The sequence below is a fragment of the Melanerpes formicivorus genome, unplaced genomic scaffold (genome assembly GCF_026170545.1).
Source record: "Melanerpes formicivorus ecotype bairdi unplaced genomic scaffold, bMelFor1.0.p_v2 SCAF_37, whole genome shotgun sequence".
Taxonomy (NCBI): Eukaryota; Metazoa; Chordata; class Aves; order Piciformes; family Picidae; genus Melanerpes; species Melanerpes formicivorus.
Window position 1 is genome coordinate 1,873,572 of NW_027142389.1, and position 137,376 is coordinate 2,010,947.

Sequence of the window (137,376 nt, forward strand, 5' to 3'; positions counted from 1 at the left end):
TTTTCCCAACCCTCCCCAGGCCAGAGGGGGAAAACCATCCTGTGCAGCTGTGTCTGGCCAGGGCTCCCACAACAGCAGCAAGGAGCACCCAGTGGAACTCCCCAGTAGCCTCTGTAAACCCCCAACCCACTGAGGGGCTTCCCACTCCTTCCTGCACTCCCTGAGGAGCTGGCAGGAGCCAGGGTAGAAAGTGCTGCCCTCACACCACCAGCCTGCTCCCAGAGAGGCAATGAGCTACTGAGAAACATTTCCTCCACGTGCTTGTGGCTGGGTCTACGTGCTGCTTGGGGCTTCAGGTGTGAAACCCTTGGAGTAAATTGAAGGAGAGGGCCCAGATCCTGGCTCTCCCTGCACACAGCAGCTAACATTTTGCAGGCATGCAGGAGCCAGTGCAGAGCAAAGGCACCCACAGGGAGCCCAGCTCCCTCCTGGCACAGCCTGCTGAGGTGGAGCCCACATGCCCCAGCAAGAGCACGTGTGGCCCCAGCAAGTGGGGAGGCTCTGGCACTCCTGAGGGATCTGCAGACCTATGTGTGTGCCACTGCAAGGCATCAGCACTGCCCATGCCTGGCTGGGCAGCAGCAGACAGTTGCACCTTTGAGACAGCTGCTGAGACACATTGACATTCCAGTCCTGCCTGGAGAGAGGCACAGCGTGAGCACCTCTAGCCAGAGAGACAGTGCCAGCACCCTGCCCTCCTGTGCAGGTGTGAAGGGGAAACCAGAACAGGCTCCTGACACTGAGAGTCTCAGAGAAACCTGCTTGGCCAGGCTCAAGGACCCAGGTGCATGCAGAGAGTGCTGGTTGTTCCCCCAAACTGCACATTCCTCAGCTCAGTATGTGTCTGTGGCTGCTAAAAATGACTCAGAGCAAAGTGAGCCATGTCTAATCTCTCCTGGGACTTTTTTGTGTGTGTATGTGAGAGAGCAAGTGACTCATAGCAGCTTCTCAGGAAAGCAAAGTATCTGAGAAGCAGCAGCCACCCACAGTGCACTCTCCCTTCCTAGCACTCACATGGGCAGAGGGCACCAAGTCAATGGCTGTGCCACATGGCACTGGCACTTTGGCAAAAGACCAGGCATGGCTCCTGTCACCAGCACTTCTGAGCTGGAGCACCTCCTGCTGCTGCCCATATCACACCTGGCCCCTGTCTCCCCTGGGTGGCATGGAAGTGGAGGAGGCTGGGGCAGACCTGTCCTGCAATGCAAAGTCCCTAGGGTGTCTGGGGGGACATGGGCTGTTGCCCCCACCTGTAGAGACAGAGTGACATGAAGGGCAGGAGCTTGAGTTTGCTTCGTTTCCAGAAACTGAGAAAAGAGAAGGAGAGATGGTGGCAGAGAGAGGAACCCTGCTGAGAAACTCTTTGAAAAGGCTGAGCTGTGAATTTCCTCTCTGCAAGCTACAGCGTGCCCCAGTCGGCTGCGGAGAGGGGCTGTCCCTGCTCGGCTGAGTGACACCAACGCGAAGGTCCCAGCCGGAGGAAGGGGAATTCAGACGTTGCCTCTTGCCCTACCAAAAGCAGCAACGTAGTGGCAGCCCGGGCAGAGCACTGCGTGGCCAGGGCCACGAGGCTGGCAGCGGCGGGGCCACACCACACTGAGCCACCAGAGTAGCAGCGTGGGAGCCCCAGGACCCAGCAGCCCTTCAGGTCCCCACGCAGCAGCAGCACTTTTCCTGTCAACAGACTTTGGCATCTGGTGGAGATGTCCAGGTATGGTGCCTCACTGAGCTGCCCAGAAGGGCACCGTGGGTTCATTTACAGGGCACTGGGGGAGGGAGGAGGGGTGTGCAAATGTGTGGGACATGGTTTGCTAGGGCACACGTTTTTGCTGACTGGGTTATTGCCCAGTACTGCTCACCTTGCCCATGCACGGCTGCTGGAAGCTCGTGTTGGGCTGGTGAGCTGTGGCTCAGCTTCGCTCTGCAGCTTGGGAAGTGGTGGTGGTGGTGCTGGGAGGGAGGGGAAGCCTTCAGGGTGGGGAATGGCTTTTTGTGCACATGTCTCCTGAGCTGAACAGAGATGATTTCCAGAAAGGCACATTGTAGAGAGCCCCAGAGGCTGCAGGGTGCTGAGATGCTAGTGCTGGGCTCTGTCACTTTGCCTGCTGGCCCCTGTGCCACCCTCTGTACCAAGCTGGGCTTGATCCCATAGCACAGAAGCAGCCAGCCCAGCAGCACTTCCAGCCTCCTATCAGCCCAGCTCCTTCCCTGCTGCAGGAGAAAGCTGAGTGCATGCCCCAGGACACAGTGCACATGCATTGGGAAAGAATGTGCCATGCTGCAGATGCTCAGTCCAGTGGGTGCCCCTGGGACCACACAGAGGACCTCCCAGCTGGCAGTGGGGAAGAGGTACAAGAGGAACTCTGCATAGACCCAGAGCACAGGGGCAGCCCTTTGCTCGGGTCAGGGAGATAAAACCAGGGACACAAGCTGTACCCTGATGGGAGCCCACCATATACATCCAGAAGATCCCAGTGTCCCATAGCACCAGCGTTCAGATGGGATTTCCAAGCTCAAACACTGCTGTCAGCCACCCACTTGCCTCCAGGCATTTCTCCCCCCGGCAGTTCCCTCCCCAGCTACCACATCCTCATTTCCCAGGGGAAGCTGCTCTGCTCCCTGCCAGCCCTGTCTAGAGCCAAGGTGAAGACCCTGGAGAGAAATGGTGCCCTTGGCTGCTCAGTAGTCAGTGTAGGATCTGTCTGACAGTCTCACTAACAGCTACATCTGATTACTGGGTCACCTAGGGTGGCCACACTGCACCCACGGGAGCTGCCCTCTGATCTGCTGGGGATGGGGTGACCAGGGAGGGCTCTCTGGGAGTGTGGTGAGGGCACTGAGAGGCCCTGATCCCGAGCAATGCCAGGGGGCTTCGGCTGCCCAGGAGAGCAAATGCCAGAGAGTAAATACACCCTTATGGAGTGCAGTCTCCCTCTCTGGGTTATTATGAGAGCAAAAGCCCTTTGGAGCAACACAGGGGCCCAAGGGCTGGACACCGGGCTGGACACCCGGCTGGACACCCAGCTTCTCTCCTCCCGCCTGCCCGTGGCACCCACCCCTCCAGCTCTGCCTTGCCTGGCCGTCAGCACCTCGGACGGTGGAATCTCAGGGCCCGAACTCGCTGTGGGGAGCAGCCACCAGCCGCGCCGGGGTGACCGTGTGGAAGCCATCCCGCCGCGGTCCCCGGGGAAGGGCTGCCCCGCCACTTGGGTCTGAGCGCGCTCCGGCCAGTCCCCTCTAATCAGGGCGGCGCAGGAAACGCGCGCGGCGCTGCTGTGGCTCCCGACACGTCCCCACCGGCCTGTGACGGGGAAGGAGACACCAGGCTGTCTGCTAGCGGGATGTCCCAGCTGCCGCAGACGAGTGATGCTGCTGGTTCCCAGAATCTTGTGTTCCCCGACCCGACCCACGCTGCCTGCGCTCCTGCTCCCACTCATGCACTGGTTTCCGTTAACCCCGCAGGAGGGTCAAGCCTGCTCCTCCTTCACCTACAGTCTCCCCAGGAGGATATTTATTTTTTCCTGTCGTGTCTCAGGTTTTCCACCTTTGTTGTCCACCCCTGCCTAGGCGGTCACCTCCCCAAGTGTGAAGGAGGTGGCTTTTGTTCTGCAGGAGTTCAAGCGAGCAACCACTCAGAGATGGGCAGCAACGTGACCCTGCCCGCCTGGGCTGCCCAGAGGGGCTGAGGAGCAGGGGGAGCCGCATCAGGGCAGAGCTGCCTGTGCTCAACGTAGCTCGGCAGACCCCCGGTGCTGCTTCAAACACGCCTGAGCCCCCGGCCCCTCACACATCTGCCCCGTTCCACGGTGCGACCCAGCACCAGCAGCTCAGGCGCTGAGGTGGTTGGTGCTGAGCGGCGCTGCGAGCTCAGCCTTTCGCCACCGCTCCCGCAGGGTGACAGCTGGCAGCCGCGCCAGAGCCCCCGCGGCAGAGGGAGCAAAGCCGCCTGGGCTCTACGGAGCTTCTATAGGGCAGGCTGGGAGCGCCCCGGTGCCGCGCCCGCACCCTGCACCGGAGCTGCTGCTGCTGGCACGGCCCCGGCACAGCCGCGCACGGCGGCCCCGCGCGGGGCCATTGCGGGAGCGCGGGACACCCCCGTGCGCGCCACAGCCCGCCGGCCGCTCGTGCCCGCGCCCGCGCGCGCCGCCGCCGCCGCGCGCTCCCTCTGCCCGTGACGCGCCGGGGCCGGGGCGCTCCGGTGCATGCGCGGCGTCGTCACGTGCCCGCGGCGTCCCGGGGGTGGCGGCGAGCGGAGCCCAGCGGCACCATGGCGGTGCCGGGCGGAGGTGGGCTGGGCTCGCACGGCGTGGCGGCGGCGGCGGGGTCTCGGGCTCCCCGAGCGTGGCGCCCCCGGCCCAGAGTGGGGGCCGTGCCCCACGCGGCGCCTTCTCCACTGACAGCGCGCGGCGGCCGGTACCGGGCCTGGCGCCGCCTGCGGGCCCGAACCGCCCGGAGAGCGCTCCGAGGCGCAGCTCCTGGAGCACCCCTTCAGCCCGCACCCCTTCCCCAGGGGCATGACCTGCGGGAGGGGGATGAGGGGCCCCGGACATAGCGCCCGAGGGGCCCCGGGGAGGGGTCTGAGGCCCTTGGGGAAGGGCGTGGCGCCTGGGGGTCCCCAAAAGCCCAGGGGAAGTGCCAGGCCCCCTGGGCTGTCTGACTGGGCGGGGGTCCCGCGTCCCCGGGGAGGCGCTGGGCCAGCGGCAGGGGGGCTGTTGGGACGGCGGTGCTGGCCCTGAGCCTCTCCAGCTGCCTGCAGGTGCGAAGGAGGACTCGTTCAACGTGCTGGACCTGGCAGAGTACACCAAGAACCGGCCCTGGTGGCGCAAGATCTTCGCCCCCAGCTCAGGGTCGAGCGCTGAGAAATACAACGTGGCCACGCAGCTGGTGATCGGAGGGGTCACGGGATGGTAAGATGTGCTGGGCTCCCGTTGCTGCCCGTGTGGGCACTAGCCAGGCTGTTGGGAACATGCTGGCAGGTGCAGGGTGGTCATCTGGCAGAGAAGGCTGGTGTCCAGCTCGCTCAGCCCACTGTGCCCTGGCATGCTCTGCTGGACTGTGGGATGTCTTAAAAGCTGTCTCTAACGTGGAGCTAAAGAGCTGAGACGTGTCTGCTAGGGAAGACAATGGCATCAGGCTCTTACTTTTTGATCTGAGATCATTCTCTTTAACTTCTGGCCTAAAGTAATGGCATTGGATTTAGAACAAGCAAATATGAGGCTCTGGAAACAAGGATACATTCTTCCTTGGAGATGGATGTGCTGCAGCATCTGCACAAGAACTTCCTGGGGAGGTGGCTTAGGGCACCTGTGGGCATGGTTGTAGCACTTGCTACAAGCACTTGTGGCTCTGCTTGCAACTTCATTGCCGTAGTAGCACCGCTTGAGCTGAAAACTTAGTGTAAGTACTCTGCTTCTTGCCATGCCTGTCTTCTTCATCAGGCATGAGGGGAACCATTCACAGTTGTCTGACAGCCCTTCATTGTCTGATGAAAATACGAGCTGGCCAGCTCCCTGTTGTGTTTTCACCAAGTGGATGCATTCAGAAATGGGCACAAGCAGGGTGCTGTGTTGGTAAGGAAACCGTAGTCAAAGTCTGGCTGAGCAGTGGCATGGTGCTTACTTGACCTGGTGTGGCTGCAGTGGTGTCTTCCACGTTGAGTTTGGAGACCAGCATAGCTTCAGACCACTGCTGTCTACTAGTTTCAGTGTTTTTCTCTTCTGAGAAATGGGGGGGGGAAAGTAAGCAGCTGTTTGGCCAACAGAGATCTTGCCTTGTGGTTTGCTTCCCATGCTCCACCACTTAAGCAGCAGCAGATGTGCTGCCTAATTTCCCTGCAGGGATGATGCTGCCAAGTTAAAAAAAAGAAGGAAAAGGGGAAAAAAACCCAGCCCAGCTCAAATCACTTGTTGATGTTGGTGAAATCACGTGTTTGTGATTACTCCCCTGGGAGGAGGTTGCTGTTGAAGAGATAAGGATCAGAATCAAAAGTGAAACAGGCTGAAACGTGGCAGTGAGAAGCAGAAAGCTGTGAAGCATCACCTCTGGCTGGACACAAATCCTCTCTCGCTGGTTGCATGGAGGTTTCTCCTGCCGTTTTCGGGCTGTCTCTGAGGCTTGGCTAGCTGCTGCCCCAGGTGGCCTTGCCCGTGGGAAGCATGCTGAGGAGGCTGTGTTTGGTTGCTCCTTCTCCTGACTGGATCCTGGTTGATTTGTAGGTGTACCGGATTCATCTTCCAGAAAGTCGGGAAGCTGGCAGCAACAGCAGTGGGAGGTGGCTTTTTCCTGCTTCAGGTGTGTATGAGCAGTGGTCAGGCTTTCCAGGAGCTACCCTGCTGGGGATGAAGGGCTGTCTGCTGATTGTTACGTGCTGAGACATGTGGGACCAGTTCCCTGCTCTGCCAGGAGCTCTGGGAAGCTCTGGATGTCCAGGGTGTGTGTTCCCTAAGGCACACAGATGCAGCAGCAGAAAAGCAGGCTCAGTGTGTGTAAAATGAAGGATTGCCAAGAGGTCCTGCAGGCTTGGGGTCTGCTGGCAAAGGCCAGGCCAAAGGCCTAGGGGTGCTCTTACTGCAGGGGCACCTGAGTGCAGGAGGCAGCCTTCAGGTGCAGCAAACCATGGTGCTGCTGCAGGAACCTCTGGTCAGAACTGGCTACTGTCTTTAGTCCTGTGCCTGTGGAGATGATGGTGTCCCTGCAGGAGCAGCCCTGGATGTCAAGAGGGATTTGTCTAGATCTGTGATATGCTGTCTGTCAACCTGGCTGCTTGAGGAGTCAGGCCAGCACAGAAGCATCAAGGAAGAGGAGGGAAACAGAGATCTCTTTCTGTCCTCAACCTTCTGAGGACTTCTGAGAACCTCGGCGCTGAGAGGAGCTGCTGGGATGTGGACATTTAGCTCACACATCCTGCAGGAGGCAGAACAGCTCTCAGGCCACGCTCAGCAGTCTTGTTTGTTTGCCTCTCAGGCACTGTCCTGTGTGTGCCTTGTTCTCCACACTCCTCTGGCTCTGCTTGTTCTGCTAAAAGCCAAAAGCTCGCTCTGAGCAGGGAGAGTTTCACTGCTGAATCATCCTGACCAGATAAAATATTTAGAGAGGAGCAGGCTATTAATAGCTGTGTCCACCCACAGCAGCAGCAGAGCTGCAGAGAGTCCCAGCAATATGCGTGGCAGTTGTGAGGGGAAGGCAGTGCCAGCTTTGCATGAGGGAATAGAGGCCAAAAGAGGCTAAGCTGCAACGAGTGCCCTGCTGCCAGGGGATTACTGTGTGAAGCAGATGTTGCAGCAGAGTTAATACAGCTACAGGGGTGGTCCTTTGTCCGGCTTTTATGCCCACTGGAGCAGTGTGTGGGAAGTGGCTGTGGTCAGGAAGGGTGGGTGGGCAAGGCTATCTGTTCAGGCATAGTTGTGCAGGATGTGACTTCAGGAATTTTCTTGCCACCCCTCCAAACTCCAGATTGCAAACCACACAGGGTACATCAAAGTGGACTGGAAGCTCGTGGAGCGGGACGTGAACAAAGCCAAGCAGCAGCTGAAGTTTCACAGCAGCGGCAGCAAAATGTCTCCAGAAGTGAAGAGCAGAGTCGATGAGGTGAGAGAGCTCTGCCAGGGCTGGTGCATGTGCTTAGCTGGAGGCACAGCAGAAAGTGGGGTTGACTCATGTGCTCTTAATGGGTCTCCCATTGTCCAAATGCAAGGAGGAAGTGCTTCTGTGACAGCAGAGCTGAAGAGGTGGCAAAGGCTGTGGATGCTGTCTAGCTAGACTTTAGTAAAGCCTTTGACACAGTTTCCCACAGCCTTCTGCAGAGCCTGGCTGTTCATAGCTTGGACAGCAGTGCTTTCTGCTGGGTGGAAAAACTGGCTGGCTGGGCAGGCCCAAAATGTGGTGGTGAATGGAGTTAAATCTGGTTGGTGGCTGTCCATGCAGCAGGGACATTAGGGAGAAGACGTCAGGTAGGATAATTTCCCAGACCTGAGCAGTGGCCTCTGCAAGCATCACTCACCTTGGAGAACAGCCTGAAGGATGTCTTCATACAGGGACTGGATGAGTGACCTGCTCTTGTTGAACTCTGTTGGCTCTTCTCTCCCCTCTTTAGGTGATCATATTTCTGAAGAAGAACGTTATCCTGACTGGAGGATTTGCTGGAGGATTCATGCTTGGAATGGCATCCTAGAAACTGCACTCAACTGTCATGCCCAGCCTCCCCTGCCCTCCTCCTCCTCTACTGCTGTTCTCTCTCACTTAGAAGTAAAAGGATGTCTCTGACAGGCTCAGTCCCTTCTGCTCACAGGTTCCAGCCCTTTTTTCTTTACAGTGCTGCTTCTGATTTTCAACATTTTCCTCTGTCTGAGCTGGTAGAGTGCTGGGATCCCTCTGGAAGCTTATCACTCCCAGTGTATTGTTGTGATTCTTTTCCCCACCAAGTATGAGGAGTTGCAGCCTCATAGATGTGTGGTGGCAGAGAAATCTCTTGAATGTGTTCTTCCCAGGTGCTCAAGGCTCTTACATGGACATTTGTCTGCCACTCCATGGTGTAGAACAGCTGTCAGCTGCTCACTGCTGTTTAGCTTGCACTTTTTCTACCCCTCTGCTTCCCTCTTCACAGAGATACTATGTGCAATCCAAAATGTGCTTGGCTGTCCTAGGATGGATGCAGAAGTGTCAGGGGACAGTCTGAGTTGTGTCCACAGCAGGTGGATAAAGAGCAAGTTCGTGCTACATGTGGTGCTGGGGGTTCTCCTGCCCTCCCCCTGCCACTGCACTGCACATAGATGGCTGTTTGGCTTCTCCTCTGCTATTATTTATACTCCTTACTGGAACTGCAGCACTGCTGATGGAAACTGAGCACCATGAGTGGCACTTCAGGCCCTTTCATCATGTGTTCTGAAAGTCACCCAAGCTTCCTGCACTGTACAGCACCTTTCTTGCTTGCCAGCTGCCTGCCCAGCTCTTTGAGTGTGCTGAGGTGCTCTTTTGGTGGGCAGCCTTCCAGCATGCTTGGCCTGTTTGTGCCAGGCTAGCTGGCACAAGCTCTGCCACTTCCTATAAACCACCCTGGGCCTCAGACTGGTGTTTCTAGGCCTGCTGTGGCCTTCTCTGGCCAGTTTGGTGTTGGTGATGTTTTAGAGCTGTAGCTGTATGGGACAGGATTGTAATCAGGAAACCTCTCTTTAGGAGGGTGTGTTGTATTGGTCCAGGCTCTGCTGGAGTGGTGCTGGGAGAAGATGTGAAACCTGGAGTGCTGTCCTTTACCCTCCTGCAGGGGATGAGGCAGCCCAGATGCAGGCCTCAGCTGGCTTTGGGCAGTGCAGCTGTGTGCAGAGCAGAACTTTGAACCCACCAGAGCAAATGATGAGCAAACAAATCCCTTGGAGGTGTTGTGCCCTGGCTGTGCTGTGCTGTGCTGGCATTCCAGCTTCCCAGAGCGTGGGCACTTGCATGATGGCCTCCAGCAGGTACATGCAGGAGCTTTACCATCAATGTTCTGTTGTTTTGCTTGGTTGGTTTGGGTTTTTTTAGTGAAAGCTCATCCTTCAGTGGGAAACATGCTAGGGAATGATGGTGCCCAGGGGTGATGGGGATGCAGCAGCTGGCTCAGGGCTGCACCCCATCTCCGGTGCCCTGTAACGCTTGCTCATCTGCTGCTTGGGCTGCACTGCGGAAACTTCCCCCAGGAGCTGCAGGAAGAGCTGGGGCTGGGGCTTAGCACACCAGAGGCTGAGCTGTTACTTTGCTTCAGTTCTGCTGACTGAAGTGTCAGTGTAGCAACACATTGACTTAGCTGAGGTTTTCTCACCTTTAGGGTTTGAACAGAGGCTGCAGGCGATCGTGAGACAGAAGTTGGTCTCTTTGCTCCTGTCCTGCTGCACATGGCCAAGGAGAGCAAAGGAGCAGCTGAGCTCATGGTCCTTTTCATGATGATCTTCCTAAAAGCCACCCAGCACTGCAGGTCTAAAGTAAAGGAGTGTTTGGGAGTGGAGTGACAGACAGTGGTGGTGGGTTTGTTCTTTTTGTGGGCTTTGAACCCTGCAGGGCTGAATGTGCATGACTTGATGCATTTGTGTTGCAGGGTAATCCATGTTCCTGTAGGAAAACAGCATTGCTGCCCCTCTGCCTGGTGTGCTGTGTAACACAACTTCTTCTAGGGTGCACTAATCCCTACAAAGCCTTCTCCAAGGCCAAAGCTCAAGGAGAGTCATTAACAGGCCCTAGGGATGCTTTTCAGGCTCAAATAAATCACTTTTTCTGCTCAGCCCCAGGGAAATGTGTGCTGGATTCTGCTCCACGGGGTCCCAACTTGCTGCTGTGGAGAGAAATGGCCCAGAGAGGGAGCTAAGACACCTCAGTTGCTGCTGGAAAGGGAAACAAATGACAAATTCATGTTGAGTTTGATGGGACTGCAGGCAGGGAAGGGACAAGGATGTCAGGACCTGGCAAATCTTTCTGCTGTGGCAGTGTCAGGCTCATGGCTGGCACCATTTGATGCCATGGGCCCACACTGGAAGCTTTGATGCTGAATCCACCTCTGTGGGGATGCATTTTCATTGTTGCAGGTGCCAAGATGAGATGTTGCCCCCAGCCCTCCCTTCCCCTCCCCTCCCCTGCTCCTTTTGGTCTTGTTTCAACAACTTCTGGCATCTGTTACAGTATGAGAAGGTGTAAAACACACGAGGCTTTTCAGGTGTTTTTATATCTTGTGTGTAAAATGCTTGTTGGAGTGGTATTTTATTAAACAAATTTGCTCTAATAGCTTCTGTGTGAAGTCTGATCTTGGGAACCAGCGTGGGTTTGTGTTTGACTCGTGGGAGCTACCAGCCTGCCCTCTTCTCTGCAGGTAACCACGGGCTACCTTAATGAATCCTTTCTCCCTGATCATCCTGGTGCCAGTCATCCACCTTCCCAATAGGTGGGATGCTTTTAGGGCAGGAGATTCTGCTGCCATCCTGGCTTCAGAGCCTCCCTGCTGACCAAGTTGGCTCCACCCAAGTAGAAACAGGCCTGGAGAGAAGGCTTTCCTCTTTAGTGGATGCAAGAGAAACCTAAATACTACTTTTTTTATCATCCCTTAGAGACTTTCCACTGTTCCTGCTCAGGGCAAAAGGGAAAGATGAGCTGCTTGTCAAACCACTTAAGCTGCTTCATGAGAATATTTTGTCTTAAGAGCTGGGGTTGTTTAGCCTGGAGGAGGCTCAGGGGGAGACCTTATTGCTCTCTACAATTACCTGAAAGGAGGTTGTAGCCAGCTGGGGGTTGGTCTCTTCGCCCAGGCAACCAGCACCAGAACAAGAGGACAGAGTCTCAAGCTGTGCCAGGGGGAAGTTTAGGCTGGAGGTGAGGAGAAAGTTCCTCACAGAAAGAGTTGTTGGCCATTGGAATGTGCTGCCCAGGGAGGTGGTGGAGTCCCCATCCCTGGAGGTGTTCAAAAAAAGATTGGATGTGGCACTTAAAGCCAGGCTTTAGCTGTGAGGTGTTAGGCGATAGGTTGACGATGTCTGAGGTCTTTTCCAAGCTGGCTGATTCTGTGAAGAGGTTTTTGTGGAGAGAAGGGGAAAGCTAGTCCTGAGTTATTCTGGTCCTGGTTATAAAAATCTCAAGCAGCTTCTATTTCAAGCTGGTATCAGATGTGTCTCTGGACTGTGACTAGCAGCCAAGCTGCCTGCCTTGCAGCTATGCTGTGCTCTCAATAAACAACCCAAGCCAGCCTGCAGTTTGTTCCAGTCATTTATTTTTGTATCATGGCATTTCAGAGCAGTGAATACAGAGGCTTTGCTCCTCTAGGTTTTAATATGCTCATCTATTGTACCTAGACTACAGTGGTCTGTATTTCATAAGTGAGTTGTACTTGATCACAGCACAGAAGTCCTTTACGGCTAGATCTAACACCAGAGTTAGGGGCCTCGTGGGGTCAAAGTCCGGTAGGTAGGTGCCTAGGCCCTGGCGTGGACTTGGCACCCACTGAGGTGCCTGGACTCCTGCTACAGGGGACAGAGAGACTTAGGCAGCTCTAAAGGGTGATGCAGGAACCTGTCTACCAAGCTCTTCTTACAGGTCACTGGAAGTTCTGCTGCGAAGGTGAGGTCTTCTGAAAAGCCATCTCTCCCTGGGGTCCAGACACAGATGGGTTGTGAGTGAGTCTGTGTGGAAAGCAAGTGTCTGCAACTGCTTGTTCTGTAAGCAGCACCTAAATCAGCTCTTGGATCTAGCCCAGGGCTTTTTGGCCAGGCCTCTGGGTACCCGTGGGGTCGGACCACGCTGGGTGTGCAACTATATTGCTTAAGAGGTGTTCAATTACAGGTAAATTGATAACTTTTATAATCAACAGTCAAATCTTTCCAATGAATATTGCTTCTTCTTAAAAAAAATAACATGAAATCAGTCCCTACTCCTGCAGCAATCCCTGAAATAATGTTTCTGTCAACATCTTTGTCATGCAAGTAGCAGCGTGTAGGCAATCCCAAGACCAAAAGCCTGCCCAGAGGGAAAGTGAGGCACTTAGGCACAGTGACTGGCAGCCACTCAGGACCTAGGCAAGACCTAGGAACAATCACTAGACCTGATTCCCATGCTTGAGCTTGAACCACTGGACAGGCAGATGTCTGGGCCTACTGCATGGATGGCAGCAGTGTCAAGATGGGCTTTGTTTCATGGGTCATGCTTAAACTCACTCACTCACTCACTCACTCTTCTGAGCTCGTTTCCTGTACCTTTCACTCCAGAAACCAGAGCAACTTGGTTCCAGTTCTCTGCTTTGAGAGCAAGGATGGATTAAGAGTAAGGTAAGCATTCTAAAAACACCAAGTTGACTTTTCACAGACACAGGTGCAGTGCAGAGACAATGCAGATGATGTTTTGGTACAGAAAGCAAAGTCTGTTAAGGGGGGCATCTGTTGGTACGGCGTTACGCTTTTTGGTGCGCCAGATGGTGTGTTCCAGGAGCAATCTGGCTCTGCCGCCAGTCTAGAGAAGGCTTAACAGGACACACACGAGCCGCGCAGGTGAGTCCGTGCTCCGGCACCTGCTGGAGCTGCGCTGTGCTACTGAGGTGGTGCAGGGATTCCTTCTGAAGCCACCTTAGACTTTTCTCTCTCCCTTTCTTCTTTCTCAAACCCTGAACAGCAGATGGATCTGCCCTTGGGGTACCGGGCGCAGCACTTCCGCATCTCCTGAAGCACAGTTGCGCACTTGTACTCCAGGTAGTTGTTCGCTGGAAAACAAGAAGGAGACACTGAGTCTGCAGAGAGGAGCAGCTTTTGTCCCCAGAGGGGGCACAGCTAGCCTAGCCCTTCAGCTGCTGGGCAGCCTGTGTCTCTGAAAAGCAAGAGCTGCTTACAGGTGTTTTCACAGTATCACTGAGGTTGGAAAGGACCTCGAGGATCATCGAGTCCAACCTATCAACACAGACCTCATGACTAGACCATGGCACCAAGTGCCACGTCCAATCCCCTCTTGAATGCCTCCAAGGACGGTGACTCCACCACCTCATCGCTTTCTCTGCTCTACTGAACCCTCTCTTTAGTTCCAGCTATCTAAAGCCATGCAAAGGCATCCTTCCTGTTGTGGATGGGAGCACCCTCAGTCCCTCAGTGTTGTAGCTATCACATCTTACTACACTAAGGATGAGGTTTCCCTTGTTGCTGCTGCCCTTCAATCCTTACTTTCTTTAGCTTGTGTGTTTTCAAGCTGGCTCTTGTCGTCCAGGGTCTTAAGTCCAGCTGCCAATTCACTGTAAGTGTAAAGCTAAGAGCATCCAAAGAGGATCTGATACAAACAGGGACCTGCAGACCCTTCAGCACTCTGGCATCTGTAAAAGGAAGGGGTGAGAAGCACGACTGCCAGCCCCCTACCGGTGGCCCATGGGGGCCAGGCTGCAGCTTTGCAGCGTAACTGAAGCAGGCAGCACTTCGCCAGACACCGGCAGCCGACTCCAGCTGCACAGAGCCACTGACATGACTACTGTCCACACAAAGGTCCCAGTTCTAGCTCAGGAGGTCCCCTAGCCACACAACTGCTACTTGAGCTCCTCCTCTCTTCCTAAGCTTTCCCTTTGGGCGCTGCCAGAGCTGAGACACGGGGCTGAGTGAGCTCCTAGTCTAACCTGGGATGGCCAAGCACAGCTACACCCTGCTCTCTACTTTCTCCAGCTTGCCTTTGTCTCAGGCTCAGAGCTTTCACTGCACCAGCAGGTTCAGGCACCACAGGACACAGCTGGTTTCTCCAGCTTCCTTCCTGCCCTAGTGCCTTGCTGGCTGCCACTGCCAGCTGAGGAGGCAAAGCCCACAGTGCTTTGCAGGGCTGGCCAACAGGCTCTTGGAGAGAAGTCCTGTGGGGACGAGAGCAGACTGAGGCTGTGGCTTGAATTAATAACCACCTGCCTGTCTGCACAGGCTACCTGCTCTGCCTTGGATGGATCCCTACACAGCTGCATTCACCTCCACACCCCCACCCCCCCCCAGGCCCCGCACTGACTCAAAAAGACTGAAAGAAGCAACAGTAACCCAGCGTGAGACAAACAGCCAGTGCTGGAGAGCCCAGAAAGCAGCGCTGAGTGCCTTCCACTTAATGAGCAAGCCAGCTGGCTCTGAGGGCTGGGCTATATATTCCCTCCCTGGGCTGCTGAGTGACCTGTAACACAAGCAGAGAGATCACCCCTGAGAAAAAGGTTATGGTGATGTCACTGATTCATGCAAGCTGGCAACCTAGAAAGCATGGCAGGCCCCTGGACAGGAAAGTGCATCTGTCTGTGCCATAACCTACTGCTGCTGAGCGCTCCAGGGCTCCCCTAACTGCTCCTCTGCCTGAGAGGTTTGTTTCTAAACCCACACCTACACAGAGGCATGCTCTGCTATCTGTTAGGGACTAATTCTTGAAAAGCACAAGGGTTAGTTAGACAAAGGATGGCAAAACACTACAGAGATTCCCAGTGGGCATTCAGTCTCACAGACTTTTTGAAACAAGGACTCACTCCAAGAACAGCCTTTGAAAAGCCAGCAACTCCCAAAGTCCTGCTTCCACCCTCTGCACTGTGCACACTTCTACCACATCTATCTTTACAGGGAAGTATTTGCTGTGCTGTCTTCAGCTGTGCAGCTCAGACAGCTCCAGAGCACTCCAAAATGCCAGCTAGAGACGTGCTGGACAGCAGAATGTGCATGCAGCAGAGTCAAAGAGCTTCCTTGCCAGCACTTAAGCATCCAGACCAAATCTGTGCACAAACCTCTGCAGGTGAAACGCTTGGGACAGCATCCATGGGTATCATCCAAAGGACACAGTCACAGATGGAAACAAAAGAGGGGGAGCAGGAGCTTGTTAAGTGGAGTTACTGTGGGGAAAGCAGCTCTTCATGGGAGAATGCTCCAACCATGAAGAGAGCAGAAGGCATGACCTGGTCAAAGGTTGGGGTAGAGGGAGTTGTTTGAGCTCTCTGTGCTGAACACAGCTTCCAAAGAACAATCCTGGGAGAGACAGACATCTACCAATAACTCACTACTAATTTCCCCTACTTTTCCCCAGATGTTTTCATCACTCCTATGCTCATCCCCAGCCACTGGGGTGGTTGTGTTACCTGCACAGACTGCAATCACTGTTTGCTGCAGCTTGCAAACCATCTTGCCATGTCTCTATCAGGAACCCTTCCTCCCTCCCTGCTGTATTGTAGCTAACCTGCTTATAGTCTGCAAATGAATGAAAGGCAGAAATGAGCTGCTGTGGAACTGGTCTGGCTGCTTTTAGCTGTAGCATCACCAGCCTCCTGCCTTGCTGGGCCTGGGTTAACACCATGATGCTCAAAGCATGCTGGCTAAGGGCTCTACCAGGTGAGTTAGGGAGAACTCTTTCCCATATGGCTGGGCTGCCTTGGCACACACAAAGGTTTTCTCTTATTCACTCCCTAAGGCAAAGCCTTTTCCAGGAAGCAACCAACGTTTTGGGTTTTAAATATTATCCTCTGCAAGTAACAAGCCTGCTCTCCTCAACTCAGGCTCCCCAAACACATAATCACACCATCTCCCTTGCCCCTACAACTATTTAGCTGAGCTGATACAAAACAGCTGACAGAGGTCTCCAGAGGGAAGCCACCTCACACCCTGAGGCCAGATCACATATACCTAATCCACTCCTGACAGACAGCTGTCTGCTCTGCTCTTAAAATACCCCTGGAGCTACAAGCTCTGCTTTTTCATACAACCCACCCACTACCTCCCTACCCTCTCTGTAAGGGAGCTTATTATAATGTCTAGCTCTGCCTGCCTAAAGCTGAGTCTGAAAGACTACACGTGGAAGCTCAGCACCAGCACGGAGGACACATGAAATCAGCACAACACTTCTATTCCAAACACTCTGGTTTGTGCTAATGGTGTCTTGTTAATCAAGCACAAAGGGTTTCTGTCAGACATCATGCCTGCTCTGCAAGCAGGTAATGCTAGCCTGCCTGCCTGCTTTCCTTCCTTCTCAAGGTGAAAAGAGAAAAGGGTTAAGTTAAAAGAGTTCACTTCCACCAAAAAGCAAGACACCAGAAAGACAAAATGACACTTGATACCTTGCAAGCATTTCTGTATTTCACAGGCTTGTTTCTGGCAAGGATCCTTCTGGGGCATGTTCAGAGAACTAAAATGATAGGAAAATGTTAATGTAGGAAGAATGTACCTTTCAGGGGATGGGGTGGGGCAAAAACATTATCTTAAAGTCAAGGCTTTAAAGACCTCCAAATTCCCCACCCCCACCCCCCCCACTGCCATGGGCAGCTCAGAAAACATCTGTTTCTGCTTACAGATGGCTGCCAACATACACAAGAACTCTCTATGCCTGGCTGAAGGGTGATAAAGTGGACAATGAATAAAGGAAGCTTTATGTCACCTGACTTGAAGGCCTTTTGCTTTGGACAAAATGTTTCCCTTTTCACTTGGGTGCAGAAAGATCCCAGCAATAATAATTCACATTAACATGGCTGACTGGCTTTTAACAGTTGTGTGCCTGTAGACCTTGCAGTGAAACATTGATGGCTTCACAGAATAGCAGTAGTTGTGTTAAGAGCCTTCTTCTCTGAGAGCTCTACACAACAAGGATTTGGTGGCAATCACATAACTGCAGCTGGAGGAGGCCTTTCAAAAGCACCTAAACGAAACAACTGAGTTGTGAATGTTCCACAAAGGAGACAGGGAGGGCTTTTTTTCCCCTCCCTCTTTGTTCCAGGAGGAATTCTCTTGGAAATCCCCTCCCTCAAAGAAATCTAGACTGAACAAGCTCCAGCTTGTTCAAACCTCTAGAAAGCAGGATTTCAGACACTCAGTTTGACTTTCTGCCGCCGAGACACCTGTCACTGTGAGAGACCAAAAGGGCAGCGGAAGCTGCTGGTGCTCGTAGTTGCATGGGAAACCTCTGCAGGAAAGCAGCACTGCTGCCCAAAGCAGTAGAATAGAATAGAATAGAATAGAATAGAATAGAATAGAATAGAATAGAATAGAATAGAATAGAATAGAATAGAATAGAATAGAATAGAATAGAATAGAATAGAATAGAATAGAATAGAATAGAATAGAATAGAATCCAGGTTGGAAGAGACCTTCAAGATCATCACGTCCAACCTATCATCCAACACCACCTAATCAACTAACCCATGGCACCAAGCACCCTATCAAGTCTCCTCCTGAACACCTCCAGCGATGGTGACTCCACCACCTCCCCAGGCAGCCCATTCCAATGGGCAATCACTCTCTCTGTGTAAAACTTCCTCCTGACCTCCAGCCTGAACCTCCCCTGGCGCAGCCTGAGACTGTGTCCTCTTGTTCTGGTGCTGGCTGCCTGGGAGAAGAGACCAACCTCTGCCTGTCTACAACCTCCCTTCAGGTAGTTGTAGAGAGCAATAAGGTCACCCAGCAGTGAGACTTCAGCTCACCCTGAGACACAGGTCAGCTCCTGCCCCAGTCCAGAGCTAGGGAGGTGCTGCCTTTCACACTTCTCATCATTCAGCAGCCCACAGCCCTTCTCAGTACAGCCTGGGCACTATTGCTGGCATCCTGGCCAAACTCCACTCGGGGCAATCCCATTCTGCCTACCTAGAACTCCCTCGGATATTTCACTTGGACAGAATACTCCTCTTCACTGCCTGTCCTAAACTCTCGTGTGATGGTGCTGTGTGGTGTTTAACTGCTTCCACCCCGGAGGTGGCTGCATTTCAGTGGAGAGAGAATTGCACAAAACATACAACGACATCTTCCTAGAGCCACTGCTCCTGAAAGACAAAAAGTCAGGTTAGAGCGTGACTGGGAACAAACAGAGCACAGAACAGAGCAGGGGCAGCGTCTGCACATACCAGATTAATCACCAGGCACAAGTTTAAGCAGCAGTTCTTCCACACCACCGAGCTGTAAGCAACAAGGAAAAGTTCAATACGTCTACAGTAACTGCGGCTGAGCTAATGGACTTCAACAATTATAACAGTCCTTTGGCGTCCCTCAGGGATCTCAAATGACTTCACAAATAGGCATGACTATGGCCTGTTGTCGCCACCATCCTTACCATGAGGTGGTGCTCTATCTCCCAAACGCGAGAGTTACTATCCCTGTACTGCTCACCCTGGGACAGCTGCCACATGTGAGGCAGCCGGGATGGGGGGAGCTGGCTGGGTCGCAGCGCCTCACCCAGGGGAACCTGAACTCTTTGGATCCGAGCCCTCAGCATACCTTCCTCCTGGTGGGGGGAAAGCGACAAAAAGAGCAGGCAGTTACTGGCAGTGCAGGAGAGGCACCTGCAAGAGCAAAGCCACGATCACTGGGAAGCCGAAAGGACACTTGCCTCTTCCGCAGCCACAAGCCACGTTTTGCGGTGCTCATCACAGTACACACCCACACGCCGCACCCACAGCCGCACGGGAGGAGTGCCAGCGTGCCCTCCTTCTGCCATCCCCTCAGGCACTTCTGGATGCTCCCCTTAGGTGGATGGCATCAGCCCTCGGGGTACACACACGGCCTCTTTAGCTCGGAGTACATCCACTCCCGGAGGAAGCGCTCAGACCTGAAAGGCACCGCTGGGTGACGTCTGACTTACTGTGGGAGATGCTAAGTGCTGAGAGGTCCCTACAGGCCAGCTTGGGGAGCTAAGGTGGTGCCTAAGTGGCCAGGAGTTTCGTGACACAGGTTGCACGCTTGGACACAGGTGCTGTACGGTGTTTGTAAGGCATTCTCGGGCAAAAGGTGCTATTGGTACGAAGCTAAACCCTGGGACTACTGGCTTTGCTTATTCTACTAACAGTCCTAGTAACAGTCTGTGCAAAACAGGGCAGGGGGGTGTCAAAAAACCAAAAACAAGAGTAAGAAAAAAAAGTGTTTTACAGAGGAGCTCTGTGGCTAGTGATGGTCTAAATCCCAAAAAGCAAAACTTGTGGTGAGAGGTGGAATGAGCTGAACAAGAACGAAGATCAGTCTGGAGACAAAGCATGAAACTCCATCGGCAGGACTCTCCTATCTGGAGCTTGCAGGGCTGTCATTGTGAAGGGTCCTTTGTCTCATCTCTCAAGAGGAGGGCAGCATTGTCCATTCCTGTCCCAGCTTCTGGGGAACAGCTCTTGTGACCTTGCGTGGTTCAGCTTACAGAGAGCCACCGACACCAGCAGGGGCAAAGGAATTGTGGGCATTGAGGTGGTTCTTCCTACTGGGGTTTTTTTTTGTTCAGCAGCAAGTTTATCTGTGTGCCAGTTAGATCAAGCTGGAGTCATTGGCAAATGAAGGCCAGAGGAAATGATTTTTCTCTTTGAACCCTAGAGGAGGTAATCAAAATGGTACAGACAGTCTTCATCCTTTATCTAGGCTTAAAGCAGGACAGGATTAAGCTGCAACACATGTAACATCCTCCTGCCCTGAAGCAGACGCAATATTCCTATCCCAGTGAAACACAGTGGTCTTCTGAAAACTTGGAAAGGTATAAGGCATGTTTCAGACAGGAGCAAGAAAATCTGGGTACAAAATAAAGTAGGGAAGGTCAGGGAGAGAAAGAAAATTGTTATACATCGGGGTACAGATACAACAGGAAACACACTTCCACGCTGTTCCACATCTCACATCAGTGCTTCTCTACCTTTTCTGAATCAAAGGCCCACGGGAGCTGTTTTGGAAACAAAACACCAACCAGCCTGAACAGCACTGTCACAGCGTTTTCATTTCTGACAGAGACAAAAAACCCCAACCTGAGTGGTTTGGATTTATTACTTCTTTGAATCCCATTCTGTTTGTTTCCCTGCTCAGTGTGTGGGAAGGTGTGTGTGCATTACGGCAAGGATTACACTGCTCTGGAGACCGTCCTGGGATGTGGCACAGCCAGTCCAAAGCAATGCCCCAGCAGCTGGATCACTGGCGTTTAGAGGAATGTGACAAGCCTCACGAGGCCTTCAGCAGCAAGATAAGAGGGTTAAAGGGACACTTCTGCAAGTGAATTTCATCCTGCTTTTACCCTAAGTCACTTCACAAGTTTAAGCCCAAGCGCAGAAACCGCTTTGCCAGGCAGTGAAATGCGGCAATCGCCACTGCTCCTCTTCAGTCAGCTGAATGTAATCACCCAGGTTGGAATTTGGCCAGGATGCTCTCCTACTCTGCAGGTCCATCATGACCAAAAGTGCTCAGAAACTTGCTTTTATTCCATTCAAAGCTGAAATGTCTTTAGGCCATCATCCCCAGAACCAGGAGACTCAGGACTGACTTCAGTATTGAAAAAGCTATCGCTCAGTAAGTGAATGCTGCTCCCTACAGTAGGCAAGCTCTCCTGGAAGGTCTCCTACCCAAATACTAACCTGGTCCAGTCTTGCTGAGCATGTATGTTTGTGTGTATTGTGCTTGACCATGGCAGTAATGACAGCTACAGGACTGAAAGGACAAGGTCTCACGCAGAGGACGCTGCGCACAAGGGCCAGCGCTTAGCAGGTTTTCACCCTTTGCCCTAGTAACTTGTTCCAGACTCCTCTAAACTTCATAGCTCTGAAGTTCAATAGCTGCCAAAGTTCAAAGGCCTAGCCTGGCCTCCCTTTTCAGCAGCCTGTAAGGCTGTTAGCAAGGTGCCCCATTAGCACCACCAACAAAATCTTGAGGTCAGGTAAAACCATCAACTGAGTCTGCAGTATGCCAGGGCTGTCTTTAGCACTCAAACATAAGGGAGAAAGAGAAGATCTGAAAAGCCTGTGCACCTGAAACTGTACAGAAGGAAATGAAACTTATACAGTTCCTCCACTCTTTTTTTCTGCAGATTTGATCAGAAAGCAATTAAAAAAGCCTGAAGGAAGACGTGGGTGCAGGGAGAAGTAAACTTACTTCTATTCAAAACGAGTTGTAAACCCTGCTTCTTGTACTGCTTGCCTCCTAACCTGGTCCATAAACCACATCTAGCACAAAGCCAATCAGCAGATTTATCTGCAGGATTGCAGTGTCATCCTTTGACACAGATTTTAATGTTCCCATTAGCATAATTGCAGAAGTTGAGCTGTTTTGAGGTATTGATCTGGAGAGATTTAGAGCTCAGTCCCCGCAGACAGGAACTGTCCATCTCAGGCCTTAGAAGTTTAATGCTGTACTGGGACCTGGGTGGATTTCTGAGCCATACAATACATGAATAAATGTGAGAATGGCCAGAAGGAGGAGTGCACCTTGTGGTAAAGACAATTTATTTGCTTTTCAACTGGGTACATTAAAATATTGTACAAAAACAGTCAAAGAGATTGCTCCTGCTTGGACCATCCCTAGAGCCAGAGCTCTGCAGGCTGAACAAACTCCACCCTCTACTGCCTTCTGTTTTAAAAGGGGACTGGGTCAGACTGTTAGAAGAGTTCACCTGCCTTTCAGGAGCCAAGGGAAAAAAGCAATGCTACAACTCAGTGAATTCAGCACAGGGTTGTGCTAACGCTGCCACACAGCTTCTGGACCAAAGCTGCCAGTTTGGCTTTCTGGTGGAGACTAGGGAGCTGCCTGCACACACCCCCTGTGCACGCAGCCTCCAGGAGCTAAAGGGCACTGAGCTATCCCGAAAAGCCCTGCCTGCATCTTGCAACAAGTCAGGGATCAGATGAGCTGTCTGCTGACGTAAGAGCATGTTGACTCACTCTAAAGCTTCTTCTTGGGGGTTTGTACTCTACTCTGCCTGGAGCACTCGACCCCAGCGAGCACCTCAGTGACTCCACTCTCCACTCTGCCCGACCTACTGAGGGGTAGCAGATGCTCACCGACCAGCCGGGGTTGTCCAGCAGTTTGGGGAGAGCAGGTCTAGCTTTGGTAGGATCTAAAGAAACAGAAAGACAAAAAGCGATGGACAGAGTGTGGGAGGAGCCCCGAAGAGGGAAGGGGAGGACGAGGAAAGGGTGGTGGGAGCCGGGCCTCGTGAAGAGCCGGCGGAGGAGCGGCTGTGGGGGGCAGGGAGAACAGGTTGGGGAGGGGGTGTGGAACCAGTGCGGACGGCGGGCCGGCTGTAGCGGGGAGGAGGCGGGAAGGGCCGGCGAGGCCCGGCCGCCGCGGCGAAAAGAGGGCGCAGCACGTCTCCATAGCAACTACCTCCCACCCGGGACGGGCCTGCGGGGCTCGGCGGCCGGCCCTCGGCGTGAGACGGCACCAGGAGGAGCGGGAGGCGCCCAGCCGGGCCCCTCGGGCCGCCCACCCGCGACCTACCTGCAGCCACGCGCCAGGTGACAGCCAACACCGCGTGCACCGAGCAAAACCTTCCCCCGCCCTCCCCTCTGACCCCGCAGCCTCGCACCCCGGCTGCTCGCAGGCCCCAGCGGCCGGTGCGCAGCGGAGCCGAGCCCCGCCCCGAGCCGGGTCGAGCCGAGCCGCCCCGCCCCGTTCCCCTCCGCCCCGCCGCCTGCCCCGCCCCGCCGCGGGCAGCGGCTGCGGCGCGGAACCCCGGGGCCGCCGTTCGCGTGGGAGACACGGCGCTTCCGCCGCGCCGCACCGCCCGCCTCTCCGGAAGCCAGGCTGCACCTCCGCTGCGCCGATTGGCTGGAGGGACCGGCGAGCCTCGCTGGGATTGGCCCAGCTGCGGAGTGCGGGCGGGGGGGGTGGCGCTGCTGGCAGAAGTGGGGGCAGACGGGCGGGCGGTGACGCGATGGCGGTGCAGGCCGTTCACCTGGAGGCCGACGCGTTCCTGGTGTGTCTCAACCATGCGCTGAGCACCGAGAAGGAGGAGGTCATGGGGCTCTGCATTGGCGAGGTACCGGCGTCTAGCGGGGCTTGTGGTGTGCGGGCTGGTACCTTGCGAGCGGGGCTCGGTCGCCGCGGCGGGGAGCGTTGCACAGGCCTATGCAGCACGGTTCCCCGGCAGCGCTGCGCTGCTGGGCCTCGGGCCTTCCCTCGCCGCTCCTTGCCAGCCTCCACGCGTAATTGCGGCTGCCGTGAAAGTCAAAGCTTAGAGTCAGGAAAACTTCCCATCTGCGCGCCTGGCTGTACTCCGGTGTGTCCCTTTCTCCTTGCTGGAGGTGCGGGAGCCAGCCTTTGCCTCGGGGAGTGGTTATTTCTTTACCAGAGGAGTGATCTCTTTTTCCCTTCTGTGTCGTTAGGTTGACACCAGTCGAATCGTGCACATCCATTCTGTCATCATCCTGCGCCGCTCAGATAAGAGAAAAGACCGCGTGGAAATCTCCCCCGAGCAGCTCTCAGCTGCTTCTACTGAAGCAGAGATATCCTTTAGAAGAGGCAGCAGCAGACTGGGCAGCGAAGTGGTTTCCATCAGACCTCTTTTTATCTGCTTTGCTTTAGGCTTGTACTAGTCAGCTTGAAGTTGCCTGCTGTGTCTCCCCTAGTCTGGAGTGCTTGTGCTGGCAGTTGGTGCTCCCTGGGGCCCTTGCTGGTTCCAGCATCTGCAGAGGAATGGTGTTATAACTGTGGGTTATATTTTCTGTGTATTTGGTGGCAAGCAAAACTAAAAGTGTGTTTTGGGGAGCAGTTCAGGGAGGCTTAGTAGAAGTTGAAAAGGTTGGGAAGTCTCTTTCTGAGTGTGGTGCACTGGAGAGCCTTTTCACTACATAGGTTAAAGGATGCTGGTTTGGACAGCCTGCTGCTATGTCACTTTACTGCCACAGGCAAATTAAATCCAGCCTGCTTCTGCAGCAGTGGCATGCTGCCCGTGCTGCACAAGAAGCTTCTGTCAGCCACGTGTCTTGCCACCCCTCTGAAGGGACCTGGAATTCTGCTGACTGATGAGAAGCTCTTGCTGCTGTTCCTCAAGGGGGAAACTCCTTCCATTTGCTCTCCTGGTGTCAGAAAGCACCTTGACTCACACACAGGTTGGCTGAAATGACGGGACGTCCCATGAGAGTGGTGGGCTGGTATCACTCTCACCCTCACATTACTGTCTGGCCATCCCATGTCGGTAAGAGCACTCTTGGTTTAGGTCCTAAATCAAAGCTCACAGCTGGATAATTACTTTGCTACATTGACTGGCTTTTCACAGCTGCACATCCCAACTAGCACAGTTTGGTTTCTCACATAGAATCGTAGACTGGTTTGGGTTGGAAGGGACTTCCAAAGGTCATCCAGTCCAACCCTCCTGCAGTCAGCAGGGACAACCTCTGCTAGAGCAGGCTGCTCAGAGCCTTGTCCAGCCTAACCTTGAATATCTCCAGGGATGGGGCCTCAACTGCCTCCCTGGGCAACCTATTCCACTGTTCCAGCACCCTGATGGTGCAGAGCTTGTTCCTAACATCCAATCTAAATCTGCTCTTCTCTCATTTCAGACCATTGCTCATTGTCTTATCCCTACAAGCCTTTGTAAACAGTCCCTTTCCAGCCTTCTTGTAGCCCCCCTTCAGGTAGTAGGTGGGCTTCAGGAACTTTTGCCAATACCCTTGTTCCTGTCCTGTGCTCCAGGTGCTCAAACTGCCTGTGACTCTTAGGTCACTGATCTGCTAATGCTGTGCTTCCAGAAAAAAACACAAAACAACAACAATAACAACCAGAAAAGATGTGGGAGTCACAGACCTTCTGTGATGAGTTTTGACATCCATCAGTGTCAATGCAAAACTGGAAATGTTTCTGAAGGCATGTGCATACAGAATAGAATACAGAAGAAACCAGGCTGGAAAAGACCTTTGAGTCATTAAGTCCAACCTACCACCCAACACCATCTGATCAACTAAACCATGGCACCAAGTGCCTCACCTAGGCTCTCTTCAAACAGTTCCAATGATGGTGACTCCACCACCTCCCTGGGCAGCACATTCCAATGGCTAACAACTCTCTCTCTGAAGAACTTTCTCCTCACCTCCAGCCTAAACCTCCCCTGGCACAGCTTGAGACTGTGTCCTCTTGTTCTGGTGCTGGTTGCCTGGGAGAAGAGACCAACCCCTTCCTGGCTACAACCTCCCTTCAGGGAGTTGGAGAGAGCAATGAGGTCTCCTCTGAGCCTTCTCCAGGCTAAGCAACCCCAGCTCCCTTAGCCTCTCCTCGCAGGGCTGCCCTCCAAACCCCTCCCCAGCTTTGTTGCCCTTCTCTGAACAGGTTCCAGCAACTCCAGCAATACCTGTTGGGGATTATGGCTGCTTTTCCACTGTGAGGACTGCAGAGCCCTGGAACAGGCTGCCCAAACTGTTTGTGGAGTATCCATCCCTGGAGGCATTCAAAACCTGCCTGGCTGTGTCCCTGTGTGGCCTGTGCTTGGTGATCCTGCTCTGGCAGGGAGTTTGGACTTGATGCTCTTTGGAGGTCCCTTCCAACCCCCAACATCCTGTGATGCTGTGTGACTTTCTGCACTCCTTCAGGTGAGCACTGTGGCTCTCACTCTCTTGTCTCTTTGCCTCCAGATGTCCGCACACAAGCTATGTACCAGATGATGGACCAAGGCTTTGTAGGGCTCATATTTTCCTGCTTCATTGAGGACAAAAACACAAAGGTAGGCAACTGAAACATGGCACTGAAATGCCAAAATGCTCCTGTGAAATGTCAGCCCCTGTGCCAAGCTGAAATCATTGCATGCAGCCTGCAAGAGGGGCTGAGCTCTTGCTTGGAGCACAGTCAAAGCAGGACTGGAATGGGGGAGTTGTTTGGCCTGTAATGCCAATGACAGAACAATGAGTTATTGATTGCTCTGTGCTGATCCACAGCCTGGCTCTCCAGCCAGCAGAGCTGGGCTGGTACTGGGGTCCTGGGGCTGCATCAGGTGGCCACAGTATGTGTGTGCACTGCAGTGTGCAGCCTGGAGAAGAGAAGGCTTCAGGGAGACCTTTCAGCAGCCTTCCCCAGTACCTGAAGGGGGCCTACAAGCAGGCTGAAGAGGAACTGTGTGCAAAGACCTGCAGTGATAGGACTAAGGGGCAATGGCTTGAAATTAGAGGAGAATAGATTTAGATTGGACCTTAGGAGCAAGTTCTTTACCATGAGGGTGGTGGAACACTGGAGCAGGTTGCCCAGGAAGGTGGTTGAGGCTCCATCCCTGGAAATAGTTTAGGTCAGGCTCTACAAAGCTCTGGTCAAGCTGCTCTAGTGGAGGATGTCCCTGCTGACTGCAGGGGGGTTGGACTGGATGAGCTTGGGAGGTCCCTTCCAACCCAAAGCACTCTATGATTCTATGGATGTGTGAGTTGCCCTTCAGCTCTTGAGCCCAGGGGATGCAGCTACTTGCACCTGTGTGCCTGTAGCATGAGAAGAGCTGTCAGTGCTGTCTCTCCTCTAGGTTTTCCAGGTGTCTGGCTTAAGATTATTTCTTTCATAATGAGTCTGTGAGTATCTGCTGGTAAACAGTTCCAACATAGCCATCAAAGCAGCATCTCTGTACCTTGGTAACCTCTTAGAAGGCTACTCAAAAGCAGATTCTGCTTCCTAAAGGAACATGTGGCTCTAGACTGTTTTGCTCATGGAATCTGACTTCTGCTATCTCTCTTAGACAGGCAGGATTCTCTACACCTGTTTCCAATCCATTCAGGCCCAGAAGAGCTCAGAGTGAGTACAGCAGAATGATGTCCAGCATCAATTTGTGTTTCATCATCTCTGGGTTGTCTTAAATCAAAAAATGATAGTTGAGTGGCTTGTAGACTGGTCAGGAGAAGCAAATATTGTGTAGAGATGCCTGAATGAGGTCTGCTTGCTCTTCCTAATGCAGGCTGCTTGAAGATTAAGACTAATTTAGTCAAGACAATTCAGTAGCTTAAGATTTGGTGTAGGGCACTGCAGTCTGGGTGTGAATTTGTGCTGTAATCTCTTGTGTAAAAGGCCAGCCTTGCTGCTTTCAGCTCTAGGGGTCAAGCACTCAAGCTTGCACAGAGTTCCCCTTACATACTGTCAGTGTTAGCCATCCACTTGCCAGCATTTCATCATTAACATTTAAGACAGGTTTGTGGCTATAAAAGGCTTCCACTTGCATATCAGCTCAGGCTTGTGTTCCCAGAAGTGCATTCTGCAGCAGCTTTGCAAGTCCTCTTTGGTATTTTTACCTCTGCTGCTTTGAAGCTGACTCTCTTTGATACCTTTTTAGATATGAAAGGATTGAGATTCCTATCCATGTTGTCCCCCATGAAACCATTGGGAAAGTATGTCTGGAATCAGCTGTAGAGCTGCCCAAGATCCTTTGTCAAGAAGAGCAAGATGCCTACAGGAGAATTCACAGGTAACAAGAGTGAGGCTGCAGCCCTCTCCCAGCCTGCCTGTGCTAACGTGTTTTACTGCTTTGCTGTGCTTCAAGTACCATAACCTCAGCAAGGGTGTAGAAGATAAGAAGCATTAGCAGCTTGTCTTCCTTTGTGGGAGAACTGATTGAACACCTTCATATGAGGAAGTAAAAGTTCTCTTAGCCCCACACACAAGAGCTAAGTGTAACTTCTGCTGCTGCAGCAAAAAAAAGCTAGTGTGTGTGTGAGCTGATGGGGAGGCTGCCTGGGGGGGTGAGCAGACGGGGAGGCTGCGGTGCTCTGCCTGGGGGGGTGAGCTGACGGGGAGGCTGCAGTGGTCTGCCTGGGGGTGACAGTAATTAGTGTTTAACCCCAGTAAGAGTGCTGAGAAGTCTGAAACCCAAAGTAAATAATCAGCTTTTTAGGGGGGTGGTTGGTTTTCTTTTGTCTCTTCTGGTGCCCAGCACTGATGTCTGTGCTGTCAGCTCTTTGCCCTTGTCAGTGTCCAGGGCTTCAACAAGTGAAGAGGTTTAGATGTCAGTGCAGTGTCAGTGACTGGTACCTAGTTGGTTCTGCAGCCTGGGTTTGCCTGGTCCTCTCCTCTCTTGTCACTGACCTGTGTTCTGTTCATTTTGTTAGCCTCACCCATCTCGACTCTGTAACCAAGATTCACAATGGCTCAGGTAAGGCTTCTCTTTGTTTTGCTAGTGGAGTCTTGAGCAGGGATTGGTTTGGCTCCAGCTTCAGGCAGCAGGAAACCATTTCTCATCAAAGACACTTGTAAAATAACTATAAAAAACACCAGCTTTGGGCTTTTTCTTTGCCATACAGTTGATATCCCATCACACTGTGCAGCCCAGGGAATTCCCTGAGACCACTGTCTTGTTGCATAAAGCTATTACAATAGACTCTGGGCTGGTTGTGTTTTGGGGGGAGGGTTTGCTGTTAGGACAGCAAGGGGATTTTGGATGTGGTGAGTCTTACACCTGTCTGCATCTCCTGGCATGTTAAGTGCATGTGACATCTTTGCTTTTGCCAGTGAGCTATGAAGAATCTTAATCCTGACTCTTGTCCAGGACAAATAACCTCATTGTCCATTTTCACCTGGCAACAAATGAGGCATTCTTTGCTTCTGAAATTAAGAGATGGATTGGCATCAGTGAGGACTGGTGTGCAGATCTCCAGGCTTGGATTGTAGGTCTGTCATCCCTCCCCTGGATGTCTAAAGCTCAGGTTCAAACAGCTTGTTTCCCTGTTGAGCAAGCTACTGCTCCTGCCTTTCCCATGAGCTTTGTCCAGGATGTTGGAGGGTTTTCCTGGCTGTCTCCAATACTCCTGGCCTTGGGGGGGTTTTGTAGCACACTGAGTCTTTCACACATTTGCATGGGCATGACACATTTCTGCTTCTTGCAGTGTTCACAAAGAACCTCTGCAGCCAGATGTCTGCCATCAGTGGGCCGCTGCTTCAGTGGCTGGAGGACAGATTAGAGCAGAACAAACAGCGAGTGCAGGAGCTGCAGCAGGAGAAAGAGCAGCTGCTGGAGGAACTGGCTGCTTTAGAGTGAAGGAGGAAATGCAGACCTTTCAGAAAACAGGCATGGAAAAAACCACAACTCTCCAAGACCTACTCCTGGCTGAAGGGTGGCCCAGCGTTGCCTTACAGTGAAGATATGGCTGTGCCTCTTCTCTTGCCCCATGCAGCACAGAGCACTTCTACAGGATCAGGGCTTCCTCTGCCCCAGCTTGAGGGAAAGCAGTGGTGTCTTTCCAGGTGCTGCATGATGCAGTGCCATTCTAGCTCAGTGATGGGGTTGGGTAGCACACAAAGAGACTTTAGTTGTGGGGGTCACACCTAGGGAACAAGGTGGTTTGCTTCCCCTGTATTTTGACAGAAGTCTTAACTGCTTTCTATGTATTCCAGGAGCCTAGAACAGAAGGGTTAGAGGAAAAAAAGTGTTTCCTTGCAGTCATAGTTGATGCTGCCAGCTTCTGCCTTTTAGTAGATTCAGTTGGCCATGACTTATATCTAGTAATGTTCTGGATTAGTGGTTGTCCACACGGGCAGGTAGGATGTGGTGGGAGGGAAGCCTGGGAGGAGACCTGGCAGAACTTTGGACATAGGATCTGTGTGCAGCATACTTGAAACCAAATAAAGTATTCCAAAGCCAGAGCTGTTTGGAGTAGGAATGAAATGGATGCTACAGATTGCCAGTGGCTGCACTTTTTGGACACAGTCTGTATTCTTTTGTTTCATGGAGCTGTTGCATGCCCAGCACTGAGATTCTCTACAAAAAGGACTTTCTGCTCAGTGGGAGCAGTGTAAAGGTTTAGATGCTGAGAAGTGATAGCTATGCAAGCCTGTCCTTCCTACATGAACTGCATTGCATTGGCTCCAATCTCATTAGATTGAAATGGATCAAAATACTTAGTTCTTAACCTGCTCTTGCTGCTGCATAGCAGGGTATCCACCATCATGTACATACTCAGTTGCATTCTGCTGTGTGAAGGTTGGACTTCATGATCTTTGAGGTCTCTTCCAACCTTAGTGATACTGTGATAAAATCATTGAGGTTGGAAAAGACCTTTTAAGAGTGAGCTCAAATGTTAATCCAGCACTGGCCAAGTCTGTCCCTGGGAACAGAGGGACCAACATCACAGTTCAAACTTCTGTTTTGGTTCTTATCTAAGTCCTGGGACACTCCAGTAAATGAAAATGAGCTGCCTGCATGACTGCAAGGGAGGCTGTGATATTCTGGACAAGTCATTAGTTTGGCTTGCTTTGGGAGAATGAAGATAACCTAGCTGGGGGAGGGATGCACACTCTCCCTCCAGTGAATAGCAAATGCTAATTAGCAACTGTAAATTGATCCTAACTGGGATCTGTGGACTGCCACCCTCTCTAGGGAGGCCAGAGGCCATTCTCACTGTATGGTATAAAACAACACACAGGTTTTGAGCATAACCACCTGCTCTCCACTCCTCAAGCAACAAGTTTTGCCCTTTCAGACTCTTAATATTTGATGTATTCCCATCCCACTGCTGCCAGATGTGGTCTGAGCTCCAGCACAAAGCTGAGATTCAGTGCTCTGGGATGCAGACTGCAAGAAAGGCAGAGGAACAACAGTTAAAGCATGACTGGATGCATGATGTTTGGATTGTAGTGCCAAAACAATGAGTTACTGATTACTCTCTACTGATCCACAGCCTGACTCTTCAGCCAGCTAAGCTGGGCTGGGGTTCTGGGGCCACATCAGGTGGCCACAGTATGTGTGTGCACTGCACTGTGAGAGTTACCCTTCATCAGTTCAGTGCAGGAGGTAAGAGCTTATTGCACATCTGTGCCTCTGGCTTCTTCAGGCTGAGCTGATTGACCAGGGCAATCCCTGGCCTCATGCCTCACAGGGCACCATAACCCCACCCACACCCTGCTCAGTAAATGTTCCCTGGCTGCCAACCTCATCTCTCTCTCTTCAGCAGGGATCAGGCAGATCCTTGTTCTGCAGAGCAGGATGAGCCATAGCTTGACAGAGGGGAAAACAAAGGAGAAGGAGCCACAGCCCTCCAGGAAACCCAGCTGGCAGTAGAGTGTTAGTTGTTTGGGGTTTTTTCACAGTAAGAGAATGGCAACATCCTCCTCTCACAGCTTGGCCAAACAGAAGCTGACAAACTCAGAATCAGAATGGTTTGAGTTGGAAGGGACCTCCAAAGGTCATCTGGTCCAAAAACCCAAGAGGAAGCTCTGATGTATGAAGCACACCAGTGTCATTTACATCCCTCAGGAAGAGGCTTTTTAGCCACAAGCCTTACAGGCAAAGGTTCAGCTGCAAACAGGACAGTGCTGGCCCTCGAGGAGGCACCACAGCCTGGCAGAGCCAACTCAGGCTCTGTAAATGTGAGGCACTGCTTGAAACAAAAGAATAAAGCTGCTTTTGGTCCTGTTGCAGCTTTCCTGGCACCCCAGACCAAAGGGTTAATTAAGTCTCCCATGGCTTGGAGCTTGTGTCAGCACACAGAGTGGGACTGATGTCATCAATGTACTGCAGATGTTCCCCATTTGCTTCCACCTATGCTTTAGCCACCATGAGAGCTAAGAGAACACTTGGAGGATTTTGGAGGCACAGAGGCTAAACTAAGCATGGGAGCCTCATGTTTGCTGGGGATATAAAATGCCTGCCAAGGGAATGTGAGAACCAGGAGCAGCATTCTGCGCCGGCACTTGTCCTGGGGGAGCATACAACTCGACAGCATCGATTTTGTAACTGGCATAGCGGCTAAAGCAAAAGTGGCAGACCCAGATTGGCTGGGGCTGTGAAATGGCTGCCAAGGGAAGGTGAAGACCAGCAACAGCCTTCAGAGGTGCCCCGAATGTGGCGCTGCAGAACCCGAAGTGAACGCGCGGTGGCAGCAGCCGGCTCCAGGCGAAGCGCGGCGACACCGCACACACATTGCGGGGCTCTGCCAGGGGCTCGGCTGCTCCTGAGCATCACCGCTGGTGATCCTCGGGCCTGGGCTGCATCTGCGATCACCGCTCTGCGATCCAGCACACGCAGCAGGCTTCCTGTGCGGGGCTTGGCACTGACAGACCAGACACCGATGCCATTTGCCACCTCCACCCGTCAGCAGACCGGGCACATGGAAAATAGGCACGGCGGTGGGTCCTCAACTACTGACCCTAGAGCCCGGGAGGGTACATCCTCGCTCCGCACCGTAGCTCTGCGCTCCTCGCCGCGCCCGCCCCCGAGCGCGGTGCTGCCCGCGGGACGCTGCCGCTGCGAGGGGCCCCTCGCTCAGGGGGGCGCTGCAGCCCCCGCGCCCCGTGCCGCCACTGCTCCCCGCGGCACACGGCGGGAGGCTCCCGGCCCCCGGCCAGCGGCTCCTGCCGCGCCGGCGCCGTTCCGCACACCAGCAGAGCAGTCTCGGCAGCGTTTCGGTAACCAGGCGCGACCCGAAGTGGGGCTGGGGACAGATCTGGACAAGGGCTGTGTGCAAGGCGGCTTCCCAGGAGTTTTGCATCGCAGTTTCGTTTCTGTTACAGCGCTCAAAGGTAGCAGCAGAACTCAAGTGGCTACGGCGGAACCATGAGCACCACGCTCAGAACTGTCTTGAATGTGCAGAAGACTGGAAGAGTCTAATTAAAGAGACTGTGACCATCCTGGTGAAAATCACAAGCAACTGTAAAGAGCAGCTGGATGAGCAGAGATTAGTGGAGGCAGATTCAAAGCCTGAACAATTCAGAGAGGCAGTAAACAAAATACAGGATGAAAAGAAGTAAAAATCATTTCTTTTATCTTGGAATGGCTGTCATGGTGCAGAAGAGGATTAGGGCAGTTGTTATGCTCTGTGTGTGTTTGAAGACAGTACTCAGAGCTCAGGTTCTGAGTCAGCTCTGTGAGGTCTGGGACAGATATTCTCTGAATCCAGGTGTGCCTGTGGAGTAGGTTATTCCTCAGAAGCACTGTCATTACTATGCAGCAGGTTACCTCCTGTGCTGGCAGTGCTGTCTTTGCTAAAGCTCATTAGAATAGCTATTTCTTTGCCTATATTTATCTCCATAAAGTTTCTATAAAGGTGCTACAGAAGTGTGGCTAATTGCATCCTGCAAAAAACGAGACAGATGGCTGCTCCTCAGCAGCACAAGCAAATAACAGATGTGGAAATACTCTGCAGGGAGAAGGCGTGACATGAATCAAACATTTATTAAAAAGGACTGTACAGACAAATTAAACAGGTAGCACACTTACTCCTACTGAGCACAAGGAGTGAAATACTGCAAACACAGAAGCCAGTGGAAACACCAGATACTGCTAAGACACCCAACAGGAAAACCTACGTTGGAGGAAGCAGCAAGCTGCCAAACAAAGGAGAGCACTTCTGTTCGTTTAAAGTGCTAGTAAAGGCTTCACTTCTCCCAACAGTCTGCTGTTTGGAGCAACACATCAAGGGCTGCTTTGACATTAGATCCCCTTTAACTTGAAGCCACTGCTGAGGTCAGGCAGGCAGCCTCCTGTTTGGAAAGCTAAAGTTGCATTCAGGAAGTGCAAGTATTCAAGTTTGACTTAGGTTTTCCCTGCAGTCAGTGGGGTCCTTGGCACTGCAGTCTGAACAAGTGATCTACCCCAGCTTGTGTATGAAGATTTCTCTGGCAAAGCCTTTAGCTGCAGCCAAGTGCTCACATCCTTTCCGCATGAGCTTAAGGTAGGGAGGCAGGAGGAGAGGCTTGTGGGGTTCTTGGTTGCAGAACAGGACTGCCTGTTGAGGCAAGTGAGGAACCAGCAAGAGACCCTGGAAACCATCTATAACAGGAAAACCCAGTGATTGTGTTGTTGCTTGAATACCCTTTGAAAATGGGACAACAGAACCAGGCTTCAACCTGACCTGTAAGCTTTGACAAGGTCTCTTTGTAACTATTAAAATAATTTAGCCTAAATGACTTTAAGCCAAGTGAAGAAGAATCCTCAAAGAGCCTTAGGGACAAAGGAAGAGGCTACTGTTGCTTGACAGAGCAACAAATGTAGTAGACTTGTGGTACGAAGTGTACTTCAGACAGCTTCCTCCTCTGACTGAAAAGCAAGAAATCAATATTTTATAATTATGCCTCTAGTCTCTTGAGAAAGCAGCCTGGGAGGAAAAAAGAACCTGGGGCTGTCATCAGAAGAGCTTCTCAGTTAAACTTCCTTAATTTGTGAGACAAAAGAAGAATACTGGCTCCCTCTGAAAGATACTGCTTCTCTCCCTCCACCCCCAGGATTCCTTAGTACACAATACAGGTGGTGTGCCCTTGAAAAGGAAGCACAAAGTATCTCAAGATGGGAGGGACCCATAAGGATTATCAAGTTCAACTCCCTGCTCCTTGTAGGACTACCTTAAACTAAACCATATGACTTAAGAGTGTTGTCCAGACACTCCTGGAGCTTCGATAGGCTTGGTGCTGTGATCACTTCTCTGGGGAGCCTGTTGCCATAACCAACCACCCAGAGAAGAACCAGCATCATTCCACTTCCTCATGTCTGGTCCCCTAATGCAGCATCTCATCATGTCTGGTGGCTGGCTACTAGAGAAAGGAGATCAGCAGCTTCCCCCTCCAATGTCACCCTTCAGGAAGTGGTAGATTGTGATGAGGTCTCCCCTCAGCCTTCTCTTCTGCAAGCTGAACAAACCAAGTGACCTCAGCCACTCCTCTTAACTCTTGCCCTCCTCTGGACACAGTCTAATAGTTTGTTGTCCTTACAGAGAATCATATAATTGTTTGGGTTGGAAAGAGCCTCCAAGATCACTGAGTCCAGCCACTGACCTGACATCACCATGGCCATTAAGCCACGTCCTGAAGTGCCACATCTACACGTTTTTGTTAACAGCTCCATGCACAGTGACTCCACCACTTTCCTGGGCAGCCAGTTCCAGGTGTCCAAAATATTGAGGTGGGGCTGCAACAGTGCAGTGCAGAGTGGGGCAATCATCCTCCTCAACCAGCTCCATGCACCCCAGGACACAGCTGGCCCTTTTGGCTGCCAGGGCACACTGCTGACTGGTTGTCAGACTCATTCTCAGCAGCAGCACACACTAGTCATAGGGCAGAACTTCATGAAGGATGTGGAAACAGCCCTGCCAATGCTCATCCATCACTGATACAAACACAGCATGTCATATTTGCATTCTCTTTGTTAAAAAAAACCAAAGCTTGGTAAACACAAGGGCACAAGAAGATAGTTTTAAAAAAGCAGAACTACAAACCTGCCATACTAAGTTAGTAAACAGTGCAGCCCTCAGTTTAGAGCTCTAAAGATCTCCCAAGAAAGAAAAGAGCCTGGCAAAGTAACAGTGAAGTGAGAGCAACTACGACTACCCCTACCTATCGCTCAACTGGTAAGTTTCTCCCATTCTCTCCTGTTCATACACCTTCATGGCAGACCATCTGCCCTCTCTCCATTGCCACTGCTTCTTAGATGAATGTCATCACAGCATGCTGCTCTCTCTGGGGGCATCTGCACGCAGTTCTTTAGCTCGGCGTACATTGCACCGAGCAGGGCACGCAGCACGTGGCCACTCTGACACCCAAAAGGAGGCTCCATTACTTGTGCTGGGAAATGTGTACAGCAATGAGCTAGCACTCTGCTGCCCTTTGGGGCATGGATACCCCCCTTATTGCTATCTCAGTGAGACTGCATGCCAGTAATTCAGCTACCAGAAGCCACCCTGCACAGATTTTCGGGAGCACGCGGTGCACAGGCTGCCTCTGCTCTTTAGCAGGTGTTTGTTTGGCTATGAAATATTGAAATGGGAGAAAACCAACTGAACTTGGCATGAATTACAGGACTGTGTTCAATGAAATACTCCTGTACATTATGGTGGAGTTGGGAAATCAATGGCAATGTATGTGATCTGGCCAGCAAACTTGGGTCACGTGGATTTGTACAGCCCTCAGCACTTGGCAGAGGTCTGACAGAGACTTGGAGCTTCCCTGCTCTTCCCATTTAACAAGGAAAAGTTCTCAATGTAACCACTTCAGCATAATAGTAGAGGAAAACCTGGGCTGAAGGGAAGAGAATGTAAACAGGCAGTCCCTGCCTCCTGAACTCAGTGAAAAGAATACTTAATACTAGAGATCAGTGTAGACAACAAAGGCAGTGACAAAAGTTGGATTAGAAATAAGCTTTAAGCCTTGATTCTGCAGCTGTGCCACTGCCATTGTCCCCACTGGAGGAGCTGGCTGCTACATTAGGTGAAACAAAGGGTACACAGAGTGGTCTGGAGGATCCTTTGGTCAGGGTTCTTTTGGCACACCAAAAGAGCAAGGAAAAAAAACCCCACCTGGGCTGCAATAAAGCTTCCTTGAAAATGACCTATTAAAAGATACAAAAATAGGAAGTTTTGACAATGACACCAAGGCTAGGCAGGGGTGCAATACAAAATCTTTAACTGGCACTGTTGCTGGTGCATGTCACTGAGCTTCCCTGTGCTCCAGCAGAGGATGTGTCTGCCAAGGGAGACTTTTGGCTGTACAAGCCAGGGACAGAAGTCGTGCAGAATGGCTGATGCTGCATAGAGATTGGGATATTTCATGCATGTGTCCTAGAGAGCCACACAGCTGGCCACAGAACCAAGGAGGACCACTGAAACAGTTCATCTGAGCCTTGTAGTTAAGTCAGCCAGTCTCCTGACAGCCGAAAAGAACATCACAGTAAGAAGTTAAAGCATCACAAGTGACATCAGTTCTAGAACTTCACACACAGCCAGCAATGTGATTCCCCCTCCCAACTTTTAAGTCCAGTTTGAGGGAATGGCACAACCAAACTCCAGCACATGATAACTCAGGTACCTGAGTCCTTAACACACTGATTTCCTGTACAACCACTTTCTTTTTTTCAGAATAGAATAGAATAGGACAGAATAGAACAGAATAGAGTAGAGTAGAGTAGAGTAGAATAGACCAGGTTGGAAGAGACCTTCAAGATCATCGTAACATGAACATTTCCTGTATAAAAAAGAGCTCTACTGGACACCCAAACCTATGCAGTCATACTATTTGGAAAACAAATTGTCCTTCAGTGAAACAGTCAGTCTGCTATTTCAGCACTTCAGATAGTCTGCTGTTAACAGCAGCAAGCTGAGTAACCACTTAGCAACATCTGCTTTTGAGGAGAGCATGTAAGGGCGTTTGTGGTGCGCACGCTTGGCCAAGAGGAACAGCCTGGCATTTAGGATGCTTGCATAAGAATTCTACTTTGTTTAGGAGTCCAAAAGGTGGAATGATTGAAATGTTAAAACTGTAGCACCAGTTAAGACTTTCCTAAAACTAAATCCTAAGGGCTGGAAGGAAATTAAGACAGAACAGGAACATTGTGCTTACACCGCATTAAATAGAAAACAACGGGGTCTGCCCTACTTGGAGTCTGCACTTCAGTAAAGTCTGGCCACGTTTGCAGTTCTTCTGGAAGAGTTACTGGAAGAGGTGATGTGTTTGCTTGCCAGTCTTCTGGGGTCTCATTCGTCCTGTTTCCTCTTGGGCTTTTTGGGATTCCGGGAGCGGCTCTTTGCTTTGCAGAGCGGACATATGGGCGCGTTCCGGTGGATTTGTTGGTGGCACGACAAGCAGGCCTGAAAAGTGACATTGCAGCCTCATTACAGACACTGACACGGGGGGTGGGGGTTGAGCATCACATTCAGCATCACATTCCACATACAGTACAGGAAAACAAAAAATTCACTAAGGCTTCCTGCCTTCAAAGTGCTAAGTGTGATAAAACCCAGGTCTCTGGATTTTCACTTGCCTGAGCCAACCGGACAGTGAGAGCATCTCCCTGACCTGCAACTACAGTTCAGCTGACACATGGTTCAGGCATGTATCAATCACTTTAGCATTCAATTCTATGCTGTGTGAAAAAGTTGCACATGTTTTAAAGATGTTTAGGTGGGCAGTAGCTTGCTGAGTTACAGAAGTTACAGTGAAGACCAGCTGTGATGTCACAGAAGTCGAGGCAGGAGTGGGTGAGTATCACAGTATCACAGTATAACTAAGGCTGGAAGAGACCTCGAGGATCATCGAGTCCAACCTATCAACACAGGCCCCATGACTAGATGGATTCCACCTATTTAACACAAGACACAGAACTCTGCCCTTTTTGCTACATACTAAGCCCTTTAACTTCCATTTGGCTGAAGCATATTACTTTCAGAAAGGGTTTCAATGGCCTAACTACCTCCAGATAGTAACTACATCAGTTTGCCTCCTTAGTGACTCTTTGGAATTCAGCTGGAATGAATACCCCTGTGGAATTACTTAGCTCTTTTTACTGGTTGCAGAAGAATAGGATAGGATAGGATAGGATAGGATAGGATAGGATAGGATAGGATAGGATAGGGTAGGATAGGATAGGATAGGGTAGGATAGGGTAGGATAGGGTAGGATAGGGTAGGATAGGATAGGGTAGGATAGGATAGGGTAGGATAGGATAGGGTAGGATAGGGTAGGGTGGAATGGAATGGAATGGAATGGAATGGAATGGAATGGAATGGAATGGAATGGAATGGAATAGAATAGAATAGAATAGAATAGAATAGAATAGAATAGAATAGAATAGAATAGAATAGAATAGAATAGAATAGAATAGAATAGAATAGAATAGAATAGGAATAGAATAGATCAGACCAGGTTGGAAAAGACCTTCAAGATCATCAAGTCCAACCTCTCACCCAACACCATCTTATCAACTAAACCATGGCACCAAGTGCCTCATCCAGTCTCCAGTAAAATTGTCACCCAAGTGCCTGTGGTTAGGTTAAATTAATCCTTATCTGAACCTGGACTTTAAGATCCCAAGAAGTGCAGAGTCCATCACCTTTCCTGGTAGTTGCTCTCCCTCATAAAATATGTGCATTGCTTTTAATATGAATCCCTTTGGGACCAATTCCCAGCTAATAGTTTTCCTTTTGCCCAGCGTGTTCTTTATTCTTACACACCTTTCTCCCTCCTGAAACACAAAAGGAGTGGGAATTGCCTACATCTCTGCTGCTGGAGACTCTTCAGTCATAAAGGAGATGAATAACACAGGGCCTTGTCCTCAACCTCAGCCTACTGGGGTTGCTTTTGACTTGAATCACCGCAGGAAAGTCACCATCAGGACACATCATTTTTCCTTTTCATAAACATTGATCAAGTTTATAAGCATAGAAACATTCCAATGACAGAAGAGGAAAAAAGGAAACCCAGCATGTGCCATCTGCTGACCTTCATTGGAGGTGGCTGTTGCCTGAAAGTCGCTGTCTGCCTGGTATCTTGCTTCCTCGCCACTTGCAGCTGTTGGGCAGCTGCTGCAGCTGCAGCCAGAGACTCTGGGATGGGAGGCTCCTGTGGTTCTGTCTGCCATTCTGCCTTCTGCTTTTCAAAGTAGCTAGACAGAAGGAAAACAAATTAAAAATAAACCCACTTGCTGGAATATTCTATCAGTGTGTAAAGGCTATTTGGTGTTGAAATGGAACTGATCCCATTTCCCTATCACGCAGCTCCACTCCAGCCAAATTGCCAACACTCAGACACCACTTGGAGTGGTTCATAAATAGGACTGGTATTTTTCTCTGCATTTGTGCACCCCAGCCAAATTCCAGATTGGTATCTTCTAAGGTATCTTGATGTACAAGTGGATATACATCTAAGAGGACAGAAATTAGACACTATATATATTTACTTTTCAACAGCTTTAAATGCACCTCTGTCAAACTTAGCTTTGGTGCTTCATTCTGTCTCTGTCAAGCTTAGTTTGTGTATTTTCCTCTGTCAAAATGAGTAACTTCTGTGTGCAATAGATTAGTGCATTCTTTGTACTTTCAAGATGCTTTACATAGAATCATAGAATCAGTCAGGGTTGGGAAGGACCACAAGGATCATCTAATTCCAACTCACCCTGCCATGGGCAGGGACGCCCCACACTAGATCAGGCTGGCCAGAGCCTCATCCAGCCTGGGCTTAAACACCTCCCGGGCTGGGGCCTCAACCACCTCCCTGGACAACCCATTCCAGGGCTTCACCACTCTCACATGGAAAACAGCACTTCTGAAGTGATGTTTAAAACTGCTCTGTTAAACAGAGGACACTTCTTTGGATGGTAGCTAATTCTGTCACCCTCCCCCACCTAGGCTATCCCTAAAATTGATGCTGTAATTTATTATCCACATCTGGAGTAAACTTACTCATTGGCAGCCATGGGTATATGTCTGAATGCCACTGCCATGTGCTTGCAGCAAAAGGTAAAATTCTGACTAGCAGCAGCACACACCAACTGAAGATTATTTGGCTTGTATCCCTTTCTTGTATTTAGCCAGCCCTCTGCTGGCTAAACAAGCAAAGAATCAAAAACATTTTTGAGGGAGCGGGAAGTTGCTAGAAAAAGCAGCATAAACACTTCTATTTTCACAAGAAAGAGAACCAACCACCCTTGAACTTTTGCATGTCCCATGTAGAGCTTTCAGGCTTGGAATACTCTAAAATTAACTTCCAACAGATTCAGACTAAGAGGTACCAAACACACGTGCCTCCACATCCCTCTTTTGATAGCTTCGCCTGTGCCTGCTTACCTCTCAAAAGTCCTTTTCCCACCTACCAGGAAAAGCAAAATGACAAAGAATAGCCAGTGAAACTGAGAGAAGAAGGTATAAAGCCAGATCATGTTTGCTTTGGAGACTTACTCAAGTGACAGTTTCTCTTCCTCCTCACATAGATCTGGCAGCCTCTGCAACCCCAGAGTCATCCGCAGCGCATCTACGTGCTCCTTCAGGGGCTTGTACTCCTCGTGCAGGCGACGAGTAGACTCCAAGAGCTTGTTGAGGTCATTCTCAGACTGTTTGATAGTATTCTCCATCTGAAACAGGATGGGTTAAGCTTTTAAAGCAGGGTTCCTTTCACAGTGCTCTGATTGAGCAAGAGATTGTTTCAGAAAAAAAAGAGATTTTTCACGCTCGGTTTGGGAGAGATTGAAGACAATGCACCAGCAAAAGAAAGAGTTAAAGGCACTGGAAGGATGAAAACTGAGCAAGGAAGAAGCAACTGAAAGTTGACACAGGAGATGCCTTTTTTGTTTAAAAAAGGTGCACTTGACCTATGTAACAGAATCACAGAATGTTAAGGGCTGGAAGAGACCTGGAAAGATCATCAAGTCCAACCCCCCCTGCCAGAGCAACTTCAGAACAACTGAAAAAAACCCAACAGGTTGACAGGTTGCAGATAAATCAGCAAGTTAGGAGCTCTGGGAAGCTCTCAAGGGACATTAAAAAATAAAGTAGACTAAACTGATTTTCTGTGTTTCTAAGATACCTGAACACCAAAGGTTAGAAGTTAGCAAACAAGCTAAGGAAAGGGCCCTGCCTCTCCTTCTGCAGTAAATGGGAAAAGCAGCAGAGAAAAAGACAATCTGACAGGAAGAAGAAGGGAGGATGAAACAGAAGCAGAGGTTATGCAGCTGGGTAGGGGAACAGATATTTCAAGTGATAAATAAATGCAATCTGCACTTCTAGTACATAGTATCTACTTGCTTACAGTGTGGGAGCTTTTTACTCCTGGTACAAAGCACAGTGACCTTAAGAGCTAGAAACCACAGTACAGTCATTCATGTGCCATAGCATGATGTCAAACTTCCAGGTTTCAGAACATATCCCACGTACATTTGGGGGAATTAGCCCCCAAATTTGGGAGATCTCACCATAATTGGCTGATCTTCCTTGTTTGTAAGTTGCTCCTATCTGATTTGTATTAATTCCCTTCAGGCTGATATTTGATGTTTGGTGGTTGCACTCAGCGATGAAGCTCAGCTCTAAGAACTTAACAAACACAAATTTCTTCCCCCAAAACCTCCAGTCAAATGTCCTACCCAGCTGCCAAGGTTTCTCTGCTTCCAGGTGCTAAATGAGAAAAGACTAAGAGGAAGAAGAGTTCTCTTATAGACTGCCAGGGCAAGATTACTGTGGATACTCACAAACCTGTAGCTATGATGGGCTTGGTTATCTATTGTCTTGCTTACTATGCCAGCATTTCAGAATACCCTGCCCAAAACAGACAGGGATAAGGCAATTATCCTGAGATAAACTTGTTTTGCACTCGTTGTAGCATCCTAGGCTGGGGCTGTAAAGCTCAGGCTATTGAACCACTGATAGTTCACTGCTGTGCACAATCCCACAACCTGTGGAATGAATTGTACACAACTGAGGCTGAGGCTGCCTGCTGCTGGACAATGGCCTACCACATTAATGTCAGCATGGATCAGTCGCAGCTCCTCCACGTGGGCCATCTTCTCCTGCAGCAGCAGGTCCATTTCCTGCTTGTATTCTTTCAGGTGCCTCTCCTCAGATTCCAGGGCTTCAAATTCTGCTTTCAGTCTTGCCTTTATTTTTTCCATCTGCAAAGTCTTATTCCTGGATCCCAGTGATAAATTAGAAGTGCAGAAAGACAACAGTAAGTCGCTGCAACGTGGTTTTGCAAGGTGTCACTTTGTATGTGGATAGATGGAAGAAGGTAATAGCAGTAAGAGACAAGGGTGAGACTAAATGTACCTGAGAAAGGATGAGGAATGATGAGAGAAATTAATTCTGATCCCAGCTCTTTTGCTGATGTTTGTAGTGCTGTGAGAATTCTTAGACTGGATTATGAAATTAACAGAGCAATGCTGTGTGTATCAGCACAGTAAAAACTCAAATGGCACCAGCCATCAACATCCCACTTGGAAGTAACTCTGCAGTCTCTTGGTTCTTTGGTGTCTGTCATGTATATGCATGTTTCTGCCCCATTCCTGCGTTCTGCTGTTTTCATTTGTGCCCATCCATAACTCCATAGCAAAAATGTTCTTATCTCTCCCTTCAATTCTAACCATCAGAGAGTGCTGAGATTCAATCATCAGTTTTAAGCTGTTGTGATTCAACACTTGTCCAGGCTGTTGAACAGAACAAAGTGTTCTGTTAATGAAGAGGTCTCAGTTACCTTTCCTGTAGGACATGGTAACCAATATGTCAGCAATGAAATGTTTCTGACAAGAGGCTGCCATGTCACATTTCAGGCATGTAATGCAGAGTTCCAGCACCCTTTGCCTTACTTGTGTGAAACAAGCAAGAATGTAGCTTTCCTTTTCAATCATCTAATGCCCTGTACAAACAGATCCATGCTGGTTTCCACGTGCACTACTGAATAAAACAGTAAACAGCAGCCTAGATTACTGAAACTCAGAGTATTTGCCCCAGTTTCCTCCCTGTTTCCTCTCTTGCATTTATGGTATGTGTTCACCTAACTGAAATAGACCAGTTTCCTCACTCTTATAATCACCAGCTGCCACCACGCTCTGCCAAACTGAGTTGCAGGGAATTGTTTCAGCCCAAATGACCAGCTTTTGTCATTAGGGCAGAACAGTGCACAGAAATTAGAACTCTCCCTGTTAGCATCAGGCAATATCCAGATTGCTTTAAACCAAGAAACCAGGGATTCCTACTCCATGTAGCCGGCTCAGGCTTTCTGCTGGAGATCAACTCCTGAAGCCAACGCTACGGAAAGGCACGTCCCCGAGGTGGGCACACACCGTACCCTGCCTTGCTGGCTGGGAGCCCCCCTCGATGCCTATAGCGAAGGACGCTGCACACAACACCCCGGTGTTCACAAAGCAGGTAGCAGCAGCGAGACAGCTGCTGGAGGGGGACAACAGCAAAGGCCTCGGGCCAGGGTGTCTCCATCCATCATCCCCCTAACACCCTGAACCCCCGGCCTCCACCCCGGTTCAGGGTGGCGGTCAGAGAGAACTAGGAGGGAGGCACGGAAGGAAGGATAGAAGGATGAGAGGGAATGAGGGAAGGAAGAAAGGAGGTAGGGAAGGAAGGAGGGAGGCAGGGAGGGAAGGAATGAGGGAGAGCTCGGCGGGGCCCCTCGGGGGCCAGCGAGCAGGCAGGGCAAAGCCGGCTAAGCGCTGGCTGTTCTCCGCTCGCCACCCGCACAAATGCCACCCCACTCCCCGCAGGCCACAGCTCCAGCGTACAGCCGACCCTGACCCGCCGGCAAACCTGTGCCCCACGCCGGCCTCGGCCCACCCTGCCCACCCGCGCGCTGTTCGGACCCCTATCGGGGGCACGTCGGTGTCATGCTCTGCTTTCCGTACCGTCCCCTTCCTGTCCCAGCCCGTCAAGGCTCCCGCCGGGCACTGAGTGAGGCAAACCCCTCGACTGATGACAACTGAGAGGGCTTTAAAATAGCCACCCGCGGCCCGCCAGCGCTGCCCCGGCTGCGTGGGGCTGCTGCGTCCTGCCCACCCCGCGCTCTCCCTTCTCGTCTTATAGCTCCGGGCTAATGCTCGGGAAATGCGAGACCATTGCCAACGGCGACTCCCAGCAGAGGATGCTCCTTCCCTACCTAGAAAAACGCATTTTCGTCTCTTATCATCAAGCCCAGCGCGGGTTTTCTTTCCCTCCCTAGCACAATAGCTACTTTCAGATGGATGCAACTCCTCCGCTCCCCCGAGGAAAAAGCTGCTTCGTGTAACTGATGCGGCACAAAACATACCTGATCTCCTTGATGCTCTCGAGTTTGCACATAATTTCCTGCTCATCTGCCATGCTTTTCACTCCCGATTTAAATCCCCCGTGCAACGTACAAAATACCAGGGGGAAAAAAAAGGAAAAAACATACAATAGACACAATGTAGTCACCCCCTCCTAGCATACGGTCTCCGAGCCTGTGCGGTAAAGGCTCTGGTGGGAGCTATGGGACTTGGAGTCCTGCTTCCCGACGCTGCTGAGGCAGCCAGGCGGCAGAAAGACTACAGCACCCACAAGGCAGAGCAGAGCGCTCCTGCCATTCTTCCGGCAACTACATTTTAAATCAATTTGTCACACCTCATTATGCCAAAGGTTGTTAGGAGTGCGAGGAGAGCGGAAGGCTCCCTCTTGAGATGCTTTGCATTTTCTAACGTCATGCTCCAAGAGGCTCTTGGAGGAGCTCACGATGTTGACTACAAAACTTTGACACGGGGGTTTGCTGCAGCCATGACGTTTTCTACTGCTCTGAGTGATGTGACTCCCTGGAGTTCAATGATCTGTTTTGTTCTTCAGGGTTTGGTTTTGTTCATTATTATGTTTTAATTTCTGCTACTATCCACAGCATTTGCAAGTAGGAGAAGGCAAAGCAGAATGGCAATAAAAATGTTGGGTTGAGGAAAAGTCACCATTTGTCCTTCTATGGACATTTAAAACAAGAATATCAGAGCACTTCACAGAGGCTAGTGAATAGATTCTAAGTTCTTCCTTGGTCAAGTAATTACTTTTCTCTGGCTTCTGTGAAACACTAAGCACTGTGTTGCAAGTAAGATAACAGTTATATCTCAACACTTTGGAAGGTCTCTCCCAGGATCAGTCCTAAAGGATATGGTGTAAATTTAGGATCCTTCACCTGCATGCCCAAGCATTTACCCTGGAGCTTCCCAGCTCTGATGGCCATGCTGGGCTGAAAGGTCAGCACACTAGAACAAGGTCTGGGCAGTCAGTAGGCAACTCAGATCCTGCAAACATCAATTTCCACAAATACCACAGGAGTACCACAGGTACAGGTAGAGGTAGAATTACCATAGTCTTAGCAACTATAGTGGATACTCACCAGTCAGTAGTGTGAATCTGATGAGAACAGGGCAATGATTCTGGAACTTACTACACAAAATGTTACGTGGAAGGCACTGGAAGCACTTAACCTCTACTCAGCACAGACCACACTTAAGGGTGTCTCCTCTGGGGCTCTGAAAAGGAAGTGAAAAATAGAAATGGACAGAATGCAGAGGAAGACAATGAAAATCCTAAGAGCTGACAGCTGAATGCAAGACAGCGTGGCCATATTTACATGGCATGGCTTGAGTTAGGGCTTATGTTCACAGAAATTAATGCCTTGAGATGAAACTCTCTGGAGGTGCAGTTTGGCCCTTTTTATAGCTTTCCCTGATCAGCGGAAAAGACTGAAATCAGGTCAGCCATAAAAACCCTTCAGCACTCAAGGATGACATCAGAACCAGGGCACTGCAGCTCTCTGCTCATTTTCCCCTGAAAAGAATAGCTTTAGTCATCTTTCAAATGCCTTTAATGCCTAGTGAAGTAAATGGAAATTTGGAATGAAAGCAGACTTCAGTAGCAGACCCCCATTTATTTCAAAAGTTCAGTGTTTAAATAGCACAAATTATTAGTTTTCATTAAGCAGAGATCAGCAGGTTGCTTTATTTCCACCCTTTGGTTTATCTGTGCTCTCTGATATGCTCTTTACTGTTCTCTTGTTCTCTACAGCAGTCTGTTTCCTCTAAGTGCTTTTACTACTGTTCTAGTTCCTTGTGCTGTTTTGGAGCAGGGACCACATTTTTGCACACACTTGCAAAGTAATGTAGATTTGCATCAAGTTATGAGGCCAACATCAATCTTGGTTAACTGAACTCCCATAATCTATGTAAAGTGGCTGTTTCTGAGCTAAAAACTGACTTTGGAAATTCTTCAAGTAACACAGTCCCCAGCATTCTGCGTGGAAGACTTGTGCAGTATAATGGAGTCGAGGTGTCAGGAATCACTCTGATTTTCTACCCATGTTTTGTTTGGTTTGGTTGGTTTTATGGTGGGTTTTTTTTTTGGTTGTTGTTAGTTGTTTTGGGTTTTGTTGTTGTTTTTTTCTTTTGGTTTTGTTTGAGGTTTTGTTTGTTTGGGGTTTTTGTTTTTCCCCCAAGAAAGCTGGAAACTGAAGCTGTGGTCAGGCTAGGATGAGGGTACTGGAGTTGGAAGAAGTATAAAGCCAGAAAACAGGCATCAGAGCCAAGCTGCTGTGACTGAGGTTTGCCCTCAGCCTGAGGCAGGGAAGCTCCTAACAGCTGGAGTCAACAGCCCCAAAATGAGATTTCTACACAGCCACAGTTAGGAGAAAGAGCTGAATGGATTTTTGTACATCCTGCCTTTCACTTACTATCTTAACCCTAATAAAGACAAATCCATCAGTGGCTTTTGAGTAGCCACTGAAGGAGCTGGGTTGATTCAGGATGTGAAGCAAGCCACATTCTCTCAAGGACTAACAGCTTGATTATTGTTTTGCATGCCATTAATAAGCTGGTATTTGCTATCTGAGAAAGTGTTGGGTGTTATTGTTGTGGGGGTTTTAAAGATATTTTGTTTTATGAGAGTAGAAGTGTCTGCTCTGAGGCCATGTGAGTTGCAGGTACTTGGTATCTCTGAGATATCCCTGTCATGGACTTTATCATGTTAGTGCCTACAGTCTTAAGCTATAGAGCAGGATTCCTTCACAGCTAGCACTGCAGAAATCCAAGGACAAAAGCTGGTGGTTCCTGGTCCAAATAATTTACCTAAGTATCAGGCAAGAAAGAAGAGAGAATGAAGAAAAAGAGACCAGACATCATGAGAGTCAGCAGATGAGGCTCATCTAATGCTTCATCAAGTGACAGCAGGGATGAAACATTCCCCCTCAGACAAAAGATTATTAGCATTGAGAATCTGTTTATCACTAATTATACTCAATAGTTAAAAAGGGTTAAAAACTCAGATGGCTTACACAAAGTATCTACTTTTGGTGGTGGATTTATCTGCATTACACAAATGAGTGTTTGCAAATGCAGTCTTGCTGGCACTGCAGATGTATTTCTTGAACAGATAATGAGTAAGCAGCAGTTGTGAATGGGGAACTGGTTTAGCTATTTTCTGCATTATTTAAGGGCTTTTCCCTATGATGTCATGTTCTCCAATTAAAGGAAGAAGATGGAGGAAAATGGTGACAGGCATCAGCAGCATCTTCATCGTCTCATAGCTTTTGTAATGATAACAGGACATACAAACGCTGATCGTGGTCTTATTTGAGTCCATTTCAAGGTCTTGCTGCCTTAAAAATTGAAGAGGGCAGGACTGAGCCCTAAGTGAGCTGCGTGCTCAAAGGGGGCAGGCTTCTCTGGTGCATGACTTTAATAAATGAACTAATTGATTTGAGGGGGTAGGAGACAATCTAGCTAGAGTGGGCCAGTGAATCTTGTTGCTAAGACACTGAGGGAGTGAGAGCAGGCAAGGTGAGGATATGAGAGGAAGAGAAGGAAAGTCTCTTCCAACAAGAGTGATGAGAATCCCAGTCAACATTTGCAATGCTTACCCTGTTTTCATTTCTGATTTTACAGGCTACGCTAAAAAGCCAAAGGGCAGAAAATGAACATGCAGATGTTCAGTTTGCTACTTTACTCTGCTTTGAATGACCAAAAAAAGGAACCCACGAAGCATTATTAACATATTTACAAGCTCTCAGACAGGAAGTGAGCTTACCCATAAGCATCAGCAATTATTTTTATCTCCTTGCTTACATATATATATATAAAAAAAGACAGAAAATACTACATCTGCGTATTTTGAAGTACTTCAAAGTGGCCACAAAGTGTGATACTCATGGTGTACTTGATGGATTTAGGAAGACCTTAAGTAATGCAGTAGAAATTAGGCATGCTTTTAATGTTACAGAGACAATAGCTGTTGAACAATTCCTAACACCTTTCTTCTTTACCTCTGGAAGAGAATCTTCTAGTCCACCTCCTGCATTGCTAAAATTCAATTCACTTATCCACCTGGGCTGTTGTTGTTTTAACAGAGAGAATGGAGGGCCTCTCTTCACAAGGAGGTACCTGGAGAAGACAAGGAGCAATGGGTATACCTCGCATCAGAAGAGCCTTCCTCTCAATATAAGGCGACATTCCTTACAGTGAGAAGAGTCACTCATGTCAACAACCTCCCCAGGCATGTGGTAAGTCTCCACCACTGGATGTTTTTAAGGTGCAATTGGGCAGGGTGCTGGATAATAGCACCTAGGCTCCCTTTCCCAGGAAAGGTTGGACCAGACCATCTTCCAAGATCCCTTTCCAATGTGGGCTACTCTGTGATTCAAATACTTCACCCATTGCTTTTGTGTGGCAAGATTAAGCTGTTAGCTCCGAGTTTCAGCTAACTTTTCCTACAAGAGTAGGCCCCTTCCATCTGAAGACTCCTATTCTTACTATATTATTTTCCTGTACTATTCTAATTTTATTCTAGTCTAGTCTATTCACCCCGTGGACTATTTGCACTTCTTTTCTGTAAGACTGCCCAGTAGTTTAAGTACTTGAGGCTATTCACCTTGGCCCACTACAAAGGCGTGCCCAGATAGATCTGAGCTGGGCCATGTCCTTTACCCCATCTTCCTGTCCCATACCTGCCGGTTCAGAAACACGCAGTACCGTCCCCAGCGCTGCCTGCCATTCGCCTGCCCCACCGCCCCCCGTCCTCCCCAGGTAGGGTTTGGTGTCCACGGGGGGACAAAGCAAAGGGAGACCGCCTGCCTTGTCTCATTGTCGCCTGGCCCCGAGCGCCCGCCGGGCCCGTTCCCGCACCGTCAGACAGACACCGGCCTCGGCCCAGAGGACCCTCGGTCCCCGCTCCGGAAGGGGTCAGCGGCGCCGCGCCCGAGCGCGCTCCCGAAGCCGCGGCCGGCCGCGCACGTGCGCACGCTGGCGCCCTCGGGAACGCGCCCGCTCCGCCCCCCCGCGCCAAGAGGGTGGCGCGCGCCGCCGCGTGCAGGCTGCGCGTGAGCTGCCCTCGGGAGCGCGCGGGGAGCCGCTGGCAGCCGGGGCGCCTGCAGCAGCGGGGGCCGGGCGCGGTTGCTAGGCGACGGCGCCCGGGCGGCGGCGTTGGCCCGGCTAAGGCGCAGGCAGGGATGAGGTGGAGGCAGCGGCCCCCGGGCCCCCGCCGGCGCTGAGCGCCCCCCTTCTCCTCCCGCACCTTCCCCATCCCGTTCCGCCCTGGCTTTGCTCCTCCACCATCCCCCTCTTCTCCTCCTCTCCCCTCGCTCCGGCCTGCCCTTCCCCCTCCATGAGGCGGGAGCGGCTGGAGTGGGGCCCGTGCCGCGGCCGCGCCGAGCCCCGCCGTCCGTCGCTTCTCCGCTGCCAGAGCCCGCAGGGAGCCGCGGGCGGCATCTGCAGCGACTACAGCGGGTGAGGCCCCAGCTGGGGGAAGGGGGGGTGGCGAGGGAGGGCGAGGGGTGGCCCGGGGTGGGGGCGTCAGCGTAGCGCCCTGGGGGAGCCCCCTCCTCCCCGTCTCCCCTCCCCTCCTCTCTGTCAGGCGGCGGCGGGGCCTGCGCGCTGGGAGGGGCCGGTAGGACGCCCCCTGCCGCCCCGCCGGGCGCTCTCCGGGCCTGGCAGCAGCCGAGGCGCGGCCTGCTGCCGCCCCCCGGCCTGCCTCCGCGGTGGGGGGCCGCCGCCTCTCCCGGCACCCCCGGGGTGTCCCCGCCGCCCTGCGCGCACGGGGAGGGGCGGCGGCTCGGTCCGGTGTCTGCTTCCAGCCGGCCTGGCCGCTGTCCTTGGCGTGCCGCGGCCCGCCCCGCATCAGGTGCCGCCTGGGCAGGGGGGCGCGGGGCGTTCTCGGGGACCCGGCGTCGGTGTTCGTGCAGCTGCCGGCAGGAGCCTGCTTCGGGGGCAGGAGGCTCTTGTGGCAGGGCGGTTGAAATGGCCTAGGCAGTTGGGTACGGAGTCGGGAAATTCGCCTGGTTCCACTTGGGAATTGTAAGTGCCAAGGAGGGATTGGGAAGGCTGCTTCAGCACGCTGCTGAAGAAGGTGTGTCGCATCTGAAGATGCGCAGGGTAGCAAGAAACTCGCATGCTTTTGTTAAAAAGCAAGGTGGCGAGGTAAGGACACCACTTTTGTAGTGGGTACCTGATGATCACCGCTAGCATCCTTCCATTTTGCGTTGTAGAGCAGATGCGAATAGGGATCCGGTTGCTCACTGCAGTCTGCATGAGGTTCGAGATACTGATCAGTTCATTCCAAAATGTTGCGTTTCTTAGCTCTCTACTTTTCTAATTGTCATTTAATCCTTTGGAGGTGGTATTTCACAAAACCTGCGTACATCCTCCACAAGTTAGCAAACAGGACCATCGAATCGAAAGCTGTGTTGTATCTTCTTAAGTTGGGAGAAGTGGATCTAAATGTATTTGGTTTATTGAGATACTTGTGATACTTTTAAAAGTCTTTCAGTGGCTGGCATGTGTCTGTCATAAATGGGAAGTGGGAATAGAATAATAAAACACTGGTTATTTTTGAACTTCCATTATACATACCAGTAGTTCTGAGGGCCTGGGAGTGTGCAGAATTCCAGATTATAGGATCTCTTATGCATGGTTTTGTTTATTGGAATGACAGGGGGTACAGGGGGTATCCTTTATTGATGGGATGTGTCTGTTGCTTAGCTGATGTTATAAATGGATTATGGTATGTAGAACGGAAAGGTGCATTTCAGGAGCGTAGCTAATGCCACTTTAAAAAATTATCTCTGCTTCTTGCTGGAGAAATGGGTTAGTGGGAATGTCAAGGTCATCCTCAAATTGAGAACAGCTTAACTTCATTGGAATATGCCTTTTCTTTTTCACTGTCACATATTCGCCGTCCGTGTTTCACTCTCCGTGTATCAGTCCTGTGGCTGTTGACGTTGTCTGGACCTCTGATCCGTTTGTCTTCTGAACTGATCAAATGCTTAGTGAATTTCAACAGAGCAAGCTGCATATCTTCCCAAGTCACTCTCATTTGAATGACCTCTTTAAGATGTATTTTAAACAAAGACAATTCAAACAGTTCAGGTAGAGTGGAAACCAAAGGTGTTAAGAGGGTGAATGGATATGAACGACGCTTTATATGCAGATGAACTAGTAAGAAAGTAAATTCTGTCAGCTGCTTTCAACGAGGTAAGTTCTGGTTTTATGCTCTTTGATCTTTCTGGATGTCTTTTCCAATGCAAATTATTCCATTGTAGACACCTATGGGTTTTGGCTTTCCTAGCCCCTTTGAGTTTGCAGTTGATGTGCCATTTTGTTAAACACTTATGGTCCTACAATAGATTTGTGGATAACAGAAATAACACAAATTACTTCTGTCATTGGCACTCTGTTACTGTTGATATCAAGAGCAGAAGCATGGGAGCTTTTAGGAATTAGGCAGGCAGCAGCTAAGCTCATCTGGAAGTAAGAATACTATGGCCAGCTTTGCAGGTCTAGGCTTTCATATACCATAATATGTGGGTATTGTGTTTGCTGTATCTTAGATTTAGGAAGTATATTTGGAAGTGCGGAGCTAAGCAGTACAGCATCCCCTAAGATGCAGTTTTATTGTTCTGAGGTGAGCAATTTATTCATCAGATTGGCCAGGAGGAGAAAAACTCTTCATTATCTTGCAGTTTTGGTTGAAAGATGTATGGTCTTTCTGTATTTAAAACAAGTAGTTCAGCTAAGTGACTTCGAGTTTGAAAGGTAGCTGTTGTATTTCATCTTCTTACATGAGTTATTTTTGACATTGCTTCCTAGCAAAGCAGGTTGAATCAGGATGTCAAACTAAAACCTAGGCTGTATGTTGTTTGTTGTGGGCCTCTTCTAGAATGGCATTGGGACATCGTGGTGCAGTGTAACTGAAGGCTTTTACAAATCCTAGCACAGGCCAAGGAACTTGTTGGTTTCGTTGTGGGAAAGGAGCTCTTGTATGTCAACTGTCAGTCTGTCTAGACAGTCTCCTCATCAAGATTAATATCCCTTCTGATCATCTGAGTCAACTTCTGTTTCCGTTGCCTGGGGAGGAGTGCTGTACTAGGGACAGAGTATTAACCTGGGGCTAAAGCCACAAGTTTAGACTCCACTTACTTTTGGTAAGGACATCTACAAGAAATTTAACCTGTATGTTCCTTTAAGGAGTGCACAGACACCTCAGCCTAATCACATAAAGCCAACATTAGTTCTGAGAATTTTAAACTAACATCCCCCCCTTTCTTTTAAACCACTAATTTCATATCCTTTGTCAAGTCACTCTCTTTTCTGATTTCTGGGTTGTCCTTATTTGAAAACCAAACAAAAAAAATCACTCCCTAAACCAAAATAACCCTCCACACCAAATAAACCTCCTCTCTCACATACAGATCTTGCTTTAGAAAGGGAGAGGTGAAACTGCTGGAGCACAGGAATTTGCTGTTTTCATCTTGGAAAGCAAAGCAGTAGGCTTTTTCTCTTGTCTTCTTGAAGATGACTTTCCAGCTTCCTCACCTTAGAAATGAGCAATGTTGTCATGATAAGAATAAAAGAATCTTAGGATAAAGGAGTAACTGCTTTGAACTGGACTCCAGGAAGTCATCCAGTCCAACCCCTTGCTCAAAGCAGACCCGTTTAGCAGTGGACTGACTTAGGTTTTGTGAAGGCAAGATAAGAGGTCTGAAAATCTGAAGTCACAAGAGGCCTTGGAGCGCCTCTTGCTGCTTTCCATGAGGGTGCTGTTTAATGCTTACTGAGCAAGGTGCCTCTCTGCTTCTGGCATAATTTTTTTCAGGAGCTTCTAAAGTGGTTGGTTGAGTTTATCAGGAAGCCTGTGTCCTAGCAGCTGGGTGCATCCAGCCTCTTGTGGGATGGCACAGCCTGTGAGCATTCACCCAGGGTATTGAGACCTTTAGAAGCAGAATTATCTGTTGGGTTTTCAGGGTTTTTCAAGAATGGCTTGGAGATTTTTAGTTACAGAAATGTTTGATTTGGGTTTGATTTAGTGTTTTAAATATCCAGTTACAAGATTAGAATTAGTGTAAGGCAAGATGCATCACATCCTTGATGTGTCTTTGACTTAGCTGCAATTACAGTTTGTTATTTCTTTTTCCCTTCCCAGACCATTAATGAGTCATTGAGCTCTACAGAGTAGATAATACCAGTGTGTTGCTTTGGTTTCAGACCTGAATACATGATCTCATTTTGTAAGGAACTGCTAACACTTGGTCTTTTAAGGGATTATGCTCCTGCTCTACCTAATGTCGCTTGGAGTGTAAAGGTTGCTTTGGCAGGGACCAGCAGCCTTTCTGAGTAGCAGCAATACTAACTGTAAGTGCTTATGAATATTAGAAAGGAAAACTAGTGGAAAGAGGTCCTGTGTTATTGTTGGAGCATCTTTTTTTCTGAGTCTGTGTTTACTGTCTACTTTTTCTGTCTTAGGAAGTATGGTTGACTAGCTAATGCAGCAGAAATACTGCATTTCCTTCCCTCCAGAGGTCTAGCCTCTGCTTTACACTTGTCTTGTGCTCAGCACTAGCCCTTCCTTCTATGTCAAGAAATCAGTTAATTCCATGCCTGAGTCTTAAGAAACAGCTCAAATGCCACCTATCTATTTAGAACCCAAACTGTGTCATCCATCCTGCCACTTTGAATTCCTGAGTGTGAACAAATGAATAAAGTCTGAGGTTAGATGCTTAAATTCTACGCTCCCTCTGCATTTCTCTTCAGTTCACACTTGATTTGTAGTTTACTCCTTCATGAGCAATTTCAAGTCCTCTGTGTGACATGCTAGACACAGCTTGCTTTTGTGTATGGTCTAAATACTGGTATCAGTGCTCATGCAAAGCATTTACTGGAATGAATACAAAGCACCTCAGACACTGAGGTACCGGAAGGTGTTGCAGAAGAGCACCAACCGTGTGACTTCAGCTTCTGCAGGATTTGTGAAGGAAGAGCTCTACTTCACTTTTCTAAATTGGTCTGTGAAATGCATCCAGTGATGCAGTGGGAGACTGAGAATTTCTGTGTGTATATAGGGGCATATCTGTCTATCTATGTTTGTGTGTGTGGTGGGTTTTTTTCCCATCCCATCATCTGTGTAGACACAACACATACAGGAACAAAAAGGCAGAGATCAGAAAGGTAAAGCTTAGTGGTATTTCTAAAGCTGTTGCTAGTTCTATGTGGTGTTGTGTATGGATTCCTCAAACTCAGTCCTCTCTGCACAGCTGAACCTCTTCTACCATTACAAGTGTTCCCTCAGAATTTACTAAGAAGAATATCCCCTTCAAGGTTGGGTGGTGATGATGATTACATTCATCTTCACTGGTGAGTCAACGCTGAAAATCATCTCTGCTCTTTGCCTCTGTAACAGAAGTGTGCTACATCACACTCCTTATTGTTCTGCTCCAAAGGTGGATGAGAGACAGATGCAGAAACAGAAGTGGCAATTTTGCTTTGCTTTTAAAATGCTACACCAGAATTGAATTAGAAAGGAGGAAGCTTCTAAATACAAGTTATTACTAACCTTACCAGCAGGCTCTCTACAATTGCAGTTTCACTATTAATTTTGAGGACAAGATGTTCACTACTGCTGTTACTTGCTAGGGCTTTACTTTAAACTTAGTATGTATCAGTGTTTTATCTCAGAGAAGGCAGTATGAGTAGAAAAAGCAAACTGTTTTTCTTGTTGTGGTTCTGAGTTTGGCTTGATGAAAGACTACACAATATTAGGCCTAGGCTTGTATGAATTTAAGGTTCCTCTCTTCATCACAATGACAGTGTTGAAACTTCCCATTAATGTGTTGAGACTGACATTGCAGTGAAGTAAGAAAACCCCATTAAATTGAATTAAAATGCTGTCATTTCTGTGGCTCTAATTAGCAAGGGACTAAGAATCTCTGATTTGCCATTTTAGGGCTTTTGTTAGAAGCTGTTTGACTTAGTGCGTGCTTTGGGGATACTGATTGTGCCTGTCTCTACAGGTATAAATGAGCTGCAGAACTTTGGCTTGGACCCTGTCTTCAAGAACAGGGAAGTAAGTTGCTTGAGTTTATTACATTAAAAATGAACATTTGTTCATTTAAAGTATCTTAAAATAAGAGTATGCCTTTCAAGTTAGGAAGAAGGGATTGGCCATTGGAGTGTGCTGCCCAGGGAGGTGGTGGGGACCCTGTCCCTGGAGGTGTTCGGGAGAGGCTTGGATGTGGCACTTGAAGCCACGGTTTAGTTAGGAGGTCTTGGGTGACAGGTTGGACTTGATGATCTCTGAGGTCTTTTCCAACCTTACTGATTCTATGATTCTAAGAATCCTTACTCCTCAGCAAGCAGAATACTCTAAGCATTGTTAATGCTAGATATTTACATCAAAAGCTAGATCTGTCTACAACTACCTGAAGGGTGGCTGTAGCCAGGAGGGGGTTGGTGTCTTCTCCCAGGCAACCAGCACTAGAACAAGAGGACACAGTCTCAAGCTGCACCAGGGGAAGTTCAGGCTGGAGGTGAGGAGAAAGTTCTTCCCAGAGAGAGTTGTTAGCCATTGGAATGTGCTGCCCAGGGAGGTGGTGGAATCACCACCACTGGAGGTGTTCAAGAGGGGACGGGACGTGGCACTTGGTGCCATGGTTTAGTAGTCATGAAGTGTTGGGTGACAGGTTGGACTTGATGATCTTTGAGGTCTCTTCCAACATTATTGATTCTGTGATACTTTTATCTCAATTAAAGCCTGTTATACTCACCTTCCTTCACTGGGTGACTTGGAACTACTTTGACTTTTTTATTAAAGCTATGTCAGAACACATCTGCCAGTGATTTGATGCTTATATGAGTGCTGTTAAGGACATAAACCTCATAGAACAGCCTCACTGAAACCCTGTAAAATACAGTTTAACAAAGAATAAAAAGGCAGAATTCTTTGTTCCAGGTGCTGCTAGACAAATTCAGAGTGCTTGTTGACATTACTGAGAGGTGCACTCGAAGCTGGGACTACAGATGATGAATATTGCATTTTTGCACAAGCATAGCAGTTTGGAGTCCCTTTAATTCAGAATTTGCCAGCTTAGAAAAGGAAGTTTTTCTACAAAGCTTATTTTATCCTCTGTTCCTACGGTTTTACAACACTTGACACAGCGAAAGAAAAATTAACTAAGCTAAGCTGCCACATTTGTTGTGTGCTGGAAATAACTCACTCTAAGGTTCAAAGAATCAGTTTGTGAATAGAATAGGAATAGAATAGGAATAGAATAGAATAGAATGGAATAGAATAGAATAGGAGTAGCATAGAATAGGAGTAGCATAGAATAGACCAGCTTGGAAGAGACCTTCAAGATCATCAAGTCCAACCTATCATCCAACACCACCTAATCAACTAAACCATGGCACCAAGCACCCCATCCAGTCTCCTCCTGAACACCTCCAATGATGGTGACTCCACCACCTCCCTGGGCAGCACATTCCAATGGGCAATCACTCTCTCTGTGTAGAACTTCTTCCTTAACTTCCAGCCTAAACCTTCCCTGGCACAGCTTGAGACTGTGTCCTCTTGTTCTGGTGTTGGTTGCCTGGGAGAAGAGACCAACCCCCACCTGGCTATGACCTCCCTTCAGGTAGCTGTAGACAGATGTAGCTTTTGATGTTAATATCTGGTATTACCATAGCTTAGAGTATGCTGCTTGCTGAGGAGCAAGAAATCTTAGAATCATAGAATCAGTAAGGTTGGAAAAGACCTCAGAGATCATCAAGTCCAACCTGTCACCCAAGACCTCCTGACTAACTAAACCATGGCTTCAAGTGCCACATCCAAGCCTCTCCCGAACACCTCCAGGGACAGGGACCCCACCACCTCTGCCTGTCTACAACCTCCCTTAAGGTAGTTGTAGAGAGCAATAAGGTCACCCCTGAGTCTCCTCTTCTCCAGGCTAAGCAACCCCAGCTCTCTCAGCCTCTCCTTATAAGGCTTGTGTTCCAAACCCCTCACCAACTTTGTTGCCCTTCTCTGCACACATTCCACCAAGTCAACCTCCGTCTTAAACTGAGGGGCCCAAAACTGGACACAGGACTCGAGGTGTGGCCTCACCAGTGCAGTATACAGGGGGAGAAAGTGTTAGTGAAAATGAAAGTGGTTTAATTCCTGTTGAACCAGCAGGTTTGTATTGTTATGGCATGCATGTGTAAACTGTAATGTATTCCTCTTCTCCCTCTTTAAAGCGATGATACATGTGGAAGCCTTGCGGTTCAAGGTGTATAAACGCGCAGCCAAAACACGACAAATCACCGAGCCTTTGCCTTTGTGTTGAGGACAAAAGATAATTGCACCCTAATGTCATGCAGCACAACTCTTCCCTTTTTCAAACAATTTTTGTAATCTGTTCCAAAATACCCAGATGTTAATTTTAGGATATTTTCTGCTTGCCTTTAGGTGTGAATCTGCCCCAGCAGATGTGTACCACCTAAGTGTATAATTACCCTGGGAAAAAGCTACCGGTTTTTATTTGTGACTCATAGGCTTTGTCAGCTTCAAGTGCTTCTCTCTCTCGGTAGATAAAATAGTTCACTACCTCAGAAAATATTCAAAGCAGCAAGTGGTAATGTGTAGTATCTCCTGTGCTGCTCCTGAAATAAGAAAACAGCAATAAAGCTGTCTTCCGTGCCGTGAAAGCTGCGATGTTCTGCTGTGTCACTCTCTTAATGAGCGCTGTGGAGAGGCGCTTTTCAAGGTAAAGAAAGGGCTAATCCGAACTCCAGAGCCATCAGTGCACCTCGAGCTGTTCTCTCCTTGTGACCCCCGGCGATAACTGCTGCCTAACGGATCGTGGTTTGGCACATTCCTGAAGACTTGTGCGACGCATTTCGGATTGTTTTGTTGCTTTGGGGGTTTGTCGTAATGCCTGTTAATTGGCAATTAGTCATGTGTTGGGGAAGTTTGTCAAGAGCACGGTTATGTACTCTGAGAAGGTGTCTGTAGAGTCACCACTAGTCTGTGCTGCAGCACACCGCAGCGTTGGAGATTCTCTGGTGTGTTTAGGTTGTGTCTCTGAACATGAAATCTTCTTTGGAGACTTCTTTTTGCCACTGCTCATATTGTTTCCATGGTTTTAGACTCTTCATTTACCATGATCAGTATGTGTGTAACCAGGAAGGTGTCAGCTTTTGTGATGGTAAGCTTACACACTCTCTGCACTGTAATCATGAGACATAGGTGTAGTAGGTATATAGTATACTGTCCTACCTGCCCTAATTGTGAAGATGCTGGAAGGAGTTTCATTCATTCATGTGATGTAGAATAAGTATCATAGTAGTATCATAGTATCAGTCAGGGTTGGAAGGGACCACAAGGATCATCTAGTTCCAACCCCCCTGCCATGGGCAGGGACACCCCACACTAGATCAGGCTGGCCACAGCCTCATCCAGCCTGGCCTTAAACACCTCCAGGGACAGTGCCCCAACCACCTCCCTGGACAACCCATTCCAGGGCTTCACCTGGTGAAGAACTTCCTCCTCACATCCAGCCTGAATCTCCCCACCTCCAGCTTCATTCCATTCCCCCTAGTCCTATCACTACCTGAGATCCTGAGCAGTCCCTCCCCAGCCTTCCTGTAGCCCCCTTCAGATACTGGAAGGCCACAATGAGGTCACCTCTTCTCCAGACTGAACAGCCCCAACTCCTTCAGTCTGTCCTCATAGGAGAGGTGCTCCAGCCCTCTGCTCATCCTCGTGGCCCTTCTCTGGACACCTTCCAGCACCTCCATATCCCTCTTGCAATAGGGGCTCCAGAACTGGATGCAGTACTCCAGGTGGGGTCTCACCAGAGCTGAGCAGAGGGGGAGAATCACCTCCCTTGCCCTGCTGGCCACACTTCTCCTGATGCAGCCCAGGATCTGATTGGCTTTCTGGGCTGCAAGTGCACACTGAGAGCTCCTGTTGAGCTTCTTGTCCACCAGCACCCCCAAGTCTCTCTCCTCAGGGCTGCTTTCCAGCCAGTCCCTGCCCAGCCTGGATTTGTGCCTGGGATTGCCTGAACCCAAATGCAGGACCCTGTAACCTGGGATCATGCTGGGTTTGTGCAATTTGTGTTGGAGTCCATGTTGCTACAGTTTGGTTGCTTTTATTGCCTGAGCCAGTTCCATGAAAATCAGTTTGTGTATTTCAGTCAGCTTCTGATGATGTAGAAATGGCCACAGCACTCAAAGACTTGGCTGTTGTTTAGAAGAGCATTCTTCCAGAAAGATGCCTCTTGTTGTAACACCTGTCTTACAGGGAAGAATCCATACGGAGGAGCGTGCTGATGGTAAGTTAGTGAAGAGTAAAGAGGGCTGCTGAGACAATAAAATTGATGCAGAAGCCATGGAGGGAATATTTTCATTTTCTTACAAAGATGCCAGGTGGTTTCTTTATTCTTGTGAAGAGGTTTATTCAACACCTGAAGAAACACATGAGGATAGATTTGCAATGTTTATTCTTCACTGTGCACATGGAACTCCCTTGGGTGTTGCCACTTCATGTGTTGATATTCAGGGTTTAATTTGGGTTTCATAGAGGGTTATTAAAAAATGGAGTCACTTGGAATGGAATGGAATGGAATAGAATAGAATGGGATGGAATGGAATGGAATAGAATAGAATGGGATAGAATGGAATAGACCAGACCAGGTTGGAAGAGACCTTCAAGATCATCGCATCCAACCCATCAACCAGTCCAACCCACCTAAACAAATAAACACTTATTAACTACATGTATCTCAAAACCAGGCAAGGGGAACCAAGCAATCCCCTCTCTCCTTAGAATAAATGCTGTGGAATCATTGTCATATGTGTTTATTATTCAGGTGAGAAAGACATTTCAGAAGGTAATTGGCTTGGGAGTGTTTTGGTTTGTTTTTCTTTTGCATTTTAGTGTCTGCAGTGAGAGAAAACAAAACTGCTTAAAAATGGATGGAAGGAGTTTATCCAATATTGTCCATGTAAAGATTGTTCCTTTTAGTAGATGTGTACATGGAGACCTGATGGGGTGTTTGGCGCCATGGGTTAGTTGTTTAGGTGGGTTGGATTGGTTGATGGGTTGGACGCGATGATCTTCAAGGTCTCTTCCCTCTCTTCTCTCTCTCCTCTCTTCTCTCTCTCCTCTCTTCTCTCTCTCCTCTCTTCTCTCTCTCCTCTCTTCTCTCTCTCCTCTCTTCTCTCTCTCCTCTCTTCTCTCTCTCCTCTCTTCTCTCTCTCCTCTCTTCTCTCTCTCCTCTCTTCTCTCTCTCCTCTCTTCTCTCTCTCCTCTCTTCTCTCTCTCCTCTCTTCTCTCTCTCCTCTCTTCTCTCTCTCCTCTCTTCTCTCTCTCCTCTCTTCTCTCTCTCCTCTCTTCTCTCTCTCCTCTCTTCTCCCTCTCCTCTCTTCTCCCTCTCCTCTCTTCTCCCTCTCCTCTCTTCTCCCTCTCCTCTCTTCTCCCTCTCCTCTCTTCTCCCTCTCCTCTCTTCTCCCTCTCCTCTCTTCTCCCTCTCCTCTCTTCTCCCTCTCCTCTCTTCTCCCTCTCCTCTCTTCTCCCTCTCCTCTCTTCTCCCTCTCCTCTCTTCTCCCTCTCCTCTCTTCTCCCTCTCCTCTCTTCTCCCTCTCCTCTCTTCTCCCTCTCCTCTCTTCTCCCTCTCCTCTCTTCTCCCTCTCCTCTCTTCTCCCTCTCCTCTCTTCTCCCTCTCCTCTCTTCTCCCTCTCCTCTCTTCTCCCTCTCCTCTCTTCTCCCTCTCCTCTCTTCTCCCTCTCCTCTCTTCTCCCTCTCCTCTCTTCTCCCTCTCCTCTCTTCTCCCTCTCCTCTCTTCTCCCTCTCCTCTCTTCTCCCTCTCCTCTCTTCTCCCTCTCCTCTCTTCTCCCTCTCCTCTCTTCTCCCTCTCCTCTCTTCTCCCTCTCCTCTCTTCTCCCTCTCCTCTCTTCTCCCTCTCCTCTCTTCTCCCTCTCCTCTCTTCTCCCTCTCCTCTCTTCTCCCTCTCCTCTCTTCTCCCTCTCCTCTCTTCTCCCTCTCCTCTCTTCTCCCTCTCCTCTCTTCTCCCTCTCCTCTCTTCTCCCTCTCCTCTCTTCTCCCTCTCCTCTCTTCTCCCTCTCCTCTCTTCTCCCTCTCCTCTCTTCTCCCTCTCCTCTCTTCTCCCTCTCCTCTCTTCTCCCTCTCCTCTCTTCTCCCTCTCCTCTCTTCTCCCTCTCCTCTCTTCTCCCTCTCCTCTCTTCTCCCTCTCCTCTCTTCTCCCTCTCCTCTCTTCTCCCTCTCCTCTCTTCTCCCTCTCCTCTCTTCTCCCTCTCCTCTCTTCTCCCTCTCCTCTCTTCTCCCTCTCCTCTCTTCTCCCTCTCCTCTCTTCTCCCTCTCCTCTCTTCTCCCTCTCCTCTCTTCTCCCTCTCCTCTCTTCTCCCTCTCCTCTCTTCTCCCTCTCCTCTCTTCTCCCTCTCCTCTCTTCTCCCTCTCCTCTCTTCTCCCTCTCCTCTCTTCTCCCTCTCCTCTCTTCTCCCTCTCCTCTCTTCTCCCTCTCCTCTCTTCTCCCTCTCCTCTCTTCTCCCTCTCCTCTCTTCTCCCTCTCCTCTCTTCTCCCTCTCCTCTCTTCTCCCTCTCCTCTCTTCTCCCTCTCCTCTCTTCTCCCTCTCCTCTCTTCTCCCTCTCCTCTCTTCTCCCTCTCCTCTCTCTTTTTGAGGGGCATGGCTCAGAGCACATTGAGATGGTGGAAAGATTGTGTGACAGTTGTTCAGTCCAGTCTTCCACTCTTGTTTCCCCCAGTTCTTTTGGTCTTGAACAGAGTGTTTCTTGCATCAGCTCTTTACTATTCATTGTCATTTGAATAGTAATTTCCAAGTGGGTTTTGTAAACAGCACAGGCCTTTATTCCTGAGCAGGCATTTTCCTTCTGATTGAATACCAACAAAATTAAATAGATGTTTTCCAGTTTGGTCCTTTTGGAACAAAATATAGATAAGGTTGCCTCTTTCCTCTGAATCACATTATCAATTCTACTAGTCAGTCGTGACTGTGCTGGAAGAGGTGTTTAGTAAGAAAACTTGGTTGCTTAGCAATGAATGTCGTGAGAATTAAATGTTAAAGCTGCAGTGTGTGTATTTCTGAGTTCTAATATCTTCAAGCCAGAAGCTGGTAACAGCTTTCTATTCTCTCCTGAAGTGTGTGTGTGTTCATAGTCTGTTGTCTTTGGAGGGAATGTAACTCATACCAAGCAAAACATGAACATTTTCAGGGAGGCAGCCTCATTGTTTATGATCTGTGAGCTGAGCTTTTCTATTTTTGTGAAACTTTGGAGGTATACTGACTCATTTCTCCATCTTGCAGCTATCAGCAAAATCAAGTGTTAGTCAAATTATTTAGGTGGTGGTGGGGTTTTTTTTAATGTTGGTTCTGGTTTTGCTTGTAAATGGGGGTTTTAAAATGTAGTCCATTCAGGGGTATGGTAACTCCTTACACATGGTTTGGTAGTCATGAGGTCTTGGGTGACAGGTTGGACTTGATGGTCTTTGAGGTCAACATTTATCATAGAATAAACATAGAATAAACCAACCAGGTTGGAAGAGACCTTCAAGATCATCGTGTCCAACCCATCAATCAATCCAACCCACCTAAACAACTAACCCATGGCACCAAGCACCCCATCAAGTCTCCTCCTGAACACCTCCAGTGATGGTGACTCCACCACCTCCCCAGGCAGCCCATTCCAATGGGCAATCACTCTCTCTGTATAGAACTTCTTCCTAACATTCAGCCTGAACCTCCCTTGGTGCAGCCTGAGACTGTGTCCTCTTGTTCTGGTGCTGGCTGCCTGGGCGAAGAGACCAGCCTCTGCCTGTCTACAACCTCCCTTCAGGGAGTTGTAGAGAGCAATAAGGTCACCCCTGAGTCTCCTCCTCTCCAGGCTAAGCAGCCCCAGCTCCCTCAGTCTCTCCTCATAGGGCTTGTGTTCCAAACCCCTCACCAACTTCGTTGCCCTTCTCTGGACTCATTCCAGCAAGTCAGCCTCCTTCCTAAACTGAGGGTCCCAGAACTGGACACAGGACTCGAAGTCTTTTCCACCCTTATTGATTGTATGATTCTATGATCTGTATGCCTTTAAAAACTGCACAGAATAAGCAGTAAGGAAACAAAAAAAATGGAACACCATCTGCAAGGTTAGTTCTGTAAACTGATGATTAGGTGGTTTGTGTGTGTGTGTATGCATGTAAGGGCAAAGTGAGACTGAAGACAATAGGATGACAGAGAATTCTCCTAGGATCACCTATTGCTTCCCTAAATAGAGCTCAGCTAAGATCCCCATGGCTGAAGGCTGCCTGAAAGCTGTCATTTTATTCTGCCTGAATAAGATACAACTCTTCCCTGGGCCTTTCATGTATTTGAGGTGCTTAACTGGAACTCAGAAGTAAACTGAGACCAAATACAGTTTCAGACATCAAGTGGTACAGAGCACAGACCTCAACCTTCTAACAACAGGGCATCTCAGCCTTTTCAGAGTGGTATTGATTGAGTATAGATCACTGCCGTTGCCAAAGGCAGTAACCCACAGGCTTGTTAGATCGAACCACTGACCGACTGAAGAGAGATTATCTGGTCTGTAGGGATCCTGGGCTTCAGGACAGGATTGCAGATTTATTAAAACAAAACCAACATCACCACCACTTGCAATTTGAGGCTAAGCAGTAGCCAGGTTCTGTAGCTGTACCTTTTCTCACCGTGAGAAGCTGGCTTGCTCAGGCACAGGGATCCGGATCATAGTGAATCGAGGACACAGTCTCAGGCTGCGCCAGGGGAGGTTTAGGTTGGATGCTAGGAAGAAGTTCTATACAGAGAGAGTGATTGCCCATCGGAATGGGCTGCCTGGGGAGGTGGTGGAGTCACCATCACTGGAGGTGTTCAGGAGGAGACTTGGTGGGGTGCTTGGTGCCATGGGTTAGTTGTTTAGGTGGGTTGGATTGGTTGAAGGGCTGGACACGATGACCTTGAAGGTCTCTTCCAACCTGGTTTATTCTATGGTATTCTATGACACTGCTAACTCTGGGGCTGGAGATAGTTCCAACAGTGTACAGAACAGACTCTTTAGGGCTGTGAAGAAATGAGGGAAAGCCCATAGCACTGTTTTTTGCAGCTAAAGGATGATAGTACAAGTCTGATTTCTAATCTAGAGGGTATCAAGAAGGTTGCTGTGTTAAAGTAGTGGTAGCTGCTGCTGTCCTCTCTTGCTCAGTTCTTCATTCTGTTATATTTGCTGACTTAGGAGAAACACAACACTCCTCCTTCCCTAGGTGCCCTCTCTCAATGGTGACTGGGGAAACAACCTTTTGTATTCTTTTTGGTTGTTTGGTTTCTTGCATGCTAGGTCAGGAGCACCAAAGCAATGAGATGAGCCTCACTGTCTGAGAATAACCTCATGCATTTGGGAACAAATCCTGCAATGTCCTGGATCTGTGGATGCAGTGGAACAGTTAAGTTGTACAGATGGAGCAAATAGCTAAGGGTGGAGAGGCTTTGGTGCGAGCTGACTTGTTTTCTAGGAGCTCTGTGTGCAGGGTCACAGAGATGGTCTCTGGAGATTGCCTGCCTCATTTTCTGTCAGCATGGCAGCTGATGCTAAACCAGATTATCTGTTTGACAAAAATTGCCTCTCCAGGAATTTCCTTTGTGTGCTGGGTGTTTAAAGAATGTGGAGGACACACTCCTTACTTGCCCAGAAGTTATGATGCCTACATATTGTGAGGTTTTTGTGGACAACCTGTGATCTGACCAGGCAAAAATGCCTATAGTTGGTACAGAGAGGACCTTTTGACTTCTAGTACTTTCCTCAAAAGATCCCAGAGGGCCATGAAGAGGTTTTTATAAAGCACTGACTTAGTTTTCAAGTAGTTTGAGGGTGATAGAGATTTATTTCTCTCTGAGCAGGTTTTTAGTGCCCATCTCAACTAGTTGAAAGGTAATGGCAATCACTACGTCACAGACCAGATACTTTCCACTGCTATGCAAGAGAGGGATGAGACAGCTAAAATTTCCCTACTTAGTGGCTTTCAGCCAAAGCCTGACATGAATGAAAAAACAAAAAAGGCAAAAAAAAACTCCCAAGATGAGTCATAAAAGTGGGTGTTTCCACAGAGAGAGCTTTCACAACAGATTCACCAATCTATCAGTAGCAACCAAAGAATAGTAAACCACAGCAGAGGGCTGGCAGAGAGCAGTCCTAGAGAGACAGTGCTCCTTCCTAACACGGGCTGTGCCTGAGCTGCTTTCTTCTTTACTGCTACAGAAGTGAGTATGCCAGCAGCAGTGACAGAAATTGTGCTTAGAATTAAATGGCTTTGTTCATATTTAAGCTATTCTTTTAGTTCAGGATGACTTAGAAGGTCTTTTCCAACCTGCTTAATTCTATTCCTTTCCTATCCTCCTGTGCTGTGCTATCCTCCTGTGCTGTGCTATCCTCCTGTGCTGTGCTATCCTCCTGTGCTGTGCTATCCTCCTGTGCTGTGCTATCCTCCTGTCCTCTGCTATCCTCCTGTCCTCTGCTATCCTCCTGTCCTCTGCTATCCTCCTGTCCTCTGCTATCCTCCTGTCCTCTGCTATCCTCCTGTCCTCTGCTATCCTCCTGTCCTCTGCTATCCTCCTGTCCTCTGCTATCCTCCTGTCCTCTGCTATCCTCCTGTCCTCTGCTATCGTCCTGTCCTCTGCTATCGTCCTGTCCTCTGCTATCGTCCTGTCCTCTGCTATCGTCCTGTCCTCTGCTATCGTCCTGTCCTCTGCTATCCTCCTGTCCTCTCCTATCCTCCTGTCCTCTCCTATCCTCCTGTCCTCTCCTATCCTCCTGTCCTCTCCTATCCTCCTGTCCTCTCCTATCCTCCTGTCCTCTCCTATCCTCCTGTCCTCTCCTAGATCTGACTACGACCAAACTGTCTTCCTGTTAAAATGAGATCTTATGTTCAGGGAAGGACAAATGAATTTCATGGTGAATGGCTACATGATGATAAATAACAGAAAATTAGAGATGTAGAACTAGGAAAATGCAAGAAAATGTTGAAGTCAGCTTGTGCACACATAAAATACATTGCTTTTCAGCTGAGAAAAAGGGGAAACAACTAAGAGCAAACCTTGTATGGAGGTAATTTGCAAACCCCAAAAAGCTAAAAAGAATTAAAATATCTCAATTCTATGATTCCTGTCAAAAATAAGTCATAGTATCTGGGTGAGTCCAGTTAATTTAGTTACAGTTAATTTAGTTACAGTTAAAATCAATATTTAGTTAATTTTTTTATAAGACCTCTAAAACTGGCCTTGAGTGGCTTGCTTCTGGAAAATCCTTCTTTTGAAGTCAAATCAACTGAAATCTGAACCTCCTTTCTCTTCATCACACTTTTCAAGGCTGTTTCCAGTCTCAAGAACCTTTGGCTGATCATTCTTAAGAGCTTTCTTTCCACTGGCAGAGGGGGCAGGAATATTTACTAGAGGTGAAAAAGCAGGCATGCTGAGTTTAGCAAAAGCCAAGAACCTTCTTGTGACATTTGGAGGGGGGGAAAAAGAATGGAGATCTTTATACCTGGCCCAACACCATCAGACTGTCCTTTGTCTAGTGCCAAAGCAGTTGGGTTGTACATCTGAAAAACTGAAGTCTTACTGCAGGTTGCTGTTCCTCACTTGCAGTATTTTGTGAGCTGAGGGTGCAGTGTGTGTTGATAACCTGGGGTTTAAAATCTTTGGTCATCTTTTGAAATCCTTTGTTTCAGTTTGGGCAAGGTACAAGGTTATGTATGAGACCTAATGAAAAGCCATTCCATCCTCAAGTGATGAATACAGCTACATTGGCAAGCGCTTGGGTTGCCAATATACTGCTGTAAGTGCTGTGTGAGAGAACATCCCCTCCAATGACAACAGCATGGCAATAACAATGCTATGAAAGCATGAAAGAGGGATACTTTTGGATTGCGTAATATTAAAGAGCAGCAGCTATCTGAGTCTTGCCTAATCTGAGTCTGACCTCAGCCTAACTAATCAACAGCAGAGTTTCTGTTCAAATGCAAGGAAACGGTGATTTTACTCCATATTGCACAAAGGGCTTAGAATATGGTTCTTCTTTCTTAAAACTTGTGTTGCTTGACAAAGCTTGGGCCTTAAGGGTTGCTGGTGGTTTTTTAAGGCACAGTTTAGGAGGGTTTCCTGTCATTGGTTTGATTTCCAAATGGAACCAGGCTTTTGAGCAGCCCTCTCTGCAGTGTGTGTTTGTGTTGGCATGCATGTGCATCCCAGCAAGGGCATGAACAAGTGAGAGAATTGCATCTGACACTCTTTGGAGGCAGCCAGCAGCAGAACAAGAGGACACAGTCTCAACCTGTGCCAGGGGAGGTTTAGGCTGGAGGTGAGGAGAGAGTTATTCCCAGAGAGCGTTGTTGGCCATTGGAATGTGCTGTCCAGGGAGGTGGTGGAGTCACTGTCCCTGGAGGTGTTCAAGAGGGGATTGGACGTGGCACTTGGTGCCATGGTTTAGTAGTCATGAGGTGTTGGGTGACAGGTTGGACTTGATGGCCTTTGAGGTCTCTTCCAACCTTATTGATGCTATGATTCTATGATTTTGGGACTGTTAATGGTTATTGATCAGGCTAGACACCTTTGCTGTATGCTTTTCATGCTTTAGAACTATCAAATTGTTGCAGAAAATCATAGAATCACAGAATGGCTTGGATTGGAAGGGCCCTCCAAGGGTCATCCAGTCCAACCCCCCTGCTGTCAGCAGGGACATCCTCCACTAGGGCAGGTTGCTCAGAGCCTTGTCAAGCCTGACCTTGAAGAGCTTGAGAGGTGGGGCCTCAACTACCTCCCTGGGCAACCTGTTGCAGTGTTCCAGCAAGATCATGGTGCAGATCTTGTTCCTAACATCCAATCTCCTCTCATTTCAAACCATTGCTCCTTGTCCTGTCAGTGCAGACCTTTGCAAACAGTCCCTCTGCAGCCTTCCTGTAGCCCCCTTTAGGTACTGGCAGATCACTATTAGGTCTCCATGGAGCCTTCTGCAGGTTGAACAAGCCCAGCTCCCTCAGTCTGTGCTCCTAGCAGAGGTGTTACAGCCTTCTCATAATTTTTAAGGCCTTTCTCTGGACCAACTGCATCAGGTCCATGTCCTTCCTGCGTTGAGTGCTCCAGAGCTGGATGCAGTCCTGCAGGTGAGGTCTTGCCAGAGCGAGCAGAATCAAGTGGCAGAATCACCTCTCTTGATCTGCTGGCCACACTGTGGCTGCTCATTTCATCAAAACAAATTTTACCTCAGGCTGTGCTTAACTGAAGAACCAGGACTACATCTTAGAATATTTTTTGTAATTCTAAACCTTTTTGCCCCCCTCACTATAGATTTAATAATGGGAGTAATTCCCTCTTAGCCTCTCTAAAGACATCACAAGCTGTTTGAACAGAATGTGAAAGATCTTTATCCCCAAAGGGAGCAAAGCCCACAAATAAATGTTCAATCTAAGGCATTTACCTTAAAATTTGTGAGCACACATATTCTTAAAAGATGTACCTTTAGTAGGCAGGTACTTCCCAGTGTCACTGAACGTGTGGGTTGATGTGCATTGTGTTCCAGCTTCTATCTGCCCTCTCTACCAGTATGTAAAATCACCACAGCCAAGTGAGATCCAGAAGCAGAGATCATAAATTAAGAGTGCAGTCTTGCAGAGTGTTAGTTTTGGCCAATTTAAGGTAATTACTGCGCAAATGTTTCACAGATTAATAATCTTTGTCTCACTTTGGGGCAGTTTCATGGGGCTGTTGGTGTTAGGCCAACAGGAGCCTGTCTTGGAGATCCTTTGACATCTTTAGGGTTTTGATAATCAAATTTTATCACCCTCCTAGACCTGTTGTTCTCTGAAACAGTCCCACAGGGAACAGAAAGCCACCATTTCATGTCAGGAAGTAGTCAAGGAAGAAGGCTTTCTGGGATGAGTGGTCTCTCAGGGGCAATGATTTTCAGTATCTTACTACCTAAAAATGAAAGGGAAGTGAAAACTTGGAGTGAATAAACTCTGACTGATGTGCATGCTGGTGGCTCTTTCATTTTCCTTTTGTGGCTTCTTCTTTGTCATATGTCTGTGCTATTTTTCGGGGGGGGGGGGTGGGGGTGGAAATAGTGCAAGGTGGGGTTTTGATTTTAAAGATACTTTTAGTAAGATTTTGGGGGGTATGTTGCATTGCATTGGATTGGATTGCATTGGATTGGATTGCATTGGATTGGATTGCATTGGATTGGATTGCATTGGATTGGATTGCATTGGATTGCATTGCATTGCATTGGATTGCATTGGATTGGATTGGATTGGATTGAATTGACCAGGTTGGAAAAGACCTTCAAGATCATCAAGTCCAACCTATCACCCAACACCATCTAATCAACTAAACCATGGCACCAAGTGCCTCATCCAGGCTCTTCCTAAACACCTCCAGTGATGGTGACTCCACCACCTCCCTGGGCAGCACATCCCAGTGGCCAATCTCTCTTGCTGGGAAGAATTTCTTCCTAACATGTTGTTTATTTTACATCACTGAACAATATATTCATGGAAGTCAGCATTTCCATTACTGTTCTCTTTATTTCAGTATCAACTTCACTCTGTAGAATAATTTAAAAGAAGAAACATCAAATAAGTGACAGGATGAGCAATGTCAGAGATGGTCTTCTTCTAGCTGCACTAGACACAACTTTCTCCCCCAGACAGATTCCAACACTTATTTTTAGTCCCTAGACTTGGCATTGCTGTCCCTCAAAAGAGTTGCCCTGCTGTACACCGAGGGAGTGTTTCTCCTGTTATTTGTTGTTCTGGTAGACCACAGTCATTAAGGAAGAGCCCCCCTGGTCTCCTGGGGGAGATGGGAATCCTGTGTTGAAAAAGCTTCTGAGCACAAGTGTGTTTGATATTGTCCTCTGCATAAATAATTCATGGACTTGGTAGAGTGCTTACGCTCTTTTGAGGAAATTTGTCTCTTCTTTTAATGATTACTCATAGCCTGAAGGAGTGGAAGAGACGTGAGAGGAGATGAAAAAGGAGCCTGAAAGAGATCTAGGTTTATTATTAGGCACACTAGTGACCAACCCCTCAAAAGCATGAGTTTTATTTCTGATTTGAGTTGGGTATTTTTGGGGGGGTGGTTTTGTAACTCTTCTTTGGATGCATGAGTTGCTTATTAGGAAGGGACAGCTTTGACCAACCTCTGTTCCAGTGCCAAAGTCGTGCCTGTGTTGTATCACAAAAAGGAATCATGGGAAAGAGCTTTTCATGCATCCAGGGCTTGTATCTGCAGCATTTGTCAGAGCACAAAGGCAACTGCTGTGGATGTACATTTCAAAGCAGTGTTGGGAAACTGGTGTCAGTGCTAGGTGCTTCTTGTGTCATTGCTGTTTAAATCCAGGATCATGCTTGTGCCTCTTTGGACCACATTTTTGCTGGCAGAAGTCTCTGCAGTGGGTGTAGCTTTAGCACTGTGCTCTTTCAGAGGTGTAGCACCTTTTCTTCCAGTCTTCTTTTTGTCTGGGAAAGAGGTGACTTTAAGAAAAACAGGACTTCTCAAAAATGAGAAAGGGGATTTGAAATAACTGGATGGCTTCTTCCAGACTCTTACCTCATTTGTTACTCCTTACCCTGGATCCTGCATCCTCAAGTTTCCTGTTCTACAGAGGCAAGTAGGACTTGCAGCTTTCTGAAAGCAGGCCTCTAGCTAATTATTTGGTAATCTGTTTTCTCCAGTTCCCTGCATTTATATTTAGGTTCATTTACCATTTTATCTAAAACATGCATAGCTGTGTCACAGAATGTTAGGGGTTGGAAAGCACCTTGGAAGATATCTAGTCCAGCATCCCTGCCAGAGCAGGACCACCTCGAGTAGGTTACACAGGAACAAGTCCAGGAGGGTTCTGAATGTCTCCAAAGGAGATTCCACAACCTCTCTGGGCAGCCTGTTGCAATGCTCTGTGGAAAAGTTTTTCCTTGTGTTTAAAAATGTATTTCCAAGGGCTCCATGATCACAGGATGTTAGGGGTTGGAAGGGACCTCTGGAAATCGAGTCCAACCCCCCTGCCGCAGCAGAGCCTTAGAATCCAGCACAGGTGGCACAGGAACACATCCAGAGGGCTCATGAAAGTCTCCAGAGAAGGAGTCTCCACAACCTCTCTGGGCAGCCTGTTCCAGTGCTCTGTGACCCTCACAGTGAAGAAGTTCCTCCTCATGTTGAGGTGGAACCTCCTGTGCTGTAGTTTACCTCCATTCCCCCTTGTCCTATCACAGGATGCAATTGAGCAGAGCCTGTCCCCTCCCTCTTGACACCCAGCCCTTGGATATTTATAGACATTTATTAAATCCCCTCTCAGTCTCCTCTTCTCCAGACTAAAAAGCCTCAAGTGTCTCAGCCTCTCCACATAGGGCACATGTTCCAGTGCCTTATTCATCCTTGTAGCCTTCTGTTGGACTCTCTCGATTAGATCCCTGTCCCCTCTTGAACAGGGGAGCCCAAAAGTGCCAGTTTGGGCCTTCACAGGCCACTTGACTCTTCTAGTTTCTCAGACCTATCACTAGAGTTCTTTGAACAATTTTTCTTCTGCTATAAGACAAGAATGTTGAGTGTCTATCCTGACTTGCTGACAAAATGCACTAATATCCATCCTTGACTTAAGAATTTTCAGTGTAGTTAGGTACAGTACACAGAGCACAAGGTGAGTGCAATCAGCACCAGAACAAGAGGACACAGTCTCAAATGGCACCAGGGAAGTTTAGGCTGGAGGTGAGGAGAAAGTTCTTCCCAGAGAGAGTTGTTAGCCATTGGAATGTGCTGCCCAGGGAGGTGGTGGAGTCACCATCCCTGGAGGTGTTCAAGAGGGGATTGGATGTGGCACTTGGTGCCATGGTTTAGTAGTCATGAGGTGTTGGGTGACAGGTTGGACTTGATGATCTTTGAGGCCTTTTCCAACCTTGTTGGTTCTATGATTCTATGCTGGATAGAGCTTTAGTACCTCTTGTGATTGACCTTTCCATGCAGCAGCCAGCAGGCAGTCAGCTTAACTGATCAGTTCTGATAGTAAACCCTGACTGAAAGAGGCCAAAATGGTTTGTGTTCAATTTCAGCAGACCAAAACCTCCCAGAGCCCTTCCTCGTGTGGGCAGGCTGTTCCTGCAGCAGAAGGCTGTAAAGACAGGTTTCTAGTCAAGAGTGCTGGGTCAGCCTTTTCTGGTTTATTATCTGTAAGCATTAGTGAGCTACTTCATTAATTCTGTCTGGAAGTTTATTGTGTGAGAAGTGGAATCTTTATTTTACACACAGAGCAACTAGGGGAGGGGCAGAGAGTTTAATTCCTGATGAGAGAGAGAGACAACATAATTACATGCTTTATTATGATCCTTTTTTTTTTCACCCAGAAATGTGAATGACTGGGGACCTCTGCTGACTTGTAAACAAAATCATTGCAGTTGAATATTTCATAGAATTTCACAGTATCACAGTATAACTAAGGTTGGAAGAGACCTCGAGGATCATCGAGTCCAACCTATCAACACAGGCCCCATGACTAGACCATGGCACCAAGTGCCACATCCAATCCCCTCTTGAACGCCTCCAGGGATGGTGACTCTACCACGTCCCTGGGCAGCACATTCCAATGGCTAACTCTCTCTGTGAAGAACTTTCTTCTCACCTCGAGTCTAAACCTCCCCTGGCACAGCTTGAGACTGTGTCCTCTTGTTCTGGTGCTGGTTGCCTGGGAGAAGAGACCAACCCCTTCCCGACTACAACCTCCCTTCAAGTAGTTGTAGAGGGCAATGAGGTCACCCCTGAGCCTCCTCTTCTCCAGGCTAAACAATCCCAGCTCCCTCAGCCTCTCCTCACAGGGCTGTGCTCAAGGCCTCTCCCCAGCCTTGCTGCCCTTCTCTGGACACCTTCAAGTGTCTCGATGTCCTTCTTAATCCGAGGGGCCCAGAACTGGACACAGGACTCAAGGTGCGGCCTAACCAATGCAGAGTGCAGGGGCACAATGACTTCCCTGCTCCTGCTGACCACACTATTCCTAATGCAGGCCAGGATGCCATTGGCCCTCTTGGCCACCTGGGCACACTGTTGGCTCATATTCAGGTGGCTGTCAATCAGCACACCCAGGTCCCTCTCTGTTTGGGAGCTCTCAGCCACTCCGACCCCAGCCTGTAGCTCTGCATGGGATTGCCGTAGCCAAAGTGCAGCACTCGGCACTTGGACTTGTTGAATGCCATTCAGTTTGTCACAAGCTAATGGTTTGTGTTATTTTTCTGTGGCTTTTTGATTGTTTGTTTGTTTTGTTGGTGTTTTTGTTTTTTAAAGGAACTTCATGTTGGTGTTGTTTATGCCAGAACATAGTAAGCAAGACAATTTAACTCCCACCTCGTGGAAACTTCTGCTTGGCTAACACGATGCAACTGAGTGTGAATTGCAGGTGGCTTTGGAAATGAAAGAGAACTGAGCTCTCTGGCTGGAAGCTGAACGTGATGACGGCCTGGTCTATGGTAGGAAAGCTGAAAATGGAGAAGAGGCGCTCCAGAGAAGACAGAAACGTGGAACAAGATGCTGGGGAATGCAGTGCTGAGTCTGAGGAATGGACGAGCTCAGAAAGTGAACCTGAGCAACCCTACTTCAGAAGCAGCTGTAGCAATACTCAGTGGAGAGAAAAGGAGGTTTCCACTAAACCACATCGGCCACTCTGTCGGTCTCCTTGTTTGGATCGCCCAAGCTTTTCGCAGAGCAGTATCACACAAGACTTGAAGCTAGATGAATGCAAACCAAATTTGGACAAGGAATACCAAGCTAAAATGGATTTTGCTTTAAAGCTTGGGTATGCAGGAGATCAGATCCAGGCTGTACTGAATAAATTGGGAGCAGATGCACTCATCAATGATGTTCTGGCAGAGCTTGTGAGACTTGGCAACAAAAGCGAATCGGAGGGACAAAGCAGTGCCAGCAGTACCACTAGCACTCTGGTGCCAAGAGGCCCTTGCCCAAAGGAAATAGCAAGCCCTGAACTGTCACTTGAAGATGAAGTTGTGGATAACAGTGATAACTTGAGGCCAATTGTCATTGATGGAAGCAACGTGGCTATGAGGTAGGTCTCCCTGTCACACCAGTTGAAAAGAATAAATCACTAAAATACATAGGAGAAAACCCAGGCTTGGTGGCAAAGTCATTTTGAGTCATGTAGTATATCTACACTGATAATGCACCTTTTTTATGGACTCTTTAGCCCAGGCTTTAATTATGCTGTTAATCCTTCAGATCTAATCTGTATTCCACTTTCCCTCTGCCCCTTTTCCTACCTGTGTAGTCTATTGTGTTCTCTGTCTACCTGCTTGTTTATTATTCAGGCCTTCCTGAACTGTTTCCTGAGAGGGTTTAAAACCTGACTCTTTAGTGAATCAAGATAGGGTCACTTGTTAACACTAATTAAGATTCTTAGTAAAGATTCTCCTTAGTTTCTATCAAACCTTTGAAGAATTAGTATTTTTCTTGCAGGACCATCTTAAGCTACTGTAAAAATGATTCCCTTTTACCTTGGTGCTGTTTTAGACCCCTGTGTGCTTCACAGAACGCAAGTTTTGATGGGAGCAGGGCTTAAACCATTCTGAGAGAATTACTCTTTCCTTTAAAAAGCCCTCATAAAGAATGCAGAATATTTAGGATTAGAGAAATGGTGGTGGTGGGTTTTTTTCCCCAGTCAGGATGTTTAAAAGCACCTATCAGCCATTCCAGCCAGCATCACTCATTCTTTTTTGTGTTACTGATCACTTTTATAGTACTACTTAAAGCAAGATCCCTAGGTGATCCTGCTTTTGGCAGGGGAGTTGGACTCAGTGAGCTCTGGAGGTCCCTTCCAACCTCTCTAACATTCTGTGACTCTCTAAGCTCAGTTTATTGGGGAAAGTGATAGTGTTTTTTTTCATTAGCTGATCTAATAAAATGAAGAAGTGGGGAAAAATTCACATTTATTTGCTTTCACCATTTCTAGAGCTGCTGTAATCTTGTGGCTGAATAGGGCTGGACCACTCTTCCAATTTCATAAGCTGGTCTAATTAAAAGAATCAAAAGGGTATACTCAGAAATACCTTTCTTCATACTGGGCCTTGTGTAGAAACTCACTGAGGTACTTGTGCTTTCAGTCTGATTTCAAGATGAGGTATGAGATGCTATGATAGGCTGGTGTTTTACTTTTAGGTAGAGAAGATTAGTAATTTATTTCATAACTTCACAGTCCTGGAGTTTAGCTTAGTCATAGGTACTACAAATGAAGACTACTGTTACTAAATAAGTCATGGAAGGTCATTCAGCACAATCCTCACCTTCAGAGAGGGGACAGAAGGCAGCACTAGCAGAGTAAAAATCTAACCCCCCTCAAAACCACCACCACCACCACAATAACAGAAAACTAAAGCCAAATATAACTTCTGTCCTTGCTGTTTCTAAACCTTTTTGCATGTTCTTCAGCCATGGGAACAAAGAAGGCTTCTCCTGTCGGGGAATTCAGCTAGCTGTCGACTGGTTCCTGGAAAAAGGACACAAAGATATCACTGTGTTTGTGCCTGCGTGGAGAAAAGAGCAGTCTCGACCTGATGCACCAATTACAGGTAAGAGAAAGAAGAGAAAGAAAATCTTTGACCTTTTGGTTTTAAAAAGTATTCCATTGCTACACAACCGTGTTGTCTCAAGAGTGTGGCCAGCAGGTCAAGAGAGGTGACTCTTCCACTTGATTCTGCTCTTCTGAGACCCCCCACTTCTAAGAGTGTGTCCAGTTCTGGTGTCCCCATCATAAGAAGGACACCGAGCTCTTGGAGTGAGTCCAGGAGGGGGCCACAAAGATGATTCAAGGGATGGAGCACCTCTGCTATGAGGTTAGACTGAGGGAGCTTGGGGCTGTTTAGCCTAGAGAAGAGGAGACTCCAGGGGGACCTTAGAGCTGCCTTCCAATACCTGAAGGGATCCTACAGGAAGGTTGGAGAGGGACTTTTCGTAAGGGTGTCAAGCAATAGGACAAGAGGAAATGGTTTGAAGCTGAGGGAGAGTAGGTTTAGATTGGACCTTGAGAAGAAGTTCTTCAGTATGAGGGTGGTGAGACTCTGCAACAGGCTGCCCAGGGAGGTTTTGAATGCCTCCTCCCTGGGGGTATCACACAGTATCACAGTATCACAGTATCACCCAGGTTGGAAAGGACCTCGAGGATCATCGAGTCCAACCTGACACCGCAGACCCCATGACTAGACCATGGCACCAAGTGCCACGTCCAATCTCCCCTTGAACGCCTCCAGGGTCGATGACTCAACCACCTCCCTGGGTAACCCATTCCAATGCCGAATGACTCGCTCGGTGAAGAACTTCCTCCTCACCTCGAGTCTGAACCTCCCCTGGCGCAGCTTGAGACTGTGTCCCCTTGTTCTGGTGCTGGTTGCCTGGGAGAAGAGGCCAACTCCCTCCTGGCTACAACCACCCTTCAGGTAGTTGTAGAGGGCAATAAGGTCACCCCTGAGCCTCCTCTTCTCCAGGCTAAACAATCCCAGCTCCCTCAGCCTCTCCTCATAGGGCTTGTGTTCAAGGCCTCTCACCAGCCTTGTTGCCCTTCTCTGGACACGCTCAAGTGTCTCAATGTCCTTCTTAAACTGAGGAGCCCAGAACTGGACACAGTACTCAAGGTGTGGCCTAACTAGAGCAGAGTACAGGGGCACTATGACCTCCCTGCTCCTGCTGGCCACACTATTCCTAATGCAGGCCAGAATGCTATTGGCCCTCCTGGCCACCTGAGCACACTGCTGGCTCATATTCAGGTGGCTGTCGATCAGCACACCCAGGTCCCTCTCTGTCTGGGAGCTCTCCAGCCACTCCGACCCCAGCCTATAGCTCTGCATGGGATTGCCATAGCCAAAGTGCAGCACTCGGCACTTGGACTTGTTGAAAGCCATCCCATTGGACTCTGCCCATCTTTCCAGTCGGTCGAGGTCCCTCTGCAGAGCCTTTCTACCCTCTAATTGACTAACATCTCCCCCTAACTTTGTGTCATCTGCAAACTTGCTGATGACTGACTCTACCCCTTCATCCAGATCATCAACGAATATGTTGAAGAGGACAGGGCCCAGCACTGATCCCTGGGGGACACCACTGGTGACTGGCCTCCAGCTGGATGCGGCACCGTTCACGACCACTCTCTGGGCCCGGCCCTCCAGCCAGTTCCTAACCCAGCACAGAGTGTAGTGGTCCAATCCACAGGCTGACAGCTTAGTCAGCAGTTTGCTGTGGGGGACGGTGTCAAAGGCCTTGCTGAAGTCTAGGTAGACCACATCCACAGGCCTCCCCACATCCACCAGGCGGGTCACCTGATCATAGAAAGAGATCAGGTTGGAGAGGCAGGATCTGCCCTTCCTGAATCCATGTTGGCTGGACCTGAGCCCTTGGCCATCCTTCAGGTGCGCAGTTATTGCTGCCAGGATAATCTGCTCCATCACTTTCCCTGGCACTGAGGTCAGGCTGACTGGCCTGTAGTTTCCAGGTTCCTCCATCCGACCCTTCTTGTGGATGGGGACCACGTTGGCCAGTTTCCAGTCATCTGGGACCTCACCAGTGAGCCAGGACTGGAGGAAAATGATGGAGAGTGGCCTAGCTAGCACATCCGCCAGCTCTCTCAGCACCCTAGGATGGATCCCATCTGGTCCCATGGACTTGTGGATATCCAAGTGGCTCAGCAGGTCCCGAACTAACTCCTCATGGATTTCCAGGGTATTACTCTGCTCCCCGACCCCAACGCCCAGCTCCGGAGACCACTCGTCCTGAACTCCTGCCTTGCTGTTAAACATTGAGGTAAAGAAGGTGTTCAGGACCTCAGCTTTATCCTCATCCTCAGTAACTGTGTTCCCCTCCAGGTCCACTAGGGAGTTCAGGTTCTTCCTGCCCTTCTTCTTATTGTTAATATATTTATAAAAATGCTTTTTATTATCTTTGACTGAGGTGGCCAGCTTCAGTTCCAGCTGGGCCTTAGCCTCCCTAATTTTATTCCTACATAATCTAACAGCTTCCTTGAACATACCTCGAGAAGCCTTCCCCTCCTTCCAAAGGTGATACAGCCTCCTCTTCCCCCTTAAATCCTCCAGGAGCTGCTTGCTCATCCAGGCTGGTCGCCTTCCCCGCCGGCTTGCCTTCCGGCACATGGGAACCGCCAATTCCTGTGCCTTCAAGAGCTCCTGTTTGAAGTAGGTCCAACCCTCCTGAACCCCTTGGTTCATGAGGGCTGGTACCCAGGGGACTTTGCAGACAAGTTTTTTAAATAGGCTGAAGTTCGCCCTTCGGAAGTCCAAGGTGGAGGTTCTGTTGGTGCTCCTCCCAATCTCCCTGCATATTGAAAACTTCACTATCTCGTGGTCACTGCACCCTAGGCAGCCTCCCACGATCACATCTCCCACCAGCCCTTCCCTATTGCAGAACAGCAGGTCAAGCAGAGCCTGTCCCCTGGTAGGCTCGCTTAACAGCTGTGTCAGGAAGCAGTCCTCCATTCGCTCCAGGAATCTTCTGGACTGCCTCCTCCCTGCTGAATTAAGTTCCCAGCAGATATCTGGGAGGTTGAAGTCACCAACAAGGACAAGATCAGATGATCTTGAGACAGCCTCCAGTTGCTTGTAGAACAACTCATCAGCCGCCTCATCCTGGTTGGGTGGTCTGTAACAGATTCCAATCAGGATGTCAGACTTGTTAGGTTGTCCTCTGATTTTGACCCACAGGCTCTCAACTACCTCATCTTCCACCACAAGTTGTGTGGCAGAGATTGACTCTCTAATATACAGAGCCAACTCTCTAATATACAGAGCCACTCTCTAATATACAGGCCAGGTTGGATGAGGCCTTTGAGCAGCCAAATCTAGTGGAGAGGTGTCCTTGCCAGTGGCAGGGAGGTTGGAGTAGATGACCTCTATGATTCCTTCCCACCTAAGCCATTTTGTGATTCTGATGGGTGCTACAGACTGGGCTGTGGGTGTTATGTCCATTTGGAAACACAGCAGTTTCAGTGGTGAGGAAACCTGCATTCAGGTGTCTGCACCTGGAAACAGTGCTGGGGTTTTGTGACTCAGCTGGATCATTTCAATCCTTTGGAGAAGCAGCAGGCATATTTTCCTGTTAGCAAACGTTGTTAAGCATACAGGAACTGACTGATGGTTGCAGGGCAAGTATAAAGCAAGGGATATCAGGCCAGGGACTCATTTAGTAGGCTCACCATGAACACAGAAGGGGCAATATGTGTTTTGACCCATAGTACTTGCATTTTACTCCAGGCTAACAAGAAGGCTATTGTAATACAGTAACAACAAAGTTCTTGGTGTGTTCAGGAAGACTGAGCAAAGGCAAATGGCTGCTTGTAAAGGAATAGAGTGGTCATGACCAGGCTGGACGAGGCTCTGGCCAGCCTGATCTAGTGTGGGGTGTCCCTGCCCATGGCCGGGGGGTTGGAACTAGATGATCCTTGTGGTCCCTTCCAACCCTGACTGATACTATGATACTATGAAGCTGAAATACTGAACCAGCACTTTGAAATAAAATGCCAGCCTGCACCTAGGTATTTCTCAGAGCTAATGGGAGCTGTACAGGAATGTAATTACAAACACGCTGTCAGAAAAGCCAGCGAGACGCTCCACGTTTCAGAGGCCACGCCTCCTCTTTTACAGCTGCTGAGGTGAGGAGGAAGTTCTTCACCGAGCGAGTCATTCGGCATTGGAATGGGTTGCCCAGGGAGGTGGTTGAGTCATCGACCCTGGAGGCGTTCAAGGGGAGATTGGACGTGGCACTTGGTGCCATGGTCTAGTCATGGGGTCTGTGGTGTCAGGTTGGACTCGATGATCCTCGAGGTCCTTTCCAACCTGGGTGATACTGTGATACTGTGATACTGTGAAAAGCTGCTCAACTCAACTTCTTTTGCAGACCAAGAAATCCTACGGAAATTGGAGAAAGAAAAGATTCTTGTGTTCACCCCATCTCGAAGGGTTCAGGGAAGGAGAGTGGTTTGCTACGACGACCGATTCATAGTGAAACTGGCGTTCGACTCAGACGGCATCATCGTGTCCAACGACAACTACCGGGACCTGCAGAATGAGAAACCCGAGTGGAAGAAGTTCATCGAGGAGAGGCTGCTGATGTATTCTTTTGTGAATGACAAGTATGGGCTTGTTTGTTTCTTTTGGTTCAGAAGCCAAAGGAATTTGCTAATTCAGAGTCCTCGGTGAAAACTGAAGGTCCCTCTCCATTCCTTTCTCCTTAGATTTATGCCTCCTGATGACCCTTTAGGACGCCATGGTCCCAGCCTTGAGAATTTCTTAAGGAAAAGGCCAGTTATTCCTGAACATAAGAAACAACCGTGTCCTTATGGTAAGTGCCCAAGTCAGGAGGATTTGTTATTCAGTGGCAGATGAAAGGAGCAATTAACTGATGACTTGTCATTAGCAGGGGGGGAAACAAGAAAGAAGTAATTTTTCATGTAGTGATAGGACAAGGGGCAGTGGTTTGAAATTAGAGAAGAGTAGGTTTAGATTGGATGTTAGGAACAAGTTCTGCACCATGAGGGTAGTGGAACACTGCAACAGGTTGTCCAGGGGGGTAGTTGAGGCCCCATCCTTGGATATATTCAAGGTCAGGCTGGACAAGGCTCTGAATAGAATAGAATAGAATGGAATGGAATAGAATGGAATTAGGATAGGATGGAATGGAATGGAATAGAATTAACCAGGTTGGAAAAGACCTTTGAGATCAACCAGTCCAACCTATCATCCAACACTATTTAATCAGCTAAACCATGGCACCAACCTGCTCTAGTGGAGGATGTCCCTGCTGTCTGCAGGGGGGTTGGACTAGATGAGCTTTGGAGGTCCCTTCCAACCCAAACCATTTTAAGATTCATGTTGCCATCCAAGCATTATAAATATCCATTTTCTTAGCCTTCATACACATGTTAATAACTGCTGTGTAGCAGAAAATGCAGGATTACCAGGTGTGCCTTGTGGGCAACACAGCTTTTCCCTGTTTTCTTCTGCTTTGGGAAGGGGACTCATAACTACACCAGCCATGTTAGAGCTGTTTGGTTTTATATAGCATTGTGTATCTTGTCAGCACTGAAGTCATGAGCCAGTAGGAAGAAAACTGATGTATCTAGCTCTTGATGCACTGATATCCATGGATACAGGTAGCAGAGTCTGTGACTGCCTGTATATACGATAGATATATTTAGATGTATAGAATAGATAAAGATAGATAGAAATACTTTGAGAAGCGGTGAGAAATACAAAGGAAAAAGCTAGCAGCTGGTGTGTTTGATGAGTTTTTTTTTGGCTTGTTTAACCTTAAAACCACTTTTCTTCCAGGTAAAAAGTGCACCTATGGGCACAAATGTAAATATTACCACCCCGAACGGGCAAACCAGCCTCAAAGGTCAGTAGCGGATGAGCTTCGAATAAGTGCCAAATTATCTGCTGTGAAAACTATGAGTGAGGGAGCCTTGGCCAAATGTGGCACAGGGCCATCCAGCTCCAAAGGAGAAATCAGTTCTGAAGTGAAACGCATTGCCCCAAAACGCCAGTCAGATCCAAGCATTAGATCAGTAGCTGTGGAGCCTGAGGAAAAGTTGTCAGTAGCCCGGAAGTCCGAGGCCAGCTCTGTCCCGTCGCTGGTTTCTGCACTAAGTGTACCAACGCTCCCTCCACCAAAAAGCCATGCAGCTGGTGCATTAAATACGCGTTCTGCAAGCAGCCCGGTGCCAGGTTCCTCACAGTTCATGCATCAGAAATCCTCACTGGAACATATGTCCAGTGTGCAATATCCTCCTATACTAGTCACCAATAGCCATGGCACCTCAGTTAGCTATACTGACCAGTATCCCAAATACGAGTCCTTGGGGGACCATGGCTATTACTCCTTACTCAGTGATTTCTCCAACTTGAGCATAAGTAGTATCCGTAACACAGATTATTACGGGGCTGATATGGACCAGGGGATGTATTCTAGAAACTCAAGCCCCTGTCCTGACAGTTGCTTAAGCCATACGAGTAATGATTCTTATTCCTCTTACAATGACTTGTATCTGGGTGTAGCAGATGCCAGTCCAGAAGACAATGTGAAGATCCACAGACTGCCATCGCAAAATCGTCTTCAGCCTTTTTCCCATGGTTACCATGAAGCCTTAAATAGAGTTCAGAGTTACGGAACTGAAGAGCCTAAGCAATCCCTTCGCAAACAGTCAGTGTCCCACTTAGGGCTACACGCCCAGCATCCAGTTGTTGGAGCACGGTCCAGTTGTCCAGGAGAATACCCTGTGCCTCAAAACGTTCACCCATCAACTGCCCAGCCAAGCCGTGCCTTGGTCATGACGAGGATGGACAGCATCTCTGACTCACGGCTTTACGAGAGCAACCCCACGAGGCAGAGGAGACCACCTCTCTGTCGAGAGCAGCATGCTAGTTGGGACCCATTGCCATGTGCATCAGACTCCTACACTTACCACTCGTACCCATTGAGCAACAACCTCATGCAGCCGTGCTACGAGCCTGTCATGGTGAGAAGCATGCCTGAGAAGATGGAGCAGCTCTGGAGGAATCCCTGGATTGGGATATGCGGTGAGCCGCGGGAACCTCACGTCATCCCAGAACACCAGTATCAAACGTACAAGAACCTCTGCAATATTTTCCCTCCAAGCATTGTCCTTTCTGTGATGGAAAAGAATCCCCACATGACAGATGCACAACAGCTGGCAGCTATGATTGTTGCCAAATTGAGAACAGGGCGTTAAAGCATTGCAGCCTCCTCTGGGCTAAAGAGGCAGCGACGGCGTGTAGGGCAACTCAAATGAAGGAGGACGGGGGCCAATCCCGTGTAAATATTTTCTACCACCTATCAAATCCTGTACACAGTAGCAATCATATCTATGCTGAGGCACTATCTTAAGAGGTGATTGTATTGTAAATTTCCAGATTTTCAACCTAGGGATTTTTAATAGTATTTTATAGGAAATGCATACCTTGCTGCATGGATAGCTCATTAAGAACTACGACGTCACATTCGGTGTTACTGAACAACTGTTAAGCAATTAGGTTGCATGTCTTCGTGTACACTTTTCAATTTGCTTACAAATACCTATTTGGCCTTTAAGGGATATGCTCTATACACACCCAGATGACTTGTAGGGCTTCAGCTTTGTCTTTCGACACTGCCTACCGGCGTTGCGAGATAGGGAGGAAAAAGTCAACTTGACAAAAATTCAAGTGCTCAAATTTGTCAAAGGGGGGAAAAAAAAACCAACACCACCACCACCCCCCAAAAAAAGATCCCCCAAACTCCTGATTTCAGCTTTCAAGTGTCACTATTGTTGCTGGTACTTGAATTTCAAATCTATTCCCCAGGAGGTTGAGTATCTATTGCCCAATACCTTGGCTCGGTCCAACAGAAGCCAAATACTTGATTAAATTGGGACCAAAACCTTGAGGAGTGTTGAAGGCGTGAGCGCCATTCAGTAAACTCAAAGAAGTTCAACTGTAGCTTCTCTCTTCAGAGCTGCCTCTCAGCTGTGCAGTGAGCCAGGTGTCTGGACAGGCTGAAAGGAAATTGGCAGTTTTATGTAAATGGGATTCCTCAACCCTGGATTTCAACGTGGAAGTTGATCAGCAGCTACAGCCCTTCCGCCGGGGGGCAAGGCTGATGCCCGAGCCGGCCCAGCCTTCCTGACGGCTGTAGAAAGCTCCACTTGAGAAGGGGCTGCTTCTTGGAAGAGAGTTGCTACAGTTGGGGGTTGTGGCAAAGCTGGCCTGTTTTTTTCTGCTCTTCAGATCCACGCAGAGGTGTGCATTTGCCTCACGAAGGCTTCTAGAGTTCCCCTTTCAAGAGGTGAGCTCCTTTTGTGTGGCATCGTTTGCGCAAACTGGTACCTTGCTCAGGGTGGGAACCTTTGTAGCTAAATGTCTCCAACAGAGGCGTTTCTTGGTTTTTTTAAGCTGCACTGACTGGACGCCCTTTTTTGACTCCATTGTATATTTCAGCATTTCCAACCACCACTAACTCGACAGGGCTCGAGCTAGGACTTGTTGACTTCTACTGTAGTTTTTTTCATGAAAGTTGAGAAGGCCTGGTTTCTGGCCTTTTGTTTCTTCATGAGAAGGTGTGACACTGCCTAAATGTTTCTTACTGTGAAACACACGGAACGTGAGGCTGCAGTCAGGGTTGTTTCTGGTGTTTTGATAACGGCTTGCATGCTGCTTTCTAGTTCTCTTTGTCTGTCCGAGGAACAGAGCTTACATCATTTCCTCCACTTGTGTTGCTGTGACGGTTGGGTTGACTCCAAATATCTCGTGGGCTCTTTTATCATGTGGCAAAAGAGGTTCCTGGCATATTGGGGAAAAAAAAAAGAAGAAAAGGGGGGAGGGAAAAATAAAAGAACCACCACCAAAGCACAATTGGGGAGAGATTTGATGCCTGTATCGTTCCACACAGGATCACTGCTCTTGTGGTGGTGCAGGGGGCATCCGTAATGACCATTAGCTGACACCACGTGGCATTATGTATTCAAAATGAGCTAACTTACCGAGGTGATTCTCTTTCTACATGTGAAAAAGGATGAGTTGGTTATCATCCCTGTTAACTAGGGGTGGGGAGGGTGGGGAGGGATTAACAGTCAGCCATTTATACTAAGCTGGGGAAACCCAACTCAATTCTTGCCCGGTTTTCAAAAGCCTTTCTCACCGACCAGCGTTTTTCCTATCTTTTGAGTTGCAATCAATCCTTCTCTTCTCTTGCATGGTATAAGCAGCTGAGAGCAATGCCTCAAATAACCAGAAATGACCTTTTGTTTGTTGATACAAATTGTATCTCTTTTTTCTTGATTGTATAAAAAAACTGTGTATAAAAGAAAACTACTACTACTAATCTCTAGATTAACTTCAGTATTAACATGGTTGTTGTTTTTTCTTTTCACCACAACATTTGTGACACCATGTGTCACAGGGAAGTAGTAGCCCATGAGTAATTATGGATCTGTTTTTGGTTTTTGTTTTTGGTTGTTTTGGTCTTTTGCTTTCAGATGGGCACTTGTAGTTTATAAGACAAACAAGGACAACTTTCCAGAACAGGTTTATTAACGTGCACAGGTGCTGCGTGTACACCTCAAGCATTACTACATGGTTAGCCTTAGTCTTATTTATTAAAGCAGACACATTCTTGCACTAGACTTTTGTGTGAAAGATGTTTGCTGTTGACTCATCTGCATGTGTTGAACAGTGTAACAAAATAGGATTGCTTAGAGGCCCTGCTTCGTTCTCAGCGGATTACTTTATCGATTATTTAGGTACTGAATGAAGTTTGTTGTGCACTCAACGTTTTCCATCCTGCATGGAATTAAATATTTGTATGTAGAAAAAAAAACCAAACATGTTTGTTCCCTTTTTCTCCAGTTCTAGAGAGAAGCTGGCTGTAAGGAGGGTTAGTAAGGCGTTTCTTGATGTTGTCTGAGGTGGAAAACTGAGCAGACATTTCTGGGTGGTTTGTGGAGATAACTCATTTCTGTAGGCTTTGTCTAGTCGTTTTCTTTTGCTGTCTGAACTGATAGAGTGATTCCTCTTTAAGCAATGAGAATGCTCTGCCAATACAAACCCAGCATCCTGGTTCCCTAAGGCACTTTGGAGGCAAACTGTCTTCTTCTTAGACCCTCTCAGCATCCCGTCGTGTGCGGAGTTACAGCCTGGGCAGAGTAGCCTCGCGGAAATGATTTGCCAGTTCTGTGCTTGCTTAGCTCTCCTGAGAGGTAACCCTGCTTCTGTGTGTGATGTAGTCTTTCCTGATCAGCTCCTTTCAGTGATTAACTCAGTCACCCACATCTGTTTTTCAGGTATGTTTACAAGCCAGTTCCAAACACTGACACATTCAATTCACCTTCAGCTCATAAGCTTAGATTTCTTCTGACATGGAAGAGTTGCTTTTACTACCACCTGCTCACAACTGTCTATAGTGTAAATAGAAGACTTTGTATAAATGCTCTTTTTGAGAGCATGGTATTTAAATGTTTTTAAAACTGTAAGAGAACAGTTCTAGAAACTCTATTTTAATAAAAATCCATGAATTCAACAATTCTAGATGAGGGAAAGAGGGAAAAAAAAATGAAAGAGTGGGAAGGTGAAATCCTGGCCTACTGCACCCTGCAGGAGCTTAAGCAGTAGACTTGAATGCTTTACTGGAGCCAGAGTGTTCTCTGAGAGCCGTGCTTCACTGAGCTTTCATCCTTTAGCTATGATTTGTCACTTTACAGTGTAGAACCTTCCCTTCATGACTCAAATGCTTTCTGGGCTGTCAGTTTTAAGTTATTTAAACTGTTTAGGGTTGTTTTGTTTTCCTTTCTTTGGGGTAAGAATGGGAGAGTCAGTAATATATTGAACTGTACATAGCGCCGACTTCACTCCTGTCGAGTCCTCTCGTTGTATTGAGCTGCAGTAGTTGGCTTTATTCATTTGTAGAATGAAACATTTTAACTGTTTAATGGTTGTAAAATTTTATAAATCTCTTTGGGTTTTTTTGGTTGACCCAAATATAATGTAAGTCTTAATGACAAAACCGAGTGCAAATGGGTGTGACACCAGTCCGTGGTATTGGTGAAGCTCTGTGGTAGTCAAGCGTGCGCTGCTCTAGCTGCTGCTGCATGTGACTCATTCACTAGCCCGAGTCTGTCCTGCCTCTGTGGAAATGCTTGGACTCTACACTTCGAAACAGAAGGTGTGGGTAAGGGTTGCTTAGAACAAGCAGAAGGCTCCACATTAAACAAAGGAAAAACAACCACCCCAAGTCACCTGTCTAGGCGAGCTGCCCCTGACACGCTTCTAAGGCCTGCGGGCCTCGCATTGTACATGACGGTGTCAGAGCACGCAGAGAAGCTGGCCAAAGAGTTCGGTGGTGACACACGCCACAAACAGGAGCCTTTCAAGGGACATGTTTTGACTCTAGTGTTTTTAAGGCTCCATGCTAAAGAGAAGGAACTGTTGAGTTCTGTGAGACTTTGCTCCACGGAGTGAGATTTTACTTGAGCTTGGCTTGCCAAAAGTTTACCTGAAGCATTTAGTGCTAGAGGACACCTCACAGTCAGATCATTTCGATCTGGCCCTTATTTCTGTGGTGAGCTTTAATAACCCTCTTGGCTTGTCTGTGTGACAGAGCCCTGCTTACTTCTTGCAATATTTCAGCTGGAAAAGAACAAGTGCACCCTGACAGTACTCTCATGCCAGTGTTTGGTTAGCCTCTGACCAGCCATCACACAGCATCTCTGCTTTTGGTCTGCGGTATTTAAAGTGTAAATGGAGAGAAGAATTTAAAAGAAATCCAGGCTCTTGCCTGTTTCCCCCCCCCCCCTCTGCTCTGTGTTAAAGGTTTGCACAATTATTTAATAAGATGAAACATGTTATACTTTATATATATATATATATATTAAAAAGAAGTTGCTTATTTAATAAAACTGAGAGCCATTGGAGTGTTTTGTTTCCAGCTTTTTATTTGGTAACTTGTCTGTAGGCAAGAGCTCCATAAAAGCTGCTTTGTCCCAGGTCTCTGCTGTGGTCTGTCCAAATCATTACTTGATAACTTGGGGCTGATTTCCTGAAGCCCCTCAGGTTCTGAAATCATGCATGATGCTCAGTCTGGGCTTAAAGCTGGGAAGGAACAGGGAAGAGGTTTGACTTTCCTTTAAAAAGGGGAGGGGAGAGTACTAGTGAGGTCCTCTGCACTGCACACATTTTCTTTTGCTACTCCAACCCTTCATCGTTTGCCCCCTGCGGTGGGGAAGGGGATAGGATGCCTGTCATTGCCTTTGCTTTAACTTGTTGGGGGGAGGAGGAGGAGTAAAGCTAAGGAAAGGAAAGTGGAATACAAAGAGCATCTCTGTTGGGATCTGCCTGAATGTCTCACCGTTAAGCACCACCTGGCCAGGAACCAGGTGAGTCAGAAGACTGCACCAAACCAATCCAATACCTGTATGACAGAGTTGCTTTTCCCTGATTCCAGGTCCTTGTGTTTAGTTTACATCTCAAGCACTCCCCAGAGCAACTACACATCAACTTCCACAGGATGCTCGGCTCTCACTGCAACCCAAAACTGCAACTTCTGTGTAAAGCTAAGTCCCTCCTAAGAGTGGCTGCCTTTGGGAATGAGAAAACAGAGTAGGAACTTCTTCCTGGCTCTTTAAGTCTTCATCCTAGCAAGGTTCCACTTCTCTTCCCAATTACTTAACAGAGAAAAGAAAAAAGCAGGAAAAGCCAAAAGGGGCAACAGGCCACAACAGCAGCGGGCCCAGGCCTTAACTTACTCAGCACTTCCTTTGCATCATTTACTCCTTACAGTCCCTGCTTCTGTCTCCAGTCCTTCCCAAAGCTTCCCGTTGACATTTTTTTCAGACAGTAAAAATTCTCTATGGAGAGATTAACTCACAGTGAGGGAGTCATGCCCAAGGCAAAGTTACAATCGAGTCATTTAGGAACACATCAGTGCTGCTTTTCTGTCCCCACGCACAACAATGCCAAGTCCTCAGCACGTTGAGAACCAATTTGACCAAGAAAACTTCTTCCAGCACGACCCTTTCCTTTTTGAACCGTTTGCTGTGTTTGCACTGCCAGACCTCAGCAGTACCAAATGCAGTAAGTGGGGGCTTGCTTTTGAAGTCATCCAGCATTAGCTGTGCATTATTTATTGTGGATTACTCACACCAACGCTGTCGGTCCCCAGGGACTTGGCAAAGCAGCTACAACATTGTTCCTCCTCTGAATTAATCATAGAATGGTTTGGCTTGGAAGGGCCCTCCAAAGGTCATCCAGTCCAACCCCCCTGCAGGCAGCAGGGACATCCTCCACTAGAGCAGGCTGTTCAGAGCCGCCTTCTGCCTAACCTTGAATAGTTCCAGGGATGAGGCCTCAACTACCTTCCTGGGCAACCTGTTCCAGTGTTCCACCCCTCTCATGGTGCAGAACTTGTTCCTAACATCCAATCTCATCTCATTTCAAACCATTGCCTTTCGTGCTATCACTGCAGGCCTTTGCAAACAATCCCTCTGCAGCCTTCTTCTAGCCCCCTTCAGGTACTGGCAGGCTGCTATTAGGTCTGGCTGGAGCCTTCTTTTCTCTGGGCTGAACACCCCCAGCTCCCTCAGCCTGTCCTAGTACCAGAGGTGTTCCAGCCCCCTGATCATTTTTGTGGCCCTTCTCTGGACCTGCTCCATCAGGTCCATGTCCTTCCTGTGTTGAGGGCTCCAGGGCTGGGTGCAGTACTGCAGGTGAGGTCTGACCAGAGTGAAGTGGCAGAATCACTTTGTCAGCCTGCTGGCCAGGCTCCTTTTGATGCAGCCTAGGCTGCCATTGGCTGCTTGTGCTGTAAGTGCACAGTTGGCTCATTTCCAGCTTCTCATCCACCAGCACCCTGAGTCCTTTTCTGCAGGACTGCTCTCACTCTCATCACCCCCAGGCTGGATTGATATCCAGGACTGCCCTGGCCTAGATTGGGAAAAATGAGGCAAACTCACACAGCACAATATTAATGGCACAGAAAGAGGAAGGGCTCAGCAGCCTGGCTAACCAGGAGCAGAGGGGCCAGAGGGCACTTTCCAGAATAGTTGAGTGAAAGAGGAAAACCAAGGTCCAGACAGAAGGTTTGCCTTCAGTGAGGTCTATTTATTAGCCAGGGGAAAAACTAAGGAACACCACGGGATTCCATAGCGCTCCATGTTTGGCCAACATCAGCTGGAGCTAAAAGTTGGTGGGAGCAGTTAAACAGGAGAGTGGTCACTATACCTGGACCTTCAAACACACCACCTTTATAAAATACCTATTTTACATGGGTTAAAAAGAAAATCTCCATGAAAAATGAGTAAATCTTCATAGAAAAAGAATTATCTTGGAGTGGCTGCTTCCCCATCGCCTCTGCTTCCAGACCTCTTGTCCTGGGCAGTGCTGAAAGCCAACAGGGCACTCTGCTGCCTCAGAAGAGCTGAAGGCCAGATTTTATTTTATGGAAGTCATTCTGGGTCCACAACAATCCTCCTGCCACGGGAACACTCAGTTCTGCAGAGCTGGGAGAGAGAGAGAAACAAAGCACATAAGCCTGAGCTGCTTCAGCTCACAAGCACCGAGGGAACTCCGGGAGCGCTTCTAAAGCCCAATGAGTTTTGTTTCCAAATCAAAACGTCACTTCTCATTTTCAGCTGCTGCAAAGCCCTTTGCCAAGGAGCCCCAGAAAGCAGTGCACTGACAGGGGCTTTAAAAGGAAGCTGCTTGGTGACACCCACAGCAGGCTGAGCAGTGTCTGGTTTCAGAAGGTGGCTCGCTGAGCCAGGCGTAAAAACCCTTCCCAGGGCAAAAGCTGCCTGGTTAGGGCAGCAGATCCCAGGGAGCCACTGACATGACTTGCTGACACAGCAGAGGAGGACAGGCAGGTTTGATTGTGTGTTTGCAGCCAGAAGGCACTGCCAAACACAAAGAGCAGCTGGAGAACATACAGAACCCTTCCTCTCCCCAGAGTCTCGCTCTGTGAGGAATGTAAGTGGTGCAGGCCAGGCAAGGGTTCCTCAGCTTCATTTGTGTTACTAGAGTGATGAAGGTGGAAGCTCAATTCTGTCAGTAAAACCAACCTTTGCAAGACCCACCTCAAACATGGTATCTGACACTGAGGAGAGAGAAAGGGACAACCACAGAGTGGTTTGGGTTGGAAGAGATCTCCAAAGCTCATCCAGTCCAACCCCCCTGCAGTCAGCAGGGACATCCTCCACTGCAGTCAGCAGGTTGCTCAGAGCCTTGTCCAGCCTAACCTTGAATAGCTCCAGGGCTGGGGCCTCAACTACCTCCCTGGGCAACCTGTTGCAGTGTACCAGCACCCTCATGGTGCAGAGCTGGTTCCTAACATCCAATCTAAATCTCCCCTCATTTCAAACCCTTGCCCCTCCTCCTATCACTGCAGGCCTCTGGAAACAGTCCCTCTGCAGCCTTCTTGCAGCCCCCTTTAGGTGCTGGAAGGTTGCTCACGGTGTCTTATGAATGTTTTTCACCTTCCATGTCCCTTAAGCCCAAGCATATGCTCATGCACTCCCAGCCACAACCCAGCTTCCTCCAGGACAAAAGCACAACCCCTGCCTCCTCACTCTCTAAACCCTTCAGCACACCTTAAGCACTCCTCTCACCTACCTGCTTATGCATCTCCTCCTCAGGACAACAGACCCCAGTCACCCATGGCCACCAAATGATCACTCCCATTTTTGAACTGTCACTGTGATCCCTACAGCAACTGCAAGTCAGCAACAGCACCCTCAGAGAACTCTGCAAATGGTCCCAAGTGTCCAAATTTGCCCCTTGCTGTCAGGTAAAACTGACACTGGCAGCAAACAAAAAGCTCAGGTCCTTATCACAACCCCCAGAACCTCTGCCTGAGGCTGGCAGCAGCTAGTCAGAGCTTCAGTGGTTGCCACAGCAATGCCGAACACTGACATGACACATGGACCACAAAACTCACCAAAGAACACAACCTTTTAGGGCCAGGGAGGAAGGAACTGCAGGATTCTTCCAAGGCATCACAGGAACTTATGTCTCATGTCAAACCAAACCTCTGACGAGAGAAAACAATTCCTGCAAACAAGGCTGAGGTGTTTGGAAAGCTTTACTTCAAGCTATACACCCAGAGCTCAGTGCCTCTGCCAGATGTTCAGTGCTGGAGTAATTGGTTACATAGCAGAGGCTGCTGCTCAGGGCTCCTCAGAGACAGATCCCTTCTCCTCTAAGGTCAAAACACCTCTCAGACCCTCCCTGTTCAGAGGAAACACTGCCAGAGGCCTTGCAAACAAAGCCAGCACAGAATCATCACAGCTCTCACCCCCCTGTAACAACCCACAGCTCTTCCCCAGGCTGTTGGAAGCTGTCCTGAACTCAGCCTGCTGGTGGGGGAGTTTTTCCTCCCCTGCTCCTCATCATTCATGACTTCACAGACCTGCTGTCATTCCCAGGCCAGGGGCTCAGGGGACAGACAGTGACATCATTCCTTGCCTTTACTGGATGAAGGTTGCCAAGAGCAAGCTCATCACAGCCCCTCTTCAGGAGGGATGAAGCTAGAGCATGGCCAAGCAAAATCATGCTCCTGGATCCCTTGGGATTGAAGGCGGAAAGCTCCTTTTCCACAGCCAGTGCTACCTGGTCCTCCAGACACTTGCCTGCCACCAGGGCTTTTTCCCCAACAAGACAGCTGCAAAGACAGCTAACTATGTGAGAGTGGAGGACAGCCTCAGAACTCACTGGGGCTGGGTGGATCCAGCTCTTGTGGCACTATTTTGCTTCTCTTCCACCCTGCTTGCTGTGGCAAGAGCATGCCTGTCTGTGGGGCAAACCTGCTGGAATCAAATGCATTCATGGCATCCATTCATTAGGTGTCCTCAGCTAAATGTCCTTTCCTTGGTTTGAACCAAACAGTTGTGGATGCTGCTGGAAGCCACAAGGCAAAGAGTCTTGGGCAGTTGGGTATCAGAAAGTATCTATGCTAAGAAACAAGCAAAACCTGTCCCAGCCCTGGAATGTGTGCAGATAACCAAGTTGAGCTGCAGACACACAGGCTGGGCTGGGGTGGCCACTTCACCTGCTCATCCCAACCCACTCTGCAAGAGAAAGTCATCTCCACTTCACCCTCAGGCTGCCTCCACATTCCCCTGGTATCTTCCTGGATTCCTGTCACTTCCTAATAAATCCAGGAACCTCTCTCTCCCCTCAGGAAGGGGAAAAGCCTTTTCCAAAGGCAAAAAAAATCCCAAGCTTAGCACTAATTGCTGCCAGAAGAGAGAAGAGAAAGCTCCAGGGAGACCTAACAGCAGCCTTCCAGTACCTGCAGCAAATTCTGATGGAAGCAGGTTTCCAGACAACTTCCCACTTCCTAGGAGCAACTAATTAACAACCTCCATGGCCAGGCCACCTTGCTGAAATGAGTTCACCTTCAAAAAGGCATCATGCAGCACTCTTTGCAGAAGAGTGTTGTGGAGGCAGCATGAGAAGTGGAGAGAGAGCAGAAACGGAGTATGACCTTTGCTGTTTTCAGTTTCCAGGATGCTACTTTCCCAGCACACTTCTGCTCTGCTTGGCTTAGCTGCTAGCACCTTCCTCCCCAGCAGTGGCTGAACTCAGGGCTAACCCAGGTGATGGTTTATGCACCTGCTGTGTGAATGGGTCTGGTTTTCTCTGCAGTAAGAGCTCAAGAAGTGGAAGTGATTCTGTGCTACACAGAACCCCGTGCAGGTCTGCAATGCAGCAGTTAGTGGGGACTCATTTTGCTTCTGTAACATCATCATGTGGCACTGCACTGCAGCAGGAACCAGCTCTGAGGTGACTGCCTCAGGAATTCAGCCACATCCTGCATGTCCTTTCCCCTCTTATCTCCATGGCATAGGATAAGAACAGAGTATTGTAGGTAAAAAGTGAGCAATAGCCCCAACCTCACCTGCAGGATGCTTACCACAGAATGGGTTGGGTTGGAAGGGACCTCCAAAGGTCATCTGCTTCAAGCCCCTTGCACTCAGCAGGGACATTCTCCACTAGAGCAGCTTGCTCAGAGCCTTGTCCAGCCTGACCTTGGGTATCTCCAGGGATGAGGCCTCAACTACATCCCTGGACAACCTGTTGCTGTGTTCCAGCACTCTCATGGTGCAGAACTTGTTCCTAACATCCAATCTCAATCTCCTCTCATTTCAAACCACTGCCCCTTGTCCTATCACTTTGCAAACAGTCCCTCTGCAGCCTTCCTGTAGCCCCCTTCAGGTACTGGCAGGCTGCTATTAGGTCTCCTTGGAGCCTTCTCTTCTGCAGGCTGAACAACCCCAGCTCCCTCAGCCTGTCCTTGTAGCAGAAGTGGTTACTGGTGACTCAGGCTTTCCCTCTCTCTAAAGCAAGGCTCCTAAAGCAGCTTGTGCTGCTTTCACTGAGGGCTAATTCCATAGCAACATCACAAAACCCCCAAAAGCTGGGGAAAACCAGGTCCCTCCAGCTGTCCACTTGTGGAGATCAGGAGGTTTTGGCACATGTGAGCAAGAGTTCCTAATGCAACTGAGCTTTGCCTCTGCCAGGAACAGAGGAGCTGTGTGCCTTGGCAGACATTTCTGCTCTGGTTGCTGGCAGCTTGCTCTCCAAGTCAAGGTAGGAGCCACAGTCAAGTGTGCAGGCAAGAGCTGTGGCACAGAGCAGGCTGCTTCTTGCCTCTGCTAAGGATCTTCAGCAACACTTCCCACTGCATTGACACAAGTATGGTAGAGAGCAATGACTGGAAATTTGTGTAGCTCAGCTGAGCCTGGAGACCAAGAACCTCCTGGAAATCTTCATCTGCCTCACAGAGTTCCTTCTACCCTACAGAAACAGGTTTGCTCTTCTGAGGACAAACAGGTGGACCTCCAACTACCTGAAAGGAGGCTGTAGTGAGGCTGGTGTTGGCCTCTTCTCCCAAGAAACTAGGGCTAGGAAATGGGTTTAAGTTGTGCCAGGGGAGGTTTAGGTTAGACATGGGGAAAAATTTCTTTGCTGAGGGAGTGGGGAGGTGCTGGAACAGGCTGGCCAGGAAGATGGTGGAGTCAGCATGCCTGGAGGTGTTCAAGAAGCCTGTGGATGTGGTGCTTCAGGACGTGGTTTTGTGGCCAATGGTTGGACTCAATGAGCTTAGAGGTCTTTTCCATCCTTACTGATTCTATCACCTAGCACTGCCCCATAGCCATGGCTCTTCTGTGTGACTTGCTGCTTCTTTCCATACATCCAGAAGCAGGGCTCACCTATGCTAATTGGTTGCCAGCAACAGAATCACAAAGAACTCCTGGAGAGCAAAACCTAGGGAACATTCCCCAGAGGAACTTGAGCTGAGATCAAAGGTCTGAGCTGCCTGTCTCCAGCTATGCTCCAAAGCAGGTGCAAAAGCCAGCAGAAGAGAAGCACAGAGGAACTGTGTTCCCAGCTACCCTCCCCCCTGCCAGCAGCTTGTGAATCAGACACTTGCTGAGGCAAAGGTCAGCCCTGTGGTTAGATGCTCTTGTTGATGTGGGGGGGTTGGTTTTGTGCTTGGAGTTTCTTCTGAAGATCCTTTCAGTACCTGTCTCTGCCAGAACCTCCCAGCAGCTCCACAGCCAGTCAGGATTCCAGCTGCCATGCTGGTGGCACTGTGATGCTTCACCCCTGAAGCATGCTCAAGCAACCAGGGTTTGGGAAACCAGAAAGCTTGCCCATTTTGGACACTGAATGGACTTGCAGGGATCCTAAGGGGTTTTACCTCCCCAAAACTTACCTAATACCCTTATGTGCCCTCAAGCCCTGTGAGGAGAGGCTGAGGGAGCTGGGGTTGCTTAGGCTTCAGGCTCAAGTGTCTGTCCATTCCAGTTCTCCTGGTCACACCTACACTCTGGAGGCTTCCTTGGATTAAAATGCACACAAAGCCATCTCCCACTGTGTATGTGATGGAAAAGTGATCTGACAGTTCATAGCATAGCTCCTTTGACTTCAAAGTGTGAAATAATGACCCTGTGCAAACAGGCTCACCCCTTCCTTCAGTGGCATGGGAGCTTCATTTAGTGGCAAAGGGGATCTAACTACAGCTTCACACAGTACTGCCATCAGTTCCATGGCAACCTGTGCAGATCTGAGGTCAGGTCTGCAGCTTAAATTACCAGCTGCAGCTCTGAACAGGTCCCTCAGCCACACTAACATGCTGTGGCTGAGGATCAGAGCCCCAGCTGGCAGCAGCTGAGTCCTCACATCTGCTGAGCCTGTGCCAATAACTTCCCAGCTGCTAACAGCAGAATCTCAGGATCCTTGCAGTGGTTTCTTCTAGAAAGAACAGGAGGAGGGAAGATGGTAAGATGATAAAGTGGCTTCCCCAAAGGATGCCATGGAAATCCAGTTTTGATGGCAAATGACACCACTGCATTTAACTTCCAGACCCTGCAAGAGACCCAAGGAGTACAAAGCTGAAGTACATTCCCAGAAGGGAATGAGAACAGCAGCAGTTCCAAACAGCAGCTCTCAGACTTGATGACAGGAAAAGATGAAGGAGACAAATGCAGAGGTAGGTGTGGAGTCTGCTCTGTCAGCTTTGAAGGATGACTGACTGCTAGAGCTTTGTGAAGTAGCTTCCTGTGACCCTGGTGAATTGTCTCAGCAATACAGGTAGCAACACTGCTGCCTGACTGCAGCCATCAGGAACACAAGCACAGCCAGACCAAGGCAGCACAAGCAAGCAGGAGGAGTTTCTTGTTCTGGTAGGGGAAGGTGAGAAGAGTTTGTCTGATGCTGGGTTAACCAGAGGGCACAGACCTTACTGGGGAAGGTTACTGCTGTCCCTGTTTCAAGCATGCAGTAAAGAGACAAATCTGCATCCCCTGGTGTGAAACTCTCAGCATATTCACCAGCCCAGTTATGTGCAGCCAATTCCTTCCTCAGGTGTGGCACAAGTCATCTGCAACCAACCACTTCCTGAGGCTGCTTTCTCTCCTCCTCTTCAGAGGCTTTCCCACCAATGCACTTCAGTGTGATTCAGCAAAGCACAGTGTTTTACAGTGACTCCTCCTTGCCATACAAGATGAGCTAGTCTAGGAAAACTGATGCTGGGGGAGGCTGAAGGACTTCCAAGGCTCCTAGTACTGAGTGCTTTCATTGCAAGGCCACAGCTCTTCCTATTCAAGCTATTCATCCCAGTGTCTCACCAGGCAAATTCTGCACCAGCTCTCAGTAGTTTGTTTTGTAACTCCTGCACTGCCAGACTACCAATGCTGAGGGATCAGCAGACTGTGTCTTACTGCCAGCATCAGACAACACTGAGAGCTGTCAGCAGCCTGGGGAGCAAAGTGTTACACCAGCACTGCAAAGGTCTGGGGCTGCGGAGGGGTCTGGAGCACAGCCCTGTGAGGAGAGGCTGAGGGAGCTGGGGTTGCTTAGCCTGGAGAAGAGGAGGCTCAGGAGAGGCCTTATTACTCTCTACAACTACCTGAAGGAAGGTTGTAGCCAGGAGGGGGTTGGTCTCTTCTCCCAGGCAACCAGCACCAGAACAAGAGGACACAGTCTCAAGCTGTGCCAGGGGAGGTTTAAGCTGGAGGTGAGGAGAAAGTTCTTCACAGAGAGAGTTGTTAGCTGTTGGAATGTGCTGCCCAGGGAGGTGGTGGAGTCACCATCCCTGCAGGTGTTCAAGAGGGGATTGGAGGTGCCATGGTTTAGCAGTCATGAGGTGTTGGGTGACAGGTTGGACGTGATGACCCTTGAGGTCTTTTCCAACCTGATTGATTCTGTGATTCAGTCAAACAGACACAAAAGGAAATCTAACCCTTAATTCTTCCCAGCATGCAGTACAAGGCACATGGCTCAGTGGCAAGATCCTGCCCATGCCATTACTCACTTTGCATTGGGAGTCTTCCACTCATCTCTCACTGGCTGGTCAAGCAAGGACATGATGGAGTAATTGTCCAGCAGGAGGCCGTCGGGGTCATCCGTCTGACCCGGGAGCTTCCCAAGGGGAAAGTCTTTCCATCGTACATCCTCTGGGAAAGAGCAGCACATGGACAACAAGTCAGAGAGCCCCAGAGAGACTTTCAAAACCCAAGATCCCCCCCTCAAGCCCACAAACACCATCTCATGCAACTCAGCCAGTCAGCAAAAATGACCAGTCTCAGGCAGCCAGCCCAACTCAGCCTGAAGCCCAGCTCCAACTCAGTCCTGTTCCCAGCTTTACTCTCTCTTCCCAAAGAAGTCACCGAGGTATGAGAGACAACAGGGAGACCCCTGAAGTCAGGTAGCACCCTGTAACTGACACAGTGCAGCTCTTCAAAACCTCTGTGAGACAATCCATGGCCAGCAGATTGAGAGAGGTGATTCTGCCACTTTGCTCTGCTCTGGTGAGACCTCACCTGCAGCACTGTGTCCAGCTCTGCAGCCCTCAGCACAGGAAGGACATGGACCTGAGGGAGCAGGCCCAGAGGAGGGACACAAAAACGAGCAGGGAGCTGGAACACCTCTGCTGCGAGGACAGGCTGAGGGAGCTGGGGGTGTTCAGCCTGGAGAAGGCTCCAGGCAGACCTAACAGCAGCCTACCAGTACCTGAAGGGGGCTACAAGGAGGCAGCAGAGGGACTGTTTGCAAAGGCCTGCAGGGACAGGACAAGGAGCAATGGTTTGAAAAGAGAGAAGATTGGAAGTTAGGCACAAGTTCTGCACCATGAGGGTGGTGGAACACTGGAACAGGTTGTCCAGGGAGGTAGTTGAGGCCCTGGAGCTATTCAAGGTCAGGCTCTGAGCAACCTGCTCCAGTGGAGGATGTCCCTGCTGAGTGCAGGGGGATTGGACTGGATGAGCTTTGCAGGTCCCTTCTAATCCAACTCCATGATTTTAAGCAGTTTGGGAAAGCCTGACCTATAAATAACTAACTGAATGAAGCAGTAACAAATGCTCCTGGAAAAAGTACTCCCAAGGTTTGAAGGGTTTAAGAGAGATGACTCCTGGACTTAAACAGAAGACTGGAACCCCCAGTCTTCAGTGATTTGGCATTTAGATGATCCTGAAGCACACTTTCATTCCAGCCAGGGCTAGGGGGTTGATCTGCCTCTGCATTTCAATCAACACTTGCCAGTGACAGAGACTAAGTCTTACAAAGGCATTTTGTACCTGCACTGATCTGCCAGGGAGACCCCTGCAGCGCTGCTCTTTTCTCAGCAATGGCCACCATGTTGCCAGAATGGGCAAGTCCTTCCAAAGGATTTGCTTCAGTCACCATCTCTTCCTCCTTTTCCTCCACCTCTTCTACGCCGTCATCTCTCTCCAGCACATCTTCTTGTTGCTCTACAGTCTGCCCCTGAGTTTTAACCTGATTGTCCTGCCTGGCCCTCCACTGCAAGTTCTCTATAGTGTAAATTGGCTGTTCACTGCCATCTGAAGAGGTGCCTGGGCTGGACACAGGGCCAACTCCTTCTGTGTAAACCGAAGTGAGGTAGAGGAGTTTCTTCTGTGAAGAACGTGACAGGGGAGGTGTCGTGGTGGTGAGGATCCTAGGGAGGGAAAGGGCAATGCAGAAGTCTTAAAAGCAAACAACACTCCAGGTGAAGCTCTAAGCCATCTGAGCAGCCTTTTGTGCTTCCTGAGGCCAGCTTGCCCACGTATCTCCTGGTTACTCCCTGATGGGTGGAAGTTGGAACACTCCCTCTCCCTGATTAGAATTAAGGATGTGGGAGACTCTCAGTGAATTCCTGACTCGCTGCTGGCATGTGGAAAACTTATCACCTCTTTAAGCAGTCACATCTCTGCTATCAGGTCACTTCTGAGCAGGCTGCAGCTTGAGACTGTGTCCTCTTGTTCTGGTGCTGGTTGCCTGGGAGAAGAGACCAACCCCCACCTGGCTACAACCTCCCTTCAGGTAGTTGCAGACAGCAATGAGGTCTCCCCTGAGCCTCCTCTTCTCCAGGTTAAGCAACCCCAGCTCCCTCAGCCTCTCCTCACAGGGTTTGTGCTCCAGGCCCCTCACCAGTTTTGTTGACTTTCTCTGGACATGTTCCAGTGCCTCAACATCTTTCCTAAACTGAGGGTCCCAGAACTGGACACAGGACTCAAGGTGTGGTCTGACCAGTGCTGAGTACAGGCCACACCTTGAGTGTATCTCCCCAGACAATCTGCACTTTCATTCTGAAGGTGCAATCATTTTGAATTCTCCTCCTTCTTCCTTGTGGAAGCCACAAGCAGGTGAGCAGCAACAAGCAAAGCTTTCTGTGCACCTGCCACCATCTCTACTAGGTGCAAAGGAAGGGAAAGCAACACTGCTGAGCCAGCAGTGTGCCCAGGTGGCCAAGAGGGCCAATGGCATCCTGGCCTGCATTAGGAATAGTGTGGCCAGCAGGAGCAAGGAGGTCATTCTGCCCTGGACTCAGCACTGGTTAGGCCACACCTTGAGTCCTGTGTCCAGTTCTGGGGCCCTCAGTTTAGGAAAGATGTTGAGTTGCTGGAAGGTGTCCAGAGAAGGGCAGCAAAGCTGGGGAGGGGTCTGGAGCACAGCCCTGTGAGGAGAGGCTGAGGGAGCTGGGGTTGCTTAGCCTGGAGAAGAGGAGGCTCAGGGGAGACCTTCTTGCTCTCTACAACTACCTGAAGGGAGATCATAGCCAGGTAGGGGTTGGTCTCTTCTCCCAGGCACCCACCAACAGAACAAGAGGACACAGTCTCAAGCTGTGCCAGGGGAGGTTTAGGCTGGATGTTAGGAAGAAGTTCTTCATAGAAAGAGAGATTGGCCATTGGGATGTGCTGCCCAGGGAGGTGGTGGAGTCACCATCACTGGAGGTGTTTAGGAAGAGACTGGCTGGGGTGCTTGGTGCCATGGTTTAGTTGATCAGATGGTGTTGGGTGATAGGTTGGACTCGATGATCTCAAAGGTCTTTTCCAACCAATTCAATTCAATTCAATTCAATGCAATTCAATGCAATGCAATTCAATTCATCACAAGGGAACTGGCCAAAGCTGCTACAAGACCACTGTTTGCTGCCCCTCACCTAGGTCACACAATGACACTTACATCTGCAGAAGGTGTGGAGTTGCCCAGCAGGGAGCTTCCAAGCAGTTCTCAGTCAGTCTGAGCCACTGCAGAGGAACTCTGTGGAGAAACAGCTCCTTCCCCGTCAGCTGCTTGTTGCATTGTTGTTTCTTCTTCCCTTCAATGAACATCACAAAACAGTCAAACACCCCCAAAAAATCATCAAACTGTGCCCTTCATCACTTTGCATTTTCACTGGGACACTCATCCCAAAAAAGCTGGCAATCCAACCCCAGCACAGGACCAGCTCTACTGACCAAATACATCAAGGCTGTCCCAGGGGACTTGCCAATGCACTGACAGACAGCTTAACTCCACAAGGTGTGACCACAGGGAGGGGCAGACATCCTCAGGATGCTTCTGTGCACACCACTCCAGACAAGAAAGCCACAGGATGTGTCTGCACAGCATTGTCTCAGATAATTGGAGGCTTGATGGGGTGCTTGGTGCCATGGGTTAGTTGTTTAGGTGGGTTGGATTGGTTGATGGGTTGGACACGATGATCTTGAAGGTCTCTTCCAACCTGGTCTGGTCTGGTCTATTCTATTCTCCTCTCCTCTCCTCCTCCATTCTCCTCTCCTCCTCCATTCTCCTCTCCTCCTCCATTCTCCTCTCCTCTCCTCCTCCATTCTCCTCTCCTCTCCTCCTCCATTCTCCTCTCCTCTCCTCCCCCATTCTCCTCTCCTCTCCTCCTCCATTCTCCTCTCCTCTCCTCCTCCATTCTCCTCTCCTCTCGTTCTCCTCTCCTCCTCCATTCTCCTCTCCTCTCCTCCTCCATTCTCCTCTCCTCCTCCATTCTCCTCTTCTCTGTTCTCCTCTCCTCCTCCATTCTCCTCTCCTCTGTTCTCCTCTCCTCTCCTCTATTCTATTCTATTCTATTCTTAAATGCAGTACTCTGCTCCTGGGACTGGAGATCATTCTGGAGAGCTCATTCATGAGGAGACTTCACATCTGGCAGCGACTGCCATCAGGGATGACTGAAAGCATCAACCATCAACCCGTGGCTGCCACAGATACTGGCAAAATCTTAGTGCAGACTGACCCAGACTGGGAGAGAACAGAAGAGGAGGCAAAATTAACCAGCTGGAAGCCTCCTCAGGGATATGCTCTACTGCAGTGAAACAGCCTTGTTAACAGAATTCCTGTGACAGGCTTTGAATAATTAAAGCTCTTCTGTGCACCTCTCTCTGGAGGGGAAAGATCCAGCCTGTCAATTTAAGCAGTTCCAAGGAGTCAGCAACAGAAATAAAAGAGGTACTTATTACTCTTGTGCAAGTTTGGAAGGCCCAAAAAATCCTGTGCTAAAGGCAAGACTTCAGTGAGGAAGGACCTGGGCACAAGGAGCTCATCACAGGTTGCATGGAACATCTTTAACTGTTACCTGCTGTTATTTCCTACAGGCACTAGTTATCTGGAAAGAACAGCTCTTTAAGGGCCTGATCCTTCAGGGGGTTTCCTGTCTTAAGTAGGCTACAGCAAAGCTGCCAAAACCTCTCCCAGTTTTCTGCTAAGAAATGCCTGACACAGCCAGCAGGCTGGGAAGTGGGAGAAATGCAACAGTAAAGGCTTCACATTCACATGGCCAAACATTCCACATTCACACCTCTGCTGTGAGGACAGGCTGAAGGAGCTGGGCTTGATCAGCCTGGGGAGAGAAGACTCCAGGGAGACCCAATAGCAGCCTGCCAGTACCTGAAAGGACTACAAGCAGGCTGCAGAGGGACTGTTTGCAAAGGCCTGCAGTGAGAGGACAAGGAGCAATGGCTTGAAATGAGAGAAGATTGGAAGTTAGGCACAAGTTCTGCACCATGAGGGTGGTGGAACACTGGAACAGGTTGTCCAGGGAGGTAGTTGAGGCCCTGGAGCTATTCAAGGTCAGGCTCTGAGCAACCTGCTCCAGTGGAGGACGCCCCTGCTGACTGCAGGGGGTTGGACTGGATGACCTCAGGAGGTCCCTTCCAACCCAAACCATTCTAGGATTCTACAACTGTTAATAATGAGGTGATTTGTACTTCCCATCTAAAGGTCACACCGCTCTCCCAGCTTCCCCAGCAGCACAGAAGACAACACTTTCACAGAGAGAGGCTCCAGACACCCTCACCAGCATTTGCTTTGGCAGCGGCAGCCAGCATCTCAGCAATCCAGTCGATCAAGAACTGCGGGCGGAGCTTGGAGAAGTCAGAACATTCCTTCAGCTCCAGGAACATCCTCTCCAGCAGGATCTGGGTAAAGCCCCGGGAAAGGAGGCCTGAGAGCAAAGGCTGCCAGAAGTAGTAGAAAGCCTCAGGAATTCTGAAGTGCCACATGTCTTTATTTGCTGCAAGGAGAAGGGAGAAAGAGAAGCTGAACGTCACTGCTCTGCGGTGTTTGGTGAAGTAGAGAGCTGTTGGCCTTTGGAATGTGCTGCCCAGGGAGGTGGTGGAGTCACCATCCCTGGAGGTGTTCAGAATGGGACTGGATGTGGCACTTGGTGCCATGGTTCAGTAGGCATGAGGTGTTAGGTGACAGGTTGGACTTGATGGTCTTTGAGGTCCCTTCCAACATTATTGATTCTGTGAGAAGTGTGACACTTGCTACAGATTAAAGGATTTCAGCTTGGATTTTAGTGATAGGCCAAGGGGCAATGGCTTGAGATGAGGTAAGAGGAGATTTACAGTATCACAGTATAACTAAGGTTGGAAGAGACCTCAAAGATCATCGAGTCCAACCTGTCACCACAGACCTCATGACTAGACCATGGCACCAAGTGCCACGTCCAATCCCCTCTTGAACACTTCCAGGGACGGTGACTCCAACACCTCCCTGGGCAGCACATTCCAATGACTAATGACTCTCTCAGTGAAGAACTTTCTCCTCACCTCCAGCCTAAACTTCCCCTGGCACAGCTTGAGACTGTGTCCCTTTATTCTGAATTAGATTGGATATTAGGAACAAGCTCTGCACCATGAGGGTGGTGGAACACTACAACAGGTTGCCCAGGGAGATAGTTGAGGCCTCATCCCTGGAGATACCCAAGGTTAGGCTGGACAAGGCTCTGAGCAACCTGCTCTAGTGGAGGATGTCCCTGCTGAGTGCAGAGGGGTTGGACTGGATAACCTTTGGAGGTCCCTTCCAGCCCAAACCATTCTGTGATTTTATTCTGAGCTCACTGGCTTTAGGGTGTTTTCTGGGATCCTCCCTGAGCCTATGCTAGGGAAGTAAAACAAGCAGCCAACTGATAATTAACACTCAATGAAAGCACAAACTACAATGCCTGACCTAATCATGCAGTAAACCACAGGAAAAATCTACTGGGGTTGCTAATCTCTTTCCAGTTTCATCTCATTTAGAATAGAGTATTCTGCTTGCTGAGGAGCAAGGAATCTTAGAATCATAGAATCAGGAAGGTTGGAAAAGACCTCAGAGATCATCAAGTCCAACCTGTGATGAAAAGCTGCTCTGTCTAGAAACACACTGCAAGAGAAGAAACACTGAGCAGAGCAACACAGAACCAAAAAGCTCCTAAGTTTTTACTGCTCTGATACAATCACAGACATCTAAGGCTCTTTCCTGGAAAGTCCTCTGGTTGGTGTTTCCAAGCAGTGCCAGGGAAGCAGCCAAATCAGGGATTTTCTTTGTCTCTAGAGGCCTCTTGCAGATAATCCATGCAACTCCACACACACAGTTAGCAGCATGGAACTAAGATGCAGCTGGTGAACAAAAACCCCCAAGCATTTAGATTTGCTTCTAACCTTCAGTGTAGAAAAGGAACTGGTGGGAGTTCATTAAATCAATTAACTGCTGCAGGTAAGGGCAGGAGATGGAAGCTTTGAAGGACATTTTGGGCAGGCAGCATTCGGTGCTGGAGAGTTCTCATGGCAAGAGATGCATGCATAAAGCCATTGCTAAGCATGGCCATAAAGAGGCCTGCAAAACAGGGCAAGCAGTGTTTAAGACCTTAGATCTATCAAAAGTGTGCAGAGAATGACAGATTTCAATGTAATGAGAGGATAAAACCCCAAACCAACAGACTTGGCCACAACACTTAGCTATGCACTTTTCACTCCAGTGCTGCCCAGAACACTAACCTTCATGCTTGATGTTTAGCATCTCCAGACACTCCATCTTGGGGATGAGAAAGCCATCATAGAGAAGAACCTCAGCCACTGCCTCCCTAGAGCAACCAGAGAGTTTGATTAATGCCACCTCCCCCTCCAAGCACCAAAACACTGCTTGCACCAGTGCTGAAACAGGTTTGAGAGCCATAGGGCTGGAATGCTAAGGAGGTGATGCAGCTTGGTGCAAGACACTTAAGTCCTGTGCCAGATTTGGGCTGGACATATCCCACTAGACTTGAAGGGAACGTGCAGCTGTGCCAAGGGGGACAGAATGAGAACCTGGGAGGAAATATTGCAACTTGAGGAGGCAAATAGCTTAGTATTTCAAAAGCACAGAGCAGGTTGCCCAGGGAGGATGCCCCCTCCATGGAGGTGCTCAAGGCCAGGCTGGATGAGGCCTTGAGCAACCTGGGCTGGTGGAAGGTGATCCAGCAGCCCATGGCAGGGGGGGTTGGAACTAGATGATCTTGGTGATCAAACCCAAACCATTCCATGAATCTATGAATATCACTTAGCAAAACATAAGGACAGAAGCCTACACACTGCAGTAGCACTGAAGCATCTCAACTGCTCATCCCCAATAACAGCTTTTCAGCAGGAAAGATGCTCAGAAAGGCACTTTTGGACTAACAGAAGGTGTTTAACGGAACACAACAACTGTGCAGATTCCTCCCAAGCTAGAGGTGGTGCTGGGGGTGGAATGGTTACTTTACAAGTCTTCTCTACACCTGCCACACCAGAGTTTCCTGTTGGAAACAGCAATGCAAAAAAAGGCTGCCACATTCTGGTGACAGCACCCTACAGCACTGCACTGAGGCAGCTTCCAGCCACACTTGAACTCAAACTCCTTGAACTGTTTCAGAGGTGCCAGGCTGATTGCAGGAAAGCAAACTCCTGGTTGCTTGCCCAGTAACCAGTAACTCCTGGTTACTTGCCCACAACAAAGCAGGCCTGCAGAGGCTCCCCCCAGTATGCTGCTCTCAGTATTTGCTTAGGGGCATCCTTTAGAACCATGAGGAAAAACACCCAGAAAGCACAGAAGAGGCCAAGTATTGCCCTGCAGTTTAGAGGCATTCCAAAGGTTACTGTGAAATCAGTCCCCACAAAATTGTTGGGAGGGCTTCTGAAAACACCAAAGATGCTGACATGCCTTGGGGCCAGCACAGCTCAGTCAGGAACAACACCCTGGAGGTTGTAGACACAGGAAACATTATCCAATGTGGATGAACAACTTGGCCCTCAGAGATGCTCAGGATATCAACCACCTGCTTGCTCTATTTAATCAGCAAAAAGGCAGTGCAGCAGGTCTACAGGCCCAGCTCTGCACTGTACCTCTCACCCCAGTTCTTTATCAGAGCTGTACCTGTTCTCTTGCATCAGGTCTTTGATCTGAGCCAGAATCCAGTCTACTTCTGAAGAGGAATCAGACCACGCTTCTCGAGACTTGGGAAGAGCCTGAGCAGCCTGCATAGCCTGAGGGAAGGAGAGCTCCAAACATTAACAGCAAACATGCTCCAGTGGTGAAGAGAAAGGCACTGCTACAAACAGCTGGAAATGCCACAGGCACTTCATCAATGGCACTTCAAAAAAGCTCACAGAAGTTGCCCTTCCTGGGGGGATGTTAAGAATTAATCTAAGTCACGCCACACGTGGAAAAGGCCTGGAGGAAAAAGGCAGCAGCACCGAGGTGTCAGAGTCCTCCTCCTGGTTCTAAACCTTCCCCTCCCTGGCTTCAGCACAAACCAGGACAGACTCATTCTGAATTATTAACTCCACAGGAGGGGTGGGGATGTGGTTGCCTCCTCAGGGTAAGGTTTTGCCTCCTCAGGATAAGGTTTTGCCAGCCACGTAGGTCAAAATGTCAAATCAACACAGCCCTCCAGGCAGCTGAAAGCATCTGATGAGTAGGAGCACTACACAAAACAGGCCAGCAGGTTGTACCAAGAATGGAAGAGAGGCTTTTGGAGGTTAGCACTCCTCCAAAGCTAGTGGTTTTTTTGGTTTGATATACACCTTACCTGAGTCTGTCCAGCAAAGCAAGGCACACCTTCTGTTATGCCCAGAACCTTCCCAAGTGGCAAGAAAGGGAGAACAAAAGGGGATCCCTGTACTCAGCACTGGTTAGGCTACACCTTGAGTACTGTGTCCAGTTCTGGGCCCCTCAGTTTAAGAAGGACACTGAGACACTTGAGTGTATCCTGAGTAGGGCAGTGAGGCTGGGGAGAGACCTCAAGCACAGCCCTGTGAGGAGAGGCTGAGGGAGCTGGGGTTGTTTAGCCTGGAGGCTCAGGGGAGACCTTCTTGCTCTCTACAACTCCCTGAAGGGAGGCTGTAGCCAGGTGGGGGTTGGTCTCTTCTCCCAGGCAACCAGCACCAGAACAAGAGGACACAGTCTCAAGCTGTGCCAGGGGAGGTTTAAGCTGGAGGTGAGGAGAAAGTTCTTCACAGAGAGAGTTGTTAGCCATTGCAATGTGCTGCCCAGGGAGGTGGTGGAGTCACCATCCCTGGAGGTGGTCAAGAGGGGACTGTATGTGACACTTGGTGCCATGGTTTAGTAGCCATGAGGTGTTGGGTGACAGGTTGGACTTGATGATCCTTGAGGTCTTTTCCAACCTTATTGACTCTCTGATTCCTGCAGTTGTATGAAATAAATTCCTGGCAACTTAGTCCCACTGGCACTCAGGCATCTGGCCAAAAGCACCAGTCCTTCAGATGGGGCAAGGATGGCAAGACTTCAGGCCCCAAGCAGGAAAGGAGGAGAATCCAAAGGGGCAGGATCAGACTGTGCTTACCCGAAACTGCTCATTCTTGTAGGATATCAGCACATCTCTGACTTTCTCTAGGAATAAACAGAAATAAATCATTTCATCAGGGAATGTATCAACTGTAGAAGGGGAATTTAGGAGATTTTTAATCTGGACAAGCTGCTTACTTCTGCTGAAGGTAGACTCAAGGAAGCTTCTCAAACAAAGTGATACATTCTGTGGTTCTGTGAATCCACCGTGGCCCAAAGACCAACCCCAAAACCTATGCTGAAGGATTGTCAGGGCTAGAAGATGACACTTTCCAACAGCTTTCTCTAGCTTGGGACACATCTAATCATAGAATTGTCAGGGTTGGAAGGAACTTCAAGTATCACACAGTTCCAACCCCCCTGCCATGGGCAGGGACACCTCACACTACAGCAGGTTGCTCACAGCCACATCCAGCCTGGCTGCAAACACCTCCAGGCAGGAGGCTTCCACCACCTCCCTGGGCAACCTGTGCCAGGCTCTCACCACCTTCATGGGGAATCCAATCTGAATCTACCCATTTCTATTTTTTTTCCATCCCCCCCCAGTCCTATCCCTCCCTGACACCCTCAAAAGTCCCTCCCCAGCTTTCCTGTAGGCCCCTTCAGATACTGGAAGGCCACTGTTAGGTCTCCTTGTATCTGCCATTGTTGTAGGGACGCTTACCATGGAACTCCTTGTGTTTCTCACAGTCCTCATGCTGTGGGTTTGGCATCTCCCATGCATCACTGTCCAACTCTGCATTTGCTTCCATCCCTTGCTGCTCCTCTTCATCCTCATCCTCACTTTCTTCACAGAAGTTATTCCCCAGCTGACGGCTCCAATACGTCTTGCGTAGCCAGTCCAGCACAACATCACAACCTACGGCAGAGCACAAAACATTCTCTTCTCAGAGAGCTTTCCTTTGGTCTTCAGAATGAAATCAAATAGGGGGCACACTGCTGTCTTGCACTGTGACAAGACATGCTGTTGAACCTCCAGACCCCATTCAACTCCATTAATGAGAATGGGAACAAGTGTTTAAGAAACACAACCAAAGAAACCCCATCCACAACTCCGTACGTCAGGCCTCACTCACTGGCTTTTTGGCAGCAACAGAGAAAGATTGGACATCTCTGCAGCACTACAGCTTGCTCAAGTTAGAATAGAATAGAATAGAATAGAATTAACCAGGTTGGAAAAGACCTTTGAGATCATCAAGTCCAACCTATCACCCAACACCATCTAATCAACTAAACCATGGCACCAAGTGCCTCATCCAGGCTCTTCCTAAGCACCTCCAGTGATGGTGACTCCACCACCTCCCTGGGCAGCACATTCCAATGGTCAATCTCTCTTTCTGGGAAGAACTTCTTCCTAACATCCAGCCTAAACCTCCCCTGGCACAGCTTGAGACTGTGTCCTCTTGTTCTGGTGCTGGTTGCCTGGGAGAAGAGACCAACCCCCACCTGGCTACAACCTCCCTTCAGGTAGTTGCAGACAGCAAGAAGGTCTCCTCTGAGCCTCCTCTTCTCCAGGCTATGCAACCCCAGCTCCCTCAGCCTCTCCTCACAGGGCTGTGCTCCAAACCCCTCCCCAGCTTTGTTGCCCTTCTCTGGACACCTTCCAGCACCTCAACATCTTTCCTGAACCGAGGGGCCCAGAACTGGACACAGGACTCAAGGTGTGGCCTAACCAGTGCTGAGCACAGGGGCAGAATGACCTCCCTGCTCCTGCTGGCCACACTGCTCCTGATCCAGGCCAGGATGCCATTGGCCTTCTTGGCTACCTGGGCACACTGCTGGCTCATGTTCAGCTGCTCTCAACCAGCACCCCCAGTTCCCTTTCTGCCTGGCCAGTCTCCAGCCACTCTGACCCTAGTTTAAGCAGAAACTAAGTGTCAGCAGTGTTCTGATGAGAAAAATCAGCCAGCTCTCTAGTCTCAGCATGGTCAACACAGTATCTGTAACAACTGCACTGCTTTTTCTTTTTTCTACAGAGACTACACCAACCATCCATGAGCTCACTGTTGCACTGCTGTTTCACTACCTACTTCAACTTCAGGAGCCTGCTGAAGGTTATTTAACTGGCTCCTCAGTGCTTAGTCTGGAATTCCTTCAAACACCATGAGCTGGTCATTCACTCAGCCTTGCAGTACCTGTCTGCATTTCTCTCTACATGAGGTTTCTCAGACTCTGAGGTTTCTCTAAACCAGGAAAAGCATTACCTCCTTCCCTGACATGCACTCCCTGTGCTGTAAAGCAGCAGGAGGGACAAACTACACTTCCCTGTATTTTTTCAGGGGAAAGAGAAAGCTCCTGAACGCCTGCCCTGTGATGCACCAAGCCTGGAACCACTGCACACAGTTCAGCTACCTCCAGTGGGCATCAGCCAAGCTTCCTGGTGTCTCACACCACAATTCTCCTTGCCAGGACTAGTCCACTTGCCCACCCTGCAGTGCCCCAAAACAGAGAGTGGTTCCCCTCAGGGCCTGTGGCACGAGCACAGCCACCCCAAACGCCCGCTGGCAGCACTCACCCTTACGGCACAGGGCCAGCGGCGGCAGCTTCCCGTGGGTCAGCTCGTGACGGAGATCCACCACCCAGATGGGGATGTCCACCTGGAAGAACAGCCACAGCCATTACCCCACAGCTCCCATCACACCACAACTGTCTGCAGCCCCACAAGGCTGCAGAGAGCCTCTACCCGGGCAGGAATAGCCTGCTCCAGCTCACTCCTGCACTGCACTCCCCCTGCTTCCCACTTCCACTCCGCTCACCCAGAGCTGTTGACAGACAATGCAGACGCTCTCTGGATGCACAGAAGGTATCAGCTAAGTCTAAGGGAACATTTACCTCTTTGGCTAACTGTCGCAGAGGAATGCTGACCATTTTCTGCTTCCTTTCTGTGATCAAGTTGACAAACCTGCATGCAGATTACAGGAAGGATAAACACCCATCAGGAGCTGAAGAGAAACTTGGCAGCTCTGAGACAACCCCCCCCCAAGTGTGCTCCCAGAGATGCCAAGTGGAATCGAGACAGCCCAACGCTGCTGCCCACCAACATCTTTCTCTCTCAGCACACAGACCCTCAGAGCCCTACCTTACAAGAGCCAGCCCATAAGAGAGGATGAGCTCATGAGACTTCAGTTTGCCAGAGGAATCTAGGACCTTGCAACGAATCAGTTCAGTGGTGCAATCCACTGCCAGAGGCATTTTGGGACCATACCTGCAGAGGAAGGAAAAACAGGTGATCAGTCTCACAGGAACCCACTCCCCATGAAAAAAAAAACAACCAACCAACCAAAGCTGCTTTTTGTGCTCTGTGGTACCATACAGCCTGAGAAACCATGCAAAAAGAGAGCAGTAAAGGCTCTATCAAGAAGGCTTTCATTTGGGACAGAATGATTACATGGCTACTCCTAATCATATGTTAAATGGGTACTTACTGATGTGCAAAGGACATGTGGAATATAGAGAATAGGAATAGAATAGAATAGAATAGAATAGAATAGAATAGAATAGAATAGAATAGAATAGAATAGAATAGGAATAGAATAGAATAGGAATAGAGCAGGTTGGAAGAGACCTTTGAGATCATCGTGTCCAACCTATCATCCAAAAGCCTTATAAGACGCCATGGCCTTGTGTATGGATACAGCAGGGGCAACACAAACAGGAAAAGGTAGTCTGGGGACCCTGGGTATGCTCACGGCAGCGCTCCGCCTTGAGAAAGCAGCCTGGGGAGCTGGGAGCACGCACGGCTTCTGCCTGCCCTGGTGCCAGCCTGTTTCGGGCATACTCTGCAGACCCGAAGCCCGCTGCAGAAAGGGACCCTGCAAGAGGCAGCTGCTCGCCCGGCAGCACCGGCGATCGGCACACACGCAACGCCGGCCGCGGAGCCGCAGCGGGGAGCTGCGTTACCAGGTCCCGGGCGCCCTGCAGGCCCAAGGCAGCGAACAGCCGGAGCGGAGTGAACAGAGACGGCAGCCTGGACGGCCAGAGAGGAGTCGCTGCCCGCGGCGTGCGGCACGTACCGGCTCTTCCAGGCCGAGACGCGGTCCAGCGCTTCCTGCTGCAGGCGGCTGTCCCCGCAGTACAGCCCCACCATCACCTGGTCCCACTCTGCCCTGCCCCGCCACGCCACCACAGTCCGCAGCGGCCTGGGCCGCTTGCGGGCCGGGGACGACCCCCGCCGCCCGCGGCGCAAGGCCGGCCCGGTGCGCCCGGCCGTGCCGCGCCCCGCCGCGCTGCCCCTCGCCATACCGCCGCCGTCCGCCATGCCGCGACACCCCCCCCCCGCGTCTTCCGCTGCCCGCCCCGGGGCGGAGCGTCAAGCGGCCGCTTCCGGGGCGTGCTGCGGGGCGGCTGCGGGGGTGCTGGGCGCTTCTTGGGGGGTTTGGGGCTCGCCCGAGGGGTCCCCAGTGTTCGGGGGCTTCCTGCAATGGATGGAGGCCGAGGGGCGCCCGGGCTGTGCTGAGCCCGGTGCAGGACGTGCCCCGCTTCGTGCAGTCGCGGGGAGCCGCGGGACGGGGAGATGCGCCTGGGGTCGGGCGTGCGGGGTGAGGATGGGTGGCCAGGGGACTTCAGGACGTGGTGTTGGACTTGTCGGGATGTGGAGCACAGTTCCGCGGCAGGAGGCGGAGGCCATTGCGTAAGGGAGGGCATGGGGCTGTACCTCCGTGGTCGTGGTGAGGTCGACGCCGTGGAGAAGATGGGGCTGCCGCGGTCTCCCCTGTGCTAACACACATGGATGGGCTCAGCATCCCTGACCTGCCAGGCTTGGCTGTATGTATCCGCGCCTGCAGAAGACTTACCTGCTCTACCTTCCAGATGCAGCATTTTACAGAGTTTTGCAATGGGCTGAGTCAATAAAGGATCCAGGCTGTAAAGCACCTTGGTTTTCTCTTTTCACTGCCGGTGTAATCCCAGGAATACATTTGTGTTAGAGGTCAGAGGGGCTGTAGAACTGAAATGTGGGATGAGGAGAGAGCACTGGAGGTGGAAGTCCATAGGAGGTGGCAGTCTATAGAAGCAGCTTACACTGATTGTGCTAGCAGGAAAGCTAAGCCTGTTGTTTCTGCTGCCATCTCCAGCACCTAAAGGGTAGCTTGGTCTTTCCTCAAGGATTTAGGATACATTAAAGTGTTTGTTTATTTGGGTTTTTTGTTTGTTTGTTTGTGGGTTTGGTTTTGGTTTCGTTCTGTTTGGAGTTTTGTTGGTTTTATTTTGGTTGGGGTTTTTGTTTTGTTTTGTTCACTATTCCAATGTGAGGTTTCACTCACAAAACTTAATCATCCTCACTGGCTTTTTTTGTGTGAATGTTCTGTGAAGAAATGCTTGACACTGGAAAGCTAAAGCTCCTCTTGTGTGCTAGCACAAACACAGTTAACAAAGCCCACCTTCATTTAGACTTGCACAAGTGTGCCTGAATGCACCGTGGAGACCATGTGCATCTGCAAAGGAGTGAGCAGGAAAAACTTCTGAAACGTCTATCTTGTACAAAACACCTCACAAGATTGCAGAAGAGAAATGCTGAACGAGTTCTGTTAAAGCACCACCCTTGCAAAATGCCCCTGGGTTCATTCCGGCTCCAATCCCCTCCCACTGCCTCCCCCACGAAGCCCATCTTGTTCTTTAGTGTTTTTATTAACTCTAGGCCACATTGAAACGAGTTTCCTTACTCAAAAGCAGTGCAGGGAACAGATCTGACGTTGGTTGCCAAACTCCTGCGGTGCCTCATGCAGGGAAAGTGAATTCTCAGAAGATACAAGGCAGGGAGAAAACTTGGAAGAGGGCCCTGTTCTCTGGAAATGGAGCTGCACTTTTCATCTGCTTAAAAAATGTTCTGAAAGGACAAGCTGTTTACTGCAATCAAAGGGCCTCATTCAGAGCACAGGAACACCATGTGTCATTTTGCTTGCCAGAGTATTTCTGGGTTCCAGAAACCAGCTGCAGTGCAAAGGTTGTAAAAGCCAGATAGTGCAGTGCTGTGGGACAGATAGGATCCATCAAACTTGAGCAGATCACCTGCTCCCAGAACCTCAGAAATGAAATTGGAAGGAGTGTTGTTCATTCTTTTCTCTGTGGAGAGAGAGATGCAAAGAGTTTGGTGTCTGTTACAGAGATGGAAGGGAGCAAGGACTGAACGAGCACAGATTTCACAAGCTTCATGTGCTTTCAGGAGAGTCACATTTGTGCTGTGGCTCCGCTCGTGATGTCTGTCTGTTGCACAGTACAGCACTGGAAGGCAATGGGTAAAGAATATCCCACACAAGACTGGTAGCAATTTGCCATTCTAGTTCCTGCAGCCTTGTTGTAGTGTTGGCTGAGAAAAGAGGCCAGGGGTGTCTGTGGTGTCCCTGTAGCACGTGGGGAATTTGAATGGTTATTAGGGTGAGTGAGGTTACTGGCACCTGCAGGTGAAGTGCCAATGAGGAGCAAAGAACCACACCACTCTCTAGGTAAAAGGCCTACATGTAGAATAGAAAAAAGGGAAGGGAAGGGGAAGGGGAAGGGGAAGGGGAAGGGGAAGGGGAAGGGGAAGGGGAAGGGGAAGGGGAAGGGGAAGGGGAAGGGGAAGGGGAAGGGGAAGGAGAAGGGGAAGGGGAAGAGAATTAACCAGGTTGGAAAAGACCAACCAGATTGTTGAGTCCAACCTATCACCCAACACCATCTAATCAACTAAACCATGGCACCAAGCACCCCATCCAGTCTCTTCCTAAACACCTCCAGTGATGGTGACTGTCTTTTAAAAGAAAAGAGATCTCAGTGTGCCAGGGTAGGGTAGATAGTGGGTTAAAATGTGGAATCCAGCAGGTGAAGTGTCATAATGCTTCCTCTAAAGAGACATGAACCTGCTTTTCATTTATATAACTGAAAAGGAAGCCCCTTAGAGCCTTCCTGAACAGTCTTTTCCTTGCTGGGAAGAAGGAAACTTCTTTCCCTACTTCCTTTGCAGAGAGTTTGAAGTAAGCAGAGGATATACCTAGAAACAGCCTTGGAATGCCATCTGAAAGGAAAGTGCACATGCAGCATGCATTTCTTGGCTGGGATTCATAGCTTATGTGCCAGCTTTCTTCCTGGAGTGATCAATGGCAAAGCATGCATTTAAAATCAGGGGGGGCAAAAGATTAGGAGATGAAGAAAAAGTCCTTTAAACCAAAAAGAAAAGAGACATTGTGACAAGAAGATGGGCTGTCAGGCGGTTTGTTTGCTCACTCCTGTTGCTTTCTCAGTTGTTTTTTAGCTCTAACTTGAATAAGGCACAGCCAAGAAAGAACAATAGCCTGCCTGCCTTCTTTTTTATGGTGGCTTGATAGTTTAATCTGTAGTGGGTCCTAAGACATTTGAGCTCCACATACTTCCCAAACACCATGGCCCTCTGAGATTGTTGGTAGAGCAGTGGGTGGCCTGGCACTTGCTGCTTTCTTGTTTGAATGTTGTTCCCTGAAGTGGGGAGAGCGGCTGCTGATAGGGCAGAGAGCAAGGGAGAGGGGCCTCTGCATCTTCCCAGTGCTATTGGCTGGTTTTGTTTTCTGGCATCTATGAGACTTGAGCCTTGGAGAGCAGCCATCCAACATCCTGTTTTCACTGAATTTGTCTCTGCTCTTCCCAGTCTCTTCTCCTTCCTTCTGCTTGCAGAGTCGCTGCAATAGCACCAAGGTAAGAATATGATACGGCACTTCTTGGCTCATTTCTCACGTGGGGATTGTTATGCTTGAGCGAGTGCTATCTGGCATTCTAAGCAGATAAAGGCAAGCTCAGCTAGGATCTCAAAAAACCACTGTACTCTGGAGAGAGCTAGGTATCACAGGCCAATAATGCAACTCCAGATTTGCTGAGTGCTGAGTTAATCTCACCTGCCTAGAATCACCCTGCGTGGATTCCTGTGCAGCAAGCACGAAGCAATGCCTGCACACTTTTAGTCCTTAGGCTCAACCCTGTTCTGGTTGAAGTGTGTGGAAGTTTAAGGGTGAGGCTGCATCAAGACTCACATGTGTTGGGCTTGGCAAGGACAGCAGATGTCATTCTCTTGTGGCGGTGAGTGTGACCAAGACGCAGCTTCCAGCTCTTTCTGATGGAGTTCTTTACCGCAGGCTGTCTCCCCTGGTGCAGGGCTTGTTACACTGCTGGTCCTGGGTGGAAAGGTTTGCTGCTGAAGCGACCTGTGGCTCTCATGCTCAGCACTTTTTGCAAAACAGGGGGGAAGGAGACCTGCAATTTCTGTGTGCATGGTCCCAGCACATTGAGCAGCCATCTCTGGGTAAGAAAGTCCAAGCAGGAAAGATAGACAGGTTTGTTCTGCTACGAGAGAAGGGCCAGTCCTAGAAATGCAGGGCAGAATGAGGATCTGAGCAACCTGATGTAGTTAGGGATGGCCCTGCTTGCTGGATGGATGGTTGGGCTGGATGACCTTTAAGGGTCCCTTCCAACTCAGTGTGTTCTATGTTTCTGTAAGAGAAAGTTGGATGGAAACTTGTAGGAATGAGGAGGGGACATGGAAAGATGCAGACCAGAACCAGTCAGAGGTGGATACCTATGGGTGAAAAAGAACCCTGTTTACTTTCTCAAGAACACCCTGTCCCTATCTCCTGCTCCTGAGGATACAGAGATCCTTGGTGTCCTCCATTCTTAGAATAATGTTCATAGAGCAGGACTCGAGTTGCTCCCACATGTGTTGGATTGTGAAGAGCAAAACAGAGAAGGTATTAGAGAAAATAAGTAACTGGACATGCTTTCCAGTGCAAGAGGCCTTGGCAGCAGGTTCTGGTGCTCTTCTGAGATGTCAGCCAGCCCTGAGGGAGGAGGCATTGTGTTCTGCATTTCTGTCTAGTCCAGCAATCCTGCATATAGATTCCAGGTAAGGAGCAGCTTCCTGCTGAGGGAAAGGTTATCTGGCTCAGAAGGACTCTGTGCAGGGAAAACTCAAGGGGAAAAAGCATAACTCAGACAACCTAAATATTCCCACCAGGCAGCAAGGTCTTGTGAAACTTGTTATGCCAGGCTCAACACAGGAGATGATGTTTAAAGACTTGTTTGGAGAATAAATTCTTGATGACTGTTTTCCCTTTTTGACACATGGAGGTCTCTGCAACAAACTACTTGTGGAGAAAGAAATTGCAGGTAGAGATGAAAGAACTAGGTGAGGGGAGTGATAGTGGAAGGAATGTTTTGAGAGTGGGAACTTTACCTGAACTGTGTTTGTTGCAATGATTGTCTAGGGTGTGTGAACAACTATGGTGAAACAGGTTCTCAACTGTGTGCTCTGTCCCCAGGGGGAGAAGCTGAGAGGGGGAGCAAAGCAAACCAGATGTCTGTTATTTTGTTTGATGCAATGGTTTGAAATTAGAGAAGAGGAGATTTAGATTGGATGTTAGGAACGAGTTCTGCACCATGAAGGGGATGGAACACTGCAACAGGTTGCCCAGGAAGGTGGTGGGGGCCCCATCCTTAGAGACATTCCAAAGTCAGGCTTGATGGCACTCTGAGCAACCTGATCTGGCTAAAGATGTCCCTGCTTGCTGCAGGGGTGTTGGACAAGATGACATTTAAAGGTCCCTTCCAACCCAATGCTTTCTATCATTTTATGATCTCCTGAAAAGTGCTCAGACAACATGGCCACGGAGCAGAGTCCAGAAACAGCCACTGAACATGATGGGGAATGGCAAAAGTGCTTTCCTTCCTACAGGAGATGCAAGGCTCAGGTACAAAAAGTGCTCTAAAAACGCTGGAAGGAGGTACCCTGAGACCCTGTCTGCTCCAAAACTTGCTTTACTTTTTAAGGTCTGTGTTCTTCTCTCTTTGTCTGAGGATAAACAAGAGCCTATGAGGACTTGCACTTCCCTCCTCCCTCACAGATGGAATGCTCCAAGGAAAAAATCATCCTGAATATTGGGGGAGTCAGATATGAGACCTACAGCAGCACCCTCCAGACCTTCCCAGGGACCAAGCTGTGCAGCCTAACAGATCCCCGTGCCCCAAGCATCTACGACTATGACCCCACCACCAGAGAGTTCTTTTTTGATAGGAGTGCTGAGATCTTCAGCTGTGTGTTGAACTATTATAGGACCAAACATTTCCACTGCCCCATTGACACCTGCAGAGCAGTCCTGGAAGAAGAGCTGGCTTTCTGGGAAATAGGAGAGGCACAGCTAGCACCCTGCTGCTGGCTGAGGCTGAATAACAAAGTGGTGCAGACAGAGGAGCTTAACATCTGGGATGAAAATGAACAGAATGATGACCAGTGCCTCATAGTCCAGGCAGAAAGAAGGGATTCCAGCTGGCGAACCAGGTGGCAGCCAAAGATTTGGTCTATGTTTGAGAAGCCCTTTTCCTCACTCAGTGCTAAGGTAATCCTGTATGGGGAGATGGACACAGCCTGTGTCCTTTGGGATTACTGGAATGGGTCCATGAGAAGTGATTATGGGGTCATAGCTTTGATAAGTACGCTCTGAGTCCTGGGTTAAAAGCTGAAAGACAATTCTCTCTTCTCATTAGCAAACACTTCCTTCTGCTCTCCTTTTCCTACCCCACTTCTCTGTACAAAATGCACACCCCAGGCCTCTTTAAAATGTCAGGCATGTAGAGCAACAAAACTCAGAGGCTGCAGAAGAGGTTTCCTGTGCTGCTGCTACTTCTAGAGCAAACACTAAGTGCTGAAGATGCCCTCAGTGTGGGATGGTTGCATTATTCTAGCTATGGGACATTTCCCCTTCCTCACAACCTCCCATGCAGGAGTGCAGGTGATGCTTTTTTCCCCCTTCCATTCTGATTCTCTCTATTATTTTTCAAATGCACTCCAAGTGAGCAAACTGATGGTTAGTCTGGGAGTGTACTGTGCCTGTGAAGGAGATCTTGGGGTTGTGGAGGGGCATTGAGGTTGTGTGGTATGTGTTGGTGGTCAAACTAATCACATATGTGCCCTTTCCTCCCTCTGCAGTGTTTGGCTTTTGTTTCTCTGCTGTTCATCGTTGGAATTGTCATCATATTCTGTGAGGAGACCAAGGCACAATTTGAGTTCTTCACTGCTAACTTCACCTCTGTTGGCTCTTCTGGGGTTTCCCACAATGACCACGAACCCTATTACCACCAGGCTGCCTACTTGCTTCATCTGGAGCTTGTCTGTGTCCTCTGGTTCACCTTTGAGTTCTCTGTGCGATTTTGCTGTTGCCCAGACAAGAAGTCATTCTTCCAAAATCCCCTGAATGTGGTTGACTTCCTCTCCCTCTTCCCAGTTTACATTGAACTCTTTGTGGCTGGGCAGATTCAGAGAACGCCAAGCCTGGGGCTTTGGCTGGGCTTTGTTCGCATTATCTATCTCCTCAAACTCCTGAAGGTGTCCAAGCTGATAGAAACCCCACTGATCCTCAAGGTCCTGTGCTACACCCTCAAGTCTATCCTCAGAGAGATTTGCATCCTGCTGATGATTTTGGCCTTTGAAACGCTCTTCTTTGGCTCTCTCTTTTTCTATGGGGAGTTGCTGGGCAGCCACCCCTCCTACACAGGGGAGCTGCACCTGACTGACATTCTTGTTTGCTTCTGGTGGGCTCTGATCACACTCACCACAGTGGGCTATGGAGATATTATCCCTCTCACCACGTTTGGCCAAGTGACAGCAGCCTTAGCTGCAATATTTGGCCTGTTAACTGTCATCATCCCAATACCCATTTTCCTGGTGAAGTTTAAAGGCTATTATGACATTGCTGTCTTCAAACAGAAGCTGGAAAGAAACAAGAAACGTTAGCACTGCAGAACCTCTGCTTCCCTTTGCCTTCAGCAATAAACCTTCAGCCTGGTTTATTCCCCTTGATGGGAAGGGAGTGCAAATAGTTCTCACTGCAGTTTGCTTGCTGCCTTAGCACATTTCAAACCACTGGTGGGGTGAGGCCTCAGGCAGTGCTTGATACACAGCTGATCAGACCTGTTGGAATCCACAAGTCTTTCCCACATTGTACTTCATCCCGTGCTCTTTTTACATGCCACACTTCTCTCCCTCATCCAGCTGTTCAGAGACATGCTGTGGTGCTGCATTTCAACCTCAATGGGCAGCTCATAGTCCAGCTCCATGACCAGGGGCCACAGCATATTCCCTCAGCTGGCATGCGACCCATGATGCCAGCTCTGCCCTCCTCTGCCCGACAGCCCACAGCCTCATTTTGCATGCTGGGAAAGAAGATTTGTGCACCTTCCTGCTCTGACAGCCAGGAGGGAGTGTGGCTGTGGGGTTTTGTTTAACGTTGCTCTGTTTCCTCATTTGGCATCAACAAGCCCACACTCACAGCCAGATGTAAAGGTGGCAGCAGGCTCACCTGACTGACTGTGCTCCTGAGAGCCAGCTCTGCCTCGTGGGCTCCCAGGAACTGCTGCAGCTTTTGGGTACCAGCAAGGGAGTCATCCAGCAGCAAATCCTTTTTGGCCCTGCAACCTTTCACAGGATCACAGGATGTTAGGGGTTGGAAGGGATCTCCAAAGATCCTAGAGTCCAACCCCCCTGCCAGAGCAGGACCACAGAATCCAGCACAGGAACACATCCAGATGGGTCTTGAAAGTCTCCAGAGAAGGAGACTCCACAACCCCTCTGGGGACCCTGTTCCAGGGCTCTGTGACCCTCACAGTGAAGAAGTTCCTCCTCATGTTGAGGTGGAACCTTCTGTGCTGGAGTTTATATTCTTTGAGCCCAGTATGATCAGAGTTTCTCTGGATGCTTCCAGCGGATCAGCACATTTCAGCAGTAAAAAAACAATCATTGTGCTCTAGCCAAACTATCTATATGATATTTTGTTGCTGCTCAAAAAAGGAAGAACATGATCTATACTACTCTACACTACTCAGTACCATTTTAACGTCCTCTAGGCATAAACTAGGAATATTTCTCTTTTAACTGGCTAGTCTGAAGTGTTGCCTACATTTAATCTTGACATAACAAACACTGTTGAGGTACAGAATGGTGTGCCAGGGTTGTTTTGTTTAGTAAGTAGGAATTCCTGCAGACAATAACACTTGTGTGTTTAAGTTTCATGAAGGCTGTGTTTTAATTGCCACTTTGAGTAAGTCCTTCTGTCGCTGTGACTTCTCTGTTCAGGATAAGATCTTAAGGATGCTTTGTCTTCTTCTGAAACACCAGGTAATTTCCCTGTATTCCAGTGCAATTACAGTTAATTAGGTTTTGTCTGAAGGGAAAGAAAGAGCACTGAAGACATCTCAAGCACAAAGCACATGAGGAGCTGGAGAGACCCTGGCAGTAGAAGGAAGGTTTAGGGTGCTCTCCACCCACCTATGCTGTATGTAGAGATGGGGGAGACAGCAGGGTGAAGCCATGCATGCTGGTGCACAGGAATTGTTCTTCATTAGATCAAAGTGGTTCTGGGCTTTCTGTGGATAAAAATAACCTTCCTGCAAATTCATATTAATTACAACAAGCTCCTGGTCTGAGCTAGACCAGAAGTAATTCTCTTCAGTGATTTGACTTCTCAGCTCAGTCTCTCCGCAGTGACAGCACTTTCTGAACTTCAGAGCATGTTTTCACACAGTGTCTGCTTCTAGCAGTGATAATGTGGATGATTAGAGACACTGTCAAGGGCTGGGGTGCAGAAAGGCTCTTGCTTACTCTTGCTTCTGTGCAGACCAAGGTCACCGCTAAACCTTGTCCCCCAAGTTGGGGTGCAGTCAGCAAAAGGTGGTACCTGTGAGGAGAAGCAGACAGGACAGGTGACACTAAACTGACCAACAACAGACTCCATCCCAGGGACATCATATTCAGTGTAAAGCTGAGGGATCATGAGGGTCAAGCCTCTTCCTCAGTGGCCAGTGTCCAAGAAGGATTTTGTTCTGCCTTTGATTCTGATCTATGTGTTTGTGAATCCAGCTCCTGAATCTGGTTCTTGTTTGTCACTGAGCCCAGTCTGGGACTTCCCCAGTGCCTGCCCACAGCATCAGTGGTGACTGTGATCAATTGCCATCAGGGTGTCAGAACTGTGACTGGTTTGTATCCATTTTATTGCTATTATTTTCATTAAAGCTGTTTTAGTTTTCTTTTCCAACCCATTGGCCTCTCTCCCTTATTCCTTTTCTTTCCCCTCTTAGGAACAGAGAGGGGTTTACAGAGTGTCTGTCACTTGTCTAGTGGCCAGCCCAGCTCTAACACCTGCTTGGTGCTGGTGGCAGGGATAATTGGTTAGATTAGTAGTTGTTGTTCAGTTAGAGAGCAACATATGGAAAAGAGTCATCTATGAAGTGTTGCTAAGCTTTAGCTGGATTTCAATGCCTGGCTCTTGATCTTTGTAATGTAGATGTAGACTCCTGGGGAAAGAGTCTCATTTTCTGAGAGACAAAGTGCCAAAGACAGGAACACATTATCTTGGCTACAAACCCACTCCTTCGCTGCTGACTCTTCTGCCCCCTTCCACCACCAGCTCAGGTGACAGGCTGAGCAGTGCAGGTGCTCCTGGCACAGAGTGGCCCCAGCTTCCTCTCATGATGGCAGCCCCCTGGCACCTCACCACCCACCCCCAGTGTGTGTGTGTCAGTGAGTGTGTGCAGCTCATACTCAGAGCATGCCATGCCATGGCCATGATCTGACTCACCTGGACAGAGACAGGAAGATCTCATGCTCCCAGATGAAGGCTCGCATGAGGTTGAAACAATCCCTAATGCACAAGCTCACCTGCCACACACTCAGTGCAGCAAGCCTGGCCTTTGGTGATGAGTCCCAGAGGTAGAAACCACGGAGGAGATGCTTTCCAGCACAGGCTGTTCATGTTGCCTGGCTGTTGTGCCCTCCCTTTTCTCCCAGCTGGGCCATGGACACATGAACCCTGCTGAGGGCATGGCAGGCTTGTCCTGAAAAAAAAAAAGGGAGAGGATAAAGGCTTTGACAGCAGAATGTAGAAGAGCCTGTAGCAGATTTCAGTTTTGAGGAGGCTGGGGAGTCACAACAGAGAACAAGAGAAACTGGGGGCACTTTACAGCAGTGCCTGCTCCCACCCAAACCTTCAGCTTCCCCTTCCAGAGCACTGGACATTGTGACTCTTTGCTCCAGTATTAACTACCCAAATGGGATTCAGGCAAAAGCCTTCCAAGCAAGTCAGAGTGGACTTTGTGAGGTTTCCCATCCCAGGCAGGGTCTCAGCAGCCAGTAATGTGCTCTTATTTTGAATCAGAATAAAAAGCCCAACCGTGGATATCTCTTAAGAATCAGATCGTCAGGATGCAGTGGGGGACAGCAGCTCCTGAAGGGGCAAGGAACCAGGCACAAAACCACAACTGCCTGAGCAGGGTCCTTGATTAGCTACACAGTACCAAGTGGGGTGAGATAAGCAGGGCAGAATCATGGAATCATAATCTCAAGTCGGAAGAGACCCATAAGGGTCACTGTGTCCAACTCCCTGCTTCTTGCAGAGCTGTCTAAATCCCATGGCACTGAGCACTCTGCCTTCTTCCATGAAAATAGCAGACAAAAGCAAAACAGCTTAGGCTTTCCCAGCAGCAAATTCCCTTCTGCATGCTGATCCGTGCTGCTAGCTTGTGCTGACCTCCGAATCAACGTGAAACAGACACAGCTTCCCTCCTTTCATGTTCCCAGTGCTCCCCAGTGTGGAAGGATGAGGAGTTGCTCGTCACTAGGAAACACCAACACAGCTTCACACAGCGCCAGTGATGTGGAAGTTGGGCCTGTTCTTGGCAACACAGCTTTGCCAAAGCAAACAAAAGTCCCTCCTCATCTCAAAACCATGCTTCTTTCTCTTCTGTGGAGCCTCTTAGCTGCAGAAGTCCCGGGCAAGAGGAGCACCATGAGGAGCTGTGCTTTACCAAGTGATGAAAGAAAAGCACTGCTGCCTGCTGGTGCTATCCTCTGGAAGAGCCTGTTGTGGGACAGTTCTCTGATGACTCCAGAGCAGCCCAATAAAGGCAGTTATTGAGGCTTAGCCACACCTATGACCTGCTCCTTTCCTCTTTCACTTAAAGTGTTTAAGACAAATTGTCTTATGATGGGTTAAAGACAAAGCTGTTTCTGATGCCCTCCATGATAAATAAGTTCATAGTCATGAGGTCTCTGCTAGACCCCCACGCCCTTTGGCACTCCTGTGTGAGCTTGGTTTCCAAGCTACCTTTCTAAAGAACAGAGTAAGCGTGCCTTTGGCTGGTCCCTATCCCAGCCAAGGACTTTTGGATTAGCATTGTGCACTCAGTAGGAGCAGTAGAGAGAGGAAGAAATAAACCTTCTGTAGCAAGACAAAATGGGCCATCCTGGTTATCAGTTTTCTTGTCTGAGCATGCTGAAGTTATTGTACCCAACCTGCCCAAAGCTGAGTTGAAGAACCCCTTGCAAGAAATCTCATGGTCAAGTCATAGAATCAATAAGGTTGGAAGAGACCTCAAAGATCATCAAGTCCAACCTGTCACCCAACACCTCATGGCTACTAAACCATGGCACCAAGTGCCACATCCAGTCCCCTCTTGAACACCTCCAGGGATGGTGACTCCACCACCTCCCTGGGCAGCACATTCCAATGGCTAACAACTCTCTCAGTGAAGAACTTTCTCCTTACCTTGAGCCTAAACTTCCCCTTTTGCAGTTTGAGACTGTGTCCTCTTGTTCTGTGTTTCATTATGGATAGGGCCAGACCCCATCCACTGCTCCTCTCATCCCACACAAAGGCTGTTGCAGAGACAGATGTTGTCTGCAGAAGGGCTAGGATGTCAGACTTGCTGTGCCCACGAATGGGTGAGAAGTGGCACTGATGCAGCTCAGGACACTCTCAGAGAAACAAGTCATGTTCCCAGCTACCCTGAATGCTGCCAACATCATGACTGGTGAGAACTTCTTGTGCAAGTGAAGGCAGCAGCTTTCCTGGGCCCTCAGGCTATGGAAAATTCAGGGTCTGGTGAAGCACACTCCCACAGTCCTTGAGCTTGTGCATACAGGGCGTCTGTATGGCCTGGCTGTGGGCAGAGTGACTCAGCAGCACAGGGAAACTCAGCTGCCGAGGGTGAAGTCACAGCCTGGTGAAGCCCCAGGCTCTGACTCACAGAGAGCAAATGAATTTGACATATCTGGTAAGTGAAAGAATGTTCCCAAATCTGGATGTTTCTCAAGATTCGAGAACAAGCACCCTCAGGAGTGCTCTAAGGCCACTGTGCTATTGAACTTTTGCTGACTGGAGGGCAAGTAGTGCCCCTTCCAGATATTGCTGTGTTTCTGTGCAACTGGAGCACTGCTCCCCTGGACATGGAATCAATGTTGTTGTACTCCTCTGAGAAGGTTTTTATTCAGACCCCACCACGCTGGCAAAGAAGCGATGGCAAATCCTTGGTGCCTGAATGATCACTGAATCATAGAATCATGGAATCAACCAGGTTGGAAAAGACCTCAGAGATCATCAAGCCCAACCTATTACCTAATACCTAACACCTCCTGACAACTAAACCATGGCTTCAAGTGCCACATCTAAACCTTTTTTGAACACCTCCAGGGATGGTGACTCCACCACCTCCCTGGGCAGCACATTCCAATGGCTAACAACTCTCTCTGGGAAGAACTTTCTCCTCACCTTGAGCCTGAATTTCCCCTGGTGCAGCCTGAGATGTTCTGCCACTTCTTGCCTGGGAGAAGATGATGGGAATGTGTGCATGTGTTTGTGGAGGCCTGTCCACTTGCTGTGGCTGATCAGCTTGTGCAGGTGATGCTACCATTGTGCAGGTGATGATATTACCACCTGTGGAACAAAAATTCTTTCAGCCTAAGGGTTGAGTCTGAAGGAAATAGCTGCTTGCAGTAAGGCTAAATCATTCCTGCTTAATGCTCTCAGCAGCCTACCTTCAGCCCATTGCTCTGCAGAGGAAAACTGGTGAGGAGTGACTCTGTCTCCTAATTGCCTACCAAAGGCTTTAACTGCAGCCACCCTCCCTCCAGGCTGCCAGACTGCAGAAGTCATTCTCCAGTGAGTCCAACTTTAAGAAGAAGGCTTGAATGGTGTACTGAGGTTGTCTTTAATCTACTGCTTGCTTGGGTATCTTTGAAGCAAATCCCCATCTTACCTTTCATTTAGGAGCAAAATATGAAGTGAATATCCTAACCTCACCCCAACCTTGCACCAAGCTGACTCTCTGTGCCCTCTGTGTTACCAGTGGTAAGAATCATTCCCATATCTACTCCTGTGGTTCTTGGCAGGCAGTTTTATAGGTCAGACTGTAGTGCCAGGCTGTTGCTTGCTGTTTGTTACAGAGCTTGTGGTGAAGTGCACAATTCTCTCCTTTCACATTGCTGCCTTGGAGGTCTGTTTAATAGTAATAATTAGAGTGCAGAGGGCTCTTCATCTTTAAAGTGATTCCTAAAGGTGGACTAATTAGGCTACCCAACTTACCAGTGAGTAAACTCTTACAGCTTGTCTTTGGGATTACTGTATGCTATGCACTAGGGACCTGTGGACCTATAACAAGTCCACTTCTGTGGTCTCTGTGATACTCTGTGACAGATTGCATAAAATAATGATAATAATAACAACAACAACAACAACAACAATATCATTAAAGTGAATTTTCTTTTCAGTTGCATTGGCTACCTTGGCTTGTGACATCTTTCTTTACAGAAAACTGCTCTAATATTTGGCACCTTTCTCATGCCAGGCTCCACACCGCTGTGAATGACCTCTCTCTTCACCCAGCCTCCTTCACCTCCAGCAGTCCTGCTACCTGCCCTAGGATTCGCCACCCCTAGCTACTCTGTAGCATCCCCCACCTCCAAGCATCTTGTGTGGACTCTGCTAGCCCAGTGCAGTAGCAATGAGCTGGAAGGATGTATCCATGGTGTTTCCTGCAGGGAAACATGGGCTGCCCCAATGCCCAGCAGTGCTCCTGTTTTTCCTCATTGGAATCCCTTGTCTTCTGCATACTTCTTTATATATTCATCCTTCTTCCCTCCATATCAGCAAGCTGGAAAGGATAGACTATCTAACATCCATGCTCTGCATCCCTGGACCAAGCAGTCCCTGAATCCAGCTCAAACCCAGCACCTTCACTCACCTCCAGCTGAAACCTGATGTTGTCAAATTGTGTCACAGTCTCTGGGGTAAAGTTCACTTGCATCCTTCTTCTGACCTTGAAAGTGCGCCCTCCTCCTCCTCAGACTCCATCAGCCTGTGCTGTCCATTTTCCCCTGTGCCTGTGTGGCACAGTTTCCTCAGCCACGGGGAAGTTCAGAAGCAGAACCCTGCCAGGGAGATCTGTACTGTGACTCATCTGTGCCAGGGAAGGGAGAGTTTCTTTTTCATTGCTGCAGCTTGGAGAGGTGCATCCTCCAGCACCTCAGCAGCCCGAATTTCGGGTGTGTGCCTGGGCTGTTGTGTGGGGAGCTGGGGGCAATTGTGCTCTGTGTTGATACAAGAGGAACCATCCTTTTAAACCATGCCTTTCTGCCCCACTCTCCCACTTCCCTTTTTCCTCCCTCAGTGTTGTCACCTTGTAGTATTTTAATCGGAGGAAGCAGATACATCAAGGAAGTCAATGGCAGGGGCGAGGTGGGCGGGGGAGAAGAAGGCGGGGGGGGGGGAGTGCTCAGAGAGGAAGAGGAGGAAAATCACATCACAGCCCAGTCTGCCAGTGTAAACACTTGATGATTTCCTGTTATTGTAGCCTAAAATGTACCATGACATCATTTGTGGGCCTCCCAGAATCACCCAGAAGGAGGAAAAGGCAGCATTCCCAGCCCGCCCCCAGAGAGAATCCAGGGGATTCAGACCCTATAAGGCAGTGAAGCTCTGCAGGCAGCAAAGATAGGGTTTCGAAAGCGTGCTTGTTCTTGGCAACGTGGAGGTTTCACAAACAGGAAAAACGGCTTTTACTTTTCCTAGAGGGGAACCGTTTGTGCCTCATGAAATATTGATGCCTTGAACCATGGCTACTGGGGAGGCAGAGCTGACACACGAGGCTCGGGACAGGCACAGGGGAGCTCCTCACCCAGATCATGCCAGCTCATCTTTCGTAGGCATCCCCCCTTGTTTTTACAGCACCCACTTAGCTTCCAGACCACCCCTACCACAAAAAGGAGATTAAGTCAGAAGCTGTGGTTTCTATAAGACACTTCCCAAAGTGGAATTAACTTGATCATTTTGATAGGTGAAGCTCACCCTGAATAGAGTTCATCTTTTGGAGGCACCCACTTTTTTATAGCACCCACTTCACTTCCAGACCACTCCACAGAAAAGTCAGAAGCTGTGGTTTCATTAAAACACTTCCCAAAGTGGAATTAACTTGATAATTTTGATAGGTGAAGCTCACCCTGAATAGAGTTCATCTTTTGGAGGCACCCACTTTTTTATAGCACCCACTTAGCTTCCAGACCACCCCTACCACAAAAAGGAGATTAAGTCAGAAGCTGTGGTTTCTATAAGACACTTCCCAAAGTGGAATTAACTTGATCATTTTGATAGGTGAAGCTCACCCTGAAGAGAGTTCATCTTTTGGAGGCACCCACTTTTTTATAGCACCCACTTAGCTTCCAGACCACTCCACAGAAAAGTCAGAAGCTGTGGTTTCTATAAAACACTTCCCAACATGGAATTAACTTGATACTTTTGAAAGGTGAAGCTCACCTTGAATAGAGTTCATCTTTTGGAGGCACCCACTTTTTTTTATGGCACCCACTTTGTTTCCAGACCACAGAATCACAGAATCACCAAGGTTGGAAGAGACCTCAAAGATCATCCACTTTTTTATAGCACCCACTTAGCTTCCAGACCACCCCACAGAAAAGGTGGTTAAGTCAGAAGCTGTGGTTTCTATAAACCACTTCCCAACGTGGAATTAACTTGATACTTTTGAGAGGTGAAGCTCATCCTCAATACAGCAGAGACTGTCAGTTTTTCCTCCTTTCCTGGGCACTGAATCAATAGAGAACTTCACACAGAAAGTGAGGAGCCAAGCTCTTCCAAACCAGGCTAGAGGAACTCTCCTGGAATTTGACCCAACAGGTCAGATCTGTGTCTCAGTTACAGTTAATCCTGAATCACTGCTCTCAGCCTGCACTGCTGTAAGGAAGTACAGAATCAGCTTCACGGAGATGGGCTCTCAGAACTCTTCTGGAGGGGGATAATAACCAGGCTGATTTGACACCACACCCTTCAGCCACAGCCTCTTTCAGAGACCACTGTGGGATATCTGCAACATTTGTTTGTTTGTTTTTCCTCTTTCTAAAGTAAAGTAACACACTTCATAAATACACTGCTGTATTTGTAATCATTTGGGCTCAAACCCTGCCTTCCACACCTGCCAACTGCCTGGCAAACAGCAGCAATTACAGTGTAACTTTTTGTCCTTCACAGAATCACCAAGGTTGGAGGAGACCTCAAAGATCATCAAGTCCAAGCTGTCACCACAGACCTCATGACTAAACCATGGCACCAAGTGCCACATCCAATCCCCTCTTGAACACCTCCAGTGATGGTGACTCCACCACCTCCCTGGGCAGCACATTCCAATGGCTAACAACTCTCTCAGTGAAGAACTTTCTCCTCACCTCCAGCCTAAACATCCCCTGGCACAGCTTGAGACTGTGTCCTCTTGTCCTTGAAACAGGAGAAATTAGTGTCCTTCATGTTACATGCAAAGAAACTGAGTCACTGAGATGAAATGAACATTACAGAACAGAATGTATTCTTTTAATGTGGGCTTAAAGCAATCCTACCCCTCCAAGTAGCATCAGAAAACTGGATTTGAGTTACCACAAGGTAGACTTGAAATGTCTGAAGAAATCCATCCCAGATAAGAATGATACAAGCAGATAAAAGCAGATAAAGCCCAGCTGAGATGAAAAAAAAAGACATAGAATGGTCTTGCAATTTGCTGGACAAAAAAAGGAATAAGGTTGGTTGAAGTTGTTGCTATTTTTCTCTCACTTGGATTTACTGGAATACAAAAGTGGGTTGGTCCCCAGGAGCTATTTTTGGATAGGAGAACCAGGCCATTCAATTTTTCTCCCTGCCCAGCTCTTTCCACCGCTATATATACAAGATGACTATCACTTGTTAAGTAGTTTGCTCTTCTTTTCCAGTGCTGCAGGGTGCAGCACTGGGAACTGAAGTGAACTGAAGCTTACACACAGCTATGTCAGGACTCTGTGTCCGATGAAATCAAGGGCTGGGTTCTGGTGACAGCATCAGGAACCTGCACATCTATGCCCAGCTCTGCTGTGAGCAAAGCACAGGAGAGCAAAATGCTTAGACAACCCTCTGAGAGCTGGGGCATACTGAGGCCTTAAATTAACTTCTGGCATTCTGTATCTGCTCAGAGTGCTGAGGTTATCAGGTGGGCTTGGCAACAGAGGGCAGGAGTCCCTTCTGAGCACTGAATTTGCCAAATCTCATGTGCAGTTATTCTGTCCCTGGGATTTTTGCTGAGGCAGCTGAAAATGCAGGACCTGCTAGATGAGAGGGGTGCCAGCAGCAGGGCTGAGCACCTGGCAACGGATGGATGATTGAAGTTCTGTCTGTGAGGGTAGTTGTGGAGTTCTGTGTGGTGTGAATGTTCATCTAAGATGCTGTCTTGCCTACTTGTGGGATATTGATCCTTGCTCGTGCAGGAGGAAGTTTGGATCATGTGCTAAGTCTCGTTTCATTCCCATGGCACAGGAACAACTTGCCCACACCACACCAGGCTGCTCTTCACTTTATGCTTAGGCACTGCAGGCTGCTTCGGTTCTCTGCAGGGCTGGTGAGTGTCACATCACTTTATGACACAGCTAGCTGTTGATGCTAAATATTTGTTTGCCATTATGGTTTTCTACTCTGATAAGACCTCACCTGGAGTACTGCATCCAGCTCTGGAGCCCTCAGAATGGGAAGGACAAGGACCTGATGGAGCAGCTCCAGAGGAGGCCATGAAAATGATCAGGGGGCTGGAACACCTCTGCTATGAGGATAGGCTGAGGGAGCTGGGGTTCTTCAGCCTGCAGAAGAGAAGGCTCCAAGGAGACCTAATAGCAGCCTTGCAGGACCTGAAGGGGGCTACAAGAAGGCTGCAGAGGGACTGCTTGCAAAGGCCTGCAGGGAAAGGATGAGAGGCAGTGGCTTGAAATGAGAGAAGAGATTTAGATTGGATGTTAGGAACAAGTTCTGCACCATGAGGGTGCTGGAACACTACAACAGGTTGCCCAGGGAGGTAGTTGAGGCCACATCCCTGGAGCCATTCAAGGTCAGGCTCACAAGGATTTGAGCAATCCAGTGTAGTGGAGGATCTCCCTGTTCACTGCAGGGGGATTGAACTAGATGACCTTTGGAGGTCTATTTTTCTATGTAGTGCCTTGTTCCCTGGTATGAAAAGCTGAAAATGGCACAGTGCAGTGATTGGGACACAGTGTGATTGCTATTTATGAGAATACTTCATCCCTTATGACACATATGAAGTGGTGTAGAGAAATCAGTAAATATGACAAAGTAGAAATGGTAGCAGTTTAGGTTATGATGATGAGTTTGGGACAGCAACAAAGTGTGCTCGATTCCCAGTGACTGGTACAGGATTATCCCTGCTTACAGCCAGGGTGAATCACCCTGGAAACTTTGACTCCATTTATTCTGGAAAGCTAGGCAAAACCAAAGTGGAAGAGAGTCTGGAAGAGCAGTCTTTCATCAGGGCAGTAAATCCAGGTTTAAGGCTCCAAGTATCAGACCAGAAGCACATCAGGCTGGTGACACAAGGAGCCAGCTCAGAAGGAGCACTTTCCCCTGGTGCACATTCATTGCAAAAACATTGCTGCACTGGTGTGTCCCAGGAAGATGGATTAAACATCACCTGGCCATGCCCCTATAGATATATGCCAGATCAAATCTCATCTCTGCTGAAGTGTGCTAGCATTAAAGCAGGAAGTCAGCAAAACTCCCAATGACCTAGGCAATCAGGCAGAAATGTCCTTGCCTGCTCCAGATGAAAAGTTTACTGATAGTGATTGTGAGCTCTGTGGATCCAGCATTAGGGCTCACAGAAACACAGCCTGTGCTCTGTGGATCCAGAGTTAGGGCTCACAGAAACACAGCCTGTGCTCTGTGGATCCAGCATTAGGGCTCACAGAAACACAGCCTGTGCTCTGTGGATCCAGAGTTAGGGCTCACAGAAACACAGCCTGTGCTCTGTGGATCCAGAGTTAGGGCTCACAGAAACACAGCCTGTGCTCTGTGGATCCAGAGTTAGGGCTCACAGAAACACAGCCTGTGCTCTGTGGATCCAGCATTAGGGCTCACAGAAACACAGCCTGTGCTCTGTGGATCCAGCATTAGGGCTCACAGAAACACAGCCTGTGCTCTGTGGCCTGTGTGTCAAGCAATGTGTGCATGGATGAAGCTCTGCAGCCCACCAGTGGCCTGCAGAATGGGTATTAGGTATTGCTAGATGATATTTAGAGGCCCCTCATGAACTTTCTTTCTCTGTTTCTGTGACTCTGCAAGAGCAAACAAGAAAGCTGCTTCCTGCAGTTTTGGATAGAAAGAAGGTGATTTGCTTCCATGACACACAGCATCTTCCATGCATCAAAGCAGGGAGATTTATAACTCTCCTCTGGGAACACCAGCAACCCTCTGGTTTTCTTTCCTCCACTGTGCACCCACTTGTACCACTGGCAGCTCCCACTGCAGAACAACCTGTGGCAAGCACAACCATGAGGTGAATGCCAGCACACAATGGGATATCTAAGGGGCTGTTGGTTTTGCTCTCCTTACTATTGATCTTTCTAAGGAAAAAGGAAAAAGGGTTCTTGTAGAGTTGAGCTGTGCAGTGCTAACCTTGCTGGTGTAAATCCCCTGAGGAAACAGGAAGGATGGGTGTGATCTGAGGGAAACCCTATAATTACAGCTGCATTAGGGTTTTGCTGTGGCCAAAGGCAAATAAGGCTCAGGGAAGTTTCTTAGCAGTTCATGTATCAATTAAAGCAGAAGGTGAACATCTGTTAGAGTGGAGGAGGATAAACCCTAATAAGTGTCTGGTATTCATATTCAGGTCCTAAAGAACACAATGGGTGAGGGGGAAATCCCATTAAGAGGTTAGAGAGATGAAGACAAATTGCTCACTTTTCTGCTGCTGTTATCTGAAATAACCCCCTTAAAACACTCACCTGATAGGCTCCCATGACCAGATCAGAATCTCAGCTTCAGATGTGAAAAAATGCAGCTTGTACTCTTCACAGTCAAGGTCAAGGAGCCAGCTAGCAAGTGACACAATGGTTAAAAAAGCCAAACATCATGATTTATGAGATCCCTAATGGTTTACTGGAGACTGGCTTGTTTCAGAGCACTGAACGCAGCCAACAGTGTGCACCAACCCTTCAGGGAGGATAACTAGTACAGCACAAAGCTTCAAACCAAATCTCCTTCCCAAAGCAGTGGGGGTTTAATCAGCTTCAGAGACATGGAGCCAAAGGTTCTGTTACTGTTAAGTCTGAAGGTGCATCAGGAGAGAATTTGGGGTCTGTTGGGTTAAAGGGAAGCAGTGTCACCAGCTTTCATTATTTAACCTTGAGCTTTTAATAGCCTCAGCATTTTTTTATGAAGCTGAGCTCTTCTCTGGGGATCTCATATTATTTTTTAAAAGTAAATTCAACAACAACAACAATAATAATAACAATAATGATGCAGCCTTTTTCATTAAGCATGACCACACTGATTTGGATGCAGCTGGGAAACAAACTCCTTCTCACAAGCTCAAGATGTTGCAGTTCAGCCCTGAGACTGTAAGAAGGTCATCTTCTACCTTGGATTCAGTGAGGATTTCTGATGTCTCCTGTGCTCTTGAGGAGTTATCCTTTTTCCCCTCAATGGTCATTTTTAACTGTACACCAGCCTTCCACTGAGAGGGACTTTGGTGTCTTGATGGTTGTGTTGCTTCTAAAAGAGAATTATCCAGAGAGCTTTTGTGTTTTCAAAGCACCGTGCCAACATCAGTAAGTTAATCCTCCCTGTCCCCAGGATTGCTGAGGGTGGAGGTTTCTGGTGGGGAAGAGGGAAGGCTCCTAGGCTTGAGGATCTTCTCAAAATACATATTGGGGCTTGGAAAACTAGTTTTGACACTGGAGAGAATTGCCTCAGGTTGAGTGAGAGAAAAAGCTGAAAGATGACAAAAAGTTGTGGCTGTGTTTTAGAAGTGGAAGTCCATGTTCCCTATGCAGACAGAGACATTCTCCTGAAGCAGTAGAGGCATAACTGGGACTGAGTGCCTGCTTCTCTGTGTCTGTTGCTGAAGGGGACACAGTAGTATATTACAGTCAAAGAACCATAGAAAGGTTTGGGTTGGAAGGGACCTCCAAAGGTCATCTAGACCAACCCCCCTGCAGTCAGCAGGGACATCCTCCACTAGAGCAGGATGTGCAGAGCTTTGTCAAGCCTGACTTTGAAAATCTCCAAGGCTGGGGACCTTAACTACCTTCCTGGGCAGCCTGTTGCAGTGTTCCACCACCCTCATGGCAAAGAACTTGGTCCTGACATCCTATTAGGTATATCTATATACCTACCTAAATTACTACCTACCTACCTACCTACCTACCTACCTACCTACCTACCTACCTATCTAGCTATCTGTTACCTATCCACCCACCTCTCCATTCCTTTTGTGTATATATATATAACCTACCCCTTCTGCTAATACAAATATCCTAAATACCTTAATTCTCTGCATTTGCAGAAGCAGAGATGCCATGTGTTTAGTAAAAGTCTAGGAAAAACGAATGATGGCCTCTGTCAAGCCTGTGGCTAACCAGGCAGGGCTGTGTGGGGTGTGTGCTGTGTGCTGCATCATCATGTTTTGCTGTGGGCAAAAGAAGATACAGAGTGTGTGTGTGGGAGTTAGGGTTGCCCATGAGTGCATGGCTCTCACACTCACACAACCCTGGCTGCAGATCACACCCTGCAGGGTTAACAGGGTGGGAAGGAATTCCCTTCACTTGTGAGTGAATCAGCTGGGTGGGAGAGGTAGCCTGAACACTCCCAGATTAGACTCCTGCTCTCGGCATCTCCTGCACAATAATGTTATGGGTGGGTTTCTTTCGTCTCCTTCATGCTCCAGCTCAGAAACTGCTGCAACACTTCCCTAGACAACATCATCATGGGTCAGGGTTTGGTCTTGACCTAGGAAAAAAACTGCCATCTGAGCAGGAACCAAGAGTCATGTCTTCAGTATATAATGTTCCTGCATTGGAATAAAAGCTGCTGGCAACTCCCTGTGTATTTTTAATGTTTCCAAAAATAGGCCTAAGTCTCAGGCAAAATGAATGGAGCCAAGACTTAGATGGAAAGAACTGGTAAAGTTTGTCTGAAACAGTTAGTGCTGAGATCATCTTCCACATTATACACCACTACCTGGAAACACAGGCCACTTTTCTCTCCCCTCTTTATGGCTGGCTGAGTCCTGTGCTCCAGTGCACTGATTCACTTGACCAAGTTTCAGTACAGTGGGGAGAATGGGCTTAATGTGAGTGGAAGACTGAGAGCTGGATCCCTGCTCTGATTCTGCTCTGTAGGAGCTGGACTGCCTGGAACACTGAGCTGGTCTTGGAGCCCTAGAGAAGAAGAGGGAAGTTAGCTTATAAGCAGCTGCTCTGTGTGTGAGGGAGAGAAGGCTTTCTAATCACAATGCCAGGGAGGAGAGGTCAGGGAGAGATGAGTGCAAGTAGTGGCTAACCTCTGGTGGGGCACACACTTATGTTCCAGGAGGAATTTGATGTCACTCAGTGAATCCTGAGTTCATGGCTGAGCCTGTGGCGTTTTGCAAAGGAGGGAAGGAGCATTTAGGAGCCAGCTTCAGAAACACCATTTGGTGCTCTGTACACTCATGGGCTAGCCTGGGTGCCCAGGATGGCTCAGAGGGCCTGAGGCTGAAGGTGTTATCCTGGATGCATTTGAGACTGTCTTCCTTGGGGGTTACTGTCACCACAGAGGTGCCAGGAAACCTGCATGCCTCCTTGCTCACTAGCTCAGTTCTGACCCAAGTTAAAACCCATGCTGCTAAACCAGAGACATAAGCATGTCTACAGCAAGCAGTGTGATCATTAGCAGTGTAACAAGTAGCAGATCTGGAAAACAACAAAGCTGCTGCTGAATACATAACATCCACACTATATTTGCTTCAGAGGGAGGGAATTCAGCTCACAAGGCATGGGTCTGCAGCATGGTGGGAAGCCAAATGCAGTGAATAGGAAATTCACTGAAACCCAAACCCCTGAGCTGAACTGAAAACTACCATAGATGCATGAGGAGATGATAATCTAGAGGTGGTGATGATGGGGGTGTGGGAAAACATCTTAACCCAGCTTGAACACCACACTGGCCTGCAGCAGAATGTGCTACAGCCCAAACCACCAACCACGCCAGCGGCAGGGCTGCTTGGGGGCTAGCACACAGCCCATTCACTAGCTGCACTCCCAAACACATAACTGCTGTTTATGTCAGAGGATTCCTGGAGGAGTAATTCTATTCCCCCTCTCACAGCGGCCCTGCTATGCTGTTGATGGTTGCAAAAGAGAAAGAAGCTTAGGCTGGGAATATTGAAGTGATGAAACGTTTGCTTGGGCCTCCCTGTGCGTGTGGGCAGGCAGGGAGCAGCATTCTGCAGACACCAAACAGGGTCACCGAGCAGGCTGTGCTTGCAAGAGCCTACGTACCGCTGCCCCAGGGCACTAAATGCTCTGGACCTAAACAAAAAGGGGTCAGGGAGACCTGTTCGGGAGTTGCAGGGCTGTTTTTCACGGAGTTTAACACAGACCCAGACTTCAAACTCCAGCTTTCAGCGAAAAGCTGGTGGTGAGATGGCAACAACTTAATGGTCTGTAGAAACTGTTGCTCTGGCTGCAGACAGCTCCTCCTCTGTCACTCGCTGGCTGGTTCTTTTAGCCGCACATGCAGGCTCACACAGCTCAGGGTCTGTGTCCTGCTGCCCTTGGGGCTGCTGACACAAGCAGGCAAGAGCAGTGTCACTCCTCTCTTCGATTCAGTTTTGAGTCTTGCAAATAAGCAAGGAGGTTTTTAAGCCAACAGGCTGCACCACACACTTTGGGGGGCTATCAAGATGCAGAGATGGATGTGCTGTAATGCTGAGTGGTCCCTCCCTGAGGAGGGGACATGGAGAGAGGGGTGCTTCTCAGTGGGTCAGTTTCAGCCCTGGTAGATTTTGTTGGTTCCATTGGAGATACAAGGTGAGCATTTTACAAGGTCTCCTTCCTCCCTGATTGCAGAGCTCCTCCTCTGTCACCCCATGAACGGAACACGAAGAGCTCTGCCAGTCGCCCCAGTTTCGCATGAGCTAAAACTTGGTGGGTGATGTAAAAACCACCACGCTCTGGCCAGCGTGTCACAGCACCACTGGCCTG

The 137,376-nt window shown here is 49.0% G+C and overlaps 8 protein-coding genes across 21 annotated transcripts; 4 read left to right on the top strand and 4 right to left on the bottom strand.

Annotated features, from left to right (window-relative positions):
• Positions 1–4,216: 4,216 nt before the first annotated feature.
• On the top strand, positions 4,217–10,746 carry FUNDC2 (FUN14 domain containing 2). Its single transcript, XM_068157560.1, has 5 exons — positions 4,217–4,286; positions 4,757–4,907; positions 6,216–6,291; positions 7,453–7,587; positions 8,093–10,746. Exons 1-5 carry the CDS (start codon positions 4,268–4,270, stop codon positions 8,168–8,170), a joined length of 459 nt encoding a protein of 152 aa, XP_068013661.1. The 5' UTR covers positions 4,217–4,267; the 3' UTR covers positions 8,171–10,746.
• A 961-nt stretch (positions 10,747–11,707) lies between these two features.
• On the bottom strand, positions 11,708–22,659 carry CMC4 (C-X9-C motif containing 4). Of its 4 annotated transcripts, XM_068157563.1 has the most exons (4): positions 22,632–22,659; positions 22,193–22,248; positions 16,532–16,599; positions 11,708–13,201 (listed from the first exon to the last, which is right to left on the bottom strand). In XM_068157563.1, exons 3-4 carry the CDS (start codon positions 16,587–16,589, stop codon positions 13,032–13,034), a joined length of 228 nt encoding a protein of 75 aa, XP_068013664.1. In that variant the 5' UTR covers positions 16,590–16,599; positions 22,193–22,248; positions 22,632–22,659; the 3' UTR covers positions 11,708–13,031. The 4 variants fall into 4 exon arrangements, with proteins under 4 accessions (XP_068013664.1, XP_068013666.1, XP_068013663.1 ...); XM_068157565.1 differs by lacking the exons at positions 22,193–22,248; positions 22,632–22,659 and adding an exon at positions 22,073–22,186; XM_068157562.1 differs by lacking the exons at positions 22,193–22,248; positions 22,632–22,659 and adding an exon at positions 18,048–18,137.
• On the bottom strand, positions 18,135–22,665 carry MTCP1 (mature T cell proliferation 1). The gene is made up of 6 exons (XM_068157561.1): positions 22,632–22,665; positions 22,193–22,248; positions 18,787–19,942; positions 18,511–18,681; positions 18,305–18,356; positions 18,135–18,223 (listed from the first exon to the last, which is right to left on the bottom strand). Exons 3-5 carry the CDS (start codon positions 18,892–18,894, stop codon positions 18,309–18,311), a joined length of 327 nt encoding a protein of 108 aa, XP_068013662.1. The 5' UTR covers positions 18,895–19,942; positions 22,193–22,248; positions 22,632–22,665; the 3' UTR covers positions 18,135–18,223; positions 18,305–18,308.
• Positions 22,141–29,729, top strand: BRCC3 (BRCA1/BRCA2-containing complex subunit 3). Of its 2 annotated transcripts, none has more exons than XM_068157558.1 (8): positions 22,141–22,241; positions 23,519–23,638; positions 24,243–24,330; positions 25,760–25,848; positions 26,839–26,894; positions 27,427–27,558; positions 28,199–28,242; positions 28,973–29,729. In XM_068157558.1, exons 1-8 carry the CDS (start codon positions 22,185–22,187, stop codon positions 29,122–29,124), a joined length of 738 nt encoding a protein of 245 aa, XP_068013659.1. In that variant the 5' UTR covers positions 22,141–22,184; the 3' UTR covers positions 29,125–29,729. The 2 variants fall into 2 exon arrangements, with proteins under 2 accessions (XP_068013659.1, XP_068013658.1); XM_068157557.1 differs by lacking the exon at positions 22,141–22,241 and adding an exon at positions 23,038–23,172.
• Positions 29,730–32,766: 3,037 nt separating this feature from the next.
• Positions 32,767–49,994, bottom strand: ZC4H2 (zinc finger C4H2-type containing). 4 transcript variants are annotated; one of them, XM_068157577.1, is made up of 7 exons: positions 49,835–49,994; positions 48,588–48,705; positions 45,669–45,804; positions 42,286–42,457; positions 40,739–40,911; positions 39,285–39,447; positions 32,767–37,654 (listed from the first exon to the last, which is right to left on the bottom strand). In XM_068157577.1, the coding sequence occupies exons 4-7, from the start codon at positions 42,439–42,441 to the stop codon at positions 37,541–37,543; spliced, it is 606 nt and encodes a 201-aa protein (XP_068013678.1). In that variant the 5' UTR covers positions 42,442–42,457; positions 45,669–45,804; positions 48,588–48,705; positions 49,835–49,994; the 3' UTR covers positions 32,767–37,540. The 4 variants fall into 4 exon arrangements, with proteins under 4 accessions (XP_068013678.1, XP_068013676.1, XP_068013677.1 ...); XM_068157575.1 differs by lacking the exon at positions 49,835–49,994 and adding an exon at positions 49,396–49,483; XM_068157576.1 differs by lacking the exon at positions 49,835–49,994 and adding an exon at positions 49,193–49,483.
• Positions 49,780–88,105, top strand: ZC3H12B (zinc finger CCCH-type containing 12B). Of its 7 annotated transcripts, none has more exons than XM_068157569.1 (7): positions 50,031–50,046; positions 55,602–55,654; positions 73,927–74,701; positions 76,078–76,217; positions 80,542–80,776; positions 80,879–80,985; positions 81,975–88,105. In XM_068157569.1, exons 3-7 carry the CDS (start codon positions 74,091–74,093, stop codon positions 83,393–83,395), a joined length of 2,514 nt encoding a protein of 837 aa, XP_068013670.1. In that variant the 5' UTR covers positions 50,031–50,046; positions 55,602–55,654; positions 73,927–74,090; the 3' UTR covers positions 83,396–88,105. The 7 variants fall into 7 exon arrangements, with proteins under 7 accessions (XP_068013668.1, XP_068013670.1, XP_068013674.1 ...); XM_068157568.1 differs by lacking the exon at positions 50,031–50,046 and adding an exon at positions 54,832–54,945; XM_068157567.1 differs by lacking the exon at positions 55,602–55,654 and having other exon boundaries at positions 49,780–50,046.
• Positions 88,106–88,113: 8 nt separating this feature from the next.
• On the bottom strand, positions 88,114–112,320 carry LAS1L (LAS1 like ribosome biogenesis factor). The gene is made up of 13 exons (XM_068157461.1): positions 112,076–112,320; positions 111,142–111,267; positions 110,895–110,964; positions 110,578–110,659; positions 108,727–108,921; positions 108,061–108,107; positions 106,632–106,741; positions 105,239–105,324; positions 103,273–103,488; positions 101,154–101,289; positions 99,266–99,645; positions 98,005–98,146; positions 88,114–90,688 (listed from the first exon to the last, which is right to left on the bottom strand). Exons 1-13 carry the CDS (start codon positions 112,318–112,320, stop codon positions 90,598–90,600), a joined length of 1,926 nt encoding a protein of 641 aa, XP_068013562.1. The 3' UTR covers positions 88,114–90,597.
• Positions 112,321–115,657: 3,337 nt separating this feature from the next.
• On the top strand, positions 115,658–122,080 carry LOC137450723 (voltage-gated potassium channel KCNC1-like). The gene is made up of 3 exons (XM_068157578.1): positions 115,658–115,703; positions 117,899–118,390; positions 118,981–122,080. Exons 2-3 carry the CDS (start codon positions 117,899–117,901, stop codon positions 119,782–119,784), a joined length of 1,296 nt encoding a protein of 431 aa, XP_068013679.1. The 5' UTR covers positions 115,658–115,703; the 3' UTR covers positions 119,785–122,080.
• Positions 122,081–137,376: the final 15,296 nt, after the last annotated feature.

What these genes read in the sequence shown, in the direction of transcription:
- FUNDC2 (XM_068157560.1), top strand. An exon ending in ATCGGAGGGGTCACGGGATG is followed by an intron (nt 4,908 to 6,215) that starts GTAAGATGTGCT and finishes GTTGATTTGTAG; the next exon opens with GTGTACCGGATTCATCTTCC. An exon ending in GTGGCTTTTTCCTGCTTCAG is followed by an intron (nt 6,292 to 7,452) that starts GTGTGTATGAGC and finishes TCCAAACTCCAG; the next exon opens with ATTGCAAACCACACAGGGTA.
- CMC4 (XM_068157563.1), bottom strand. Translation starts at nt 16,589, where the DNA reads ATGCCCCAGAAGGATCCTTGCCAGAAACAAGCCTGTGAAATACAGAAA. An exon ending in AATACAGAAATGCTTGCAAG is followed by an intron (nt 13,202 to 16,531) that starts GTATCAAGTGTC and finishes CTTGTTTTCCAG; the next exon opens with CGAACAACTACCTGGAGTAC.
- MTCP1 (XM_068157561.1), bottom strand. Translation starts at nt 18,894, where the DNA reads ATGGCAGAAGGAGGGCACGCTGGCACTCCTCCCGTGCGGCTGTGGGTG. An exon ending in GGCTTGTGGCTGCGGAAGAG is followed by an intron (nt 18,682 to 18,786) that starts GCAAGTGTCCTT and finishes TCCCCCCACCAG; the next exon opens with GAGGAAGGTATGCTGAGGGC. An exon ending in AGATAGAGCACCACCTCATG is followed by an intron (nt 18,357 to 18,510) that starts GTAAGGATGGTG and finishes TGTTGCTTACAG; the next exon opens with CTCGGTGGTGTGGAAGAACT.
- BRCC3 (XM_068157557.1), top strand. Translation starts at nt 23,068, where the DNA reads ATGGCGGTGCAGGCCGTTCACCTGGAGGCCGACGCGTTCCTGGTGTGT. An exon ending in TTGAGGACAAAAACACAAAG is followed by an intron (nt 25,849 to 26,838) that starts GTAGGCAACTGA and finishes TATCTCTCTTAG; the next exon opens with ACAGGCAGGATTCTCTACAC. An exon ending in CAGGCCCAGAAGAGCTCAGA is followed by an intron (nt 26,895 to 27,426) that starts GTGAGTACAGCA and finishes ATACCTTTTTAG; the next exon opens with ATATGAAAGGATTGAGATTC.
- ZC4H2 (XM_068157574.1), bottom strand. Translation starts at nt 44,632, where the DNA reads ATGGCAGATGAGCAGGAAATTATGTGCAAACTCGAGAGCATCAAGGAG. An exon ending in TCCATGCTGACATTAATGTG is followed by an intron (nt 40,912 to 42,285) that starts GTAGGCCATTGT and finishes ATCCTGTTTCAG; the next exon opens with ATGGAGAATACTATCAAACA. An exon ending in GAAGAGAAACTGTCACTTGA is followed by an intron (nt 39,448 to 40,738) that starts GTAAGTCTCCAA and finishes CCTTCTGTCTAG; the next exon opens with CTACTTTGAAAAGCAGAAGG.
- ZC3H12B (XM_068157567.1), top strand. Translation starts at nt 74,091, where the DNA reads ATGACGGCCTGGTCTATGGTAGGAAAGCTGAAAATGGAGAAGAGGCGC. An exon ending in TATTCTTTTGTGAATGACAA is followed by an intron (nt 80,777 to 80,878) that starts GTATGGGCTTGT and finishes CTTTCTCCTTAG; the next exon opens with ATTTATGCCTCCTGATGACC. An exon ending in GAAACAACCGTGTCCTTATG is followed by an intron (nt 80,986 to 81,974) that starts GTAAGTGCCCAA and finishes CTTTTCTTCCAG; the next exon opens with GTAAAAAGTGCACCTATGGG.
- LAS1L (XM_068157461.1), bottom strand. Translation starts at nt 112,320, where the DNA reads ATGGCGGACGGCGGCGGTATGGCGAGGGGCAGCGCGGCGGGGCGCGGC. An exon ending in GACCTGATGCAAGAGAACAG is followed by an intron (nt 105,325 to 106,631) that starts GTACAGCTCTGA and finishes TGGTTGCTCTAG; the next exon opens with GGAGGCAGTGGCTGAGGTTC. An exon ending in TGGAAGACTCCCAATGCAAA is followed by an intron (nt 90,689 to 98,004) that starts GTGAGTAATGGC and finishes TCTCTCTCCCAG; the next exon opens with CTCTGCAGAACTGAGTGTTC.
- LOC137450723 (XM_068157578.1), top strand. Translation starts at nt 117,899, where the DNA reads ATGGAATGCTCCAAGGAAAAAATCATCCTGAATATTGGGGGAGTCAGA. An exon ending in TTTCCTCACTCAGTGCTAAG is followed by an intron (nt 118,391 to 118,980) that starts GTAATCCTGTAT and finishes CTCCCTCTGCAG; the next exon opens with TGTTTGGCTTTTGTTTCTCT.